Below are 131384 nucleotides of genomic sequence, written 5' to 3'. Positions count from 1 at the left end.
TCACCATACAGCCAATTCCCAATATTCATTCTGTTAGATTGTGCCCGGCACATGCTGGAAGGTCTGACACAGTTCTCCAACTAGAATGATCGGAGTAGAGTAACTTCTGCCATTCCAAGTAGCATGTGCAGGTTTTCCTGCTTCTCCCTGTTTTATTAATCCCTCAACTCCTAGTCCATCAGTATCTCACTGAAGACACTGTGCCCCTCCCCGCTCTCAGGGGCGACACAGGACACTGGGCCCCTCCCCGCTCTCAGGGTGACACAGGACACTGGGCCCCTCCCCGCTCTCAGGGGCGACACAGGACACTGGGCCCCTCCCCGCTCTCAGGGGCGACACACAGGACACTGGGCCCCTCCCCGCTCTCAGGGGCGACACACAGGACACTGGGCCCCTCCCCGCTCTCAGGGGCGACACAGGACACTGGGCCCCTCCCCGCTCTCAGGGGCGACACAGGACACTGGGCCCCTCCCCGCTCTCAGGGGCGACACAGGACACTGGGCCCCTCCCCGCTCTCAGGGGCGACACACAGGACACTGGGCCCCTCCCCGCTCTCAGGGGCGACACACAGGACACTGGGCCCCTCCCCGCTCTCAGGGGCGACCACAGGACACTGGGCCCCTCCCCGCTCTCAGGGGCGACACACAGGACACTGGGCCCCTCCCCGCTCTCAGGGGCGACACACAGGACACTGGGCCCCTCCCCGCTCTCAGGGGCGACACACAGGACACTGGGCCCCTCCCCGCTCTCAGGGGCGACACACAGGACACTGGGCCCCTCCCCGCTCTCAGGGGCGACACAGGACACTGGGCCCCTCCCCGCTCTCAGGGGCGACACAGGACACTGGGCCCCTCCCCGCTCTCAGGGGCGACACACAGGACACTGGGCCCCTCCCCGCTCTCAGGGGCGACACACAGGACACTGGGCCCCTCCCGCTCTCAGGGGCGACACAGGACACTGGGCCCCTCCCCGCTCTCAGGGGCGACACAGGACACTGGGCCCCTCCCCGCTCTCAGGGGCGACACAGGACACTGGGCCCCTCCCCGCTCTCAGGGGCGACACAGGACACTGGGCCCCTCCCCGCTCTCAGGGGCGACACAGGACACTGGGCCCCTCCCCGCTCTCAGGGGCGACACAGGACACTGGGCCCCTCCCCGCTCTCAGGGGAGACACAGGACACTGTGCCCCTCCCACTCAGGCGTGACACAGGACACTGGGCCCCTCCTACTCAGGCGTGACACAGGACACTGGGCCCCTCCCCGCTCTCAGGGGCGACACAGGACACTGGGCCCCTCCCCGCTCTCAGGGGCGACACAGGACACTGGGCCCCTCCCCGCTCTCAGGGGCGACACAGGACACTAGGCCCCTCCCCGCTCTCAGGGGCGACACAGGACACTAGGCCCCTCCCCGCTCTCAGGGGCGACACAGGACACTAGGCCCCTCCCCGCTCTCAGGGGCGACACAGGACACTGGGCCCCTCCCCGCTCTCAGGCGTGACACAGGACACTGGGCCCCTCCCCCGCTCTCAGGCGTGACACAGGACACTGGGCCCCTCCCCGCTCTCAGGCGTGACACAGGACACTGGGCCCCTCCCCGCTCTCAGGCGTGACACAGGACACTGGGCCCCTCCCCGCTCTCAGGCGTGACACAGGACACTGGGCCCCTCCCCGCTCTCAGGCGTGACACAGGACACTGGGCCCCTCCCCGCTCTCAGGCGTGACACAGGACACTGGGCCCCTCCCCGCTCTCAGGCGTGACACAGGACACTGGGCCCCTCCCCGCTCTCAGGCGTGACACAGGACACTGGGCCCCTCCCCGCTCTCAGGCGTGACACAGGACACTGGGCCCCTCCCCGCTCTCAGGCGTGACACAGGACACTGGGCCCCTCCCCGCTCTCAGGCGTGACACAGGACACTGGGCCCCTCCCCGCTCTCAGGCGTGACACAGGACACTGGGCCCCTCCCCGCTCTCAGGCGTGACACAGGACACTGGGCCCCTCCCACTCAGGTGTGACACAGGACACTAGGCACCCATGCTATTCAGCCTTGACACACGACACTGGGCCCCCAAGATCAGGCATGACATAGGCCACTGGGCCCCTCCCAGTCAAGCTGAATGACTCACTGACTTACATATGAGGGAATCAGAATGCAACTACTTTTTACTTTATTTTCTCATTACAATAGCAAAGGGCAAAATAACTTAGAGAACCTACAAGGACGTAATGGGATACAGAAGCCGTGCATTACAGCTAAGGAAAGGAATGGCTGAGTCAGCGTCTCCGGGGAAGGGGCGTAACCGGGATGAACGCGGAGAAGGCGTCAGCGTCCTCTCAAAGCAGAGCACACTTATTGTGTACATGACTCTTACTTGGATTCCTCATACTCCACCCATTGGTACATCTCCACCTGGCGCTTCAGCTTCACACAGTGCATGGTGACCCCGTAGTTTGGGTCATAGAGCAGCTGCATTGAAATAAAAACAATATGATACAATGCTGCAAACAGACGACGGTTCAAGCCATTAATCACCCAGAAAATTCTCGTCTGTTACGTTTCATTTCTATGTGCATTCAAAAGGCGGATTTTCTGCTGACAGTACGAACATACTAGGGGCCGCGACATTACGGATTAACGGTCACGTATCGCTCTACCATCGATGGTGCCATTAATGATTTACATCGATGACGGGAGACTCATTGGTTCCAGCAGTGCACTGGCGCCAAGAGTGGTATGCGGGACTCAGTGAGCCAATCAGGGAAGGAGGCGGGTCTATAAAGTTCATACTGGAGGTGTTGGGAATTAAAAATGACCAACCAAAAAGTTGGTGGATTCAAATATAAAGCCAAACAAACAATCAAAATAAGAAAAGAAAAAGGTATTAAAAAGAATGCAATAAAGTGAATATTACTATTGACGTATGATAATTTGTTGTCATCTGTACACAAGTGTCCACAAGAAGTCATTTGTGTAGCGTTCATCCCAGCACCCTACATCTTGTAAACCTGTGCAGTTCCCGTTTCCCTTCCTGGGTGTGGCTCTCTGCTATGGTGCTTCTAGCATAGTGTGGTCTGTATTTCAGCACTGATATACAGACCAAACATGTGCTATAAGCACCACAGCAGAGAGTGACACCCCAGGGAAGAGGAACTGCACAGATTTTGAAAGGGTATCCGTTCCCTCGGTCGACAGTCACTGTCGACCACTACTGGTGGCTAGGTCGACACCTAAGAATGGTCAACAATGACAGAATTTCGACACAAGCGTAAGGTGGTCAAGTACATGGTCAACACAAGTTTTTCACTTGTTTTGGTGTAGACCGACGGCTCTCACTGTGCAAAGGCAACAAGTCCACGTTCAATACATTTCCCCACTGACTGTATTATATAATTTGCTGACACTGACCTTGGCTGTCTGCAGTAATCCCGACACGTGCACCAGCCTGGCCTCATTCTGAGGGTCCACTCTGTGGATGTTACCTATAGGGACCACGACTGAGAGACCCTCGTCCAGAGAAGCCGCCACTCGTACTGCCCGGCCCTGGAAGGACAATACGGAGAGGATTTCAGGGCTATACGTGTTACTTATCATTCTGTAACATCACAGCAACAAGAAAACTCAGAAAGTCTGTACAGATGGACAGGAGAAGAGATTACAGAATGGCTTCATTGGCAAATGTAGCATGTCTGATTGATACATCGGGCAGCATCGCATGCCCCATAGAACCCTATTAGGGCAGGAGGGATCAAACATCTTACATTCAGGGGATACTTCATTCAATAGCAAATGGGCCCCATAGGGACATAAATGTAATGTAAAACTGTACAAACCTGGGGACTTGCTCCATCTTCTTGCATCTTCCTGCAGATAGATTCTTGTAAAGGTTCCCATACATTAGTGCAGAGAAGCCGCCCAGGAACCTCCCAGGCGGCACAACTGTATACGATGCACCGTATACAGTCATTTTGCATAGATTGCATTGTATGAAATCCCAGCCAAGCCTGCCCGGCATGTGATGCAACACATTTTACCTGCAGCCCGTGGGATCCTCATGTGATGTGCACTGTACCACGCATCGGACCGGACTGGTCTCTGGGATTGTTACCAGACCCATTTTACCTGTGCATTCAGCCAATCTATCCTACATATACTGTATATGTTCTACCCCCTCCCTCTGTACAATCAGCATACCCCTTAGCTATCAACAAGCGTACCCCTCCTGCTACCCTACTAGCTCACCCCTCCCGCTACCCAACTAGTGCCCCCCTCCCGCTACCCAACTAGCATCCCTCTACCCAACTAGCCCACCCCTCCCTCTACCCAACCCCTCCCTATACCCAACTAGTGCCCCCCTCCTGCTACCCTACTAGCATCCCCCTCCCGCTACCCTACTAGCTCACCCCTCCCTATACCCAACTAGTGCCCCCCTCCCGCTACCCTACTAGCATCCCTCTACCCAACTAGCCCACCCCTCCCTCTACCCAACTAGCCCACCCATCTAGCCCACCCCTCCCTCTACCCAACTAGCCCACCCCTCCCACTACCCAAATAGCCCAACCCTCCACAGTAAGTATCAGTACACATGCAGATCATATTCTCACCTCATTAGTAAACAGCAGGTAGAATGAGAGAGAGAAGGCGATGAGGCCCACCAGCATCCCCCCAGCTGTATCACTCAGGCGATCCAGGAATCCAGGTTTGGGTTCACTTTTAATTGTAGTATGTTCTCTGGCGTTCTCTGCAAACTGAAACAATACAACATGATAGACAGAGAGTCACAATATCCTCGCCATATTTCATCAGTTTTCTACCATCTCCTGTAGCCCACAATGTGCTCTATAGGAGTTATCCGTAACTCCTTCCTCTCCTTCAGCACCTCTCGCAGTCCACCATTTACAATTCAGATAGGCCAAAAGTGTATTAATGTGAGATTCAGAAAACCATATTAAATTAAGTAAAGTGTGTTAGTGGATCATCATTCAGGTCAGTTATGCAGGGAAGAATGATGTTTGCTGCATGGACCATAAACAATTAACATTGGTCCAGTGCACCCCTCCAATTGCCCCATGAAACCCCAGGGTTCCTGGGTACCCAGTTAGAGAAAAGCTGCTTTAATGCATGCCTGTGGAGTGACATATGCGCAGCCTCTGCTTGGACTTGCAGTGAACCAGCAGCTGTATAATGATATATATATATATATATATATATATATATAAAAGAATGACTTACTTCCCTGGCCATTGCTTGCTCCTGGAGGCGGATACAATGTAATGCAATGTCTCCCGGTCACACACAGCAGATATCACTGAAATTCCAGCTGCCAGAAACTCCTTACAATGTTGGCTACTCCACTGCCTGTATAGCCCCGCCCCCTTGCCGGTCGCAGGATCATGTGCAAGGCTTCACCAATCAGGGCACAGCACACATTCCTGACCTCTGAGCCACGCCTACTCGCAGGTCATGACAGATAGGGCGGTTTCAGAATTATGTCATCAAATCGCGCTACCCCGGCTCCTCCTCACAGCCGCCTGGGGGAGACATTACTCATGACTACATTTCCCGGCGTGCTCTAGTCACCGGTCCGCGTATAATCAATAGAGATGGGCAAAACGGTTCTTTGAGCGGACCCGGGTCGACCCGGGTCGGTCAGTGAAAAGATCTGGATCCTTTGGTCGGCTCTGCGGCTCTGTTTGTGTAAAAAAGACAGTTATTTATGGTTTGAGTTAGTGTACCATACCTCCCAACATGACCCTTTCCAGGAGGGACACAATGCTCTGTTTCTGGACTTCCCTCTTAATGTTTGATTGTTATTACCTGTGTGGAAACACCTTTCTTACCCATTTAATAGCAATCATTCGTTAAGAGGGAAGTCCAGAAACAGAGCAAAGTCGTAGGTCAGAGATGGGGAACCTTTGGCCCTCCAGCTGTTGTTGGACTACACATCCCAGCATGCCCTGCTACAATTTGCTATTTGGCCATGATAAAACTGTTGCAGGGAATGCTGGGATGTGTAGTCCAACAACAGCTGGGGCCAAAGGTTCTCTAACCCTGACCTAGGTGGTGCACTTAACATAGATTGTTCTCCGAAGTATTAGCCCGTAGAATCTATGGTTTTACACACAGGGGAAATTGACTAATAATTGAATAGCCCTGCGTGGTAAACACAGTAGATAATTGAATATTGAATACGTTGGGTTTGCCCCCTTATATATCTCAGGGTCCTTTCCTGTGGGGCTACCGGTCTCTGTACTACTACAATTAGCCTGTAGCCCCTCCCCTTGAATATCTCCCCAATAGGCCCTCAGCATTTCAGGCATACACGCCGCCGGATACGGCAGTAGGGGGAGGTGGAGTCTGATATTCTGTGGCTCACTGTACAAATCAGGCCTCCCTCTTGAAGACCCCTTTTCATTGCCAGTTTCGGGAGGGAGGAGGGGGTCCCTATGATATAAAAATAAAAGTGTCTACTCACCCATTAAATACAACCATTTCCCTCATGCCTACCTATATACTTGTACAATGACAAATACAGGGGAATAATCCTTTGTGAGGTGGTGTCCTGGGGTATTGATCATATTGGGGCAATTTATCAATTTTGAGGGCGCAGGGACAGGGCTCCGAAAGGAGCCCGTCCCTGCGAAGCCCTAACCTGGAAGCCGGGGGGTCAGACCCCCGCTGACCCCTCTCATCCGAGCCGGGCAGTGCGATGTGTAGGCATAGACTACAATGGGCTATCGCCATCTCAGAATGGCGGTAGCCCAGGGGTGTGAAGCCGGGCTGCCCGATGTTGATACATCGGGCAGCTTCGCATCCCCCATAGAAACCTATGGGGATGCGGCCGGCGGCGCTGAAAGGGGGATCGCAGCAGGGATCGGAGATTCCTGTTGTGGTTCCCCGATGATACATTTAGGGGATACAGGCTTACTAGAGTAGAAGATACCATGGCTCTGGTACATGTACAGCTGCTAGCCAGGGAGTACACGGAGGGTGTCAGAAGGAGAAGAGGAGCTTACAGCGGGATGCGGCTCCTTAAAGCGTTCTGTACATTGCACATTTTAGAGAAATGTAATGACATCATCTCCAAGCGCCAAGCCCGCGTTGATCCCCACCGGGACCACTGATCGCCGTGCTGGGGACAGCCCAGCACCAAGGTAAGCTGCTGGGCTGCCCCCAGTCCCCGTGCACCCCTCCAGCCATCGTCCTGGAGGTGAATGGATGCCTCACACCGGCATCCATTCACCTCCTCCGCTGCTGTCTGCTGAATATAGCAGACAGCAGTGCAGGCTGTCTGTGCCCCCCTGTCCAACCTGCGGATGCTGCGGCCCCCCATTGATGTAAATGGGAGCCGGTTCGGATGACCCAGTGTACCCATTTACACCGACTGCCCTCTACCCAGGTCATAGTCATGTTCTACCCAGGTTAGGACCTGGGGAAACGGTCGTTTGGTCGACATTAGGTCAACAACACTAGGTCGACATGCTGAAAGGTCGACATGGAACAAGGTCGACGTGGTTAGTAGTAGTAGTACGTTTATTTATAAGGCGCCGCAAAGTGTCCGCAGCGCCGTACATAGCAAACAAAAAACAAATGACAAGGTAACATACAGGGTGTGTTGAAAAAGTCGACGTGGTTACAGGTCGACGTGGTTTTACGTCGACATGGAACAAGGTCTACATGGTTATAGGTCAACATGAGGAAGGTCGACAGGTCATAAGGTCGACATGGGGATTTTCACTGTTTTTTGAGCCGACATGTGCCGACAGGCGGTATTTCATGCCCTACCATACACTAGGGCATGCAGTGAGATTATAATAGTGTGGCAAGCGAAGTGAGCCACTGTCTCCGAAGCATCGCAAGCGATGCGAGGGTCCGATTTCACTTCCAACTGTGTTGACATTCGGGTCAAAAAACAGCGAAAACCCCATGTCGACCTTATGACCTTTCGACCTTCCTCATGTCACTCTAACGTCCATGTCGACCTAAAACCACATCGACCTTGTTCCATGTCGACATTTTCCCATGTCGACCTAGTGACTGTCTGACCAACGCTTGTCTGACGAACAATCCAGTTCCCAGGACCTGGGTAGAAGTCCCGTGTAAAGGGAAACGGCGTGTCCCATTTACACTGCCGCTGACCGGGGTCTGACCCGCTGAAGACCCGGGGTTTTGCGGCGGTGTAAAAGGGGTATTAATTTTGCTCGTTGCCAAGGGAGACTAAGTTTGCTTATTGCCAAGGGGGATTACATTTGTTCATTGCCAAGGGGGACTAAATTTGCTCATTGCCAAGCCCCCCCCCCCCCCCCCAAATGAAAGTTAAAAGAAGGCCCCCTCCCCCTCCAAATTAAAGTTAAAAGTACTACACAGCCCAGCAAACACAGATCTAGTAAAAAAAAAAAAAAACATGTGCACTGCCTAACTAAAGTCTGTGTGTCTGTGAGAATGTGTGTTCATACTTCTACACAACTTTCTGTGATACTACTGTACTAGTAGAAGATGGTGAAGCAATCTTGCAATGCCTCTGCTGTTGACCTCCTTCAGGGCTTCAAGAAGAATCTAGATCTGCACATGACACAGCAGCAGCAGCAGCAGCACAAGCAGCCTTGTTTTTCTATTCACTCACAGTCTCCAATTAGAAGAAAATATCTCAGCTGCCAAAGGTGGCAGTGCTGAGCTCAAGCAATGCATTGTATTGTATGCAACGTAAAACGTAACTGATCCGGATCCCCATTTTGGGATCGACGGCTCCCTCGTTCTTTGAAGGGAACCGTTCAAAAGAACCGGATCGTTCGCGAACGACCCATCTCTAATAATCAATTGTCCTTCCTTCGGGTAGAGTCAGTGGCCCCGGTACGAAGGTTCCGCGTCGTTTAGTCACTGGTCTGGTGGTGGGCACTGGGCAGCCAGCTACTCTCTGGACGAGCATGGAGTTTGCCAATTGCTTCCAGAGGGTGGACAGGTGGCTTCTGGACCCCCAGTTTAGGAAAAGAGACAAAAATATAGAGGTATCACCGCGCCAACCTGGCTGCTGCAAATCAACACACCCCTGGGATACCAACCCCAAATTCAACATACAACAAAAATACAAAGGGGGGTGTGTCGTGATGCGCTGTCAATAAACAAGGTGGATTGTTTATTAAAGGTATCTTTAGCTGTACTTCAGACATGGGAGAGGGATTGTCTGAAGTACAGCTAAAGATACCTTTATGGGCACATAGGGCCTGTTACACAGGTCAGTAAAGCAGATGAATAACACTTAAACAGTTACTGAAGATTGGATAACTATTCATTCATCTTCTTTGTTTTTGTGTATTCTCTTTGAGCCCACATCCTTGGAAATACGGTCACCCAAGGGAGGAGGAGGACAATCCACCTTGTTTATTGACAGCGCATCACGACACACCCCCCTTTGTATTTTTGTCCCCAGTTTAGGAGTTACAAGCTGTCCCCCTGGATCCCTGCCATGTTATGGTGTGAAGCTGAATACTGAGGAGTGTGTGTGTCCTGTGTGTAACATGTATGTATCCTGCGTGTACAACATGTGTGTGTCTCCTGCGTGTACAGCACAAAGGTGTGTGTGTGTGTGTGTAATACGTGTGTGGCCTGTATATAACACATGTTACACCAAACCTGGACCCTGGAAAATGACGCTTGCGGCTAGATCCACTTCTGTTTCACCGCCGTTACCCCTGCCTGCTACGCCAAGAAATTAAATTTGAATCTCAGTTCTAATAATCAAAATAATTTATTAGGATCAAAATGATCACATATAAAATCCAAATAAAAGAAATGACAATAGAACGCGTCGGGTTACTATAGTGAAATGCGTGACCCAATACGGTATACAGCCGTGAAAATGGTTACGCCTATTTCCCCTTTGGCGTAAGGCCCTGTATTTGTCGTCTAGTGCGGTTCATGCCCTTTGTAGTGCTGATATTTTGTCCCAAATTTAGTATTTGGTACTTCCTCATCTTTGCGGCCACCGCTACGCCAGTTACGATAACTGCTACTTAAGGATTTCCGGCTCACCACCCTGTGTCTACACCTCCCTCCTGTGTCCATGCCACTATCTATTGCCTTTAGTAAAGTTGTGGCGAGCTAATGAGCCCGAAGCGTTGCGAGTGAATCGAGACCTTGAGGGTACGATGAGGCTACATAAGGTCCGTAGTGTAAGCAGTGGCTGCGAAGATGAGGAAGTACCCAGTATTTTTCCTGTTATTCGGCCTCCAACAGGAGAAACACATCACCCTCACTGCTGGCTACTATTCCCATTAGATGGTTCCAGCACCTAATATGACAATGTCCTTATGACGAACGGGGATCTAGTTGCTACCCCAAGTATTAGGTGATGCGTTTCATCATGGTTATTCTGACACGTTTTATTGTTAATTATTTCCTATGTGATAATTTTGATAAAAATAAATTAATGATAAAAAATAAATTAATGTGACTATTATAACTGGGATTCAGGTGCCATTTCTCGGTGTAACAGACATTTCCTTCATCACAGTGAGCTACAACAATGCACACAGCCTCCTCCTCCTCCTCCAGTCCTGGCTCTTTACTGAGAGAGGGATCTGCGCATGCGCCAGAACCGCCGCTGCGCATTGCATGCCGGGAGTTGTAGTTCCCATCTGAACTCCATCTGCGTGCTCGGACTGCTGACCTGCTGAGTGTGGATCCGCTGGGTGTTAGCGACAGGCGGCGACGTATCCCCCACGGAGATTGTCCGGATCAGGCATCACCGGGACAGCCTGCATCGAGGTCCTCTGAGCCGGTGCTGTGCGTGTGACGTAGTCATAGTGCGCGGGCAGTGTGTGACAGTGTGTGCTGGTCGCCCTGTGAAAGCTTCAGCCATGTCCTACTGCCGGCAGGAGGGTGAGGAACGTGGGGCAGCGCCGGGGGAGGACGGACGGGCACCTGGGGCAATAATGGGGGAGGGTTCCGGTGGGTGAGGTGTGGGCACCTGAGTGCTGAGGTCAATGGAAAAGGGTGAGGTAAGGGCAACAGTGTGCTAAGGTCACTGGGAGAGGTTGAGATGAGGTACCTGAGTGGTGGAGGTCACTGGATGAGGTGAGGGCACCTGATTATTGGGGTCACTTGAGAGGGTGAGGTAAGGGCACCTGAGTGTTGGGTCACTTGAGAGGGTAAGGTGAGGGCACCTGATTATTGGGGTCACTGGCAGAGGTTGAGATGAGGTACCTGAGTGATGGAGGTCACTGGATGAGGTGAGGGCACCTGAATGTTGGTCACCTGATTGTTGGGGTCACTGGGAGAGGTTGAAGTAATTACAGAGCACCTGCTCTATGGTGGATTCACAGAGGTAGGACGAGGTGGGCACCAGAATATGGTGAAGTACTGAGGAATGGCGGGCACAGGCAGCTATTTTATGGGTTTAACCAACATTCATGACAATACACACTGTTACTTCTATTTGGGTTGGATGGCTCAGGATGATGGGCACCTGAATGCTATGTAGTGCTTAGGATAGGTCAGGAGGGTCACTGGGCACTTGCATTGTTATTGGCACTTAGAATGGATCAGGTCAGTAGAGTGGCACATAAATGTTATTTAGCAGTGAAAAAAAAATCTACAGTTTGAGGGGAGGGGGGAGGGCACCTGAATGCTAAGTGGCACTGAGGTGGGTAAGGACATTGTGCATCTAAATGCTGGGTGGAACTAAGGATGTATTGGGTCAGTGGGTGAGGAGAAGGAACTTGAATGCCAGGTAGCACTGGGGATGGGTAAGGACAGCAAGGAGGGGACACTTGAATACTGGGTGGCACTGAGGCACTTGTGGGTGAGGAGAAGTCACATCAATGTTGTGGAGCCCACACACGCACTGATTCCGGCGTGCGTTGTGGGCTTAACCAGCACACATAGCATTGCATCGTATGCCTTGTGCATACGATGTGCATGCGATGCTGTGCTAGAAAAAGCTAGTACAAAAAGTATGTGCAGCACATACTTTTTGTACTGTACGATGAGGTGCCGCGGGAGCACGCACCCCATAGTACAGCATCGCACCGCCGGCAACGGTGCGTGTGTGGGCTCCTTTGGGTGGCATGGTCGATGGTTAAAATAAAAGTGTTTAAATTACCAACTTTGTAACTGAAAATTATTAAACTTTACAAAATATTGCAGGAAAAGACAAAATTATTTTTGTAACCAAAGAAGACCATGAAACTCCAAGCAGTGCGGAGCTGGTAGCTGATGACCCGAATGACCCCTATGAAGACCAAGGTCAGTGGTATTCGGGGGATGATATCAATGAGCATCGACAGACATTTGTGGGCTTAGCCGGCATTATGGACAGATTCAGTTAAAAAAAAACCAATACAACAAAAAACAGGGTGGAATTACATAAATGAAAAAGTGATGTCTAATGTGTGAAAAGATAATATAGAAACCATATTGGGTGTAATAATGCGTCATAAATGATAAAATTGTGAAGACACATCATGAACAATCATGAAACAATTGAAAAAATATGGAATTCCTGTAATAAAGCCTCCAACATAAAGGCAAAATGCGTCATTTGTGCTATTGATGGATTACTGGACTTCTGTCCCGTTAGCCCAAATTCCTGAGGTTACCTTCACCAGCTGCCTAATTTATAAACAAGATGATATTTCACAGCTCCAGATAGACTCTAGTGCAGTGGTAGCCAACTCCAGTCCTCGAGAGCTACCAACAGTTCACATTTCCAGACAACCTAGCTGCTGCACAGGTGCACTCATTACTGACTGACTAATTTTAAAAGATCCACAGGTGGAGCTAATTACTTAACTTGTGATTCTGTGAGGAGATCTGGAAAACATGAGCTGTTGGTAGCTCTCGAGGACTGGAGTTGGCTACCCCAGCTCTAGTGATGGGATTGGTACTAAATCCCGGCGTTCAAATTCCTGACCGCCGAAATCTCGACAAGGGGGGGGACGTGGACCCCCCCCCTTGCGAGCTCGCTGCGCCTGCCACGCAGTGGGCCCAGTGCCTCGCTATGCTCGGCACACTAATTCATTCTTCCTCTATGGGTGTCGTGGACACCCATAGAGGGAGAAAGTGTCGGGATTTCGGCGGTTGGGATTCCGGTGTCGGGATTTTGACCGCCAGGGTTCCGACTGCCGGGATTGTAACTGCATCCCCTAGTGCAGGCATGTCCAAACTGTGGCCCTCCAGCTGTTGTTAAACTTCACATCCCAGCATGCCTTGCTATTGTTTTAGCATTCCATAATAGCAAAACTGTGGCAAGGCATGATGGGACTTGTAGTTTCACAACAGCTGGAGGGCCATAGTTTGGACATGCCTGCCCTAGTGATACTACATGGCTCCCCCAGAGATCAAGCACCAACAGCATACAGACTTTTATATCCCGTTGTCACTGCACAGCAATTTACCGGGTCACACATTTCGACCTACTGGAGTAATGTGCCTCTCAACACAAATCTTTTTTTTAATTGTGAACGGGACAACCTGGGTAGGCATTCTTGTGTCTTCAACTCTGCTTTATTGCTGGGTCAAAGACCTGGGAATGTCAAACTGGGTTGTCCCATTTACACACAAAAGAAAAACCTGTGTTGAAATGCTTGACCCGGTAATTTGCTGTGCGATGACAAAACAAGGGGGCACACTAGACCCGGCACAATTACCCAGCATTTAAATGGCAGATAAATGCCTGGTAGTTCAGACTGAAGGATTACTGGACCCTATTGCTCTGCAATAATACTACTAATAATAATAATAAAAATAATAATAATTCCTTTGGTCCATCCCCCCTTTGTTTTGGGACTTCATGTTCCTTATTTGTTTATTTAAAGAACTGTGTTACCACAGTAAAAAAAAAACCTAAAGTAAAAAGGTTTAATGCAAAAGACTTTAGCCCCGGTAGGCAGACCCAAAATATATTAATAGGTGGTAAAGTTAAAAAATTCTTCAATATCTAAAGCAGTGGTGTCAAACTCATGGCCCTCCAGCTGCTGTGGAACTACACATCCCAGCATGCCCTGCCACAGATTTTATATAATGGATTGCTAAAACTGTGGAAGGGCATGCTGGGACATGAAGTTCGACAATAACTGGAGGGCCATGAGTTTGACACCACTGATCTAAAGTGAACAGGCAAACTTTTGCCTCCAGTGGTGGTGACGCTGGAAAAGTAACCTGAATAGACACCCAAGCCAATCTCCAAAAGTCTGACAGGAATCTGGCATTTGGGAGTGGTAACTGTCCGTTTTCTGGGAGTGTCAGAAAAAACCCTCTGTTGTGTCCAGGCGTTGTAATGGAGGGACTATGATGTCAGCGCCCACTTTGATCAAACTCTGTTGCAGCTGACCGGTAGCCCTTCTGCTCCACGGGAGGTTTCTGTACTCCCTGAGCTCACATTCACCAAAAAAAAAAAACAACATTTGATGCTGCCATATCTTGCATCCCTGATCCACTTCGTAGTAGCTGGACCCTTTTTTGGGGCACATGGGAACTCGTCGGTGTCGGGATTGCAGGTGTTAGTGGCTGTGAACCTAATCTGGACCTAAACAATGTCCTCTACCCCCACTATGTTATGCAACTTTGCAATATCTTGCTTCCCTGACTCCCTTTGTGTAGTGGCCGGACCCCTTTTTGGGCCCCTAGGACCCCCAAAGGGGTGTCTTACTCCCACAGTATTTTTTCCCAGATTTTAAATCATATGTGTATTGTTTGGTGCACACATGCATCCATTTTTATATACTGTATATTTTCATAGCTGTAGATTCTACCTGTTCTCTTCTAGTAGGTGGTTGCTAAGGGCAACATCTCCACTTTTATAAACCCACAGCATCCTTTATTAATCAGTCCTACTGATCATGTTGCAGATTTGGCTGCGTTAGTAAGCATTAGTTCCTTCTGTCACCTCCAGGGGGCAGCATGAAGACGCTCTCACATAATACACTGAGAGCAGGTTGTTGATGAGCCAAGGAGCACATAGTTTACACTTCAGAAACTTGGCATCGGTAACCGATAAAATTGTCTCCTTTGCTATTTCTGCCTCCAGACTTTGCAGCGAATCAAACTTGACTTATTTTTTTTTAATGCAAAGAGTTAAAGCAGAAGTGGATTCCGATCCAAAAAGCAGATTATCCCAGCATGCAGAGTCAGCGGATGTCTGTAAGCATGTCCTGGTATGGGAAGCGCGTACCATCGGGTTATCTGAATGTGGTCATCAGAGGGGGAGGAGCTACAGATACAGGATGTTTTGTCCGTCTCGTTTATTGTGTGTGCCCAGTAACGTGTGTGAGCATATTGTGTATTGCTGAAATCTCTACGTCCTGACAAGTTATATCCATTATCTAGTGTTAGAGCAAGGATTGGAGATGTTACCAGAGAGGTCACACACATAACATAGGCGTAACCAATATTCATGCTCATTCATATCCGTTAGTGACATCACTGAGGCATCATGGCGCATTCTAAGGTGATGTCACTTGGGGAAACTGAACAATTGCACCACCCACAAAATGGCTGTTTTCAGCAACACGTTAAACCTTCAATATCTTTGACTCCTTGATAAAAGTATTCAGTGTAAAAAATATATATATATATTTAATTATTCCGGTTATGCCCCCGGACGGTCTTTGAGCATCGCCTATGGACAAGGGACTTGTTCCAAGGGTTGCAGTCTGGATTTGAAGGGTTAATGCCATCTTTTATTGGCTGACTGCTCCTGAAAAGACTGGTGTCGCAGCCGGACAGCAGCTGGCAGAGGAACATGAATAGTCAAATTCATCCTGCCTGTCACTCGTATCAAGGGGGGGGGGGGGCATTGTCTAGTGCTGCCACTGACCTCAAAAAAAAAAAAAAAGATTGAAAACATTGCTTGGCATTACAGAGTGCTTTGTGTGTAGGGTGAAGGGCATTATGTCACCAGCAACCTTAGCAGCGGGTCAGTGGGAACTACTATAGGGCATTGTAGGGCACCGTTCATCCTGCATCACACAGCCACTCACCCCTCCCGCCGCTGGAGGATGGACTAGGGGGGGGGGTGGGGACACGTACTGATTTCCTGGCCATGAAGGCAACACGAGCAGACTCCTGTCGCTCAGTGTTGCTGTTCCAGACTGATGTATTTGTTCCATAGGTTGTGCATTAGCCCTTTCTCCATTTGCTGGGTTCCAAAAAGCGGCGCGCCTTTGGCTGGTGAAACGCAAAACCAGGAGTTTCCGTGCAGTGTTAAACCTGCCAATCAAGAGGCCGCATAGGTCTGTGTCTTGCTTTTGGTGCAGAAACAGTATTAAAATGAGATACATGGGTGGATAGGGTAACAATAGGGTAACATCATTTTTAATGACGCAATGTAGAAAAAAAAAACCTCACACACGTCACTTGTAATATAGACATTTGCAGCATACATTGTGGAACAATTTCTGCCATAAGAAGTCAGAACTGTAATATAATCTGGCCGTTTCATCATTCTATGGTAAGGCTGGGGCCACACATTACGGTCAAGCAGTTTCGGTTCAGTGGGACCAGCTTGGCCGGAAGGGGGCTGTATGGAGTCGCACACAGCATTTGGGCCGGATCCGGCCACTGCCAACTGGATTTCAAGTGTAGAAAACAGTGCACATATGAATGTATGTGGTCGCCTTGAAATGCGATTGTCCGGCCATCCTGTCCAATGGCGGCCGCATATGTGTGGAAGGCTGCACAGGAGCCTTTGTGCAGGCTCCTTTCTGCCAAGCGGGTCCCGCTGTACTGCAAAGTGTGGCCCCAGCCTAACTGGCTGTATATTGCTATGTATGTATTTATCTTCTAACTGTGGCTTTCTGACTTGGTTTCCTTTCTGCGGTTCCCCAGGGTTGATCCTACCAAATGGAGACATCAACTGGAATTGCCCTTGTCTGGGAGGAATGGCCAGCGGGCCGTGCGGGGAGCAGTTCAAAGCCGCCTTCTCCTGCTTTCATTACAGTGAGGAGGAAATCAAAGGCTCCGACTGCCTGGATCAGTTCCGAGGGATGCAGGAGTGCATGCAGAAATTCCCCGACCTCTACCCGCAGGAAGACGATGAAGAGGCCAACAAGGACAAGCAAGAGAAGGAGCCGGGAGCCTCGGAGGTGGAACCCACAGTGGCCACGCCTGTCAAGGAGGAGGAGTCCAGCTAATGCAGGGGAGGAGGCAGCCGCCTCCGAGATGTTTTGACACCACCACCTTGCTGCGGACTGCAGACTGCTGCCCCTCTGCCAGCATGTATGGACTGTGGTGATAACGCCCCCAGACTGATGGGCACGAAAGAGGCACCTGGGCCTTAATCTGAGACCATTTCTGATCACTCACATTTTATCCTTGTAGCCGACTGTCCTGAAATAATCCAGGGGGGGGGGTTCGAAGGTTAATCTGTGTGTAATTTGATTCTCTATAAAGCGTCTCATTATTGCGGATGACCGCTCCCATAGCTGTACAAGCTGTTTTTGGTCTGAAAATCCGGTATTTTGGGTAAAGGGATTAGTTGCTCCTCTGTATGTTTTCGGGTTCCCGTCCTCTGGTCAGTCTTGCTTGCCATAGTCGCCCGCTCATGGTATGTGAACTAGATAATATCTCACAGACAAGTGATGCACCGCTAATCAGTAGTGAGTATACACCGCACCTTCTCCTCTGTGTCTCCAACCCAAATTCTACACTGCTGCGTCTGACCCCCAAACATGCACTGAGTCTCCAAGTCTGCTCTTGCTCTATGGATCCTGTGCAGAATGTGTTACTTGAATATATTAAATACCTTTTTACCTTGCTCCGTATTCCAGACATCTCTTTTCTCAGTTGTTAATTTCACGGATTGTCCAGGGAAATTCACTGTTCTAGCATTTCATTTAGGAGCTACAGAAGTGTCCGCATACATCTATCCACAATGCGATACAAGGCACTTTATACATAACACTTGGGCTTCTAGCATCTCATTTACAAAACAGCACAGGAGATGCACAAGCAGCATCTGCTGATTTAAATGAATATGGGGCAGGCCTATATTCTGTAGAATTCATAAGAAATGGAATGTTACACTGACTGAAAGACACTGTAACGTAGGATTTGGTATGCAGATACAGCAGCTGTCACATACTAATTATAGTGCCGTGCCACATATCATTTTAATCAGCAGAGGCTGCTTGTGTGTTCGCCAGCTTGGCAAATAATTCACATATACTCCACATGGACACTGCATCATTATTTTTATATATATAATCTATTTATATATATATATATATATATATCATTTCTCACGGACAATAGTGTCATAAGCGCCCTTAAATGTCAAAAATATTTTTTCCTGATTTCAACCTTCATAGAATTTAACAACAATTTAGGAATTATTAAAACATTTATTAAAAATTATAATAAAAATACAGTTTACAAGTTCCTTGTTGCTGGATTAATTCTTTCTCAGTGGTAGATGTAGCAAATACCCAACGCGTTTCGTCCCAAAAGAGGATATTCATCAGGTTTAGTTTTTTTTAGCTCCATAAGGTTTTTGACTCTACGGACTTGAATTGTGTGTATTTGAAACAATTGTACATTCTTTAAAGCAATTACTTAAAATGGTCACATTTTTTGGGATCAGCTTAGTAGGCCTTGTATCCAAAACATTGGATTTATAGTGTGCACGGTCCTTTAATTTATTTAGTAGCGGATTAGTCTAACATATGATAAAACTTCTATTGGAAATAACAGTGTGGGTCCAAAATACCAGTTATAGGGCCTTATTTTAGTTCACTCTTTCTGACAAAATCCTTCTTAGATGGACAAAACCATGTGCACTGCAGGGGGGCAGATGTAAAATGTGCAGATAGAATTAGATTTGGGTGAGTTATTTTGTTTCTGTGCAGGGTAAATACTGACTGCTTTATTTTTACACTGCAATATAGATCTCACTTTGAAGTAAAACCCCACCCAAATCTTATTCTCTCTGCACATTTTACATCTGCCCCCCTGCAGTGTACCTGGTTTTGTCCATCTAAGAAGGAATTCGTCCGAAAGAGTGAACTAGAATAACCCCCATAGTGTGGCCGGCTCGTGATTTTTATTCCCCTCTTTAGTTAATAGAAAAGGTGGAACACAAATATTTTCCAATATTCCGCTAAAACAGTGCATGTGTCCTCATGTGAATCCAGCAAGCAAGTGTGTGTGTGTGTGTGTGTGTGTGTGTACACATGTTAAAAACTAGAACATAAATCACCTTACAACAAATGTTTAAATATCTTTTAATTTAGATTTAAGGTACAAAAAAACCAAAGGGTTTCTAGATTTCCCCGGAGTCGTGACCATGAAAGGGCTAAGAAATCTGCAGTCGCTCCGGAACGTAATATATACAGAAGGAGAAATCTGAGTTCAGTCTCCAAAACACTCTAGTCTAGAAAATAAGCAGGTGCAGATTAATATAGACGTCTCCCTATCTTTAACACAGGCTTGCAGGAGACGTGGTTTCGTTTTAGAAATATGCGGTCCATTAAAGTGCATGGTGGGGGCAGCCATCTTGTAGAAGTCCAGCCAATCAGGATTCAGTGATGTTATCTAAGTAAGTTGATTGGCTGCATTCTCTATTGGTTCAGTCTACAAAAACATGGCTGTCTTCACCGCGTGTAAGCGACCGTTTACTTATTTCAAATTAAAAAAAATAGTTATTTGACTAAACTGGAAACATCCTCACCGGGTGCTGGTGACAATACTTTGGTTGTACGGCTGTTAGTCTGCAGTTGCAATTATAATGCAAGAAGCCAAAGGTAACACATAATTGTAATTTGTTAATGTGTAAAGTCTCTGTATAATTTTATGATCTTCACATCCAGCGTTTTCTTCCCAGCAATGCAAACTCCGTCACCGTGATGCCAGGCGTATAATCCGTTCTCTCGAATAGCCGTGTCTGAAATGAACCATCCTACTGGGAAACTGTAGCTTTTTTTTTTTCTTCTTGCATCTGCGCAATGGTGTAAAATTCACTGCTTGTCACAAATTGCTTGTTTTAAAGCCACATATACCAGGAGTGCACGGAGAAGCTGGAGATACATATATGGATGCTGAGGCGTAAGTATTCCTTCTGATTGCCTGAAAGTCTATGCTACTGTCAGAGGTGTGTGTCTAGGATAAATTCTGTTCATGGAGAAGCGGTAGAGCCACCACCCCAATAGTCCTCCCTCTATTTGCAGCCTGACCGGATAAAATCCGCCGCTTGCTTCGCCCAAGCCGCCTTCCAGGGCTTAACCAGACTATTCATGTTGACCAGCAACTTGTTGCTCCGGGTGTCTTCCGGTCCAGCTATTAGGTAGTCAATACCTGGAAGATGAGAGATTCATTTTAGCAAGAAATGGCAATGATACTGCACTTAGAGCAGGTATGACCAAACTATGGCGCTCCAGCTGTTGTGAAACTACACATCCCAGCATGCCGTGCCATAGTTTTAGCATTCCCTAGAAGCAAAACTGTGGCAAGGCATGATGGGAGTTGTAGTTTTACAACAGCTGGAGGGCCATAGTTTGGACATGCCTGACTTAGAGAGTCAGGAAAGTATTTCCTCAGTAACTGTAGATAAATATAATGCAAAGCCTAATTCTGGTTACATTTCTAAATAGTGCATTGCTCATTATCTAAGTGTACCAGAGAAACCATAACATATGATTGGTTGGTTTTATATATATCCAAATTAATTAAAGTAATCAAAGGTATAAACCTTCATGTGATGGGTAACAGAAAGGGCTGAGTCAGTTGACGGTAAGAGTCAATCACATTCCAGGAACGGTTTGATGCAAGACAGTCAGTGGCTCTATGACACTGTGTCTAGGGGCCTTATTCTAGTTCACTCTCAGAGGCAAATTCCTTCTCAAGTGGACAAAACCATGTGCACTGCAGGTGGGGCAGATGTAACATGTGCAGAGAGAATTAGATTTGGGTGGGGTATTACTTCAAAGTGAGATCTATCTTGCAATGTAGAAATAAAGCAATCCGTATTTACCCTGCACAGAAACAAAATAACTCACCCAAATCTAACTCTCTCTGCACAAGTAACATCTACCCCACCTGCAGTGCAGCATGGTTTTGTCCATCTAAGAAGGAATTTACCAGCAGTGAACCAGAATAAGGCCCTAGGTTGTTGCTCCCAGAGCAGCAGCTGCAGAATGTTGTGATGGTGGAAAAAAGGAGTTGGGCAGAGTGAATCCTTGACAAAGGCCGCACGGCCGAAACGCGTTGGAACTATAGCACCCACAATTCTTCACCTAAGTCTCCTAACCCCCAGCGAGTTGAGTGCACTGACGTGTCAGTGACGTGTTCGGAGCGCCGGATCACGCTATCCGGCAGCACCGTCAGTGGGGACACTGGTTGTAACCGCGGCGGCAGGACCCCAGCACGCTGCGGCACATCCCGCCTAGGAACTGGCTCATCCTCTGTTCAGCCAGACATCAGACGGCAACACAGCACAAGCGGAAACAAAAGGGTAAGAGGCAATTAATGGGATGCTACTCCTTCCCTAACCAATCCTTCCTCACTACAGCTCACGCCTCCCACTGTATCCAGTCCACCACCATCTGCGACATCCAACAGTAGTGTGCAGCATAGACATACCTACCCAGCTGTACACATGGTAGAGACATAAGTCCACACAGCGATTTATGGCATAAAGGGGATCTGTTGATACCCCTATCCATTTTAACAGCAAGAACTGACCTGTTTGAGAATACTCCAGGTACTGACTTCTTGAACATCACAGGTTTAGGACCCCCTCCTCACACCCCCTTCCTCAAGTGAGTGACAGGGTGGTATCCTACCTGTGTGTATCTGGGACCATCCCCATGTACCCACGATCCAGGACTACCCACCCTCAATTGAGGAACCCCATACCTCCCCCCTCCCCCACTTCTTTCATATTGTATAATAAAATACATATCATCACATCACTGCATCAGTTCATCTCTTTGTTTTTGAACACTAACTCATATACCATTCATCACCTAACCCTTACCTCCGATAGAGTGCGTGGTCCACCCACCTAAACCAGAGTGAGGTAGTGCCATACAAAGGACAGAGAAGGTGCACTAACCGCCTATTAGCGCAGAATTAATATTTAATTCAATAAAAGTTTATTATTGAAATGAAAGCGACGGAAGGGTGCAGAATGTGTGTAATTCCTCCATTGCCAAAATTTGAGCTGTAGAAGGGTATTTACTAAGTGCAGTTTTGTATACAATGGTGGACTTTTGGTTTGCATTGTGGGTCACAGAGGCCAGTAAGCAGATGGACAGATAATAAGCTGTAAGTGTTGCTGATGAGGCTGGATAGGAATAGGTACAGTAATACCACATTAGATGCACACTATACAAATCTCAATAATGATGTCACACTACACAGTGGCTGTTTATCTCCTCCACTGACTGTAAGATAGGGAAGCGTCAAAGAATGAGTATTAGAATACACAGTGTCTGCATTCCCAGCATGCTGAGGGGCGAGCGACACCCTGCCAGATAATTCTACATGAACAGCCTGATTCTTTCAGATAAACTTGCAGAATGAGACTTCTGGAAAAGTCTGGAGCAACTGATCTTGTGCCCCAAGCTGCCCAGACGTGCGGGAACAGAAAGGCCACTGTGTCTGGCAGCAATTTCTGGGAAAGAATAGAAAACTGGCATTCTTTGTAAGGTCCTCCAGTCCTGACCCTTTAGGTACCGGGTAAGACTGTGGCACACTGCATGGTGCGACCCAATACCCACGGGTCCAAGGTGGCCTTCGCAGTGGAGATATTTGGGAGTCTTGTTCTACGCTGACGTTACTAGAGGTACAATGAGCAGAGAACAGTAAGTTTGTATGCAAACAAAACAGATTGATGCGCATCGCGTCTAGTTCAGATCACTCGTGATTATTTCGCCTTGCCATGTGCGCTACCGCATAGTCAATATCGCAAGGCAAAACAGTATGCGCGGGCAGGGATTTTTGCACTAGATCGCATGCACCCTGTCATTGAATAATGTAGTGTAGACAAAAACGGATGTAGTGCAATTCGCACGTGATTGAAATTGCACCGTGTGTGCAGCCCAAATCACATAGGCTCAAACCGCACCATAAGAAGGGGATCAACTTATTTCTGCAAAATGGCTTTTACACTTTGTGTTTCATTAAAGGGCCCCATCTTGGTGCACCCTGTTATTTTGGCAGCCTCCTCCGTGCTCTGGATTACCACCGTTCCCTGTTCTGTGAGTGCATACTGCAATAGACGGTCTGTTGCAAAGATGCTACAATCAGGTGAGCATATAGTACCGTGCCAAAAAGGGATAATTGGGGAGTCACACAAAATAACCCCTTCCCTTTACTATGTAAGCTCTCACGAGCAGGGCCCTCTCTCCTCGTGTGCTTTTCTTAGAATACATATATCTCTGCCTCCCTGATAATTGCGTCAGTGTCCTGTCCCCTGATGCAACTATCCTTATTTACAGTGTACTTGTCAATATCATTTTTAATTGTTTTAATATAATTATATAATTCTTATTGTTTATATGGTGCCAAAAATAGGTTTTGCAAAAAAAATGTATATATAATTATGAGAGCCCCACCGTATACAGTTTGGGGACACATTCTGGGTAAAAGGGCCCTTAGGCCACTAGTACATAATAAGGCTGGTCCTCCGATTGTCAAAACACCAGATTTCAGCAGCCTGTGCAATGCCGGCAGATCTGAAACTACCAGTCCGAGTCTCTGGTTGGAGCTAGAACCACTTCTGTATTTGGACTTTTCCCATCATGCACTGGGCCCACGTATGCCTGGGGAGGGTAAATAAATCTTCGTCGCGTGAAGCAAGCCCACAAGGGTTGTACCTCCAGCTGAAATAAAAGAAAATAACCTACACCTATGTAGATTTCAGATAAAATAAAAATACGCTGAGAGGGCATCTAACAACTTCCGCCCTCACCTAACGTCACATCCTGGTCAATAAACAGAAGTGGATCTAGTCACAAACCCTGGTCTCTGGCACAATGGGCGTGACTTATCAAAGCTTGGAGAGAAGATAAACTACCAACCAATCAGCTCCTAACATTTTTCAAACGCAGCCCGTAATATGGTAATTGGGAGTTGATTGGTTGGTACTTTATTACCCACCAAGCCTTGGTATATCTCACCCAATGTGAGGTAAAACTGCAGGCCCCGTAAGTCTGTGTGGTGGATATGTGGTGCAGTAACCTTTATGGTCCCTGGGGAACATACCCGGGTTTAGGATGGGGCAGGTGCAGCCACGATTGGTCCACGACTCTGGGTAAATGCTCCTGTTGTTTCTTCCAATTTTCACTTTTCCTGATTTTAGGACCTTCCTGACTTTCACCACCACCTCGGCGTGCGTGCCCTTATCGTGGGCAGACAGGATCCTGGCTTTTATCACTGGCAGAACAAATGCAAACGTTGTTATATTGTATCACCTACAATTCCGAATGACACCGCAGGAGTGTGTTTGTAATCACAGTACCATGAATATGTACAGTATATGTGTGTATATTACATCAGAGGCGTAACCCTGGGAGGCTATGGAGTCATCTGTCACCGGGCTCCTGCTCCCAAGGGGGCACCTCTCCTCCCCCTGCCAGTTTGAATTAGTTGATTGAAAGCCGTTATTACCACTTATGTGGCTGACTCCGCCTCCTAGCAGGAGCATAGACGTCACACTCTCTTTATTCTAAACATAACTTTTGCAAGTGTCACACCCTGTATTAGAACCTGTGACCTCTCTCACTCCTGCATAGGAAGCATGTGCGTCCTAGCTATATGAGGTTACTACACAACCTAGCCCTGCGTAATGCCCCCCATACACGGTCCGTTTTTTCGGTCCGTTCTGTACTTTTAAAGTACACATCGGATAGGATCGCATCCCTAGTGCATGCAGTGTGCATGCACTGCGATCCGATCCGTGCAGCACACACTTTTTGTACCGTACTATGTGATGCGCGGGAGCGCGCATCGTATAGTACAAAAAGGAGCCGGACGCAACGGAACGTCTATGGGCTCCTTAATAGTAATGGTTTTGAACTGACAATTATACATAGTCAGAATCTGCACAAATACTGTGCAGGATCGGACATAGGTCTCTCAAACGATGCGGTCAGGCCAGCAGATGTGCATCAGTTATCCCAGTGATGTCTCCTGGTCATTCTAGTAACAGCAAATCTCCCACTTACCGTATGCGTATTTCATCTGGCAGAAATCAGTGATGCTCCCCAACATCCGCTCCTTGCACACACACTTCTCTGGAGGGTGGACGTGAAGGTACATGCAAGGAAAATGCGAGGAACCATGACACATTACATATACATATTTCACTATGCACTATGGTATAGGTTGGTTACATTTCTATTAATAGTCCTAGTGTATTTGGGGGACAGGCACAGGGATGCACAGCTATTACTGGGACATGCAGTCTATTCTACCGCCCAGTCTGATTGGCCCAGTCTATTCTACCGCCCAGACTGATTGGCCCAGTCTATTATACCGCCCAGTCTGATTGGCCCAGTCTATTATACCGCCCAGTCTGATTGGCCCAGTCTATTATACCGCCCAGTCTGAGTGGCCCAGTCTATTATACCGCCAGCTTTCTATCATCAGTTACCTGGATGTCTTAGCGCTGAAAAGCCCTGTTCACTGGTCCAATTCCATTCATCGTCACTCTCATTGGCTGGTGTTTCTATGATGTCAGGAATCCTTCCACCAATAGGAATGTTCAGATAATTTGTGTTCTCATGGCCACTATGGGAGCGATAATGAAAAGCGTTTCCATACTGGTCATAACAGTTACAGCATCTGACACCGGAATTAGCAACATTAGGGCAGATTAACGTTTTTTTTAATGTATTACCAGCGTACCTCATGTGTGCTAGGGACAAGCCACCGATTAACGCTTGGCACAGCTGTCCCCTTCAATACCCCAGTAATTAGTGGTGCGGGCGATGTATGACCAGCCTTCTAGGCATATACCACCCGTTAAGCCGCCCCGGCCGGTTTGCCAGCCCAGAGTTGTCCGATTCCCACTGTAGGGACAACGCTAGTCCTGCTGCTTGCTTCAGGCTGTGCACGAGATCTCACACATGCCCAGAGAGCCGACCGGGGGAGAGAGGGAGTTTTATTTTTAAATGCGCATGCACAGCACCGATAAGGAGAGCCGTGGACGCAGGACATAACGGCTCCCCTTATTGGTTGCAGGGGGATCATACATCGTGGTGATTTGGGGCCCTCTTCTCTTTATTATACAGGAGAAGCGGGACCTGTTATTTTAACAACGTAATGGGCCTGGTGACATACAGATAAAGTCTAATGCACCAGCCAATCAACTCCTAACTGTCATTTCTCAAATATAGCCGATTGGCTGATGCGTTATCACCTTCTACTTCTAAATATTACCAACCCAAATCTAACTCTCTCTGCATGAAACAGTAATCTATGACAAAAGGGAGCCAAGCAGTGGTGATTTTAGTGAAGCAAGATAAAGAAAAATCACCAATTCGAGGCTTACACTGTCTGAACCATGAAAGTTAAATTACAACGAGGAACTTGTTACACACTATGTATAGATTGATATGTATTATTATTATTATTATTAATAACAGGGCAGCCTGTACCAGATGGGTGCGTGAGTGTACCTGTTTCCGCACTCTCCCGTGTCCGGGTCGCAATCCCTGGCGCAGTCACATGAGCGGCAGCCGTTCTCCCCGAATCCCCAGTACCCCATTAAGCAGCGGTCGCAGTATGGGCCGGCCACACCGGGCTTGCAGTAACAGAATCCCGTCTTGGGGTGGCATCTCCAACTGTGGTTTGTTGTTTCGTTGACTGAACCAATTGTATTGCAGGAACATTCTGTGCGGAGAATATATCAGGTAACAATGGTATAAAGGAAGGTGGCAGTGATGTAATGTGCGGCACTACAGTACAGCACAGCGCAATACAGGAGGTATATGGCGGCATGGACAGCGGCGTTACATATATTCCCCATTAACCTACTGATTCAGTGTATCTGCATAGGCTCATCCAGGCCAACAAAGATAGGCTACACGGCATTTAGGTCGACCACTCTTGGCATTTGGTTGGCATGAGTTTGACCATTTTTTTTTTTTTAGTTTTTCATCCACATGGTCTATGAATGGGAAGGGTCCGGGTCATTGGATAGACCCAGTTTAGGTCGACATGCATTGAGTCGACAGGGCTGAAAGGTCGACAGTCAAAAAGTCGACATGAGTTTTCCAAGTTTTTTGTCCCGTTTGTCGACATAGTCAACATGTGCACCCGTTTGTCGACATAGTCAACATGTGCACCATAAAAGTGTACCGCATCCCCTCGCATGGCTCGCTGCGATCGGCGCACGATTCTATTCTCCCTCCACGCCCAAGTGAATGGTAGGGCATAAAATACCGCCTGTCGGCACTTGCCAGCTGCCATTTTTGACCAAATGCTTGTGTCGATTTACCAACCCTGTCAACCTTAGCAATGTCGACCTTTTTCAGGTGTCGACCTAATGACGGTGGAAGTGTATGGCGGCACCTTGCGCAAAGCATGGCGAGTGCAGTGGTACACTAATTGGGGTTCCATGTGTTAAAAGTTACAAATTGACACCCCAAAAATGTCATGTTGATTTTTTTTATGCGTCAACCATTTGCATGTCGACTTTGAGCAAGTCAACCTTTTGGTTTTGACCTAGACACTGCTGACCCTACTGGACAGATAGAACAGAATAATATAAACTTGGCTGCTGAGTAACTACAAGGTAAGACATGCTGAGACTTACAGTTCTACAGCTGATGGAGCCACAAGAGAACCACAAACGTGGTGGCTAACTACAAGCTGTAGGCTGTCAGGTCATGCTGGGACTTGTAGTTCTACAGCAATAAGTGCCACAATACCAAATATGAGGTTAGTAAATAACTACATGCTGTAGCGTGCCAGGGCATGCTGAGACTTCTAGTTCTACAGCAGTTGGTGGTAACTGAATGAGAGGAAGTTGTGTAATTGGTGGAAGGGCATATTGCATGCGCCCCCCTGTCTGAATCGCCCTAGCAGAAGACATGGCATTAGGGCTGGATGGCATCGGGCAGGTTAATCACCCGCTCCCAGCTGTGCGCTACATACACAAGCACGCCGGATTACTGGGCTCATAAAGACAAAACAAGCCAAGATATAATTGAATGAGCAGCGCTAATGCCCCAGATGTATCACAGAAGGAGACAGAGGCTTAGGGGAACAATGGGCTGGCATTACGGCCCCCGTGAGGAGTCATGCCCGGCTCGGAGCGAAAATCCCAGTTCCAGATGAATCATATCACACCATATCAAAACCCAGGAATCCGGTGTTGTGATGGAGCTGAGGGGCAGGTGTGTGTCGGACGGGCGGCCGCCTGTTATTTCCAGGGCCTTTGTGTGTAAAGCTCTGGGTGGATGGCAGCATCATACATTTTTCTGGGCTTGTTTCCTGGCACAAGGAGCTGATAAATTGCTCAGTAACGCGTCACAGTGCGATCTCTGCAGAAAACAGGCGTTAAACAGGAGAACTGCACAGAAAACAGGAGAACTGCACAGAAAATAGGCGTTCCGCACAGAAAACAGGAGAACTGCACAGAAAAGAGGTGTTCCGCACAGAAAACAGGAGAACTGCACAGAAAACAGGCGTTCCACACAGAAAACAGGAGAACTGCACAGTAAACAGGCGCTTTGCACAGAAAACAGGCGTTCCGCACAGAAAACAGGAGAACTGCACAGAAAACAGGCGCTCTGCACAGAAAACAGGCGTTCCGCACAAAAAAACAGGAGAACTGCACAGAAAAGAGGCGTTCCGCACAGAAAACAGAACTGCACACAAAACAGGCGTTCCGCACAAAAAAACAGGAGAACTGCACAGAAAAGAGGAGTTCCGCACAGAAAACAGAACTGCACACAAAACAGGCGTTCCGCATAGAAAACAGGAGAACTGCACAGAAAACAGGAGTTCCGCACAGAAAACAGGAGAACTGCACAGAAAAGAGGCGTTCCGCACAGAAAACAGAACTGCACACAAAACAGGCGTTCCGCATAGAAAACAGGAGAACTGCACAGAAAACAGGAGTTCCGCACAGAAAACAGGAGAACTGCACACAAAACAGGCGTTCCACACAGAAAACAGGAGAACTGCACAGAAAACAGGTGCTCTGCACAGAAAACAGGCGGTATACACAGAAAACAGGCGTTTCGCACAGAAAGCAGGCGCTCTGCACAGAAAACAGGCAGTATACACAGAAAACAGGTGGTATACACAGAAAACAGGTGCTCTGCACAGAAAACAGGCGCTATTTACAGAAAACAGGCAGTATACACAGAAAACAGGTGCTCTGCACAGAAAACAGGCAGTGTAGACAGAAAACAGGCGCTCTGCACAGAAAACAGGTGGTATACACAGAAAACAGGTGCTCTGCACAGAAAACAGGCAGTATACACAGAAAATAGGTGCTCTGCACAGAAAACAGGCAGTGTAGACAGAAAACAGGCGCTCTGCACAGAAAACAGGTGGTATACACAGAAAATAGGTGCTCTGCACAGAAAACAGGCAAACTGCACAGAAAACAGGTGCTCTGCACAGAAAACAGGCGCTATTTACAAAAAACAGGCAGTATACACAGAAAACAGGCGCTCTGCACAGAAAACAGGTGGTATACACAGAAAACAGGTGCTCTGCACAGAAAACAGGCACTATTTAAAGAAAACAGGCGCTCTGCACAGAAAACAGGCAGTATACACAGAAAACAGGTGCTATTTACAGAAAACAGGCAGTATACACAGAAAATAGGTGCTCTGCACAGAAAACAGGCAGTATACACAGAAAATAGGTGCTCTGCACAGAAAATAGGTGCTCTGCACAGAAAATAGGTGCTCTGCACAGAAAATAGGTGCTCTGCACAGAAAATAGGTGCTCTGCACAGAAAACAGGCGTTCCGCATAGAAAAAGATTTTTTGGAGAGAGAGATAAAGTGTGTAGAGATAAAGTGATGATTCTGATTTGATCGCCCCCCCCCATGCGTTCGCACAGGGGGATCAATGTTTAGCTTTTGCGCATGCCCAGTTATGGTCGGCAACCATGAAATGATTTCGCCCTCGCACCCAAGGCTGCAGATAGATGTTTATGATAACCATCCATTCACATGCGTGCGGTGGAACTCGGCGAGGGAGGGGGAGCGGCCGTTTGTATGGGTCTTATGCGTTTTGCGTGGTCTTATGCGTTTTGAAAGTGGAGATGGAAACGTTACATTAACATCACACGGTAAGTGGGGGACAGGGGTGCATGAGACAAGACAAGAAAATGGAAGATAAAGATTGGGGCATAGAGCTTACATTCCTGCACAGTATCTATAATAGCGCTTAGTGACATTAGTCCCACCCATTTCCCCACTGGCTCCACCCAGTTACTGGATAATACCGCCATAATCCAAGTGCAATTACTGTATATACCTGTGGCAAACTGCCCCTGTAAATTCCTCAGAAAGGTGTGACACCTGAGCGGACAGGTGAGGTCTGGTTAGTCCCTGCACTCACCTTTGCACGCCGCCGGGGAACTGATGGGTACGGTATGGTCCCTGTAGTACCCGGCCCTGCATCTCTGACAGCGGAATCCCTCTGTATTGTGCTGACAGTTCTCACACACTCCGCCACTTCTTCTCCCAGAGGACAGCCAGACTTGGTGATCGAAACGACAGCTGAGCGCGTGATTGTGGCAACGGCAGCCTAGAGGTGGCGAAAGGCATAGGTCAGATCATTCTGCAGTGCGGGCAGGACATTTACCCAAATACTGAGAGAAGATGTGGGCCTAAGAGGTGCCCATCCTGTGTCTGATTAATGTGCCCATCCTGTGACTGATTAATGTGCCCATCCTGTGTCTGATTAATGTGCCCATCCTGTGTCTGATTAATGTGCCCATCCTGTGACTGATTAATGTGCCCATCCTGTGACTGATTAATGTGCCCATCCCGTGTCTGATTAATGTGCCCATCCCGTGTCTGATTAATGTGCCCATCCTGTGTCTGATTAATGTGCCCATCCTGTGTCTGATTAAGGTGCTCATCCTGCGACTGATTCATGTGCCCATCCTGTGACTGATTAATGTGCCCATCCTGTATCTGATTAATGTGCCCATCCTGTGTCTGATTAAGGTGCTCATCCTGCGACTGATTCATGTGCCGCCCATCCTATGTCTGATTAAGGTGCCCATCCTGTGTCTGATTAAGGTGCCCATCCTGTGACTGATTAAGGTGCCCATCCTGCGTCTGATTAAGGTGCCCATCCTGAGACTGATTAAGGTGTACATCCTGCGACTGATTAAGGTGTCCATCCTGCGACTGATTAAGGTGCCCATCCTGCGACTGATTAAGGTGCCCATCCTGCGTCTGATTAAGGTGTATATCCTGAGACTGATTAAGGTGCCCATCCTGAAACTGATTAAGGTGTCAATCCTGTGACTGATTAAGGTGCCCATCCTGTGTCTGATTAATGTGCCCATCCTGCGACTGATTAAGGTGTCCATCCTGCGACTGATTAAGGTGTCCATCCTGCGACTGATTAAGGTGTCCATCCTGCGACTGATTAAGGTGCCCATCCTGCGACTGATTAAGGTGCCCATCCTGCGTCTGATTAAGGTGTATATCCTGAGACTGATTAAGGTGCCCATCCTGAAACTGATTAAGGTGTCAATCCTGTGACTGATTAAGGTGCCCATCCTGCAACTGATTAAGGTGCCCATCCTATGTCTGATTAAGGTGCCCATCCTGAGACTGATTAAGGTGCCCATCCTGTGACTGATTAAGGTGCCCATCCTGAGACTGATTAAGGTGCCCATCCTGCGACTGATTAAGGTGTCCATCCTGCGACTGATTAAGGTGTCCATCCTGCGACTGATTAAGGTGTCCATCCTGTGACTGATTAAGGTGTCCATCCTGCGACTGATTAAGGTGTCCATCCTGCGACTGATTAAGGTGTCCATCCTGCGACTGATTAAGGTGTCCATCCTGCGACTGATTAAGGTGCCCATCCTGCGACTGATTAAGGTGCCATCCTGCGTCTGATTAAGGTGTCAATCCTGTGACTGATTAAGGTGTCAATCCTGTGACTGATTAAGGTGCCCATCCTGCAACTGATTAAGGTGTCCATCCTGAGACTGATTAAGGTGCCCATCCTGCGACTGATTAAGGTGCTCATCCTGCGTCTGATTAAGGTGTCAATCCTGTGACTGATTAAGGTGTCCATCCTGAGACTGATTAAGGTGCCCATCCTGAGACTGATTAAGGTGCCATCCTGCGTCTGATTAAGGTGTCAATCCTGTGACTGATTAAGGTGTCCATCCTGAGACTGATTAAGGTGCCCATCCTGCGACTGATTAAGGTGCCCATCCTGAAACTGATTAAGGTGCCCATCCTGTGTATGATTAAGGTGTCAATCCTGTGACTGATTAAGGTGTCAATCCTGTGACTGATTAAGGTGCCCATCCTGAGACTGATTCATGTGCCGCCCATCCTATGTCTGATTAAGGTGCCCATCCTGTGTCTGATTAAGGTGCCCATCCTGTGACTGATTAAGGTGCCCATCCTGCGTCTGATTAAGGTGCCCATCCTGAGACTGATTAAGGTGTCCATCCTGCGACTGATTAAGGTGTCCATCCTGCGACTGATTAAGGTGCCCATCCTGCGACTGATTAAGGTGCCCATCCTGCGTCTGATTAAGGTGTATATCCTGAGACTGATTAAGGTGCCCATCCTGAAACTGATTAAGGTGTCAATCCTGTGACTGATTAAGGTGCCCATCCTGTGTCTGATTAATGTGCCCATCCTGCGACTGATTAAGGTGTCCATCCTGCGACTGATTAAGGTGTCCATCCTGCGACTGATTAAGGTGTCCATCCTGCGACTGATTAAGGTGCCCATCCTGCGACTGATTAAGGTGCCCATCCTGCGTCTGATTAAGGTGTATATCCTGAGACTGATTAAGGTGCCCATCCTGAAACTGATTAAGGTGTCAATCCTGTGACTGATTAAGGTGCCCATCCTGCAACTGATTAAGGTGCCCATCCTATGTCTGATTAAGGTGCCCATCCTGCGACTGATTAAGGTGCCCATCCTGTGACTGATTAAGGTGCCCATCCTGAGACTGATTAAGGTGCCCATCCTGCGACTGATTAAGGTGTCCATCCTGCGACTGATTAAGGTGTCCATCCTGCGACTGATTAAGGTGTCCATCCTGTGACTGATTAAGGTGTCCATCCTGCGACTGATTAAGGTGTCCATCCTGCGACTGATTAAGGTGTCCATCCTGCGACTGATTAAGGTGCCCATCCTGCGACTGATTAAGGTGCCATCCTGCGTCTGATTAAGGTGTCAATCCTGTGACTGATTAAGGTGTCAATCCTGTGACTGATTAAGGTGCCCATCCTGCAACTGATTAAGGTGTCCATCCTGAGACTGATTAAGGTGCCCATCCTGCGACTGATTAAGGTGCTCATCCTGCGTCTGATTAAGGTGTCAATCCTGTGACTGATTAAGGTGTCCATCCTGAGACTGATTAAGGTGCCCATCCTGAGACTGATTAAGGTGCCATCCTGCGTCTGATTAAGGTGTCAATCCTGTGACTGATTAAGGTGTCCATCCTGAGACTGATTAAGGTGCCCATCCTGCGACTGATTAAGGTGCCCATCCTGAAACTGATTAAGGTGCCCATCCTGTGTATGATTAAGGTGTCAATCCTGTGACTGATTAAGGTGTCAATCCTGTGACTGATTAAGGTGCCCATCCTGAGACTGATTAAGGTGCCCATCCTGCGACTGATTAAGGTGTCCATCCTGCGACTGATTAAGGTGTCCATCCTGTGACTGATTAAGGTGTCCATCCTGCGACTGATTAAGGTGTCCATCCTGCGACTGATTAAGGTGTCCATCCTGCGACTGATTAAGGTGTCCATCCTGCGACTGATTAAGGTGCCCATCCTGCGACTGATTAAGGTGCCATCCTGCGTCTGATTAAGGTGTCAATCCTGTGACTGATTAAGGTGTCAATCCTGTGACTGATTAAGGTGCCCATCCTGCAACTGATTAAGGTGTCCATCCTGAGACTGATTAAGGTGCCCATCCTGCGACTGATTAAGGTGCTCATCCTGCGTCTGATTAAGGTGTCAATCCTGTGACTGATTAAGGTGTCCATCCTGAGACTGATTAAGGTGCCCATCCTGAGACTGATTAAGGTGCCATCCTGCGTCTGATTAAGGTGTCAATCCTGTGACTGATTAAGGTGTCCATCCTGAGACTGATTAAGGTGCCCATCCTGCGACTGATTAAGGTGCCCATCCTGAAACTGATTAAGGTGCCCATCCTGTGTATGATTAAGGTGTCAATCCTGTGACTGATTAAGGTGTCAATCCTGTGACTGATTAAGGTGTCAATCCTGTGACTGATTAAGGTGCCCATCCTGCAACTGATTAAGGTGCCCATCCTATGTCTGATTAAGGTGCCCATCCTGAGACTGATTAAGGTGCCCATCCTGTGACTGATTAAGGTGCCCATCCTGAGACTGATTAAGATGCCCATCCTGCGACTGATTAATGTGCCCATCCCGTGTCTGATTAATGTGCCCATCCTGTGTCTGATTAATGTGCCCATCCTGTGACTGATTAATGTGCCCATCCTGCGACTGATTAAGGTGCCGCCCATCCTGCGTCTGATTAAGGTGCCCATCCTGAGACTGATTAAGGTGCCGCCCATCCTGCGTCTGATTAAGGTGCCCATCCTGAGACTGATTAAGGTGTCCATCCTGCGACTGATTAAGGTGTCCATCCTGCGACTGATTAAGGTGTCCATCCTGCGACTGATTAAGGTGCCCATCCTGCGACTGATTAAGGTGCCCATCCTGCGTCTGATTAAGGTGCCATCCTGCGTCTGATTAAGGTGTATATCCTGAGACTGATTAAGGTGCCCATCCTGCGTCTGATTAAGGTGCCCATCCTGTGACTGATTAAGGTGTCAATCCTGTGACTGATTAAGGTGCCCATCCTGCAACTGATTAAGGTGCCCATCCTATGTCTGATTAAGGTGCCCATCCTGAGACTGATTAAGGTGCCCATCCTGTGACTGATTAAGGTGCTCATCCTGTGAATGATTAAGGTGCCCATCCTGAGACTGATTAAGGTGCCCATCCTGAGACTGATTAAGGTGCCCATCCTGTGACTGATTAAGGTGTCCATCCTGCGACTGATTAAGGTGCCCATCCTGCGACTGATTAAGGTGCCATCCTGCGTCTGATTAAGGTGTCAATCCTGTGACTGATTAAGGTGTCAATCCTGTGACGGATTAAGGTGCCCATCCTGCAACTGATTAAGGTGCCCATCCTATGTCTGATTAAGGTGCCCATCCTGAGACTGATTAAGGTGCCCATCCTGTGACTGATTAAGGTGCCCATCCTGAGACTGATTAAGATGCCCATCCTGCGACTGATTAATGTGCCCATCCTGTGTCTGATTAATGTGCCCATCCTGTGACTGATTAATGTGCCGCCCATCCTGCGTCTGATTAAGGTGCCCATCCTGAGACTGATTAAGGTGCCGCCCATCCTGCGTCTGATTAAGGTGCCCATCCTGAGACTGATTAAGGTGCCGCCCATCCTGCGTCTGATTAAGGTGCCCATCCTGAGACTGATTATGTTGCTTATCCTGCGACTGATTAAGGTGCCATCCTGCGACTGATTAAGGTGTCCATCCTGTGACTGATTAAGGTGCCCATCCTGAGACTGATTAAGATGCCCATCCTGCGACTGATTAAGGTGCCGCCCATCCTGCGTCTGATTAAGGTGCCCATCCTGAGACTGATTATGTTGCTTATCCTGCGACTGATTAAGGTGCTCATCCTGCGACTGATTAAGGTGCCGCCCATCCTGCGTCTGATTAAGGTGCCCATCCTGAGACTGATTAAGGTGCCGCCCATCCTGCGTCTGATTAAGGTGCCCATCCTGAGACTGATTAAGGTGTCCATCCTGCGACTGATTAAGGTGTCCATCCTGCGACTGATTAAGGTGCCCATCCTGCGACTGATTAAGGTGCCCATCCTGCGTCTGATTAAGGTGCCATCCTGCGTCTGATTAAGGTGTATATCCTGAGACTGATTAAGGTGCCCATCCTGCGTCTGATTAAGGTGCCCATCCTGTGACTGATTAAGGTGTCAATCCTGTGACTGATTAAGGTGCCCATCCTGCAACTGATTAAGGTGCCCATCCTATGTCTGATTAAGGTGCCCATCCTGAGACTGATTAAGGTGCCCATCCTGTGACTGATTAAGGTGCTCATCCTGTGAATGATTAAGGTGCCCATCCTGAGACTGATTAAGGTGCCCATCCTGAGACTGATTAAGGTGCCCATCCTGTGACTGATTAAGGTGTCCATCCTGCGACTGATTAAGGTGCCCATCCTGCGACTGATTAAGGTGCCATCCTGCGTCTGATTAAGGTGTCAATCCTGTGACTGATTAAGGTGTCAATCCTGTGACGGATTAAGGTGCCCATCCTGCAACTGATTAAGGTGCCCATCCTATGTCTGATTAAGGTGCCCATCCTGAGACTGATTAAGGTGCCCATCCTGTGACTGATTAAGGTGCCCATCCTGAGACTGATTAAGATGCCCATCCTGCGACTGATTAATGTGCCCATCCTGTGTCTGATTAATGTGCCCATCCTGTGACTGATTAATGTGCCGCCCATCCTGCGTCTGATTAAGGTGCCCATCCTGAGACTGATTAAGGTGCCGCCCATCCTGCTTCTGATTAAGGTGCCCATCCTGAGACTGATTAAGGTGCCGCCCATCCTGCGTCTGATTAAGGTGCCCATCCTGAGACTGATTATGTTGCTTATCCTGCGACTGATTAAGGTGCCATCCTGCGACTGATTAAGGTGTCCATCCTGTGACTGATTAAGGTGCCCATCCTGAGACTGATTAAGATGCCCATCCTGCGACTGATTAAGGTGCCGCCCATCCTGCGTCTGATTAAGGTGCCCATCCTGAGACTGATTATGTTGCTTATCCTGCGACTGATTAAGGTGCTCATCCTGCGACTGATTAAGGTGCCGCCCATCCTGCGTCTGATTAAGGTGTCCATCCTGCGACTGATTAAGGTGCCGCCCATCCTGCGTCTGATTAAGGTGCCCCTCCTGTGAATTATTAAGGTACTCATCCTGTGAATGATTAAGGTGCCATCCTGTGAATGATCAAGGTGGCCATCCTGTGACTGATTAAGGTGCCCATACTGTGACAGACAACAAGACAGAACTACATAGTGATATCTTAGGCCGATTACACATTGGGCCAATATCGTCATGATTTGCAATATTGAGCGACAAATCGGGCATATATCGTGCTCCCGGGTCACCTGCATGCAACATGATTTGTGACCATTAGATTCTAAATGTGCGGAGACGGAGACATTGTAACTCTGTTATTTTACACTCACGTTTGCATTCATTGGGCGCCCCCGTTTTGCCATCCCCTGGCTGCCATGGGTTGTCATTATATAGTGGGGCACACCGCTCACAGTGATCTCCCGCTGTGTTATGTTGGCAAACGCACTTCCCATGGACCTATTCAAAAAGGAAATTAAGATCAGTACCAACATTGTCATCATTTCCTATAATGAATTTTAAGGAATACACCCTTGGAACCAACATCAGCATGAGTGCCAGCTGCTTCTGTCACACACCTGCTAACAGCCTGTTGTAAGGGGAGAAAAGGGGCGCTACAGACTTATATAGTGGGGGGGGGGGGGGTCTCACAGCAGCACATAGTGTATAAGGATATTAGTGATGTGCCAGTGAGGACAGGTCTGCATGTGACAGGGGCAGTGACAGGATGTGAGGAGGGGAATGGAGGCAGCAGGAAGCCACAGACTGAGAGTTATATAGTGGGAGGACCAGGGCCCCCAGCAGCACAGAGTATATCAGGAGATGAGTGATGTGTCAGTGAGGATAGGGCTGCATGTGACAGGGGTAGTGACATGATGTGAGGAGGGGAATGGAGGCAGCAGGAAGCCACAGACTGAGAGTTATATAGTAGTAGGAGCAGGGTCCTCAGCAGCACAGAGTATATCAGGAGATGAGTGATGTGTCAGTGAGGACAGGGCTGCATGTGACAGGGGCAGTGACATTATGCGAGGAGGAGAATGGGGGCCGTAGGAAGCCATAGACTGAGAGTTATATAGTGGGAGGAGCAGGGTCCCCAGCAGCACAAAGTATATCAGGACATGGGGATGTGTCAGTGAGGACAGGGCTGCATGTGACAGGGGCAGTGACATGAAGTGAGGAGGGGAATGGAGGCAGGAAGCCACAGACAGAGTTATATAGTGGGAGGAGCAGGGTCCCCAGCAGCTCATAGTTATTATTTGATGCAACTAACAATATATAATATGTATAAAACCGCGTCAGAGCTGTGCCTGGCTCTAATATTTTTGGAACTTGCAGCCTGCTACAATTGCAACTTTCATTCTTGATAACGCAGATAATATGAAGACGATATCTGGGTCATGCAGCTGACTTAATCAGATCCGACCGCTCATTGTTCCTTTGTATTATGTTAGTCTGAGGCCAGAACGTGAGCGGAGCAGCAGCACAGCGTTTCGGTGGCACCCCCCCCCCCCCCCCTGGGCTCAGCCAGCTCTGCAGCTTCATGTCACTGTCTGGGATGTTGTTATCTGGCTCAGACGCTGCGGAGGTTACCCCCCCCCCCCCCCCCCTCATCCAGCTGCTCTTTGAATTACCGACCCAGCAGCAGAGATGCACCACGCCTGGGGGTCACCCAGCCTGGCACGGCCTAGATCAGATGGCTCGGAAGCTCTGTTGGGGATTATCAGGGAGAAGGCACAAGATGTTTGGATAAGAGATGATTTTGGGAAATGGAGGAGGGTTACAGAAGGAATGTGAGCAAATCCACTAAGAAATAGCTGTGTGCAAAAACAAGGTTTACCTCGGGTGACCCGGGCACGGAAACTTTGCCCCCGCTGGCTCCTATATGACCCATACACATAAATACATCAAATACAGCTATTACAGACCCCTGTGTAAGAGACCACACATCATAAGTGGGTAACATATGGGATCTATACAATGGTGGGCGACTGCCGATGTCTGGGGCAGCGGAGTGATTTCGGCCTGATTCCAGGTTGTACAGAACCCTATGAGGTAAATTTACTAAGATGGGACTTTTATTGAAGATAGGAAGTTGCTATAGGCAACCAATCAGCTCCTATCTGTTATCTTCTAGGACAGGCATGGGGAACCTTCGTCCCTCCAGCTGTTGTTAAACTGCACATCCCAGCATTCCCTGCAACGGTTTTAAAATGGCCAAAAAACAAAACTGTAGCAAGGCATGCTGGGATATGTATCTGAAGAACAACAGCTGAAGGGCCAAAGGTTCCCCATCCCTATTCTAAAAGGTGCTAAATAATTAAATCGATTCTGATTGGTTTCCCATAGCAACAGCCCATCTTAGTAAAACAGACAAAGGGAAGATTTGGTTCTGTAGGCTGGGATATGTAATCGAGCTTCAAAGGGCTAAATATGAAATATTTAGGATGCTCGCTGCGTTGAGGCAGCCGGTGATATGACGACAGCGCCCGCCCCCTTTTCGTCCATCTCCGAAAAAAAATGATTTGATGTTCGGTGACAAATGAATGATTTCTCTCCCCTTCGGCTGCATGTTCTTGTACACCACCCCATGCATGCTAGCGAGGGGATGCGGGTGGCATGGACGGGCGGACGTTCGGTGGGGAGGTGGGCATCGCTGACCTGTTTGCTAGGCTGTGGGTATACGCAGCTTAGCAAACATGTCCGAATCAAGCCACTTGGAGCCAGCAGCAAGGCCAGTAACAGAAATATCAATACAATGTGATGTTCTTGTACTTTACTGACATTAGACCCTGCAGCCTACTGGGTTACAGCAGGGGCCCCAGAACGTCAGGGCCCAGGAGCATTCTTCCCTTTTTACACCAGTAATAAGAGGGAGCTATGAAACTTGCTTCTGATTGGTGGGTGGTAGTGACCAATCAGAAGACAATGTTTCACCAGTACCCAATCTCCGGCAGCCCTCGCTGAGGGTTAGGGCTGGAGACCTCCATGTTGTCTTGAGGGGCAGAAACTGACTAGGCCACTTCTATATGTGTGGAAAACGATGTTGGGTGGACAACAATGACGTTTCTCTCCTGCTTCCCTCATTAACGACAATATATTCATTAGAAAACAAATGGGTGCATTTATTAAGATGGTAGTTGTATTGAAGATGAGATGTTTCCCACAGCAACTAATCAGATTCCACTTTTTATTTATATAGCACCTTATTAAAGATAACAGCTAGAATTGGTCAGGTTGCTAAGGACAACATCTCATCTTCAATAGAACTCCCATCTTAGCAGTTTTACCCAAACTCTTCAGAGGCTTGCAGTAAGACGACTGGTTGGAGTAGATTCCTATAGTTCAGTGTCTCGTATATCAGGAAAGTTATGAATAACAAATGCTCTGTCAGTCAGCCGCCTGATCTACGCGGGCAGCCGCCATAATGAATACAGCGCCCCCCGCTGTTAATGCCGGTCACCCTTGTACTGAGCACGGCGGGGACTGAACCTGGGGCTGCGGTCATGGACAAGTGAGCAGATTGCAGCTGGAGAACTGCCAGTTGGGAGTTATGCGACGGGTGGGGAGGGCCCAGCCACCCCTTCTCTGCAGAGGTCAGGTCGTGCCAGCGTCCCCCAGGCCTCATGCTCACCAGGCGGGCAGGGACAGCGCTGAAATACCACACAATAGCATTTGCCGGTTGCTGCAGGAGAACTCCTGTAACAGAATCCCGGTTACACTACTGTCATTCAGCGGCCTTACATAATAATGTCATGTTTGTAACGGGACAGTGATGCTTGGTCTATTTACTAAGCCTTGGGGAGAAATAAAGGGGGAGAGATAAAGTACCAACCAATCAGCTCCTAACTGCCATGCCACTGGCTGTGGTAGGGGGGCGTACACTAAGCATTGGGGAGCGCTAACATGGAGAGAAATAACATACTGACCAATCAGCCCCTAACTGCCATGCTACATGATGTTGGGGAAATGCCAGTGAGGGGCAGGTTGTTGGTACTTTATCTCCGGCCACTTTCTCTCTCTCTCTCTCTCCAAGGCTAAGTACATCTGAACCCTTGCCCCATGCACTCACAGCGATGTCCGGTCCGTGCACGTTCCCGACCTCCTCGCACTCATCCGCGTGCCCGTTGCAGAAGCAGCTCCCCCGCACTATCAGATCGTATATGGCGTAATGAGCGAATCTCTGCGGCTTCTCGTGTAACCCGGGCACAGCCTGGCACGGACAGTCCTGTCTCTTCAGCAGAAGGAGTCTCAGGTTGGTGATCTTCAGCCGCTCCTGTGCCTGGAGACTGAAGGGATCCTCAATCCGATTGGCTGGAGTGAGGGCTCTGAATATCACCTGCAGGGAAGGAGAACACACACAATTATTATTACCGTAATTATATATGTAGAAGAGCCCAACAACAGTTACAGTAAGATGGGAGGTTGCCCATAGCAACCAATCCGATTCTGTCTATCATTTTGTAGGATGCACTAGATAAATGAGAGACAGAATTTTATTGGTTGCTATGGGAAACATCACCTCTTTTCATTTTTTGAGGCTTTCGTAAATGATCCCCTCCTGAAGATACTCCAGGGCCCATGTTTGCTGGAGGGGCTCGTATGAGTTCCGGGGCCACCACCCCACCAATATTTACCTTGAACTGGGAAGCGTGTCCCTCCTCTTCCTCGGCAGATGGCGCCGCACTGTGCCAGTGTCTTTGCGCTCGAGTTCCCAAATATCACTGGAAAGATGGCGCGGGCCCAGAGGGAAGGACCCGTTTCCAGCAAGCAAGGTAAAATCCCTCCTCGTCCACCATACGCTACCACCCGCTCCATGTGCTGGGGCCCCCATGTGTATTTTTTTCTAGGTGATGTAGACACGCCCCTTATTTAGGTCACACCTCCCATGTAGGTACTGGGGCCCATCGCTGCTATCTATGGCCCTGCCTACCTGTCTGACAGATACAGGGTTTGATGTATCAAGCAGGGAACAGAGTGGAGAGGTGGTCCTGTGGAGACGTTGCCCATAGCAACCAGTCAGCCTCTACTTATCCTTTTACAGAAAGAACTTTATAAATGCTACCTCAAAGCTGATCGGTTGCTAGAAGAAACTACGCCACTTCTCCATTCTATTCTCCACTTTATACATCAACCTCATAAGGGGAGAGATAAAGTGCAGAGAGATAAAGTACCAATAAATGGGCTCTTTCAGTAACTGTCATTTTTCAAACACAGCCTGTAACATGGAAGCTAGACCCCAAAGTAGCAGCCAATCAGCTCCTAACTTCCATGTTACAGCATGTGTTTGAAAAATGACAGTTACTGACCAGTACTTTATCTCTCTCTACTGAATCACTCACCAAGCCTTAGTATATCTGCCCTATACTCCCAAGTCTGCTCAAGGTCCTATTGTCTGAGCACTGTCCTGGCCGCAGACTGTAAGGGGATACGGCCATTGGCAGGGTCATTACTTCGACATGGTTTAGGTCGACAGTCAAAAGGTCAACATGGGGTTTTTCGAGCCGACATGTGTCGGCAGGCGGTATTTCGTGCCCTACCATCCATTAGGGTGCGGTGGGAGAATAAAATAGTGTGCAGAGCGAGGGGACGTGGTGCATTTAAACCTGTGTCCATGTTAACTGTGTCGACATTCGGGTCAAAAAACTGAAAAAGCTCATGTTGACTTTTTGACTGTCGACCTGACCCATGTCGACCTAATGACCCATGTCGAACTTATGACCCTGTGGAACTAACCCATGTCGACCTTCCTGCATGTCGACTTAAATGCATGTCGACCTAATGGTATCGACCTAATGACTGTCTGACAACTTACTGGTGACCAACTGATCCACACCCGACTGCCCTGTCACTCATGCACCCTGTGTGTTCTTCAGTGTGATCTCCCGGCTGTATGACCGATAGTCCGGCGCTCATACCATATGCCGGACTCACACCTTGCTTACTCCTTCCATGGCTGCTGGCAGCAGAGGCATCGCCCACTTTCCTCATCCCAAGTTCTAGTTCTAATTTAGTCTAAAAAAACAATTGGGAACAACAGATGTAGAGAATTGGGAGACGCCAATGAGCCGGACCCTCAGTAATGACTCATTGTTTTCCAGTCCATGATTCACTGATGTGAGAATTCCTTCTTGGTGCGTGTGTGGCTGTATCTCTGTTTTACATGTGGCTCCCTGTCTGCTCTGTATAGCTGTATACGGTATGGCATTGGGGGGCCAAACCTGGCTTCAAGATCTACCAACAGTTCATGTGGCTCAGGCAGGATGTGGGTCTATATTAGGAATGAATGCAGCGGGTTTGAAATTGTGACAGTTAGTAATGACTACAGCTGTGCACCAGCTAGGTGATCTGGGGAATGTGACAGTTAGTAATGACTACAGCTGTGCACCAGCTAGGTGATCTGGGGAATGTGACAGTTAGTAATGACTACACCTGTGCACCAGCTAGGTGATCTGGGGAATGTGACAGTTAGTAATGACTACACCTGTGCACCAGCTAGGTGGTCTGTTAATGTGACAGTAATGACTGCACCTGTGTACCAGCTAGGTAATCTGGGAAATGTGACAGTTAGTAATGACTGCACCTGTGTACCAGCTAGGTCATCTGGGAAATGTGACAGTTAGTAATGACTGCACCTGTGTACCAGCTAGGTCATCTGGGACATGTGAGTTAGTAATGACTGCACCTGTGTACCAGCTAGGTCATCTGGGAAATGTGACAGTTAGTAATGACTGCACCTGTGCACCAGCTAGGTGGTCTGGGCAATGTGACAGTTAGTAATGACTGCACCTGTGCACCAGCTAGGTGGTCTGGGAAATGTGACAGTTAGTAATGACTGCACCTGTGCACCAGCTAGGTGATCTGGGGAATGTGACAGTTAGTAATGACTGCACCTGTGTACCAGCTAGGTCGTCTGGGAAATGGGACAGTTAGTAATGACTGCACCTGTGCACCAGCTAGGTGATCTGGGGAATGTGACAGTAAGTAATGACTGCACCTGTGTACCAGCTAGTTCATCTGGGAAATGTGACAGTTAGTAATGACTGCACCTGTGCACCAGCTAGGTGATCTGGGGAATGTGACAGTTAGTAATGACTGCACCTGTGTACCAGCTAGGTCGTCTGGGAAATGGGACAGTTAGTAATGACTGCACCTGTGCACCAGCTAGGTGATCTGGGGAATGTGACAGTTAGTAATGACTGCACCTGTGTACCAGCTAGGTCATCTGGGAAATGTGACAGTTAGTAATGACTACACCTGTGCACCAGCTAGGCGATTTGGAAAACTTGGACCGTTGGTAGATCTCAAGGACCGGTTTGGCCGCCCCTGGTGTACAGCAAGAAGACATAATCCGCCCTCCATCCTGCAGTTCTGACATTCCGGGGCACTGGTGCCGGTACAGACCCCCGGGGCTACTCCCCCTGGTTACTTCTCTCTTCTGCATCCCCTCTATCACCGCCACGGCCATCTAACTACAACCAGTACTGCAGACACTCAGCCACCTGTGGTTCTAATACTATGCGGAGGGCCCAACAGCCCTGGGTGTCCGGCCACTAGAGGTGAAGGCAATGCTATTATTATATGTGTGTGTGTGTGGCCAAAACCCCCCCACGCCCTCCCCATAGAGGTCTGCCTGGGAAGGGGGTTGCCCTATTACCCGCTTTATGACAATCGATCCGATAATGACTGAAACATCGTTTCACCTAACGGGATTCAGCTGTAAGATTGGGACACAAAATCTTTATAGGGGTGTGGATCATTAGGCCGACAGACAATAGGTGGGCAATATCATATGCGGTATGTGGCCATTTTGGTGTCTCCAGGGGCGGGGCAGCAGCACAGTTAAAAATTCAAATAACAGAGCCACACCCTCTGCCACCAACTGCCATTTCAAACTGACTCACCTATTTGAATTTTGTACTGTGATATAGCCCCGCCCCCCTGAAGCCGTCATCACTTACGTCAGGGATTCCTTACCTCTCCCCTTGTACATGGCCAGGCGTCCGAGTACCTGGATGTGCACAGCGACCCTTCTTCCAACAAATCGTCCTTGAGGCTAAATGTGGCCGTGCAGTTTGTGGCAAAATATTTATAAGGGCTCCATGTATTGCCCCGGTCCATGGACCTCTCCAGCACCATCGCCGCAGGCCGCGGGGACTTGAAGACCATGATTACGTGGGTCAGGTAAAATTCTGTCTCAAAATCCAAGCGTATCTCCTCTCGGAGGACATTCTGCGCTGACTGCCACCAGGTGCCTGGGCTGGAGAAGACGTCGTCCGTCATGTGAGAAGGGAGATGGGAATGTTCCGGCTGGCTGACACTACATTTTGTACAATGGGGCTGACTGCACGAGTCAGGAGCCCGCTGGTATCGACCCTCGGGATAAAAGCAGTACAGTTCGCTGACATTCTGCCCACAAGTGGTGAGAGTGACCGGCGATCGGCCAGTGGCCAGGTTGCCGATGGGCGGGTTGCAGGAATGACCATCGCACCTGGGATGCTGGAACCTGGCGGAATCTGTAATGAATGGGGGGGAGGTGCAAAGAAACTTATAAGGATATTACACAGAGATTTAGCATTATGTATTAGTCTCATAGGATTCCCTCTTATTTCTACTTTAAATCAGCGCTGGGAAATGTGCTAATGTTCCACTACATGTCAGTTTGCACTTCACAGAGACCGTGTGCTGCTGGGGACCCTGCTCTTCCCACTATATAACTCTAAGTCTGTGGCTGCTGCCCCCATTCCCCTCCTCACATCATGTCACTGCCCCTGTCACTGCAGCCCTGTCCTCACTGACACATCACACATCTCCTGATATACTCTGTGCTGCTGGCGGCCCTGCTCCTCCCACTATATAACTCTCAGTCTGTGGCTTCCTGCTGCCCCCATTCCCCTCCTCACATCATGTCACTGCCGCTGTCACATGCAGCCCTGTCCTCACTGACACATCACTCATCTCCTGATATACTCTGTGCTGCTGGGGGCCATGCTATTCCCACTATATAACTATCAGTCTGTGGCTTCCTGCTGCCTCCATTCCCCTCCTCACATCATGTCACTGCCCCTCTCACATGCAGCCCTGTCCTCACTGACATATCCCTCATCTCCTGATATACTCTGTGCTGCTGGGGAACCTGCTCCTCCCAGTATATAACTCTCAGTCTGTGGCTTCCTGTTGCCTCCATTCCCCTCCTCCCATCATGTCACTGCCCCTGTCACATGCAGCCCTGTCCTCACTGACGCATCACTCATCTCCTGATATACTCTGTGCTGCTGGGGACCCTACTCCTCCCACTATATAACTCTCAGTCTGTGGCTTCCTGCTGCCCCCATTCCCCTCCTCACATCATGTCACAGCCCCTGTCACATGCAGCCCTGTCCTCACTGACACATCACTCATCTCCTGATATACTCTGTGCTGCTGGGGACCCTGCTCCTCCCACTATATAACTATCAGTCTGTGGCTTCCTGCTGCCTCCATTCCCCTCCTCACATCATGTCACTGCCCCTCTCACATGCAGCCCTGTCCTCACTGACATATCCCTCATCTCCTGATATACTCTGTGCTGCTGGGGAACCTGCTCCTCCCAGTATATAACTCTCAGTCTGTGGCTTCCTGTTGCCTCCATTCCCCTCCTCACATCATGTCACTGCCCCTGTCACATGCAGCTCTGTCCTCACTGACACATCACATATCTCCTTTTATACTCTGTGCTGCTGGGGACCCTGCTCCTCCCACTATATAACTCTCAGTCTGTGGCTTACTGCTGCCCCCATTCCCCTCCTCACATCATGTCACTGCCCCTGTCACATGCAGCCCTGTCCTCACTGACGCATCACTCATCTCCTGATATACTCTGTGCTGCTGGGGACCCTGCTCCTCCCACTATATAACTCTCAGTCTGTGGCTTCCTGCTGCCCCCATTCCCCTCCTCACATCATGTCACTGCCCCTGTCACATGCAGCCCTGTCCTCACTGACGCATCACTCATCTCCTGATATACTCTGTACTGCTGGGGACCCTGCTCCTCCCACTATATAACTCTCAGTCTGTGGCTTCCTGCTGCCCCCATTCCCCTCCTCACATCATGTCACTGCCCCTCCCACTATATAAATCCCAGTCTGTGGCTTCCTGCTGCCCCCATTCCCCTCCTCACATCATGTCACTGCCCCTCCCACTATATAAATCCCAGTCTGTGGCTTCCTGCTGCCTCCATTCCCCTCCTCACATCATGTCACTGCCCCTCTCACATGCAGCCCTGTCCTCACTGACATATCCCTCATCTCCTGATATACTCTGTGCTGCTGGGGAACCTGCTCCTCCCAGTATATAACTCTCAGTCTGTGGCTTCCTGCTGCCTCCATTCCCCTCCTCACATCATGTCACTGCCCCTCTCACATGCAGCCCTGTCCTCACTGACATATCCCTCATCTCCTGATATACTCTGTGCTGCTGGGGAACCTGCTCCTCCCAGTATATAACTCTCAGTCTGTGGCTTCCTGTTGCCTCCATTCCCCTCCTCACATCATGTCACTGCCCCTGTCACATGCAGCTCTGTCCTCACTGACACATCACATATCTCCTGATATACTCTGTGCTGCTGGGGACCCTGCTCCTCCCACTATATAACTCTCAGTCTGTGGCTTACTGCTGCCCCCATTCCCCTCCTCACATCATGTCACTGCCCCTGTCACATGCAGCCCTGTCCTCACTGACGCATCACTCATCTCCTGATATACTCTGTGCTGCTGGGGACCCTGCTCCTCCCACTATATAACTCTCAGTCTGTGGCTTCCTGCTGCCCCCATTCCCCTCCTCACATCATGTCACTGCCCCTCCCACTATATAAATCCCAGTCTGTGGCTTCCTGCTGCCCCCATTCCCCTCCTCACATCATGTCACTGCCCCTGTCACATGCAGCCCTGCCCTCACTGACACATCACTCATCTCCTGATATACTCTGTGCTGCTGGGGACCCTGCTCCTTACACTATATAACTCTCAGTCTGTGGCTTCCTGCTGCTTCCATTCCCCTCCTCACATCATGTCACTGCCCCTGTCCCATGCAGCCCTGTCCTCACTGACACATCACTCCTCTCCTGATATACTCTGTGCTACTGGGGACCTCGCTCCTCCCACTATATAACTCTCAGGCCCTTATTCTGGTTGGTGCGGTCGAGCCGCATATGCGGCTCCGACCGCACCAGACGAATCCCCGCCCACGCTACGGATCGCCACGGCCGTCCGTACACGGACGGCTGGCGATCCGCACGAAAATGGTGGAGGCGTACGCCTCCACCATGGTGGGAGCTGCCCCCTGCATTCGATGGTCGACGACCATCGAAGGCAGGGCCGCACGCCGCGGCAGCTCCCGCAAGCTGAGACCACACGGACAATCGTCCGTGTGGTAGCTTGTATGGGGGCTGAAAGCTGACATCCGCCGACGTCAGCTTTCCGCCCCCATGAGTGGCGTCATGCCCTCATTACCATGCGTACGCCCCGCGTTTGCATGGGAACGCCCATGAAACGCGGGGCGTATACATAGGGAAATGAGGGACTGAAGCCCCTCACGCCCCTATACGCCCCCTTTGCGGCGTCTAATTTTTTTAAACGGAGATTTCCCCTGCACATGCGCAGAGTGACCTCTGCGCATGTGCAGAGAGAAAACATCGGCGGTACGGCCGCATGCGGGCCGTACCGCTTCAATCGGAATAAGGGCCTCAGTCTGTGGCTTCCTGCTGCCTCCATTCCCCTCCTCACATCATGTCACTGCCGCTGTCACATGCAGCCCTGTCCTCACTGACACATCACTCCTCTCCTGATATACTCTGTGCTACTGGGGACCTCGCACCTCCCACTATATAACTCTCAGTCTGTGGCTTCCTGCTGCCCCCATTCCCCTCCTCACATCATGTCACTGCCCCTGTCACATGCAGCCCTGTCCTCACTGACGCATCACTCATCTCCTGATATACTCTGTGCTGCTGGGGACCCTGCTCCTCCCACTATATAACTCTCAGTCTGTGGCTTCCTGCTGCCCCCATTCCCCTCCTCACATCATGTCACTGCCCCTGTCACATGCAGCCCTGCCCTCACTGACACATCACTCATCTCCTGATATACTCTGTGCTGCTGGGGACCCTGCTCCTCACACTATATAACTCTCAGTCTGTGGCTTCCTGCTGCCTCCATTCCCCTCCTCACATCATGTCACTGCCTCTGTCACATGCAGCCCTGTCCTCACTGACACATCACTCATCCCCTGATATACTCTGTGCTGCTGGGTACCCTGCTCCTCCCACTATATAACTCTCAGTCTGTGGCTTCCTGCTGCTTCCATTCCCCTCCTCACATCATGTCACTGCCCCTGTCACATGCAGACCTGTCCTCACTGACACATCACTCATCTCCTGATATACTCTGTGCTGCTGGGGACCCTGCTCCTCCCACTATATAACTATCAGTCTGTGGCTTCCTGCTGCCTCCATTCCCCTCCTCACATCATGTCACTGCCCCTGTCACATGCAGCCCTGTCCTCATTGACACATCACTCATCTCCTGATATAATCTGTGCTGCTGGGTACCCTGCTCCTCCCACTATATAACTCTCAGTCTGTGGCTTCCTGCTGACCCCATTCCCCTCCTCACATCATGTCACTGCCCCTGTCACATGTAGCCCTGTCCTCACTGACACATCACTCATCTCCTGATATACTCTGTGCTGCTGGGGACCCTGCTCCTCCCACTATATAACTCTCAGTCTGTGGCTTCCTGCTGACTCCATTCCCCTCCTCACATCATGTCACTGCCGCTGTCACATGCAGCCCTGTCCTCACTGACACATCACTCATCTCCTGATATACTCTGTGCTGCTGGGGACCCTGCTCCTCCCACTATATAACTCTCAGTCTGTGGCTTACTGCTGCCCCCATTCCCCTCCTCACATCATGTCACTGCCCCTGTCACATGCAGCCCTGTCCTCACTGACGCATCACTCATCTCCTGATATACTCTGTGCTGCTGGGGACCCTGCTCCTCCCACTATATAACTCTCAGTCTGTGGCTTCCTGCTGCCCCCATTCCCCTCCTCACATCATGTCACTGCCCCTGTCACATGCAGCCCTGTCCTCACTGACGCATCACTCATCTCCTGATATACTCTGTACTGCTGGGGACCCTGCTCCTCCCACTATATAACTCTCAGTCTGTGGCTTCCTGCTGCCCCCATTCCCCTCCTCACATCATGTCACTGCCCCTCCCACTATATAAATCCCAGTCTGTGGCTTCCTGCTGCCCCCATTCCCCTCCTCACATCATGTCACTGCCCCTCCCACTATATAAATCCCAGTCTGTGGCTTCCTGCTGCCTCCATTCCCCTCCTCACATCATGTCACTGCCCCTCTCACATGCAGCCCTGTCCTCACTGACATATCCCTCATCTCCTGATATACTCTGTGCTGCTGGGGAACCTGCTCCTCCCAGTATATAACTCTCAGTCTGTGGCTTCCTGCTGCCTCCATTCCCCTCCTCACATCATGTCACTGCCCCTCTCACATGCAGCCCTGTCCTCACTGACATATCCCTCATCTCCTGATATACTCTGTGCTGCTGGGGAACCTGCTCCTCCCAGTATATAACTCTCAGTCTGTGGCTTCCTGTTGCCTCCATTCCCCTCCTCACATCATGTCACTGCCCCTGTCACATGCAGCTCTGTCCTCACTGACACATCACATATCTCCTGATATACTCTGTGCTGCTGGGGACCCTGCTCCTCCCACTATATAACTCTCAGTCTGTGGCTTACTGCTGCCCCCATTCCCCTCCTCACATCATGTCACTGCCCCTGTCACATGCAGCCCTGTCCTCACTGACGCATCACTCATCTCCTGATATACTCTGTGCTGCTGGGGACCCTGCTCCTCCCACTATATAACTCTCAGTCTGTGGCTTCCTGCTGCCCCCATTCCCCTCCTCACATCATGTCACTGCCCCTCCCACTATATAAATCCCAGTCTGTGGCTTCCTGCTGCCCCCATTCCCCTCCTCACATCATGTCACTGCCCCTGTCACATGCAGCCCTGCCCTCACTGACACATCACTCATCTCCTGATATACTCTGTGCTGCTGGGGACCCTGCTCCTTACACTATATAACTCTCAGTCTGTGGCTTCCTGCTGCTTCCATTCCCCTCCTCACATCATGTCACTGCCCCTGTCCCATGCAGCCCTGTCCTCACTGACACATCACTCCTCTCCTGATATACTCTGTGCTACTGGGGACCTCGCTCCTCCCACTATATAACTCTCAGGCCCTTATTCTGGTTGGTGCGGTCGAGCCGCATATGCGGCTCCGACCGCACCAGACGAATCCCCGCCCACGCTACGGATCGCCACGGCCGTCCGTACACGGACGGCTGGCGATCCGCACGAAAATGGTGGAGGCGTACGCCTCCACCATGGTGGGAGCTGCCCCCTGCATTCGATGGTCGACGACCATCGAAGGCAGGGCCGCACGCCGCGGCAGCTCCCGCAAGCTGAGACCACACGGACAATCGTCCGTGTGGTAGCTTGTATGGGGGCTGAAAGCTGACATCCGCCGACGTCAGCTTTCCGCCCCCATGAGTGGCGTCATGCCCTCATTACCATGCGTACGCCCCGCGTTTGCATGGGAACGCCCATGAAACGCGGGGCGTATACATAGGGAAATGAGGGACTGAAGCCCCTCACGCCCCTATACGCCCCCTTTGCGGCGTCTAATTTTTTTAAACGGAGATTTCCCCTGCACATGCGCAGAGTGACCTCTGCGCATGTGCAGAGAGAAAACATCGGCGGTACGGCCGCATGCGGGCCGTACCGCTTCAATCGGAATAAGGGCCTCAGTCTGTGGCTTCCTGCTGCCTCCATTCCCCTCCTCACATCATGTCACTGCCGCTGTCACATGCAGCCCTGTCCTCACTGACACATCACTCCTCTCCTGATATACTCTGTGCTACTGGGGACCTCGCACCTCCCACTATATAACTCTCAGTCTGTGGCTTCCTGCTGCCCCCATTCCCCTCCTCACATCATGTCACTGCCCCTGTCACATGCAGCCCTGTCCTCACTGACGCATCACTCATCTCCTGATATACTCTGTGCTGCTGGGGACCCTGCTCCTCCCACTATATAACTCTCAGTCTGTGGCTTCCTGCTGCCCCCATTCCCCTCCTCACATCATGTCACTGCCCCTGTCACATGCAGCCCTGCCCTCACTGACACATCACTCATCTCCTGATATACTCTGTGCTGCTGGGGACCCTGCTCCTCACACTATATAACTCTCAGTCTGTGGCTTCCTGCTGCCTCCATTCCCCTCCTCACATCATGTCACTGCCTCTGTCACATGCAGCCCTGTCCTCACTGACACATCACTCATCCCCTGATATACTCTGTGCTGCTGGGTACCCTGCTCCTCCCACTATATAACTCTCAGTCTGTGGCTTCCTGCTGCTTCCATTCCCCTCCTCACATCATGTCACTGCCCCTGTCACATGCAGACCTGTCCTCACTGACACATCACTCATCTCCTGATATACTCTGTGCTGCTGGGGACCCTGCTCCTCCCACTATATAACTATCAGTCTGTGGCTTCCTGCTGCCTCCATTCCCCTCCTCACATCATGTCACTGCCCCTGTCACATGCAGCCCTGTCCTCATTGACACATCACTCATCTCCTGATATAATCTGTGCTGCTGGGTACCCTGCTCCTCCCACTATATAACTCTCAGTCTGTGGCTTCCTGCTGACCCCATTCCCCTCCTCACATCATGTCACTGCCCCTGTCACATGTAGCCCTGTCCTCACTGACACATCACTCATCTCCTGATATACTCTGTGCTGCTGGGGACCCTGCTCCTCCCACTATATAACTCTCAGTCTGTGGCTTCCTGCTGACTCCATTCCCCTCCTCACATCATGTCACTGCCGCTGTCACATGCAGCCCTGTCCTCACTGACACATCACTCATCTCCTGATATACTCTGTGCTGCTGGGGACCCTGCTCCTCCCACTATATAACTCTCAGTCTGTGGCTTCCAGCTGCCCCCATTCCCCTCCTCATATCATGTCACTGCCTCTGTCACATGCAGCCCTGTCCTCCCTGACACATCACTCACCTCCTGATATACTCTGTGCTGCTGGGGACCCTGCTCCTCCCACTATATAACTCTCAGTCTGTGGCTTCCAGCTGCCCCCATTCCCCTCCTCATATCATGTCACTGCCTCTGTCACATGCAGCCCTGTCCTCCCTGACACATCACTCACCTCCTGATATACTCTGTGCTGCTGGGGACCCTGCTCCTCCCACTATATAACTCTCAGTCTGTGGCTTCCTGCTGCCTCCATTCTCCTCCTCACATCATGTCACTGCCCCTATGACATCCAGCCCTGTCCTCACTGACACATCACTCACCTCCTGATATACTCTGTGCTGCTGGGGACCTTGTCCTCATCTACACTATCATGCAAGAATAGGTCCCTGGATCTGGTCAACAGAGCTTACAATCTTATCAATACAACAAATCGCATAATGGCTTTTTATGACAATGCTGCAGTCCCATGCCCTGGCTGGTTAAGCCCACAGTCATGGGTCATCATGCCAGCTTGTGCGCTTGGCACAGAGGGATAGGGGGCAGACGGCTGACATACAGCCACAGATCTTCAATAATTAATAAAATGCTGATGAGAGAGAAAGCGTCCGGATCTCTTTGGGAGCTGCTGTTGCACACACTGATCCCCTGTCAGCAGCAGCTGAAACCGAGCATTCTCCAATTATCAGCCAGCATCCTGTCTCGTCATAACGCCGGGGATAAGCCAGAGAACCCGCCTGTTCTATTAACCTCATCCTGCCCACACACAACCACACGCATACTGAACCCCTATTTACTGTAGGATGGATATCTCTGCCCACCTCGCAGCACTACAACCCCCATCGTGTTTATTGAAATCAATAACAATGTACATTTTAGGATAATTAGAGTAGATGGTAAGAATTACATTTAACATTCAAAGTGAATGGGAGACCATTGTGCAGGCAGACACTGCTGAAAAGCACAGACATTCCCAGGAAGAATTCCTAAACACATGGAACTACTACTTAGGAACAGGTGGCGATGGTTGGTCACAGGAAGCAGGCATGGTAAATTGGGAAAGAGGAATGACTGGATGGATTAGGGTGGAGCTTATATGAATGGGGGAGTGGCTGTCATGTCAGGGAGGGGCGTATTCCGTCCTGATTGATACCCCTTTCAGACTTGCTGCGTTTAGGTAGCCCTTGCCACCTGTGCATGCGCTTCAGTCACTGCAAATTTGCAGCCAGGCAAGGTGGGCTGAATCAGGCCCTGCAACTTGACCATCTCCCAGAGAAACAATGGATCATTTTATGGAGTAGGGCTGTGAGATGGTCTTCCGCAGAAATATGGCAGTGTGCACAAAATAACACAATCATTTTCAGACTAAAGTTCTGCTATTGACGGACTAACTAGACTACTTGTACTTGGTAATATAGTCATTTAGGTACTTGTTTCCTATCTGGGCGCCCACGATCAAAATCGCGTTGATCGGGGGTAAAAATCGCGGTCATCGCGGGCATCGCGGGTAAAATTGGATGGTCGCGATGCCCGCGATCACCGCGATTTTCCCATAGGGAACAATGTTAAAAAAGGCTGATTGACCGCGATTTCACTGTTAAATGGCTCAATTGACCCGATTTGGCCATAATAACCCTGAATTAGGCCCAATTAACCCTTAAATGTCCCCCCCAAATTTTGACGCCACCCCACGATCGACGCCAACCCGAAGCGTGGCGAGCGCAGCGAGCCCGCGAGGGGCGGCGGTACGCGTCCTCCGACCTTTTCATGCCCTACTATCCACTAGGGCGTGGTGTGAGAATATAATAGTGTGGCGAGCGCAGCGAGCCACCGAGCCCGAAGCGTGGCGAGCGCAGCGAGCCCCGCGAGGGGACGCGGATACCTTCACTGTGAAGGCCGCGAGGGGACGTGCATAACTGTGAAGGTATCCGCGTCCCCTCGCGGGGCTCGCTGCGCTCGCCACGCTTCGGGCTCGGTGGCTCGCTGCGCTCGCCACACTATTATATTCTCACACCACGCCCTAGTGGATAGTAGGGCATGAAAAGGTCGGAGGACGCGTACCGCCGCCCCTCGCGGGCTCGCTGCGCTCGCCACGCTTCGGGTTGGCGTCGATCGTGGGGTGGCGTCAAAATTTGGGGGGGATATTTAAGGGTTAATGGGCTCTGTGGCCCATTTAACATTGATTCCTATGGACAAATCGGGTGGATTGAGGCATTTAACAGTAAAATCGGGTCCATCGCGGCTTTTTACATTGATTCCTATTTATTTATTTATTATTTATTTGCAGTTTCTTATATAGCGCAACAGATTCCGTTGCGCTTTACAATAGGAAATCGTGAGCATCGCGTCGCGGGCATCGCGGGTGCATTTATGGCCGGCCGCGACGCGACCGACACGATTTCCAAGTTTAACATTGGTTTCAATGGGAAATCGCGGGCATCGCGTCGGTCGCGTCGCGATAAATGTACCCGCGATGCCCGCGACGGGCGCCCAGATAGGAAACCAGTACCGTCATTTATAAATTAAAATGAATCCGAATAGAAAATGAGAATAGCTAATTACAGTATATACAGATAAGAGGACGTGGCACACGTGGAGGGAAGACGCAGCACCCTGCACACAGGACAGAGGGCTGGGACTGGCCCGGAGGGAACGCAGGCCTTCCACATATATTATAATGCAGGATGGGTGAGTCAGGTGATAACAGTTATTTTTATATGAACATCAGCCGTCTGCTGTTACACATCTGTCTCCGCGCCCGGCCTGGGAAGTGGGAGGGGATGTGCTGGGGAGATGGGAACCCGGAATTTTTATATTGAATCACAACGGTTTGATGTGTGTCAGGAACACGGGATTATGTTGGGATGCCCTGTTCCCATACAAATGTCCTGCCTGTCCGGGACAGCTGCTGACCAGAATGTACAGAGATAGGGATCACAGACATCTTATATTAGGATAAGGACTGACAGGGAACGTCAGCAAAACTCCCCTTAATAGTAAGCCAGGAAGAACATGGCCTTATGCAATAGCAGGATAACAGGCAAATCCAACCCGAAAATAGGTAGGGAAGCCGTGGGTGGTAGGGCATGCTGAGACTTGTAGTTTTGCCACATTTTGCTAATACTGATGAAGAAAGTGATGAAGAGGCTGAATTAAACTTGCTTCTTCCAGATAGTGTTGTTGGGGGGGGGGGGGCAGATTGCTTAGAAATGGGGTGAATATCGCCCCGTGTGTATGGCCATTAAAAGTATTGCGACATCAGTTCCTAGTTTAAGTACATTTCCAGTAAGGATCAGCTGACAATAATGGGCCCTACACACATGCCGATGTGTGCAGGGCTACCTAGCTATGCTAGGTCGGGCTGTGCTGCGCCGCTATCGCCTAGCACACAGAGCTGACAGCCCACACACAGAGCGAGCTGTCAGCTCTGTGTGCTAAGCGAGCGGGCAGCGCCAGTGTTCTCCGGTGGGAGAACACTGCCGATGCCGAGATTGATGGACACTGTCCATCAATCTCGGCCACCGATAAAGACGCGCGGGGACGCGCACGGATGCCGATACAGCCCCCACACATACACCGATGTGAGGGCATTTGCTAAGCGACTTTGCAAAACTAAGCAAAATCGCTTAGAAAATGCCTTAATATCGATCGGCATGTGTGTAGGCCGTATTAGGCTTATAGACTAATATCTTTGTTAGATCTTGCTGAGTAGTACAATCCTTGATCGAGAAACCACAGTGAAGGTTATCTGAGAACTCAGATCTATGGTAGTCCCACAATAGGGATTAAGCGAATATTTCTGGTTATTGTGCACAACTTTTACATTTTTTCTGGATTCTAACATATTACGCGAAGTTTTAATAAATGATGTCGTTTTTATGAATACATAATTGGCTTTCTTCTCTATCGAATCCTCTCCTACGCACAATAAGTCTCCTATCCTTCAAGTATTCCGTGAGAACTCACCTCCTCTTCAGACAGCACGGTTAGAACTGATGGAGCAGTTAGGGAGATAGGGGGGGGGGGGGAGATGTATCAAGACATGACAGTTGGAAGCTGATTGTTTGCTTTAGGCTTTGTGATTGCTCGGGCCTGGTTTGCTAATGTTATCCCATTGGTCCAGTGCTAAGTGCCGGTGATACTGCCGGTCTCATGGCTAGGAACAACTTTCTATTTCTGCTGAGGATTTAGGAATATTAGGGACCCACCAGATGAGAACCTTTTCCCAGTGATTTCTGAGGTGTTGGCGGAAAGGTCAGACAAATGTACCGGGGAAAATTTAGTAACACTTCTAAAAAGGAAAATAGGGGATGTTCATAGCAACCAGATTATGGCCATTATTCACTCGCAAAGAAAATTCCTTCTCAAATGGACAAAACTATGCTGCACTGCAGGTGGGGCAGATGTAACATTGTTTCTGTGCAGGGTAAATACTGACTGCTTTATTTTGGCACTGCAATATAGATCTCACTTTGAAGTAAAAAACCCCACCCAAATCTAACTCTCTCTGCACATGGTACCTCGGGTTGGGATCATTTGGTCTACAGCATGATGGTCGACAGTCATTAGGTCGACGTGGGAAAAGGTCGACATGGTTCTAGGTCGAAAGGTCATTAGTTCGACAGGTCGTTAGTTCGAAAGGTCATTAGTTCGACAATGTCGATGTTGACAGTCAAAAAGTCGACATGGGGGTTTTCACAGTTTTTTTTCCTGAATGTCAACACAGTCGACATGGACACAGTTTAAAGTGCACCGCATCCCCTCGCATCGCTCACTATGCATCGGGAACGGTGCCGCGCTACGCTCGGCGCACTATTTTGTTCTCCCACCAAGCCCTAGTCGATTGTAGGGCATGAAATACTGCCTGTCGGCACATGTCGGCTAAAAAAACTGTGAAAACCCCATGTCGACCTTTTGACTGTCGACTTAGACACTGTCTAACTAATGACCTGTCGAACCAACAAACTAATGACCTTTTGACCTAGAACCATGTTGACCTTTTTTCCTATGTTGACCTAGACCCATGTCGACATTTTCCCATGTCGACCTAATGGTGTCGACCTAATGACTGTCGACCATCATGCTGTAGACCAAATGACCGCATCCCGTTACATCTGCCCCTCCTGCAGTGCAGCATGATTTTGTCCATTTGAGAAGGAATTTGCCTTTGCGAGTGAACCAGAATAAGGGCCTATGTCTATTACTTATCTATTGAATCCTACAAAATGATTTGGTTGCTATGGGCAACATCACCACTTTTAATTTTGAGAAGCATTAGTGAAATATTCCTAAGGGTACAGTGTGCGTTGCCCCCAATAAAGGTCGACATGGGTAATGTTGACATGGTCAGAGGGTTGACACAATAATTAGGTTGACAATGGGAAGGGTGACAGTCAAAAGTCAACATTAATTTTTCACTTTTTTTACCTGAATTTCGGCCACGGTGTCTCGCTGCACTCGGCGCACGCCTCCATATTCTGCCTCCACGCTCTAGTGGATGGTAGGGTATGAATACCGCCTGTCGGCACAAGTCGGCTACTGACGCAATGAGCCACAGCCAGGCTGGAACATGCCAGAAGGGCCAAAAGCCTAGCACATGAACACAGAAGGCACGCCCCTGGGGATCCACCTATGGAGGCAGCCGATAAGTGATGTCACTAGTACACCAGTGATGTCATTAGTTCCTAGTATACCATCGGGTCGCATTGTCAGGGATATTGATGTGAACACGCCGAATGACCTCTTGCACTGGAGCAGAATGCCCTCTTGCACTGGAGCAGAATGACCTCTTGCACTGGAGCAGAATGACCTCTTGCACTGGAGCAGAATGCCCTCTTGCACTGGAGCAGAATGACCTCTTGCACTGGAGCAGAATGCCCTCTTGCACTGGAGCAGAATGCCCTCTTGCACTGGAGCAAAATGCCCTCTTGCACTGGAGCAGAATGATTCAGGAGAAAAGAAACGTTTCCTAATTAGAAGTTTATGTAATCCGGTATTAATGAGAGGCAACATCCCAGCAGATGGAAGGCGTTTGGGTCGCATCCCTTTGGTGCAATGGCCAGATGGCTTTCACTTTACCTTGATAATTAATCACTTTTCCTGACACAGTCAATTAGAACGGAAGATAATCCGTCATTGTCATCCAAACATCTGTGATGCTGACAACATGTATTAGACGCCAATACTTTCTCATCAACATTGCATCTGCATTAAAGGGCTAACGGCACTATTCAAGATCCAAGCACCATATTTTTTCTAAAAGTAGGGATAAGAATGCTGCAGGGATAAGAACAATGTAGGGATAAGAACAATGCAGCGATAAGAACATTAAAGGGATAAGAACGCTGCAGGGATAAGAACGCTGCAGGGATAAGAACGCTGCAGGGATAAGAGTGCTGCAGGGATAAGAGTGCTGCAGGGGTAAGAGTGCTGCAGGGGTAAGAGTGCTGCAGGGATAAGAATGCTGCAGGGATAAGAATGCTGCAGGGATAAGAACAATGTAGGGATAAGAACAATGCAGCGATAAGAACATTAAAGGGATAAGAACGCTGCAGGGATAAGAATGCTGCAGGGATAAGAACGCTGCAGGGATAAGAACGCTGCAGGGATAAGAACGCTGCAGGGATAAGAACGCTGCAGGGATAAGAATGTTGCAGGGATAAGAGTGCTGCAGGGATAAGAGTGCTGCAGGGATAAGAGCGCGGCAGGGATAAGAACGCTGCAGGGATAAGAGTGCTGTAGGGATAAGAACGCTGTAGGGATAAGAATGCTGCAGGGATAAGAATGAACACTGCAGGGATAAGAATGCTACAGGGATAAGAATGCTGCAGGGATAAGAACATTACAGGGATAAGAACACTGCAGGGATAAGAATGCTGCAGGGATAAGAATGCTGCAAGGATAAGAACACTGCAGGGATAAGAACGCTGCAGGGATAAGAATGCTGCAGGGATAAGAACATTACAGGGATAAGAACACTGCAGGGATAAGAATGCTGCAGGGATAAGAATGCTGCAAGGATAAGAACACTGCAGGGATAAGAACGCTGCAGGGATAAGAATGCTGCAGGGATAAGAACATTACAGGGATAAGAATGCTGCAGGGATAAGAATGTTGCAGGGATAAGAATGCTGCAAGGATACGAACGCTGCAAGGATAAGAACGTTGCAGGGATAAGAATGCTGCAGGGATAAAAGCGCTGCAGGGATAAGAACCCTGCAAGCATAAGAACGCTGCAGGGATAACAACCCTGGAAGGATAAGAGCGCTGCAGGGATAAGAATGCTGCAGGGATAAGAGCGCTGCAGGAATAAGAACCCTGCTGGGATAAGAGTGCTGCAGGGATAAGAACACTGCCAGGATAAGAATGCTGCAGGGATAAGAGTGCTGCAGGGATAAGAATGCTGCAGGGATAAGAATGTTGCAGGGATAAGAGTGCTGCAAGGATAATAGTGCTGCAGGGATAAGAACCCTGCCGGGATAAGAGTGCTGCATGGATAAGAACACTGCCAGGATAAGAACGCTGCAGGGATAAGAATGTTGCAGGGATAAGAGTGCTGCAGGGATAAGAGTGCTGCAGGGATAAGAACACTGCCAGGATAAGAATGTTGCAGGGATAAGAGTGCTGCAGGGATAAGAGTGCTGCAGGGATAAGAACACTGCCAGGATAAGAACGCTGCGGGGATAAGAATGTTGCAGGGATAAGAGTGCTGCAGGGATAAGAGTGCTGCAGGGATAAGAACACTGCCAGGATAAGAACGCTGCAGGGATAAGAATGCTGCAGGGATAAGAACATTACAGGGATAAGAACACTGCAGGGATAAGAATGCTGCAGGGATAAGAATGCTGCAAGGATAAGAACACTGCAGGGATAAGAACGCTGCAGGGATAAGAATGCTGCAGGGATAAGAACATTACAGGGATAAGAATGCTGCAGGGATAAGAATGTTGCAGGGATAAGAATGCTGCAAGGATAAGAACGCTGCAAGCATAAGAACGTTGCAGGGATAAGAATGCTGCAGGGATAAAAGCGCTGCAGGGATAAGAACCCTGCAAGCATAAGAACGCTGCAGGGATAACAACCCTGGAAGGATAAGAGCGCTGCAGGGATAAGAATGCTGCAGGGATAAGAGCGCTGCAGGAATAAGAACCCTGCTGGGATAAGAGTGCTGCAGGGATAAGAACACTGCCAGGATAAGAATGCTGCAGGGATAAGAGTGCTGCAGGGATAAGAATGCTGCAGGGATAAGAATGTTGCAGGGATAAGAGTGCTGCAAGGATAATAGTGCTGCAGGGATAAGAACCCTGCCGGGATAAGAGTGCTGCATGGATAAGAACACTGCCAGGATAAGAACGCTGCGGGGATAAGAATGTTGCAGGGATAAGAGTGCTGCAGGGATAAGAGTGCTGCAGGGATAAGAACACTGCCAGGATAAGAACGCTGCAGGGATAAGAATGCTGCAGGGATAAGAACATTACAGGGATAAGAACACTGCAGGGATAAGAATGCTGCAGGAATAAGAATGCTGCAAGGATAAGAACACTGCAGGGATAAGAACGCTGCAGGGATAAGAATGCTGCAGGGATAAGAACATTACAGGGATAAGAATGCTGCAGGGATAAGAATGTTGCAGGGATAAGAATGCTGCAAGGATAAGAACGCTGCAAGGATAAGAACGTTGCAGGGATAAGAATGCTGCAGGGATAAAAGCGCTGCAGGGATAAGAACCCTGCAAGCATAAGAACGCTGCAGGGATAACAACCCTGGAAGGATAAGAGCGCTGCAGGGATAAGAATGCTGCAGGGATAAGAGCGCTGCAGGAATAAGAACCCTGCTGGGATAAGAGTGCTGCAGGGATAAGAACACTGCCAGGATAAGAATGCTGCAGGGATAAGAGTGCTGCAGGGATAAGAATGCTGCAGGGATAAGAATGTTGCAGGGATAAGAGTGCTGCAAGGATAATAGTGCTGCAGGGATAAGAACCCTGCCGGGATAAGAGTGCTGCATGGATAAGAACACTGCCAGGATAAGAACGCTGCGGGGATAAGAATGTTGCAGGGATAAGAGTGCTGCAGGGATAAGAGTGCTGCAGGGATAAGAACACTGCCAGGATAAGAATGTTGCAGGGATAAGAGTGCTGCAGGGATAAGAACACTGCCAGGATAAGAACGCTGCGGGGATAAGAATGTTGCAGGGATAAGAGTGCTGCAGGGATAAGAGTGCTGCAGGGATAAGAGTGCTGCAGGGATAAGAACACTGCCAGGATAAGAACGCTGCGGGCATAAGAATGCTGCAGGGATAAGGAAGCTGCAGGGATAAGAGTGCTGCAGGGATAAGAATGCTGCAGTGGCCTTACCTTATGTCTCTGCTAATATACAGTGCTAAAAAGACACTAGCAATTTTTTCCCCGTTCATTTTTGCAGTGTTGGTGGAAAAGTCATCAGAGTCAAGGGTCCAGGGTGAGAGGGGACCATCTATGGTTCCAACATGGATGGGAGGCCACTGATGGTAAATATCTGTGGCCCATTTTTGGGGATAGGTGGCCGTTCATGTGTCCCCAGAAGTGAATCCAGGCCTATCACTGCCATGGACTATCAATGCTATGAGGGTTCCGTTCACCATTGACCATAAATGGTTAGCTTCAACATCGAAGGGAGGCCAATGATGTTGAATATCTGTGGCAGGGCCCCGATAGTTACTGGTGCCCTTGGTCTGCACATGCGTGGGCACCATCAGTACATGTGTACATTTAAACCATACAACCCTACATCCTATTGTAACACGCGGATCACGTGGGGGCATGGAAGCACGAGTATGAACACCTGCGCATGGTGAAATGATGCGGTATCCATAGCAACCAATCACACATACACTTTATTTTCCAGATGGTGCTTGTAAATGAAAGGCAAGCTCTAATTGGTTGGTACAGCACATGTTTCCTGTGCACAACTCTTCATAAATCTTCCCAATTGTATTATTATTATTATTAGTTCTGGTGTAATGTCCCTTTAAATGTCAAAACCAATGAGATTTGCCCCTATAGGGCCACCGTGGTTATCTGATACTTTATCAATATGTCTGATCCGCCAGCTTTCTGTGAGTGGAATAATCTTTCCATCTGTGCAGTATTGATCAGGAGTCAGAGCTTCTGGGATGTGACGTCCTTGGAGGAGGAAAATCCATCAGGAGAAATCTGATATCACCGGATCTATCTATGGAACGTGTCACAGGGCTGGGGTATGAGATGGGAAGAGCCCATGAGAGGAAGGCTGTCCATAATCACACAGAGTGTAAGCTCTTCTGCCTAATAGGTCCTGCAAGTGTGGAGAACTATCACTGACTAAAGCCCCATACACACGGGGGAGATATATTGCTCAGTGTCTCCTTTGCATCAGCGCCCAGAGATGGTCGCTGATGAAAAGGAACCTCTGCTGGGGGTGCCGCAGAGGTAATCAGCTGGTCGCAGGAGCAAGCTCCTGCGACCAGCGATTAGAAAGGGGCTGAAAACGGGAGCGCGCATCGGCGATTTATCGCCGGGGCACACTCCCAATCACTGGCAATATGGTCGTCAGCGACCATATTCCCAGCGATTATTGCCCCTATCGCCCCCGTGTGTACACAGCACTGGGCATAGTATGGATTAGTAACTGATCTGGAACTATAAGTCCCAGCATGCTAGATCTGCCAGAGGCTGGAACTTGTTTCATTAACCTATAATATCTATCTATCGGGAAACGGTCGTTAGATCGACCACTGAAGGTCAACAGGCCTTCGGTCGACAGGGTAAAAAGATCAACACAAGCATTAGGTCAACATTGGGGAAGGTCGACATGGGGTTTTTCCCAGTGTTTTTTGAGCCGACATGAGCCGACAGGCGGTATTTCATGCCCTACCATCCACTAGGGCGTGGTGGGAGAATATAATGGTGTGCTGAGCCTAGCGCCGACACCAAAGCATGGCGAGCGCAGTGAGATATGCGAGGGGACGCCATGCAGTGATAGTGTCCATGTCGACTATATCGACATTCAGGACAAAAAAACGTGAAAACCCCATGTTGACCTTTTGACTGTTGACCTTCCCAATGTCGGCCCAATGCTTACGTCAACCTTGTTGACCTTAGGCATGTTGACCTTTTGTCTGCATCGACCTAAGGCCTGTTGACCTTCAGTGGTCGACCCAATATATGTCGACATTAATTTGGTCGACCCCATACCCCTATCTATCCTCTATATAACTAATATATGGTATGTGGTCAGTAGTTTGACAGTGCCCAGGTCAACAATCAATGTGTCGACACCAAATGGATGACATGAACAATGTTGACATATACATGAGATTTGGAGGGGAGCATTTTTTTTTCAATTTTTTGGGACTCTATCGTACTTTACCGTCCAGTGGATTCTGATTGGGCCCTAAGCTTGCTCCCTATGCAATGGGACGCAGTGCAGTGATTTGGAGTCCACATAATGACCTTTGCAAAATTGACACCAAAAAAACATACAAAACTGAAATTCTGCCATATCTCTATCTATCTATCTATCTATCTATCTAGCGCTCATATCCATCCCATTTACTGTACCATCCGTCTGATCATTCCATGTGTGCCGCCTGTATACAGACCCTACAGAGACAGATACACGCAATGATGACAGTGACTATCAGCGATGACACATTACAGATATGGGGAAGGCATCTGCTGCCCCCCAGCATGACCCCTAGCCAGCACTGGCAGCCCTGATGCTGAGTGTTGCCCGATGTGACCTCTAGCAGGGCTGAGCTGGCACTCACCTGAGTCTGGGTGCACTGAGATAATCCATTCCAGGAACACAATGACAGTTATCCCCTTGTTCTGCATGACAGGAACTGAGTCCCAGAGGATGGTGGAGATGAGGGCTGACAACAGGTGATGCTGAGGACCTCTCAGTCCTGCATAGTCTTCTCCCAGGTGACTGAACCCCTAATGTGGGAACCCTGCTGACTTCAGTGCCCAGTCCTCAGTTACACACCTCAGGTCCTGGGACAGACTGTCACATCTTCGGGATGGGGTTAGAGACTGAAGCTGCTGCTGCTGCTGCTGCCGCTGCCTTTCCTCCTGTACTCCTGCAGGTGTAGAATTATATTCCCTATCTCCACATGCCTCCAGTACCGGACATCCTAACTTCCCCCAGCTCTGATCCCAGGCCGGTCCCCTCCCCTCCTGCCCTGCAGTGTGCAGAGATGAGAGAAACTACTTTGGTGCTGCCACTATAATGCCACTAATGCCAGCCCAGCAGGGGCATGCCGATGTGATGTCTCTCTCCCACAGGACAGTAATGTCAGATATAAATAATAGACAGCTATGTGAATACTGGAGGCTTCCCTGCAGCTGCTAACCCCTTATAAAGTGTATGAGGAGCTGCCTGTGATCTTGCCTTGCACCCTTCCTGCTCTCCATGGACAGTCCCAGTCCCCAGGTGATGCTCACTGGTCCCCCTGCCACTGTCTCCTTGAGATGCTGAGGACTCCTCTCAGCGCTGCAGTCGAGCACGGCTGTCACTTGCAGGACGCAGTCCGAGCTGTTGTCTCTTTAAATTAAATGCCCAACACGTGGGTACAGGCTCCGCCCACTCACATTGGAATGTGACGGAGCAGCGCCATCTGCTGGACAGAAACGTAGACTGCAGGCACCTGCTAAGGTATTTTTTGTATATTTTTTTTTTAGGGGGGGGGGGGGGGGGGTGTATCCGATGATGGTAGTGACGATGATAATTGTTGTAATGATCATTACTGAAGATTCTCATTTTGATAAGAATTGCTATAATACTTATATTGTGATGATGGTAATTATTATTATTATTATTATGGCTATTTATGGCTTTTGTTTATGATTGTTTTTATTATTATTTATCATTGCCTTTTTTGTTGTGTGTATTTACCACCATGCCTGTTATATTTTACCTTGTCAGAATACAGCTCAGAACATTTTTAAATATATAAATAATACCTATTTTACACCAAAACGCCGGGACGCACCCAGGTTATTGGACCCAGATTCAACCCGGGTGCGACCCGGCGCTTGGTCCCTTTTACACCGACGGCTGCCCCTCCTGCAACCCCCCCCCCCCCCCCCCAGCAGAATCGGTTCCCACGGCAGTTGGAGATTACATCATCTCCAAGCGCCAGGACCGCCGCTCTGGGGGCAAGCCCAGCCCAAGGTAAGCTGTTGGGCTTGCCCCCAGCCCCGTGCACCCCCTCAGCCTTTGTCCGCATTTCACAGCTGCAAATGTGCAACAAGCACATCGCTGGCTACCTCACACATAATTACTGCATATGCACGTACATATGCGATAATTATCTTAAGAACTGTCCTTTGTGTTGTGGCTGGCAATGTGCGGCGGGTCCCCAGCGGCTCCCCCTCCCTCCTTTATCTGCCTGCAGGCTGTCGGGCATGGCTGCGCCTCCTCCTCCCTGCACCCGGAAGGGGGTGGAGGCCACTTGTCCGGCCAGCACAGCATTGTGCAGCCCGGACAAAATTGAGGGGGGTTGGCAAGGGGTCATAGCGGGGCGGCGGAGGTCCGTGCGGGGCGGCGTGGGTCCTGGTAAGAAACCGGCTTGCGGGTTTTCCTGCACAGAGGCAGAACTCTGGGAGGCAATGGAGTCATCTGCCTCCGGGCTCCTGCTCTCAAGGGGACACTGCTCCTCCACTGCAAGTTCTGAGAAATATGTGTGTGTGTGTTCTCTCCCACACAATCTCCCACACAATCTTAATGGTAGTAATGGGTTCCTCAAAAGTGTGTATTGGCCCAATGTAAATCCCTTAGGTATTGAGGATTTGTAAGATATCTGCCATCAGTTGTTCTTCAACGTTTTAGAAAAGTTCTTATACTTCTTTCAGATTGGTGAAACAAGAAGCTATGTGGCTTAACAGCAGCCGGCAATCATCTAGTGATCCAGTGAGGAAAGAGCGCACGGCTCAACTCCTAAATCAGGAATTCCGAGGCGAGCACGAGGTGAAGCAGGAAAGGACATTGACTAGATGTAACAGTATTACCGTCTTGTCCACCAAAGTGTGGGAGTGTAAATCACCCCCCCTCCGGCGATGTCCCCTGGAGCAGACAGCGCATCATCTCCTCCTCTCCCGGCCGGCTGTACTGGGCATGCACCAGATCTCGCTGCTCACTACAAGATCTACTGCACAGTCAGAGCTGGCAGCAGGAACAGCGATGTCCCTGCTGTGGGGATAGGGCATCGCCACCCTGCAGCTGACGAAGTCGATAGCGGCAGAGGGCGGAACGATCAGCACTGACCATTCATACATTCACGCCGATATGGACCGGGGCTCCTTCTTACATGGGGGGGAGAAGGGGTATCAGTGCATGTAACGTGCGCTGTCACCCCTTCTCCCCTATAACGCAGCTTAATACTTCTGCCCCACAGCCTGTAACATGGCAGTTAGGAGCTGATTGGCTGGGCAGTTATCACTCTATCACCCTCACATTTAGCTCTTTTTTAAGGATTAATACATCTGGTCCTGCGATTCTGCTTTGATGTGGCCCCTGTGCTACCGGCCCTCATAGCAATCATATGGTGTGCATAAGGAGGATGATCAAGGGGAAAGTGGGCTGTCTGGGGGAGTGGCTTCATGATTGCATTGTTGTGGCTCCACTGCTGCAAGTGGGGCCCTCACAAACGCAGCTGGCATATGGATAGGGGAGTAGAGAAGATATGTCTGCAGAGAGTTATACAGCGTGGCAGATGGGCATATGTCGGCATTTTGTCCCGTACATGGATAATACAGGGTTGCCGACCTTTTTAATTTCCTCTCCGGGAGAAGCCAGGAGAGGAGACTTTCAGAAGGAGTTCGGGGCAGGGCTTGAACGTGACATCATTAAGCCCCACCCCCATGCTGGAAAATGACCCGATTTGCCCATCTCCATGGAGGGGGCGGGGCTAAAATGGTGCGATTTTGGCACTTTGGCCCACGCCCCCTTATTGTAGATAAGGTTATTTAAACGGTGCGTCGGGGAGAGGGGGAGCGGTGGTCCCCCAGAAACCGGGAGGTTTGCCCACCTTTCCGGGGGGGCTGGGAGGGGGGCCCGATTTTCAGGACCCTCCCGGCCATTCTGGGAGGGTAGGCAACCCAGGTATAATAATTGCATTAAACCACAGAACCGCTCTATTCCTGGTTATCCTACTTTTTCTTATCAGTTTCATTTACAATTCAGAACCAAAGCATTGAAGTTGTACTGTGAGGCAGTGATGGCAGATTGGTCCTTAAGGCACACTAATGGTCCAGGTTTTCTGGATTTCCCTTCTTGAGCACAGATGGTTAAATTAAATTAACTGAGGCACTATTTAAGCCTCCTGTGCTTACGCGTGGATATCATGAAAACCTGGACTGTTCACTTGAGCTTCTTAGGAAACACTGCTTTACAAACCGAGACACATATAATTAGTTACCTGATTAGGTATGCAAATGTGAATACATAGCTAACATAAAAAAACAAACATAACTTTTAATACCACTCGGTAGAATGCATGGAAATGTGTTTGTGCATGCCATGTTTTCTGCTGTATCCAGCAATCTCACACATGTGGCCCAAGTAACATATATATTAACTCAGAGGCATGTTTTCAGCTGTGCAACTATAGAAACCATTCCAGGCCAGGCACACGCGTGTCCTGCGTCACATGTCCGGTCTGAGACTCACGTTATCCTGCCCAGAGTGTTATTGCAGGAGTTTACACAGAACGCCCTCCTCTGTCTGCATTTACAAATGGGTCAGGTAACACATTAATTTGGGGAAATGTGCTGGCCAATGGGGTTGCAGGACAATAGTGGGCGGGTCTCCACTACCTGATAGTAATTACCCAGTGCCATCTGTGAATCTTACTGACCAGTAAATACACCTCATGATGATCAGCCTGCGGGAGCTCTGTGCTGGGCTGCCACTGCACCCCCTGCCCCAAAGCAAGGAGAGGGACGATGGGGTGCCCCATGCCCCTGTCCGTGTACCCCAGCTCTCTCCGCAGGAGGAGAAGGTAGGTGTTCATAGGCCTGGGAATGACACAAATGTTGGTTACTTTGGATTACATATTTTAATTTGTGCAATAAGCCATTATGTAATTATGCACCCCTATGTTAGGGGGTATATACGGCTATATATCCCGATACCTTGGTAAAACCATGCTGCTCTGCAGATGGGGCAGATGTAACATATGCAGATTTGAGAGCAGCGTGACCTAGTTGAGCTCTAAATTGCCGTTAAAAACTTCAACTGAGTATTTTATGGTTCACGCACAGTGCCATATTCGGTAGAAAGTTCAGCTCCCTTCCCAAGTACCCCAGAGCGCTTCCTCCTGTACTGTATCTATAGGGGTGGGATACCTCCTTTGTGTGACGCCGCTAGCAGTACAACAACTACTACAGCCCTGGCCCTCCGTTGTATTCCATGTAAGAGTAAAGCCACCCAGCATTTGTGGGCTACATGCAGCGGAAGCCAGTATTTACCCTGCATGCAAACACAACACATTTATTTGCACCTCTTGCGTTGCTGTATAGTTAACTGCAATAAATTCTGCTTCATCGACATAATGCATGTCAACCATTTTGTGTCAACCTTAACTTTACCGATCCATTCATCCCCCACCCTGTTCGGGAATGGAGCAGACCTTTACAGAATACACAAGACAGATAAGATAAAGCGGATTTATTATGAGCATCTTCTACATATGTGCGCCTTTAAAGGGCTGGTTACGTCACCTGGTTGGGTGCCTGATGACGGCCCGACAGTCAGTAGACCGACAGCGGAATCCATACTGTTCAAATGACTGACAATTTGCATACAGCCCCTCGTCTCTGGGGACGCTGGGCATCAGTGGTGTCTCCAGTGGGAGTGGTGGGGGGGGGGGGGCAGCAGCACAGTTAAAAATTCAAAAAAGGGAGCCTCACCAACTGCCATTGAGTCAAATTGGATTGGCAGTTGGTGTTTGATTTTTGAACTGTGCTGCAGCCCTCCAATTGGCCCCTAACTGTCATTATGAATGATCTGTTTGAAAAATGACAGATAGTAACCAATTGGTACTTTATTGCTGTCTCCGCTTTATCTCTTTCCAAGCTTTGATAAATCTGCCCTGATTGCCTTGTACCTGCCTAGTGTCGTATGGTCAATCAGGGCAAAGTCCTCTGCGTCAGATCCTTGTATACAATGAATACGCTCACCTGGGTAAATAACATAAAACCTTTTATTTATACCGACCGATGTTCCCCAACCACTTCCAGCTCATCTCATAGGTCCTTTGTAAAGCTAAGCACTCATGTAGGCGGAGCTAAGCATTAGTGTAGGCGGAGCTTACTCATTTATGGATTATGCTATTTCTCCTTTGTACACTGGGGGCGCTGTTAGAATTGGTTACTGGATGCTCGCGTCCTGCCTGGGGCCAGCAGTGTCTTGCGGTGGGGGCAACTGGGAGTGTCGCACGCCGCTGCTCTGCGGTGAATAAACACTGTGCTAATGTGCAAGGCATCTATTCCCGGAGACCTAACGGCTGGGGTATGGCGTGGCTTTGTGGGAGGGCCGCAAGTATAGGTCATGCCCTCTTGCTGTTGGTCAGCGCTTCCAAAATTTTGGCCGTATGCTGAAGTAACCCCAACAGTGGACATTTTCCAAGTCTCATCACAGAATCCCAAGTGAAATAATTTGCTCCACCTGTGGATCTTTTACAATGTGTCAGTGAGTAAGGAGTGCACCTTTTGGGGTACTTGATGACTGCGGTTGGGAACCACTGCTCTAAACCAGTGGTTTTCAACCTCGGTCAGGGCCGCCGACAGGAGGGGTGCCAGGGGTACAGCTCTGCAGGGGCCCGGGCAGCTGTCCAAAGTGGCATGGCACCACCCCCGCACCCGCACAGTATCCCCCATCTTGCGGCCATGCGCGCACAATACACAGTGCAGTCTGCAGAGTGCCGAGCCTAGGATACAGATGGGCTCGGCGCTCTGCAGGCTGCACTGTGCAGTGAGTGCTCCGAGTCCCGGAGGGAGAAAATGCTGTACCACCGCCACTGCTTCAGCGTTCAAGGGTCTGGTACGGGTTTTACTTGGTCCCTAAAACCTGTGGGCTGCATGTTGCCTCTTCATTTTAGGTAACAAATAGCAGATTTTAATTTCGGGAAAAACTAAAGAGTGAGTCCAAGTCCTGAAACTCTATATAGGTCACGTCTTCTGGTATCTCGGTTGGATTTTGCAATGATGCCGGTAAGGAATTAATTAGCGCCTGCATCTGATTGCCGGCCCATGTGCAGACCTTCTGTGCGGAGGATGAGTCAGGGTCTGCTCCCAGCTGAACAGAGCAACACTTGAATTGCTTTGTTTGGTGCCATCTAGTGGCTGCTGGTACACAAAACTCTTATGTCCCCCCCATAAAGGAGAGGAGCAGCTTAAGACTTGTTTACTTTATATATGATGAACGTTCCTCAGACAAGTCTGCTCAATAACCTGTAAAACCTGCAATCACTTGGCGCAGAGGCTGCGGCGTCACTTGGTGCATTACTGCGGTATACGAGTAGTTTGAGTTTATTCCCCTGAGAAGTTGGAACCCGTCTCTTTAATTGTAGAACACAAGTGTCCCCGTGTCTGGGGGCAGACAGAGTGATACAAGGTTATCATGTAACCATTGGGTTAATCATTCTCCTTAGTAAATATGTAGCAAAATAAAATTGTGTTTGTTAGTCCTGTTTCTGTGTTTGCACCGTACTGTAATGACCTCCACTAATGGTCCCCAGTCACTAGGTTGAATTGGCCGACTTACCAGAAGGTCAACACAAGCTAAAGATTGACATGGGCATGGACCTTGTGGGTGTTGTCAATGTTGACCTTAAGCTTGTATTGACCTTCGGTCAATGCCGACCAATGGTATGTCAACCGTTGCATGGTGTTGACCTAAACATTGTCTATTGGTTATACGGTAACCGATCTGCGCAGGGCCTTGGATGTAGGATATTGTCTGTCTTTTAGCTGCCGATCTGCTCCCGGACCCCCGGGCTTCGCTGCCTGAGACGCTCTGTAACATCTTACGTCAAACTTTCTATTCTAGATCTTTTAAACTAGAGTAATCTGCTGTTTGTGAAAAGCTGCTTTGTTTCCCGGCCCGCATAGAAACCTATAGCGTTATTGTTTTTCCTGATATTTCTGCCACTAGGGGGCCTTGTGCCGATGATGCGGAAGCAAGATTTGTGGCTGCAATAAAATCCTGCTTTTATTATATATCATGGATTTCTCGGCTTTCCCCCCCCCCCCCCCCCCCCCCAATGATGTCCAATGCTGAGGCGGGGCTAAGGGCTTCAACTTTGGCCAGTGGTTCCCAAATTCTGTCCTTGAGGAATCCTAGCAGCCCAGGCTCTAAGGCTATCCAGACGTGAGTATAGGTGGTCAGACCAAACTGACTGAGGTAATTATTAAGCCACCTGTGCTCAAGCATGGAAATCCTTGGCACCCGGTCAGTTAGGGCACCTTGAGGACATGGAGAGATGTATTGAGTAGGTTGATAGGAGCCGAATGGTTGGTACATTATCTGCCATGTTACAGGGGCTTTTTGATAAACTACCAATCAGCTCCCAGCTGTATTTTATCTCTCAAAGGCTTAGTACATCTGAGTAAGTCAAAGCCTTTAGAGAGCATTGATAGGGCCCTGCTCTTCTCATGAGCAGGGCCCTCCGTACCTTATGTCATGTAGGTCCTGTTTCCCCCACTGTGTGGGGCTGCTGAGCAATGTTTATAACCCAATACTTGTGTCTGTACCACTTGGCATTGATTGGTGACTGAGTGGCCTTCTACAACTTATTGTTATTCTATTCGCTTTTAGCTGGCACTGGAGAATGCTTTGCGTTACTTTCCACCTGAGCACCACAAACTGCTGGCTCCGGAATTTGCCGCGGAGCTGAGACAGTACGGGCACATCTATATGTACCGGTTCTACCCCAATATCCACATCCGGTAAGTCCTTATAGAGACAGGGACAAAATACATTACAAGAACCGCTGATAATGGGGCAAGTAGGAGAACCGCTGATAATGGGGCAAGTAGGAGAACCGCTGATAATGGGGCAAGTAGGAGACCCGCTGATAAATATACTCTGACTTCAATGTTTCCTCTGTTTTATTGACGTTCTACTTACCAATCCACAGGATATTGTTATGATGTTCAAAATTTGGATGTATTTCACACCCCAACATTTCCTGACAACTGGCCATAATACATCTATTACACCCTATACAGACATAGGACACTACACCCCAATATGTCCTGACCACCGGCCATAATACATCTATTACACCCTATACAGACATAGGACACTACACCCCCAACATGTCCTGACCACTGGCCATAATACATCTATTACACCCTATACAGACATAGGACACTACACCCCAACATGTCCTGACCGTTGGCCATAATACATCTATTACACCCTATACAGACATAGGACACTACTCCCCCAACATGTCCTGACCGCCGGCCATAATACATCTATTACACCCTAACCAGACATAGGAACCTACACCCCAACATGTCCTTACCGCTGGCCATAATACATCTATTACACCCTATACAGACATAGGTCACTACACCCCCAACATGTCCTGATTGCCGGCCATAATACATCTATTACACCCTATACAGACATAGGACACTACACCCCCAACATGTCCTGACCGGTGACCATAATACATCTATTACACCCTATACAGACATAGGACACTACACCCCAACATGTCCTGACCGCTGGCCATAATACATCTATTACACCCTATACAGACATAGGTCACTACACCCCCAACATGTCCTGATTGCCGGCCATAATACATCTATTACACCCTATACAGACATAGGACACTACACCCCAACATGTCCTGACCGCTGGCCATAATACATCTATTACACCCTATACAGACAGGACACTACACCCCAACATGTCCTGACCTCTGGCCATAATACATCTATTACACCCTATACAGACAGGACACTACACCCCAACATGTCCTGACCTCTGGCCATAATACATCTATTACACCCTATACAGACATAGGACACTACACCCCAACATGACCTGACCGCTGGCCATAATACATCTATTACACCCTATACAGACATAGGACACTACACCCCAACATGTCCTGACCACTGGCCATAATACATCTATTACACCCTATACAGACATAGGACACTACACCCCAACATGTCCTGACCGCTGGCCATAATACATCTATTACACCCTATACAGACATAGGACACTACACCCCAACATGTCCTGACCGCTGACCATAATACATCTATTACATCCTATACAGACATAGGACACTACACCCCAACATGTCCTGACCGCCGGCCATAATACATCTATTACACCCTATACAGACATAGGACACTACACCCCCAACATGTCCTGACCGCTGACCATAATACATCTATTACACCCTATACAGACATAGGACACTACACCCCAACATGTCCTGACCGCTGACCATAATACATCTATTACACCCTATACAGACATAGGACACTACACCCCAACATGTCCTGACCACTGGCCATAATACATCTATTACACCCTATACAGACATAGGACACTACACCCCAACATGTCCTGACCGCTGACCATATTACATCTATTACACCCTATACAGACATAGGACACTACACCCCCCCAACATGTCCTGACCGCTGACCATATTACATCTATTACACCCTATACAGACATAGGACACTACACCCCCCCAACATGTCCTGACCGCTGACCATAATACATCTATTACACCCTATACAGACATAGGACACTACACCCCCAACATGTCCTGACCGCTGGCCATAATACATCTATTACACCCTATACAGACATAGGACACTACATCCCAACATGTCCTGACCGCTGACCATAATACCTCTATTATACCCTATACAGACATAGGACACTACACCCCAACATGTCCTGACCGCTGGCCATAATACATCTATTACACCCTATACAGACATAGGACACTACACCCCAACATGTCCTGACCGCTGGCCATAATACATCTATTACACCCTATACAGACATAGGACACTACACCCCAACATGTCCTGACCGCTGACCATAATACATCTATTACACCCTATACAGACATAGGACACTACACCCCAACATGTCCTGACCACTGGCCATAATACATCTATTACACCCTATACAGACATAGGACACTACACCCCAACATGTCCTGACCGCTGACCATATTACATCTATTACACCCTATACAGACATAGGACACTACACCCCCCCAACATGTCCTGACCGCTGACCATATTACATCTATTACACCCTATACAGACATAGGACACTACACCCCCCCAACATGTCCTGACCGCTGACCATAATACATCTATTACACCCTATACAGACATAGGACACTACACCCCCAACATGTCCTGACCGCTGGCCATAATACATCTATTACACCCTATACAGACATAGGACACTACATCCCAACATGTCCTGACCGCTGACCATAATACCTCTATTATACCCTATACAGACATAGGACACTACACCCCAACATGTCCTGACCGCTGGCCATAATACATCTATTACACCCTATACAGACATAGGACACTACACCCCAACATGTCCTGACCACTGGCCATAATACATCTATTACACCCTATACAGACATAGGACACTACACCCCAACATGTCCTGACCGCTGGCCATAATACATCTATTACACCCTATACAGACATAGGACACTACATCCCAACATGTCCTGACCGCTGACCATAATACCTCTATTATACCCTATACAGACATAGGACACTACATCCCAACATGTCCTGACCGCTGACCATAATACCTCTATTATACCCTATACAGACATAGGACACTACACCCCAACATGTCCTGACCGCCAGCCATAATACATCTATTACACCCTATACAGACATAGGACACTACACCCCAACATGTCCTGACCGCTGGCCATAATACATCTATTACACCCTATACAGACATAGGACACTACACCCCAACATGTCCTGACCGCCGGCCATACACATCTATCACACACAGGACTATGAAGTGCCTCGTCCATATGACTGCAGCAGTACTGTTATATCTGAGTGTCTTCCAGGGCGTACCCGATCACCGAGTATCCATGCAGAACCAAGAAGGCAGCCGCCATAATGCACATGATCATGAATAATCTGGATCCAGCCGTGGCTCAGGTATAATTACACTTTTGTGCCACTCGATCATCTGTGTAACGTTGTTTCCAGAGAGCACCTGGTGAGTGGGCACCGCATCTTCAGGACATTCTATTATACAGGTGGTTAACGGTGGACTTCCACTTTAATCTGGATGTCTGATTGGCCAAAGCACAATGGGCTCCAATGAATGTACTCCGTCTGCGCTCTCTCCCACCGTGATTAGTGATTGGATGAAATGCCCTAAATTGCTGTATTAGCTTTTGTGACATTAAAATACAAATCACCTCATTGGTTGGGAGACATTAAAAATAAACACAATGTGCAGATCATTTTCTAATGTTGGCTGATAACTAGCGCCGCCCCCCCCCCCCCCCCCCCCCAATGGGCTTACAGCACTTCAGGACCAACCAACCATATACTGCGTAAGAGGATGCTGGTACAGGGGTTCCGCTGGAATGTGGCAAATGTGTTCTGTAACGCGTTTCTGCCTGTGGCCGGGATTGTTCCAGAAGAGTGGGATTTGGTGACAAACACGATTCAATTAAAATGTAATTGAATACATTTTTCCCTGTTTTGTTGATCTCAAATACGACATAATAAACAGAATTACTGTAGCAAATAAATGTTACATATGTGATTATTATATATTCTTCTGTTATTAATATTCCTGGCCATTATGTGAGACTGGAATAGTTACTGGTTAATGCTCTGAATCTCTTCCGCTTGTTACAGTTTCCACAGGAGCTGGTGACGTATGGAGGGAATGGGCAGGTGTTCAGTAACTGGGCCCAGGTAAGGTGTGTGTGTGTGTGTGTGTGTGTGTTTCTCTGACCTAACCTTCAGGTGTCTCAACCCGGAGGTGCTCGGTGCATGATAAGACTACAAAATAAGGAATGTGACCGTACGAGTATTGGGTAGCGCTCTGTTCTGTTGTCGCCATTTCTGGATGGCGAGAACGTAACTAATGGAGACCGCAAAATAAATTCTGAATAGAACTTTTTTTTCTTCAGTAACAGACAGCAGCTAAGTCACTGCTGTGAGGGGGCGGGGCTTAGTGGAGTGTGTGTGAGGATGCCATTGGTCATTGACTGGCTACTGGGTGCAGGCAGAAGCCTTTGTGCAGCTCCCCCCCCCTTTCCTTCCCTCCCATTTCACAGTTATATGACATAAGCTCCGCCCCCACCAGGCAGTGAGGAACTGAATGGTCCAATGCAGCTTAGCACAGCTGCTACTGTCAGTGATGTAGCAATGGCCCCGGAGCGGCATAGGGGAGAGCCAGGATGCTGCTACTGCACCGACAAGGGAGCGAGTTCTGCCTGTCTGACGCTTAAGCAGTAGAGACATAACACTGGCCACTGGTGTAGCAAGGCTGATGGACATTTCAAATGTGGTGATCGCAGCCAGCCAATCAGAGTTCGTGGTCCGGCAATTCCTTTTCTGGCACAGGGCACCAAAATGTCTACTTACAGCACTGCTGCTGCTGCTACTGGGCACGTTCTCTGTAAAAATCCCTGTACACAAGCACCTTTTTTTTCTATTTTCGATTCTGTTTTCTTATAGAAGCAAAATCGAATCCTAAACAAAATCGAATGGTTTTTGTGTCCCTTTTCGATCTGCATTCAATTTGATGCGCCATCCCGTTTTCACAAAATCTAACAGAAAAATCTACTGTGCAGCCAAGGAAATATCGAACTCGATAAAGAAAATCGAATGTGTACAATGTACCATGAATGTATATCAAATTTCATATCTAATGCAAAAGTACAGATCTAATGCCAAATCTAATGGAAAGATCTAATAGAAAATTGAATCTAACATCGAATCAAAAGCAAATCGAAGCGTGTGTGTATAGGGCTTTCGAGGCGGCACTACACTTCTTTTTTAATTTATAGTTTTGCAGGGGGGGCTCCGATCGACTAGCACTGGCCCTGGACAGAAGTGTATGTGCGCTAGAAGAAAATCTGGGGCCATCTACTAAGCAGGGATACTATGGGTTATTGTCTCCTAAGGGGGTGAAAAGGGGTTAAATGTTCTGCCCAGCAAACCTTTGCCCGTGGAAACTGGGCACATCAGATGGTTTTATTTCAAACATTGCAGGATTAAAAATGGACATTTCCACATTTTGAAGAGTGGACTCCACAAAGACGGACATTTTATACCGAGCCACAGTATTGCCTGTGTCGACCATATTAATAAATATCCCCTCTGGTACCTATAGTGGCGGGTCTGTAAGTCTGAGGACAATACCCTTGTACCAGACTCCTCTGACAGGGAAGCGTTAATGACTGCACATCATCCCCCTGTGTTTGTTCTCTCACTGAAGAATCCTCAGTATTGTGGCATCAGGGTTTACTTCTGTCTGAGCGAATCATAGGATGTGATCAGCTGTGCCCTAATTCTGGGCGCGGAATGCGCAGCGCTGAGATTCCCGCATATTTGGCTGTTTTGCCTGGCATGAGATGATTGTTTAGTCTGCCCTGGATGGTGGGAGTCTCTGGGGTGCCCAAGATAATTAAAAGACCAGATAGATCTGTTTAGAACAGGGCTGGGCAACACCGGCCCTCCAGATGTTGATGAACTACACATCCCAGCATGCCTTGCATCAGTTTCAGCATGGCCACATAGCAAAACTAATGCAAAGCATCCTGGGATGTGTAGTTCATTAACATCTGAAAGGCCGGTGTTGCTTCTGCTAACTACCAGGCAAGATGTTAATGCCCCAGCCAATGCATCTATCTTCCAGAAGGGGCAGCATCCCATCTTCACTAGAACCCCTATCTACGCAAATGTACCCAATGGGTTCACAATGTAGAGTAGCAAGAGGCCTTATTGGTCTGTTTCTGGGCGGGAGTCCTTCTTGGTCCGTTCTGCTGGGGGTTGTTGATTATATGGGCTGTTGGGGCTACACTCCGATTCTTTAGATGACTTCATTATCTCTGCAGTTCTGGCTGGTGATGCACTATCTGTCTGAGATGACGGAGCAGCAGACCCTGGTGATGTACAGTGGTCATCCGCTTGGCCTCTTTCCCAGTCATCCTGGAGCTCCACGAGTGGTGATCACCAATGGAATGGTGAGGTTGAGTTTCTAGATGATGCTCGTCTTCTGAGTGGTCTAACGAGGCTTGGTCATATTCTCCTCAACTTGTCATAAATTTTCTCTTTTAGGTCATTCCCAACTACTCCTCCAGGAAAGATTATGAGAAGATGTTTGCCTTAGGAGTCACAATGTAAGTGCTCAGCCCTATGTTTAAAGTGAATTATTTAATTGTATTAGGATATAAGAGAATATAGACCGAGGGAGTGGCATTGACTGCTGGAACCGATCTGTTAATTTCCCTGACCTTGGGGGCAGTTGTGTCCTTTCAGTCTTGGGTGGAAGACTTCTCCTTATTACTTTTCCATTAGCCACACGTCCTCTACAGTGAGCATGTAAACAAATGGCTATGCACAGGTTTTCTCTTTTTTTGGAACCATCATGATACACTAACTTAATAACATTTGTAAACTAATTGCGAGTAGTTGGACTTAGGGGAGGACCATATCCTGAAAGGAGTGGCCAAGAAACAAGACAAGAAAGCGGTGGCATTGTTGTCTTCTAAACCTTTACCATCCATCAAGGTTGGATTGAGGGCTCATTGTGGCATATTTAACCCTCTACCATCCATCAACAGTGCATTTAGGGCCAGGGGGCATTTAGGTACAACCTATCTGTTGCACGCCATTTTCTTCTCCGTCCAGTGTTCTAGATGCTAATGTCCCACTTGCTTCATTGAAGGTATGGACAGATGACGGCTGGAAGCTACTGCTATATTGGTCCTCAGGGTATCGTACATGGCACAGTGGTGAGTTAATATAACCTCTGTAAAAGATATATATATATATATATATATATATATATATATATATATATATATATATATATATATATATATATATATATATATATATATATATATATATATAAAAAAAATTTTCCCTCTCCGAGTACGGTGGCATTGGATCTCTGTAGGTCACTGGGAAAATTCCAGGGTAAAATGCTTCTAGTTCTCAGACTAATAATGTGCTGCTGGCTAGTGAAGAGGGGGCCAGCCGAGACAGAGGCTGAACATGGGACTCCACCTCTTTTGATATGCCCCTGAGCCTATTGATGGGCTTTGAATGCTAATGCCCCAAATACCCCCCCCCCCCCCCCCCATACTATATTTTTTCCTTTTACCTACATGCTCATTACCAGGGGTTTAGCGCTCAGACGCGCCAATGCTCCCAGAATCTGGCTGTTCTGGGTAGCACTAGACGCACTGTACTTTCCTGACAGATGCTAGAGGTCCAGTACGATTAGTCTCCTCCAAGGTGGCGGCCATTTTTGTAGGGAACTTTTCAGCAGGTCTGCATAAAACTTGTAGCGGCAGCCTCCCGCCAATATAAGTTCACATTCACTGGTGGTTGTGGTCCATAGGGGTCGTGAACTGACTCTTTAAAGGGAGATGGTGGCAGAGTAGGGCAATGCGGCAGCTGGGGAGTTGGGAGGAAGGGTGATACAGTTGGGGGACTTCTATTTTAAGGGCATTGCAGAGGATAAGCGTATCACGCGTGACATCCTTGAGCCAGATTAAAGCTATTCTCTTCTAGAAAGTGCTAGATAACTGATAAGTTAGGTTGCTACGGGCAACATCCCAACTTATGTGTTCTAAAGTGAAATGTATAACTCACGTATCATAAATGTAACTTGTGGTAATTCGTGTATCCATGAATAGTGAAGATAAAAAATCTACACGATGACCACGTTTCGATGTGTTTTGCAGCTGACTGTATTAAATGCTGGAAGGCGATACCTCGGGTTGGAGGATCTCGCCGGAAAGGTGTTTGTGACCTCTGGCCTGGGGGGCATGAGCGGGGCACAGGCGAAGGCGGCTGTTATCGTGGGCTGTGTGGGGGTCATTGCTGAGGTACGTCTCTGTGAAATGTAATTATATTAAACTTTTATTAATATCCCTGTTTAGTTCCAGGAACTGGGTATGTAAAAGTCGCCTTGTCCTGATCACAATACTTCTAGCACACGTGTGTGTGTGTGTGTTACAGAGTTGTACCCCTTTTAGACCAAAACGCTGGGTCGCACCCGGCTTTTTGGACCCTGGTTGAAGCCGGGTGCGACCCGGCGTTTAGGGGCATTTACACCGGACGGGCTTAAATGCCCGCACCCCCCTCCTGGCGCTTGAAGATGACAGCGCGATGTCATCTTCATGCGCCGATCGACGCCGCCGTACCCGGAACGCTGCTGGGGGCAGCCCAGCACTAAGGTAAGTTGCTAGGCTGCCCCCAGTCCCCGCGCGCACCCCCCCCGCCATTGGACAGGAGGTGAATGGATGCCGCACACAGGCATCCGTTCACCTCCCTCCCCCGCTGCTGTCTGCAGAGTATAGCAGACAGCAGCGCCGGCTGTCAGTGTCAGACTGACAAACCGTCCAACCTGCGGACGCTGCGGTCCGCAGGTTGGACGTTCCCCATTCATGTAAATGGGAGCCGTGTCATCCGACCCAGCGTTACCATTTACACCGCCCTCTACCCAGGTCCTAGCCGTGTGCTACCCAGGTCAGGACCTGGGTAGAAGTCCCGTGTAAAGGGACACAGCGTTAGGGATTTACACCGCCGAAGATCCGGGTCTGACCCGCCGCTGACCCGGATTTTTCGGCGGTGTAAAAGGGGTATAACTTGTACAATACATTGTGATATTCAGTTAGACATAGAGATGTGTTGGCCATTTTATTTTGCGATACATCTTAGATCGGGCATGTCAAAACTGTGGCCCTCCAGCTGTTGTGAAACTACACATCCCAGCATGCCTTGCCATAGATTTGGCATTCCCTAATAGCAAAACTGTGGCAATGCATGATGGGACTTGTAGTTTTACAACAGCTGGAGGGCCATAGTTTGGACATGCCTGTCTTAGGCTCTCGACTGTTTTTGCCACTTAATCTAGAATCCCCTATTTGTTACCTGTCCTCTAACACCCCCCTGATCTCCTGTGCCGCCAGGTGGATGAGAACGCCCTGCTGAAGAGATACAGGCAGGGCTGGCTGATGGAGATCGCAAAGTCGCTGGACGAGTGTATACAGCGGATCCGGTAGGGTCTATATGTTGAACTAGGGATGGGTAATCATATGATGTTTCATCAGTAACATCGGATTTTTGGTTCCAATGTTCGATGTTTAACCCTGCAATGTTGAGGATCCAATGTTTTCTCAACATCACTACATTTCTCCCCCTGATGTTTTTCTCAATTTTCCAATGTTTTTTCTTTTGTGTGTCACTGTGTGATGCGGTCACTGTGTGGTGCGGTCACTGTGTGGTGCTGTCACTGCTTTCGGCAGCCAGCTCACTCCTTGTTTTATATCCATTAACAACTTAAAAACAGATACAAAACAGTAACACACACCGGGCCAGATGCACTAAGCTTCAAAAGTGATAAACCACCAGCCAATCAGCTCCTACCTGCCATGTCACAGACTATGTTTAAAAAATGTCAGGCAGGAGCGGATTGGTTGGTGGTTTATCACTCTCCACTTTATCACTTTTGAAGCTTAGTGCATATGGCCCTGTGTGTGGTGATACAGACTTCAGTTGAGAGAGAAGAGAAAAAAAAAAGATTAACTAAAGGAGGAAGTGATAACATTAAACTTACTGTATGGTATACTCCTATATTGCAACAAAATAAGGCCAGTTTTTCAACGTACAGTATGTTCTATGTTGCATTGTATCTACAGTTTTTTTGTTATTTTCTATGTTCAACTTAAGTTATTAGCCTGTTGTTACTGTTCTAAATCAAGTTAAAAATGTTACTTCCTCAGCTTTGCAGCCACCGCTTACGCTATGGAACTTATATAGCATACGGCGAGCCGCGAGGGTTATTTTCGGGGTCCACGCCATCATCTATTACCTTTAGTAATGTTGTAGCGAGCGAAGCAGAGCCACCGAGCCTGAAGCATGGTGAGCAATTGTGAGGGGACAATCGCAATTCACGTAGTGGCTAAGGTAACTGGTGTAAGCGGTGGACGCAAAGACGAGGAAGTATCTTTAAAAATAGCAGATTGTGAGATGTAGCAGGCTGTGAGCTGCTGTGAGATGTAGCAGGCTGTGAGCTGCTGTGAGATGTAGCGGGCTGTGAGTTGCTGCAATAAAGTTTGCTAGTTAATGCTTCATTATTTTTTTTTTCCCCTCACTATTTTTTTTTTCTTTCCCTCAAAACATGAATTGTATATCCAATGTGTGTAAGCCTCCAACAAGATAAACTTAATAGAAGGATTATTTATCATTTCATAAGCATATTAGTGCAGGGTTGCCGACCCTCCCGGAAGTCTCCCGAAAATCGGGTCCCCCTCCCGGCCCCCGGAAGGGTGGGCAACCCTCCCGGAATCTGGGGGACCCCCTAAGCCCCCCGAATCGCGGCATGTAAATGCTGCAATCCGCGGGTCTCAGAGGAGGGGGCGGAGCTAAAATGGCACAATCATGTATTTTAGCCCCGCCCCCTCCATGGCCCCGCCCCCTCCATGGAGATCAGTCATTTATCATATTTCCCATAATGGGGGCGGGGCTTAATGACATCACAGTCAAGCCCCGCCCCCTGATCGGGTAAGGAAAGTCTCCTCTCCGGGCTTCTCCCGGAGAGGAGCATTTAAAAGTCGGCAACCCTGTATTAGTGTATTATATTTTTAAGTAGACAGTTTATTGAAATATATATAGAAACATCGGTTTTAGAGTACCAATGTTTAGGTCTAAATGATGTTTTCTAACCAATGTTGAAAAACATCATTCAACTGATGTTTTTTTTCGATGTCCCATCCCTAAGTTCCCTGAGATAGGGTAGGGTCTTTATGTTCCCTGAGATACGGTAGGGTCTATATGTGTCCTTGAGATCTACCAGTACAAACAGTTCATGTTTTCCGTACCTCCTGTAGATCTATAGAATGTGTTGGTTAATGAATGAATGCAGCACCTGTTTGAAAATGTGACAGTTAGTAATGACTGCACCTGTGCACCAGTTAGGGAGTCTGGGAAACATGACCTGTTGGTAGTTCTCAAGGTTCGTTTTGACCATCCCTGGTATGAAAGATCCGGTGCTATGATAGATTTTTGGGCAATATCTGTTTCTAACCTTTTATGTGTTGAGGCGTTTCCCACAAATGTCAAATTGACTGGATAATCTGTTTTAGCTTCATAGAATACAATATTAGCTAAACTTTAACGTGTGTGTGTGGGGGGGGGGGGGTTTCTGTGATTTATAAGAATCTTCCGCCAATGTTGATGACATTTTGGTGTCTCTTCCAGGAAAGCACGGAAGGATAAAGAAACGCTCAGCCTGGGATACCATGGGAATATCGTGGACCTCTGGCAAGTCCTCCTGCTCCGATGTGAATCTGAACACATTAGGGGATAGGATCTTTAGCCCTTGGCTCGGCCCTGGATTGTCAGGATAAACATATGATCTAACCCCGCTCTGCCTGCCAGCGAGGAGTCTGGTGCACATTATGTGCGGCTGTATCTCACATGAGATTCACTGCAGGAACTGATGGGGGGGGGGGGGGGAAATGTCTTGGTATCCTCAGTGCCGTTATTGGTTTCTGTTGTCAAAAGATGAATATTCAGGGATGTTCTTGCTTCCCCAATGTATCAATCAGGTTTGGAGGAGGGGTCTGTGTGCCACATATGGGCCAGGGTTACGGTGGTAGTGTAACGCATATTGCTCATACTGTAGGTCCTGTACACAACTGAGGGCCAGGGTTATGGTGGCTCTGTTCTGCTTATTGCTGGGGCTCTATGGGAGGAGGGTACTGTTGCTGGTCCTAGTTTATGGTGGTACTGTACTACATCTAGGAGGAGGGTTCTGTATACAGCTGAGGGCTGGGGTTATTGTGGCCTTGTAGTGCATATAGATGGGGGGGGGGTCTGTACGAGGAGGGTTCTGTGTTCAGGTGGTGGCTCAGGGTTATGGTGGCACTGTAGTGCATACAGATGGGGGTCTGTACGAGGAGAGTTCTGTGTTCAGGTGGTGGCGCAGGGTTATGGTGGCAATGTAATGTATACAGCTGGGGTCTGTAGAAGGAGGGTTCTGTACACAGTTGAGGGCTGGGGTTATAGTGGCACCGTTGTACATATAGATGGGGGTCTGTACGAGGAGGGTTCTGTGTTCAGGTGGTGGCTCAGGGTTATGGTGGCACTGTAGTGAATATAGATGGGGTTCTGTGTTCAGGTGGTGGCTCAGGGTTGTGGTGGCTCTGTAGTGTATACAGCTGGGGGACTGTAGAAGGAGGGTTCTGTACACAGTTGAGGGCTGGGGTTATAGTGGCACCATAGTGCATATAGATGGGGGTCTGTACGGGGAGGGTTCTGTGTTCAGGTGGTGGCTCAGGGTTATGGTGGCACTGTAGTGAATATAGATGGGGGTCTGTACAAGGAGGGTTCTGTGTTCAGGTGGTGGCTCAGGGTTATGGTGGCACCGTAGTGCATATAGATGGGGGTCTGTACGGGGAGGGTTCTGTGTTCAGGTGGTGGCTCAGGGTTATGGTGGCACCGTAGTGCATATAGATGGGGGTCTGTACGGGGAGGGTTCTGTGTTCAGGTGGTGGCTCAGGGTTATGGTGGCACTGTAGTGAATATAGATGGGGGTCTGTACAAGGAGGGTTCTGTGTTCAGGTGGTGGCTCAGGGTTGTGGTGGCACCGTAGTGTATACAGATGGGGGTCTGTAGAAGGAGAGTTCTGTGTTCAGGTGGTGGCTCAGGGTTGTGGTGGCACCGTAGTGCATACAGCTGGGGGTCTGTAGAAGGAGGGTTCTGTACACAGTTGAGGGCTAGGGTTAATTTCAGGGTTTATACTGGTTCTCCTATTTGCAGGGAGAGGCTGGTGGTGGAGTATGACAGAACTGGGGAGTTGCTTGTAGACCTGGGATCTGACCAAACGTCTTGCCACAACCCCTTCAGTGGTGGGTATTACCCTGTGCAGCTGCCCTTCCATGAGGCCAACCAGCTGCTCAGCAGTGACCCTCAGATGTTCTGCCAACATGTGCATGAAAGGTTAGCAGGGTCCTTCTACTCATGACTAGAAAGCTAATGGCACAATTCTGAATATTGACCGGACATGGTGTCCTATTTCTTGCAGTTTACGGCGGCAGATTTCTGCAATCAACAGACTGTCTGAGAAGGGAATGTTTTTCTGGGACTACGGAAATGCCTTCTTGCTGGAGGCACAGAGAGCAGGTGAGTACGAGAAGGATGGAACTACGGAGTGTTATGGTGTTGGGATGTGGAGGAAGAGTCTCTTTGCTTCCTGGGGGAGATGAATGAAGTCTCAAAGGTTTTGAAAACATTGTTGCCAATTGATTAGTTTAATATGTTCCTACTCCACGTTCTCTCTTCCCGGGGCTTGATGCTCCACCCCATCTGCCTAATCACCTTTTCAACCTCTGTAGTTAAGCTGGACACGCATAACACAATCCAAGATTCATGGCAGACAGTAATGACGAAACAAAATCCATTGCCAGCTGTTCGGCCATATTGGTCAGATCCGTTGGTGCACTCTAGCGGTGAGAGAACGCTACATATTGTGTGACCTTATTTATATTCTTTAATCCTGAACAGGTGCTGATGTAGAGGTTAAAGGAGAGCGCGGCACGGAATTCAGATACCCGTCCTACGTTCAGCATATAATGGGGTGAGACCACAAGTGTATTACATATATTACAAAACTGGCAGTTAAAGCAAGATAACCAGAGCCGGCCCTAGCCTAACTGATGCCCTAGGCAAGATTTTGGCTTGTGCCCCCTAGCACCGCCACTAGTTCCACCTCTGACCCTGCTCCCCTTTCCCAGCACCATCAATCCTCATCATAGCAGTCATCATTTTGGTGCTCCTACCCACAATATTTTAAATAGAAACAGTGCACACATTCGGTGCGCAGCCCAAACAGGGGTGTGTTCTTGCTGGGAAGGGACATGGCCACACAATAGTACCCCCAATTCAAATTATGACACACAGTAGTGCAACTTTATTCACATTATATCATGCGATGGTGTCCCTTATTCACGTTATATCACACAGTAGTACCACTTTACCTTATATACATTACTCGTCACATTATTCACATTATACCCTTAGGGGAGGAGGCCCGAGGCCCCACCTGGGCCCTTCCATCAGACTTTGGCCTGGGTAATTTGTACCCCCTACCCCTTTCTCTCGGCACCCCTGATAATACCACACAGTAATGCCCCTTACACATGACACACATTATTAATGTCCATATAAAAATAATGCCCTTACACATTATGCCAAACTTTATTAATGCCCTTCATACACATAATGACACACATAATGCCCCTTACACATATGCTGCACATTATTAATGCCCTTATACACATGACACACATAATGCCTGTTACAAATGTCGCACATTATTAACGCATTTATACATGACACACATAATGCCCCTTACACATATGCCGAACACTATTGCATAACCAACCCACCCGCAGACAGCACTCGCACAGCCGCTAACACTGTGACCTCTGCTTGGATACAGATGTTTCCTCATACATCTTGCTTCAATAGGCCATGCAGCTCCTGGCCAGTTCTGCTAACGTTGGGTGCCTTTTTTGCTGAAAATTTGTCTTATTTGCATTATTATGACCAGCACACACAAGGAGCTTCCGATGATTAAAATGATATGCGGCATGCCTATATTCTGTGTGCGACTGTGGCTGTACCTGCATACAGAATGCTATGTTACAGTGATTTCCATGAATACACTATTTCATATGCAGATACAGCCTCACTCACACACAGAATATAGGCATGCTGCATATCATTTTAATCAGCAGAAGCTGCTGCTGCCCCCAGGCATTCCAAATGCCCTAGGCAATTGCCTAGTTGGCCTATGCCTAAGGCCGGCTCTGAAGATAACTGAACAGCCATTGAATTGGATTGGAAGGAAAAAAACACTAAACTAGTTTTACAATACACGTGCAATATAAACAATGAGGCAAATAAGAATGCTAACTTTAGAATGAGTGTCCTTTGGGAGTTTTAGTTTCTCCTTCTGGTTGGAGTCTCACTTGCAGAGGATCACAGTATGCTGTACTATATGAGTTTGCCTTGAGAAATAGCATTGAGCATGAAACGCGTCGGATTCAAGCGATAGATGAGAATATGTAGCCTGGAGATGTCACACAAACCTCAAACTGTTATTTGAAAGGCGAATTTCCTGATTTGTCCGCAAGAGTTAAACGGTCAATGTAGAACTTTGCTATTTGGCAGCTACACAGCGGAATTGGTGTGTTGTATCTCCCCCAGGTTCCTGGAAGGACAGTTCTTGTCTGCTAGGATTAATCAGTGAGGAATCTCAAACATCCTCTAATTAACTTCTACTGTGTTTTCCACCAGTGACATCTTTTCGCTGGGATTTGGGCCATTCCGCTGGATTTGCACCTCTGCAGATCCGTCTGACCTGGAGGCCACTGATCGTATAACAGCGGAGGTATTGGAGGACATTATTGCAAAAGGAGGTAAAGTAAGGGTATTCCTTCAAATAAACTCCACTGGAAAATCTATTATGTTGGTGTGTTCTAAAATAAACCTAATAAAATATGAAAAGCCTGAGTCTTGCTGTGGGCTATATACCTCAGCTGAGTACTACACGGACTCTACCCATGGAGTCCGCTGTTACATCCACACTACAGGTATGTTTTTGCACTTTGCATTGATCTGTGCAATCCGTATTGTATCTTTATCCCGCGTACAGTCAGCTGTCTCCAGAGCTGACATGAGCAGGAACAGAACCTGTAAGCAATCGATTTATTTTAGAACCGAGGTTCCCAAGAAGCAGATGGCTTAACGCAACCAATGGCTAATGTAATCTTTCTAATTTTGGGGGAGACTTGGAAAGAGATTAAGTACCAGACAATCCGGTCCTGTCACGTGACAGATTGCTTGAAAAATGACAATTATGAGTGGATTAGTTTGGTATATTATCTCTCTTCAAGCTTTGATACGTCCCCTTGCCGCTGCCAGTCCTATTACAACTGGCATTCCAAGCATCGGGACCTTGATACCATCCCCAATAGATAATCTAAGCTTCTCTCCTGCCCTCCAGTCAGTGATCCGGTGCGGAAGCAGTACAGCGATAACCTCCGATGGATCCGGGAAGCTGGAAAACATGAACTGGTACAGTCTGCTTTTCTGTATAATACTTCTCGCATGTTCTCTTGTACTGCTCACTTCCTGTCTGTGACATAGTTGTGCATTCAACTACTTTATTTGTCTTTTGGTTGTTTTACAATCTATTTGCTGGAACGGTGTTTACACGAACTGTAATCCAGGTAAGTGATCAGTTGGTCAGTCCAGAATGCAGACATTTCAAGGACTAGTAATTGCCGACAAACATTGTCAGGGACTATCTGACTTCCAAGGCTGTGGGTGTCTGGTGCACTATTGTGTAGCAAAAACTCTGAACCTATTGCTGTCTCTTCCAGGTGGTTGGCTCTCAAGCTAGAATTCTGTACTCGGACCAGAAAGGGAGAGTCGCCATCGCTCTTGCCATTAATGGTGCTGTGGCTACTGGGCAAGTTAAGGTGAGGAGTAACCTGGGAATAAGCTTCTGGGTCTAGAGGGTGGACAAAAAGCTCAATTTAGGGTCTGTGGAGGTGGCAGGCCCAACTTGCTGGGGCTTTCACTTCTTGTGGCACCAGCACTGCTGAAATAGGAGTGCGCAACTGTGCAGACTCCATTTTGCTGCACCTCCCAAGGGACGTTTCATTCTTTGTACCAAGATGGCCGCAGAGGCTACTACTGAGCGTATACAGAGCAATCGGTGAGACTTTAACCGCGATGTAGGCTGTTCCAGCATCCTGCACTGGTACCTACATAGTCACTGGTGGTTGAGCTGTGTCCCCGCTCCACCTACCAGTGTGTATAACAGTGAGTACAGCTGTGCTGGCTTTATCTTAAATGAAACCACTACACTAGTCCTTTTACAGCTGGACCTTTTCACTGGGCCCCATCTGATTGGAGGTGTATAAGGGAAATGACTTATGATTGGTCAGTAGCTGAAATGACTGAATTACTCCAATTTTCCTGAGATCATCTCTGAACCAGTGCTTGTAGTATGGGTAGAAGACAAGACAAATGGCGATGAGTCCTCCTGCCACTGTGGTAATTAAAGTATAGGTTTGGCTTGCATCTGATATGTTTTATCTTTCAATAAATGTTTCTTCTTTAGGCTCCAGTTGTAATTAGTCGGGATCATCACGATGTGAGTGGGACGGATAGCCCTTATAGAGAGACTTCCAATATATATGATGGCTCCGCCTGTTGCGCAGGTATTTGGATTGTTCATTTAAACCTAATGTTATTTGACTATTTTCCTGCTGGCTGCAGTACAGGCCTCGGTACTTGTGTAATAGCACGGTGCCCGTTACATATAGCGTAGCGGCCCTGTCAGAAGTAGCGTAGTGTTCCCGCAGCCGCTTAGCGTAGTCGGCGTCCCTGTCAGAAGTAGCGTAGTGTTCCTGCAGTCAGCGTAGTCAGTGAGCGTTACGCAGTTCCTGAAGGGGAAGCGGTCATCTGTCAGATCAGACTTGGGTCAACCCGGAAGGTCGACTGGCCTAAAGGTCGACATGGGTTTAGGTCGACAGTCATTAGGTCGACATGAGGTTTTTTTCACTTTTTCTTTTTGTGCCGACAGGCGGTATTTCATGCCCTACCATCCACTAGGGTGTGGTGGGAGAATAAAATAATGTGCCCGTGAGCGATGCGAGGGGCTGCGGAGCTACTCCAACTGTGTCCATGTCGACTGTCAGCTAAAAAAAAAAGGTGAAAAACTCATGTCGACCTTGACCCCAGTCGACCTAATGACTGTAGACCTAAGTCTGTTCTGACAGATGTACCGCGTCCTCCTGAAGCACCCCCCCTATCCACACCAGCCTGAAGCGTGGCGAGCGCAGCGTTACGCGTCCTCTCCACCTGTTCATACCCCCACTATCCACGTCGGCATGGAGTTGATTATATAAAGCGTGGCGAGTGGATTAGTTGACAAGTATTCTGCGGGGCTCGCCACGCTTCGGGCTCACTGCGCTCGCCACACTTTATAAAGTCAACTCCACGGCGACGTGGATAGTGGGGGAATGAACAGGTCGGGGGGATGCGTAATGCGGGGCTCGCTGTGCTCACCATGCTTTGGGCTGGCGTGGATAGCGGAGGTTTCAAAAGGAGGCATTTGCCAGTATGTAACATGGAGCACCGGCAAATGCCTCCTTTTTATTGTGCATAAGACGCACTTGTGCCCGCAGACCCCCTTTGTGCACGAGACGCATGCGCTACCGAACCCCTAACCCTATCTCCCTGAAGCGGACATGGCCAGGGTTGCCGTACCCTACCGCAATAATTATTGAGACACAGGAGCATCTGAGATGCGCCTGCGTCTCAAACAGATGGAGCGCCTCTCCGCCCACGTCTACCAGCGCAGGGGATCTGGCAGTTACTGGTGCTGTGTGGGAGGCGCTCACTAGGCTTGCCTGAATGCCGGGGACAGAGCCTGGCTGCCGTGGAGTCACTACGCTAGGCAACCGTTGGGCTACGCTGATAGCGTAGCTTAGCCTACGCTGAAAAAGTAGCGTAGTCGCGCGCCGTGCTATTACACAAGTACCCAGGCCTCTGCTATCTCCATTATAAGATTGCCATATGTGGTACACTTGCCTTTCTCGATCCCAGGGCCTGATTAAGGGTTCCAGCCGCCCAAGGCTAATACAGAACTTGATCTTGTGCTATTTTTCAGATATGGCTGTACAGAACTTTGTAGGAGACTCTTTCCGAGGAGCGACCTGGGTAGCGCTGCATAACGGAGGTGGTGTTGGATGGTGAGTAAGCAGCTGGATTACAAGGCAGGATCGGGGCCGGCGCCACCAATAGTGGTGGGACACGTGGGGGCTGGTCAGAGGTGGCTTCAGCCCCCCCCCCCAGAGCAACTCGTGGTGAAAGCATGACCCCCCCCCCGCCGCCCTGGGCAAGATACAGCAGTACATGCTATTTAAAAAAAAAAATAAGTAATAATTTCTTAACTTTTTTTGACAACAATTGTTGACCAGCGGCTTCACATGGATAGAAGTTATTGCTCAGCGGATAGAACACCGAAAGGTTGCAAGTAACATTATCCGCGACTCGCTGCTATTTAACTATAGCAAGCAGTATTTGTCTTGGTGCAGCTTCTACTGGAGTGACGAGTAAACTGAAACTTTATGAGCCAAGATAACCTCTCCTCTCTTACAATGTCGTCGGGCCGTTGGTGTAGGGTGGCGCCGGGCCTGGGTGTCATCTATGGGAATACCCAGTGTTTTATGGCTGTTCCCATGGGAAGGCAGGTGGAAGGAGGTGTGCCGGGGGTGGGCAGCTGATGGCGGAATGGCTGCAAATATAAGTCAGTTTTCCCTGCCTTTTATATTTGTGTGGCCTGGAGAAATCATTCAATGGTTGGCGAGGGGATACGGCGGTGCGGCAGGTGGCAGGGCAGGCCCTCTGGGACTCAGTAAGCTGCAAGAATCGCAAACAGAATGAGGCCCTAGGTCACTAAGCTATACCGCCATCCAAATTCATCCACTAGTTTTTGCGTGATGACTGAATGGACAGATTGACAAATCCCCCGCCTCCCATAGCTATAGTTCATGAACCGTCCCTAGAAGTATATTTCTCAAAACAAATTTCTATGTACAAACCGAACCCCTACTGGTTTACTGTATGTATCGATTACACTGTATAATTATTCTGGTGTTCTTTCTAGGGGGGAAGTTATCAACGGAGGCTTTGGTCTGGTTTTGGATGGCTCCTCGGAGGCGGAACAGAATGCCAAGTCTATGCTGAACTGGGATGTGTCCAATGGGGTAGGTTCAAGGCGATAGTCTGATCTCTAGAACTCTTGCTATCTGGGACATACAGCTTCTTGTGGAGCAGATTATACCCCTTTTACAGCAGACTAAATTCCCGGGTTGGGTCTGCGAACAACCCCCGACTAGCGCTGGTGTGAAAGGTTCCAGGGACAAATTCCCGGGTAAATTTGCCGGCATTTTAACCCTGCTATGTAGCAGGGTTGCTCCCGGGTCCTTCCCGGACTACTGGCTGGTGTGAAAGGTGCAGGGACATGTCCCTCCTTCCCGTGTTGCCTCTGCTAGTGCTGATTGGCTAGCAGGGCAACTTCCTGTTGTGGTGGACACTCACAGACACGCCCAGAGGCAGCATACAGCGTGCAGAGAGACTGTGTGCATGTTCTGTAGCACCACAGACCCCAGACGTGTGTTTTAACCCCTGACAGCCAAGAATGTCTGCATTGGCAATCACACAGCATACAGGAAGACACTGTGCAAACTCTGTGGCACAACAGACCCCAGCAGTGCTATGTCACCCCTGAAAGTCTGTAATGTCTGTAAAGGCCCACCCTCCCTCTCTCCCTCCCTCTCTCCCTCCCTCTCTCCCTTTACCCCTCTCCCTAATTACCTCATCTTTGTGGGCCATAAAATGGCCATTGAAATGCAGGGTCCTCCCGGGTTCAGTGTGAAAGGTGTCGACCTGGGTTTTCCCTGCTTCAAAAGCATGTGTGAATGGATCCCAACCCGGGAATGTCCCTAGAATTAATTCCAGGGTTGGTCTCTGCATTTCTGGTGTGAAAGGGGTATTAGTTTCATGAAACACCTGTTAAGACCCTCCATACTGAGACATGCGAGTAGTGCTTTCTATACAGAAGGTATTGACAGTGCTGGGAAGGGAAGTAATGATGCCAAAGGATGACGACTGTCACCTGACTACAAGAGCCCCTATAATTCTGCTCTTCCAGTAGGTCACTAGAATTCTATAAAGCCGATTTAAATGCCCTTTAAACACCCTAGTGGCACGGGGACCCATCTGATGGACGAATGACGGGTAAAACCTAATTATTTATAGCAACAATTTGTTCTCTGCAGGTTGCCAGGCGCTGCTGGTCTGGCAACAAGAACGCCTATGACGCAATCATCCAATCAATGGAGGAAAATCACAGCCTGAGAGTAACCCTTCCTCACACAGTCAAGGACCGGTCTGTACTGGAGGGGGCGCTCTGTCAGAAGTGATGCCTGCTATTTCCATCCGCAATCCTGTGATCCTCCAGTAATTGGGGGAATAATAACTTATCGGAAAGTTGCACAGATCTGATTCTTGGATCTGCGACTTGTTCGTACAATCTGTCCTCCCGTCCCCTCTGCCTCTTCTCTCCAGGAGGCGCTGACGTAGCACCTTGGGTCGTATTCTTATGATTGATAATGAATCCGCCAATCCGCCAATCTGTCTTTCAGACCACTAGCCTTCATTAAACAATACCGAACGGCTATATATGTGCATTCTGGGTCTCTTATTTTGTGTGGGTTGGGGAACTGGATTTGTTTGCTACTGGTTTTTGGTTCTGGTTATTATTTGAAGGGTTGGTGGTTGAATCGGGACACAGAACCTCAGAAGCTATTGGGAGGGGGGTGGGGGGTGTTCCACCAAGCTCTTTACACCCTACAAAAACTGCAATGGTTGCCCATCAGACACAGAGGTAAAAAGGGGGATTACTAATAAAACTAAAAGGTTACCCTGAAGGTAAAGCGGCCAGAAAATCTGAAGTTCTATATATCTACTTCTTGCAGTAAGTGTGATTGGCACATGAGCACTTGACGTTGGGCCCACAAGTTATCATGCATGTTTCTGCGGAATTGTAGGACTACCCTATGCGGGTGGGTGACTGCTGGCCGCAACCATACATGCAGCATGGGGGCGTTCACAACAGATCAATGATCCCTATAGTGGCGGTTGGTCTACTGGCACTTCATGGACCATGCAAACCAGGGCTGTGGAGTCGGTAGATAAATGTTCCGACTCCTCGTACTTCTGACCCCGACTCCTCGACTCCGACTCCTCTGTATTAATATGCGAATGTATTTGATACATTCCTTGCACCACACTTAAAAACCTAGGATAGACAGTTTCTTCCAGAAACATGTACACATGGGATGCAGTTACAATCCCGGCGGTCGGGATCCCGGCGTTCAGAATCCCAACGCCGGAATCCCGACCGCCGAAATGCCGACACATTCTCCCTCCGTGGGTGTCCACGACACCCCTGGAGGGAGAATAAATTAGTGTGCTGAGCGTAGCGAGGCACCGGGCCCGCTGCGTGGCGAGCGCAGCGAGGCCGCAAGGGGGTGCGATCCACGTCCCCCCCTTGTCGGCATTTCGGCTGTCGGGATTCTGAACGCCGGGATCCCGACCGCCGTGATTTAATACTGAATCCGTACACATGTCTACCCTCATACAGACAAGCAGGCATGCAGGTTTTTATAAATATAAACACTAACAGTTGAATCCAAGAAGCTGTTCCATCAAGTCCTTCTAAGCTCTTCTAGCTATAGAGAAGAATCTTCACTCAATAGGAAAGGTTCAGAAGTGTGGAGCATGAGTTCCGCATGCTTTGTGACAACAACAAAAATCAACGAGCCACAATCTCCGCTGGTTTGCTTGCTCGTCACCGTTCAATTCATGGACACAAGGAACGATTTCTTTACCGAATCGTTACAGGCGATGAAAAATGGTGCCTGTACATCAATATGAACGAGCGTAAGGAATGGCTTAGCCAAGGTAAACAAACGACCCTGCGCATGAAACAAGATCTTCATCCGCGTAAAAAGATGTTGTGCGAATCTTGTAAATGTGGTAGGAGAGCTTGGTTGAATGAATTTTTCGAGTCTACACCAGGTGATTTCTACCAACGAGGTATTGAAAACCTTATTGAACGTTGAAAATAAGATGTAAACTACAAGGGAGAATAGATTTAGAAGTATTGGTGCTCCGAATTGTGCGTTGCGTGCCATATAGTGAAGCACATGAAAAGCATGCTTTTTCACGGTCACTTAACGTGTTCGTTTTTCGGTTACGTGAGGCACTGCATGCATTGGTCTTTATTCTCACAGTAGAGAAGTCATTAATTATAATTGTCGGAGTCGGTGCATTGTTTGCCGACTCCGACTCCAGGTACTCTAAATTTCCTCAGACTCCGACTCCACAGCCCTGATGCAAACTGTCTGTAGTATCACTGAGAAGGGATTGTAAATATTCTAGTGTGTTCCCACCGCTTGAGTGATGGCCACACTGATTTTGTGAGCGCTGTCAGGTTCTATCAGTGACTGTGAGACTGCGGAACGTGAGGTTATGTGGTAACACTTTGGATCAGAAGTCACTAAAGGCAGCGTAACACATTGCAGACTTCTGCGAGAAGTAAATGACTTATACAGAATAGGAGAACGCTTCAGTGCATCAGATGTAATCTATATGTGGTTGCAATGAACTAGATATGAATATTTTATTGATGGGTGTTGTTATGATTTCTTATGCAGATTCTATGTCCCCACACTCTCGCACAAGACTCCTGCTTAAGGTGCCCATACACGGTGCGATGACCGCACCCATTATGGGCTGGATCGTTTGCATGCGATACCTGCAGGAGCGCCCATTGCACGGTGTATGGGCACCTTGTTTATATATAAATAAATGTGCTAGTGCCCTCTACTGTCTGGGGGAGAGAATAAAAACTACAATGGAAATCTATTATAGCTACCACAGCAGAAACTCATTTACAATATTACCCCGAACATTCTACCGATTGGTTGCTCAACCATTTCACCCATAATCCTTTTGTTCTGCCGCTGTGTATCCCACTTAGTCATTTCTAGGTCGCTGTCACGGTCCGAGCGGCCAATCCTCCAGATACCTCAATCTGAGACTCGCCACCAGAGACTTAGGGATACCCCACCATGTGCGAATGCTAAAAATACATAGACTCACGTTCTGCCACCAGCAAAAGGAATCTCAAAAATCAATAAAAATATGGATATCAGATATTCCTTTTGTCATTTATCTGTATCCAGGCTTACTAAGTACAAAACTCGCTTCCGTAGCATTTGGCCTCACATTCGCATAGATTTGGGAATATGCTAGAATTAATGACTTTTAATTCGAACAAAATATTCCAAGGTAATATGACTATAGAACAATTACAGACAGACAGGAAATACAGTACATAGAAATCTCATAAGGGAATAATCTGTCGGAGCCAAACACTACACCAAGTACTTAGGAAGCTGTTGTGGGGGACTTCACATACTGTAAACCCAGGGTCACTTCCAGCCGGCTCGCTGATCCCCCAAGAAGTACACAAATTGAGATGAGAGCCATGTAGCTGTACCACACTGCAGCTGTCCTCCATCCCTCTCGCCTTCCAGAGTTTTAGCCAGCTCAATGCTGGACACTATTGGATTTCCCTTTGGTCCTTGTATATGAAAGGAGGATTCCACTCTCCTTCTAAGAATGATACGGTCTACATTTTTAATACATCCAAGTAGAGACATCACTTTGGGATCCGATTCTGTGATGGATTGTGACAGTCACAAATCTATCTTTAGACATAGGGTACATTGTAGTCCACCACACAAGGACTTTGGGGGCTCCGTGGACACCACCTGCCATCTTTACCTAGACTGTAGGTGTACCTTGGGGACCACTGCTCGTCCAGCTTGCCACTACAGTCATGAAACCGAATCCAATATCTTCTGATACAATGACTAATTCCATATGTATGCAAAGATTGTCAGCTCTGCGGTTGCTTGAGCGCCCCAAATATCTGTTACCACTAGCAAATGAACAGAAAATGCCACCTCAAAGATGCACATGAACTTTGGACTTACCATGTGATAAAGAGGGTATCCCAGTGGAGGATCCCAATCACCACCATGCACAAGAGTATATCTCTTTCTGGCGTGGGCAATTGTACACGCCAGAATATTCAATCTCTATTGCTTCAAAGTGGAAACAGATGCCACCGTGCTGCTCTCACTAGCCACAATCCAGGGGACATTTCAGTCATAGGGTATGTTCAACTGAGGGCAATGCTCGTGACACGCTGTTCCAGTGGGGTCATGTGCCAGCTATGGCACATAAACGCAGGTCAGGCTTGCCTACCCTCCTGGCATGGCCGGGAGCCGCCCGAATATCGGGTCCTTCTCCTGGCCCCCCGGGAAGGTGGGCAAGTCACCTGCTTTCTGGTGACAGTATTGAGGCATTTTGCGACATTTAGGCTCCGTGATTTCGGCCATGCCCCCGCCCCCCTGACGTGTTGCCTTTTTTTTATCAACCTTTATAATGTGGTGGTGGTGATATCTGAGCACCCACAAACACTTTCCAAAGTCGTTTCCCTTCACAATAACAGATACTGAGACGGAGATGTATGAATCGGTGGAGAGAATTACCCATGGCAAAAACTCCGGCCCCCACCCCCCACCCCGACCGCTGCGCACATTAACTTATGTACTTGGTGCAGCGGGCATTGCGGCTGTGGAGCGGGATAGGTACTGCGGGTTGGGAGTGCGGGGGTGCCACACTGAGCGTCCGGGGCAGGCAGTGTGAGAGTGTGCCCTGCGCAGTGTGACCTTTAACATCATGTCACGCTGTGCAGAGGCGCGGGCCGGGTTGGGAACAGCCAGGCAGCGTTTGAGTGAGTGCTCAGGCAGAAATCCCAGGATTGGCCACCCTAATGGCAACCAATCGGCTTTGAAGTAAGATTTTATTAAGTGCATTTATAAAAGGGTAGGTGGTAACTGATTGGTTGGCATTGCTCAACTGCTCCATTGGCTGTCTTACAGTATCACTGCTTCATACATCTGCCCCTGAGACTCCCAGAGAGGTGATACTTAAGCTATGTACAAACGGGGGCGACCAGCTAATTACCTCTGCGGCACCGCCGGCAGAGGTTCCCTTTCATCAGCGACCATCTGTGGTCGCTGATGAAAAGGAGACACTGGGCAATATATCTCCCCCGTGTGTACGGGGCTTTAGAATGGATACAAGGGGACCTATGAATTGCCATGGAGAAGCCGTCTGGCTCTGCTATCACTGTGTATACAGATCACGCCATATGCAGTGCCCATACACATAGCAGTGGACCCACACGCCATATGCAGTACCCATACACAGAGCACTTGACCCACACGCCATATGCAGTGCCCACACACTGAGCACTGGACCCACACACCATATGCAGTGCCCATACACATAGCAGTGGACCCACACGCCATATGCAGTGCCCATAGACATAGCACTGGACCCACACGCCATATGCAGTGCATGTACACATAGCACTGGACCCACACGCCATATGCAGTGCCCATACACATAGCAGTGGACCCACACGCCGTATGCAGTGCCCATACACATAGCAGTGGACCCACATGCCATATGCAGTGCCCATACACATAGCAGTGGACCCACACGCCATATGCAGTGCCCATAGACATAGCACTGGACCCACACGCCATATGCAGTGCCCATACACATAGCACTGGACCCACACGCCATATGCAGTGCCCATACACATAGCAGTGGACCCACACGCCATATGCAGTGCCCATACAATGAGCACTTGACCCACACGCCATATGCAGTGCCCACACACTGAGCACTGGACCCACACGCCAAATGCAGTGCCCATAAACCTAGCACTGGACCCACACACCATATGCAGTGCCCATACCAATAGCAGTGGACCCACATGCCATATGCAGTGCCCATACACATAGCAGTGGACCCACACGCCATATGCAGTGCCCATAGACATAGCACTGGACCCACACACCATATGCAGTGCCCATACACATAGCAGTGGACCCACACGCCATATGCAGTGCCCATAGACATAGCACTGGACCCACACGCCATATGCAGTGACCACACACACTGAGCACTGGACCCACACGCCAAATGCAGTGCCCATAAACCTAGCACTGGACCCACACACCATATGCAGTGCCCATACCAATAGCAGTGGACCCACATGCCATATGCAGTGCCCATACACATAGCAGTGGACCCACACGCCATATGCAGTGCCCATAGACATAGCACTGGACCCACACACCATATGCAGTGCCCATACACATAGCAGTGGACCCACACGCCATATGCAGTGCCCATAGACATAGCACTGGACCCACACGCCATATGCAGTGACCACACACACTGAGCACTGGACCCACACACCATATGCAGTGCCCATAGACATAGCACTGGACCCACACGCCATATGCAGTGACCACACACTGAGCACTGGACCCACACGCCATATGCAGTGCCCATACACATAGCACTGGACCCACACGCCATATGCAGTGCCCATAGACATAGCACTGGACCCACACGCCATATGCAGTGCCCATAGACATAGCACTGGACCCACACGCCATATACAGTGACCACACACTGAGCACTGGACCCACACGCCATATGCAGTGCCCATAGACATAGCACCGGACCCACACGCCATATGCAGTGCCCATAGACATAGCACTGGACCCACACGCCATATGCAGTGACCACACACTGAGCACTGGACCCACACGTCATATGCAGTGCGGCTGGCAAGGGGATGTCACTCCCCTAACAACAAGAGATATATAAAAGAGAATTACCAGCGCTGGCTGAAATATGATTCATACAGTTCCAATAAAAAATTAATGTATTAACTATACTAAAGATAAATGCATAAACAATACATAAAACAAAAAATTATGAAAAACATAATCATAACCTGAGACTAAGGAAAGGGGAATGTCACATGGGTGACATCTAGTGGTGGATAGTGGCATATACCAAGCTTGGTTTGTATTACAATCCAATAGTATTTAAAAGTTTCAAGATATAATAATACCAACTTTGTAAAGCCATCCGATGCAATGGAATCAGATGCTGGTGTTCTTCCAATTGAGGTGGATCCAATAAAGGTGGCTCTATGATTTCAAGAGCTCAGTATGTCCTGATGGCAACCACAAGGCCTTGGATGATTTTAGGGATCTGGCTGGATAACCCACAATGGGGCAGATGTATTAAGCCTTAACAAGAGATAAATGCAAGTGTGATAAGGAGAGATAAACGTCCGGCCAATCACCTGCTAACTGCCATGTTACAGGCTGTGTTTGAAGAAAGTCAGTAAGGAGCTGATTGGCTGGGCGTTTATCTCTCTTTATCACCCTGGCATTTATCTCTTGTTAAGGCTTAATACATCTGCCCCAATAGATGATATCACTTGACCTGTCTCTGGTGCTGCTCTAGTTGTTCAGGAGATATTCAGGATTCAAATGGTAAATTGCAGAAGATGGCTATTAGCATTCCATAAGTGTACTTATCCGATAACGGCTGGTAAATATGTCCGATAACGGCTGGTAAATATGTCAGATTATATTAGCTCAACGCGTTTCCCCAGATTAATAGACTTCCGGCTTCCTCAGGAGGAAAATAGCTCAACGCGTTTCCCCGGATTATTAGACTTCCGGCTTCCTGAGGAGGAAAATAGCTCAACGCGTTTCCCCGGATTAATAGACTTCCGGCTTCCTCAGGAGGAAAATAGCTCAACGCGTTTCCCCGGATTAATAGACTTCCGGCTATCAACGCATTGAGCTATTTTCCACCTGAGGAAGCCGGAAGTCTATAAATCCGGGGAAACGCGTTGAGCTATTTTATCGGACATATTTACCAGTCGTTAGCGGATAAGTAGATGTGACGTGCCTGCGCTGTATTACTCCCACCGAGCTAGTCCCTGCGCTGTTTTACTCCCACCGAGCCAGTCCCTGCGCTGTATTACTCCCACCGAGCCAGTCCCTGCGCTGTATTACTCCCACCGAGCCAGTCCCTGCGCTATTACTCCCACCGAGCCAGTCCCTGCGCTGTATTACTCCCACCGAGCCAGTCCCTGCGCCGTATTACTCCCACCGAGCCAGTCCCTGCGCCGTATTACTCCCACCGAGCCAGTCCCTGCGCCGTATTACTCCCACCGAGCCAGTCCCTGCGCCGTATTACTCCCACCGAGCCAGTCCCTGCGCTGTATTACTCCCACCGAGCCAGTCCCTGCGCCGTATTACTCCCACCGAGCCAGTCCCTGCGCCGTATTACTCCCACCGAGCCAGTCCCTGCGCCGTATTACTCCCACCGAGCCAGTCCCTGCGCCGTATTACTCCCACCGAGCCAGTCCCTGCGCCGTATTACTCCCACCGAGCCAGTCCCTGCGCTGTATTACTACTAGTAGATACACATGCAGAGCACTAGTAGATACACATGCAGAGCACTAGTAGATACACATGCAGAGCACTAAATACACATGCAGAGCACTAGTAGAGTTACACATGCAGAGCACTAGTAGATACACATGCAGAGCACTAGTAGATAGTTACACATGCAGAGCACTAGTAGATAGTTACACATGCAGAGCACTAGTAGATACATATGCAGAGCACTAGTAGATACACATGCAGAGCACTAGATACACATGCAGAGCACTAGTAGATAGTTACACATGCAGAGCACTAGTAGATACATATGCAGAGCACTAGTAGATACACATGCAGAGCACTAGATACACATGCAGAGCACTAGTAGATAGTTACACATGCAGAGCACTAGTAGATACACATGCAGAGCACTAGTAGATAGTTACACATGCAGAGCACTAGTAGATACATATGCAGAGCACTAGTAGATACACATGCAGAGCACTAGATACACATGCAGAACACTAGTAGATAGTTACACATGCAGAGCACTAGTAGATACACATGCAGAGCACTAGTAGATAGTTACACATGCAGAGCACTAGTAGATACATATGCAGAGCACTAGTAGATACACATGCAGAGCACTAGATACACATGCAGAGCACTAGTAGATACACATGCAGAGCACTAGATTAGATACACATGCAGAGCACTGATAGATACACATGCAGAGCACTAGTAGATACACATGCAGAGCACTAGTAGATAGTTACACATGCAGAGCACTAGTAGATACATATGCAGAGCACTAGTAGATACACATGCAGAGCACTAGTAGATACTCATGCAGAGCACTAGTAGATACACATGCAGAGCACTAGTAGATACACATGCAGAGCACTAGTAGATACACATGCAGAGCACTAGTAGATACACATGCAGAGCACTAGATACACATGCAGAGCACTAGATTAGATACACATGCAGAGCACTGATAGATAAACATGCAGAGCACTCCATATGCAGAGCACAGTCACTGCGATAAATCAGGAAGAAGCAGAGCAATATTACTCAGTTACAGAAGGAAAATAGTCCCGGCGGCCGGTTGCTAAGCAGCTGACGGTCGGCGGATGGGTACAAGTTGAGAGGGCGCTTCTCCTCAGCAGCTGGGCATCGGTCTCCCTCCGCGGGATCTATATGCTACAGGGACACCAAGATGGAAATCCAGGGGCCGGCGGGACAGCAGCAGCAGCAAGATGGCGGTCCCGGGCTCCCCGCGAAGAGTGAGGAGGGCTCGGAGGACGATGACCGGGCCGGTACCGGTGGGAACGTGCACCCCATCTACATGGTGGTCAACCTGGGTGCCCTCCCGGTCGCGGCCGACAGGGCCTCGGATACCTCCCGGCCCGGCGCCGCACCGGACCTGGGCTACCTGACGGTGCGGCTGGAGAACGGCGTGCTGACCCTGGGGGCCAGGGAGGTCCCGGAGCCCGGCGAGAGCGCGGAGAGTAGGCCTCATCCGCGGCCTGGGAGTCACAGCGCTCCCGCCACCCCGCAGCAGGCCTGGGCCTCCGACCTGTCCCCGCAGGGGGACCCCAGCAGTAGTGGCGCCGCCCAGCACAGCTTCTCCGAAGGCCTGGACGACGTGGACATGGTGCTGAGGGACCCCGAGGACGAGCAGGTGACCGGCTTCCTGGTGGGGGACATTGGGGAGCTGCAGGTGAACCTGGGGGAGGCCCTGGACCTGTCCAGGAAAGGGGTGGTTCTGGTCTTCCGCTGCCCCGAGCCCGGCTGTGCCAAGGCCTTTGACCGCAAGCAGCAGCTAAAGGTCCACCTGCTGAGCCACGCCGAGGACCAGCGCCCCTTCAAGTGCCACCTGGACGACTGCGGCTGGTCCTTCACCACCCTCTACAAACTCAAGCGCCACCTGCAGTCCCACGACAAGCAGCGCCCCTTCTCCTGCCAGGCCCCGGGCTGTGGCCGGAGCTTCACCACCGTCTACAACCTCAAGGCCCATCTCAAGGCGCACGAGCAGGAGAACCAATTCCGCTGCGAAGCCTGCGGCGAGTCCTTCCCCACCGCTACCAAGCTCGGCGCCCACCGGCGGACGCACTTCGAGCCGGAGAGGCCCTACACGTGCGAGTTCCAGGGTACGTGGCCAGGACGTTGGTGGCTTTGGTCTTGAGGCCCGTAGGAGTTGATGGATCTTTGTGGGTTACTAATGGTTAGCGCTAGAAAATCAAACCATTCCTTATAAAATGGCTTTGCCCCGTACACCCGTCATTGGGAGTCGGGATCCCTAATCCCAGCAGGGTTCTAAACGTGCAAGCACACCTAAAGGTGCCCACAGGCGCATCAATTGTACTGTGCTATGCGTTTTTGACTACAATGGTTCTATACAATTTTTCTTCCAGCTTGCTATGAGATGTGCACTTGGATGCATGCGATGCGATGTGATGAACCCATGTTTGTAATGTTAAATTTCAGATGTAGTCTAAAAAGTACGTGCAGCACGTACTTTTTTTAGACATACAATATCGGCTCCCGGGAACGCGCATCGCACAAGCCCATAAACACCACCCGATAATTGTACATAAGATGCGTTTTGTACTTAAAAAGTACAAAACTCATTTGATAATTGTAGCGTCTGTGGGCACCTTAGAGGTGCGTACACACGGGGCAATATGATCGCTGGCAATATATTGCTCAGCAATCATATTGCCCCGTGTCCCGTTTTCATCTGCGACCAGAGATGGTTGCAGATGAAAATTTAAACACTGCTGGGTGAAGAGGCAGGGGATGTCGCTGGTCGGAGGAGCATGTTCCTCCGACCAGCGACCATTCAGGGGCTAAAAACGGGAGCACACACCCAGCGATTTATCGCTGGTGCACATTCCAATCACTGGCAATATGGTCGCTCAGCGACCATATTCCCAGCGATTTCAGCCCCTATCGCCCCCGTGTGTACACAGCATTAGTGTGGTTTGCGCTATATTCCACGAGTGACTGATTGCATTCTGGCCCCCATGAGCTCAGAGACTTAAGATCCTGGCTACAACAACAAAGCCGGATATGTTCTAAAAGAGCCTAATAATCTAGGACCACTCCAATGCATATACATAAGTAGACCAGTATTTCACCGTGTGGGTCTATCTACTTCTGGTCATGCCTGGGCTTCATCTGACAGCAAAGAAGACCTCTGCATTTTAATGCAACTATTAAACATAACATACACGTTCTATAGAAGCACTACAAGTGACAGCAGGCAAATCTATGTGCTAAGTTTTTGTCTCTTGCATAAATAAAATCTGGATGTGGTCATATTAAGTCCCATACACGTTGGCCCAAATCGGGTGCGGGTGATGTCCCCTCTGGTCCGATGTGTGGTCCAGTGCACATCAGACCTGAATCGGCGGTTGGGCAGGTATGCAGGGGAACAGGGGTCGCATGCGATACATCACGTGCTGGATCGCATGCGACCTTCCCGGGCGGCTCGCTGGCCATTCACTGCTCTGAGAGATCGCAGTAGTGCATGGCCAAATTTAGCGATCTTACAATGATCTTGCTCAGTTTTGCCATTTTGAGTGATCTAGTTTCCAATATCCTCCAGTGTGTATGCTGCGTGTAATTATCAATGCGTATTCTGCTGGTCAGCTCAGCTTTGACTATACCATAGTCCAGGCCTGCCCAACCTGTGGCTCTCCAGATGTTGTGAAACTACAAATCCCAGCATGCCTTGCCACAGTTTTGCTATTAGAGTGTTAAAACTGTGGCAAGGCATGCTGGGATTTATAGTTTCACAACATCTGGAGAGCCACAGGTTGGCCTGTCCTGCCATAGTCAATGACTATGTACGGGTGGCCAGTTTGTATGCTCAGTATCGCTAACGATGATCGTACCTGCGGGTCCTGAATGATGTATTACGTCGTATGTATTGTCAATGACTGTACAGAGCAGATACCCGATGAGGTCACGTAACGATAGAATTGAATGTGTATGCACTATATTATCGATTGGGAGTTCAGGGGAAATTGGTTACTATATTATTCGTAATAATCTAGTGTGGATGAAGCTTAAAGCTGGCCATACAATAGGCCGGTGGTTCTCGTCCTGGGTGCCGGACAGTTTCCCGACAGTGAAAACCCTGACACTTGGGGTCCCGACGGCCACCGGCTATTCTCCCTTGGGGGGTCCTCGGCCCCCATAGAGGGAGAATAGAATAGGTGTTGAGCGTAGTGAGCCACCGTGCCCACAAGGGGCTTTGTTGCGCTCACCCCGCTGTCTGAGTCCGGCCAGTTGGGATCCCGATGTCGGGCTAATGACTGTTGGGACCATATACCACACTCCTCGTCCTCAGGACCCCCTAACTGTTCACGTTTTCCATGTCTCCACACAGAATCGCAAGTGAAGTAATTGGCCCCAACTGTGATCTTTTAAAATGTGAATGAGTGCACCTGCAGGGTGACCTGGAAAAACGTGAACTGTTGGGGGGGGGGGTTTCCTGAGGACCGAGGTTAAGAACCACTGCACTAGGCGATTTGGATGTAGTTTGGCCACTCTTTATGCGGCTGGCGATCAATCCTGTAAAAAGCATCCAAACCGCATGTATTTGCCAGACCGGCTTGGCCGGTATCGCATGCAATATACCGTATACAGGGTTCGCAAATACGCGCTATAGCGCGTATTTTACCCTGAAACGGCCACCGGGGACTCAGTTTGTAAAACTGAAGGGGTCCCCGAGGACGCGCTGAGCTGCGCCTGTGAGCCGCCGTTAGCCAATCACAGCAGCGGCAGCGCCGGGACCCAATCATTACACAGTGGCCGCCCGGCAGCCAATCATTGCAGGTGCGCGCCCTGCAGTTACTAAAGCCGCGCGCCCTGCCATATTTTGTGAGAGCAAGTTCACCGCGGCGCGGTCAGTGTCTGTGTATCCTTCTGCCGCCCCCCGTTCATTCTGCTGCTGAGAGCGGGGGACGGGATGGCTGTAACAACTGACAGCCACTCTCGGCATAAGGAGGTGAGCGGGCTGTCAGCCCAGTGGGGGACTGAATGTGGCTGGAAGAGCTGACACGCTGCTCAACTCAAAGCAGCGTTTCAGCTCTTCCAGCCACATCCAGTCCCCCCGCCTCGCAGACAGCCCGCTCACCTACTCTTTCATCAGCTTTACCAGCCCCCCCCCCCCGGGGCAGCGAGCAACAAATGCGCCCCCACCCTTGTGGCATCCAGAATAACCCCCACCCCCCTGGCAACCAGAATACCCCCCTGGCAACCAGAATAACCCCCCCCCCCCCCCCCTGCGCCAACCAGAATGTAACCCCTGCAAGCAGCATGTAACCCCTGCAAGGAGCATGTAACCCCTGGCAACAAGCATGTAGGTAAGCAGCACTTATTTGCTATAATACATACTGGGCATTACATTGTGTGCTATAATACATACTGGGCATTACATTGTGTGCTATAATACATACTGGGCATTACATTGTGTGCTATAATACATACTGGGCATATCGGTGTGTGCTATAATGTGTACTGGTCATAACTGTGTGCTGTAATGGGTACTGGGCATAACTGTGTGTGCTATAATGTGTACTGGGCATTACGGTGTGTGCTATAATGTGTACTGGGCATAACTGTGTGTGCTATAATGTGTACTGGGCATTACGGTGTGTGCTATAATGTGTACTGGGCATAACTGTGTGTGCTATAATGTGTACTGGGCATTACGGTGTGTGCTATAATGTGTACTGGGCATAATTGTGTGTGCTATAATGTGTACTGGGCATAACTGTGTGCTATAATGTGTACTGGGCATTACGGTGTGTGCTATAATGTGTACTGGGCATAACTGTGTGTGCTATAATGTGTACTACTATGTGACCACACCACTTCCCCAAAAAAAACATGCCCATAATTTTTAGCGCGCGCCTCCGGCGCGCACTGTCCCTGTTTTCGGGTTTATATAGTTTCTAGTATACTTGTATCTTTATGCGAGTGGGCCAACGGTGTGTGCTATAATGTGTACTGGGCATTACGGTGTGTGCTATAATGTGTACTGGGCATTACGGTGTGTGCTATAATGTGTACTGGGCATTACAGTGTGTGCTATAATGTGTACTACTATGTGACCACACCACTTCCCCCAAAAAAACATGCCCTAAATTTTTAGCGCACTGACCCTGTTTTCAGGTTGATATAGTTTCTAGTATACATGTACATTTATGCAAGTGGGCCAATTGATACTTACCCCCCCAACCCACATGTGCCATGCTGGGGAGAAGGGGAGAGGAGGCTTTATTCCGTTAGGACCCAGAAAAGGTCCGGTAGGACCCCAATTTTTAGAAGTGAAGGGTCCCCGGGACCCACTTTTTTGGGTGGTTTTCGCGAACACTGGTATATGAAAGGACCGCATATGGTATATTGCATGCGATTCTGCCACCCTGGTGGGTTGAGGGGATAGTGTGCGACATTTCTGGGGTTTGGTGATCCTTTTTTTTTTTTACCTGCCAATTAGCCCAGAATAACGAATTTCTGGCATTGTAACCACAAACTGCTTTCGTCCAAACTTCACCTGTTCAGGTTATCCATAAGCGACTTCTTGCGGTAACGGGTGTTAACTTTGGTTATGGGAGCAAGTGATTTCACAGGTGCCAGGTAACCGGGGGTGATTACTAGTGCTGGTGTCTGCTCTGTACTGCTCCATGGCTAACACTTTCCAATAGAAGGAATGTGTTTCTTTAAGGTGCATACACACCATGCAATATTTTAAACAATATCGCTCCTTTTAGTGTTATTAAAATATTGCCCAATGTGTTTGGTACGAACGATGGTTGCTCCCCCCCCCTAGGTCATTAACGAGCCCCCTCCCCGCTCCACCCCTGTCATCTATCCATGCGGCTCAATTTGATTATATCATCAGTGACCATGTACAGAGTGGATACCTTGATGTCAGTGAACGATATCGTTAAGCGTGTATGAACTTGACTGTTCGCTGGAAGATTGTTGACTATCCCTTAGAGTGAATCTAGGGAATGATTAGGAGCTAATCACGAAGCAAATTTTTTTTCTCTAATGGACAAAACCACGCTGCACTGCATTTGGGGCAGAAGTAACGTGTGGAGAGTTATATATGGGGGAGTTTTTGTTTCTGTGCAGGGTAAATACTGCCTTATTTATTTTTACACTGCACTACTGCAATTTGGAGTTCAATTTAAACACGCCCCAACCAAATCGTAACTCTCTCTGCACATGTTACATCAGCCCCACCTGCAGTGCAGCATTGCTTTGTTCATTAGAGAAAGAGTTTGCTTTGGGATCATGCTCTTTTATATCCCTTTGAAACCACAACTATAACCCAGGTTATATCTGCGGTGTGAAAACCAAACAATAACTCTGTATGACCATTTTATCCTGGGTTATAAGAAGGGTTAGACCTGGGTCACCCTGTGTATAATAGGCGACCCGGTTTTAGTGTGACGGGGTCGGACCTGGGATCAGAATCCCGGGTCGGACCTGGTATAGTATCTTGCAAAACAATTTCCAAGCATTTGTCACAGTTCATTCTGTTATGTGTAATCTCAAAAATCTGGTGCACTGAGAGCAGAGGGGCAGATATGTATTAAGCCTGGTTAAGAGAGAAAGTGGAAGGAGATAATGCACCAATCAACTCCCAACTGTCATTTTCAAACAGTTTATTGCCTGGTGTGTCTACTTTATCTCCCCACCAGGCTTAATACCTCTGCCCCAATGTCATTGACACAAGTAGCTGTAAAATGGTGTTTGATATCTAGTGCTTGGTGCAGTCTTTAGTTTGTGACTTACGAATGTTTTTGTTCACTGTAGGTTGCGACAAGACTTTTATCACAGTGACTGCGCTGTTCTCGCATCACAGAGCACATGTACGGGATCAAGAACAATTCACCTGCTCTTTCCCTGGCTGCAACAAGCAATACGACAAAGCCTGCAGGATGAAAATCCACCTACGCAGTCACACAGGTCTGTTGGCCTAATCTGGAGTACTTCTGATGGAACCGTGGATGTGCTTTTGGTTCACATTTCTGTGCACCAGAACAGCATTAAATAGTCCACTTCCACTTTTTTTTTTTTTTAAATACATACCTTATATGTAAAGTTCTACCACCCGGACCCACTTGCCTAACCGGGTTTCTGTTATGGGGGTATAGTGTTCACTCTAGGAGTGACAGTGGGCAGGGCACCAGGGGGCAGACCGGCCACGCCGACGTCACAGCTAGGGGCGTGCCCGGGCCGCCGTCATCATGAAAGGGGCGGGCCTTACCGCCGCCGTCAAAGGGGGCGGGCCCGGCCCCTCCGAAGCCACTGTGCTGCCGGGGAAGTGCCAGACATCGCCGTCTGCGGCGACGCTGGGCTTCCCCATGAGGCTGTTTTAGCGGGGTGCTGCGAGACTGGCAGGGCGCATTTTGCCCTTTAAAAATTGGGCAGGGCGCAGCGCCCCCTTAAAACAGCCTAGCGGGAACACTAGGGGTATTCAATTTCGCAGGTGGAAATAGCGCCTCCTCGCCTACTCAATGCTACCATTTCCGACAAAACAGATCCAACTTTTTAAACAAGCCGGATCTGTTTTATCGGAGACAGCTGTGGATTTTTCAATTCATGGTTTTCTCGACAATCCTCAGACTTTCCGACAGTTCTGAAAATTTTGACTGTCGAGTTGAGAGAAACAAAAACAGTCTGAACGTCCAGACAGTCGGAATCTCAGGTAAAATACCCTCTAATGCTATTAAACAATGGTAATAATAAGCATATTGGAGTTTGCTTCTTTATCTACTTGCGTATGGCTTGTAGTCTCCTAGGTAACACACTTGTGTGAATGCTAGTAGGTTTGATCGATCACGGCACATGTGTTTATCATTTGTGCTATTTGTTCTGTATATGATAAATGCTGACTGCACAGAATAATACAGATAACCTGAGTGAATATCAGAGCTGGTTTAACCCTGTAATCCATTGTGTATGTGTTTCAGGTGAAAGACCTTTTATTTGTGGCTTTGAGAACTGTGGTTCCTCCTTTACGAGCATGTCCAAGCTATTAAGGCATAAAAGGTATTTATCTTTGGTAAACAGCCAATATATATATTATACTATTTTCTTTGCAGGCTTTAATACTGGTGTAGATTACTTTGTTCACTTTTAGCTATTATTGCATGGGCGCTTCTAATGTAAGTCTTGCAGTCTGCACGCACTAGAGGTGACTGTTCTGTAGGTTGAACCAAAAGCCACGAGAGAGGAACCAATTAATTTGTGAGGATCCGGTGATCCGTTTGAGGTTCCTCAGTGATGGCACTACTTCCTGATGAAGTACTAAGCCACATGAAATGGCGACTTCCTCTGTATGTACAGATGTCCTCATAAAAACAGCGCCAGAAGTTCGATACGATGCGACCGTGCCTTGCGCTGTGTATTATGTGCAATCTGTGACTTTAAAAGAACTTTCCATGTGTCCATGATCGTGGTCCAATTTCCTCTGCATCAATAGTACTCCCAGGTGGTTGTTCCGGCCCAGTTGTTTGAAAAAAAAAAAAAAAACCTTGCCTTGTGGCACCTTTTTACCCTCTTCCCCGCAAAATTAGACTCCGTCCCTGGTTGTTACTAGTTAAAGCACCTGCTCTACACAGTGACTGCAACGGTATTAATGTGTCACATGTTATGTTTTTTTGCTAAAGGAAACACGAGGATGACCGTCGTTACCAGTGTCCTGTGGACGGCTGCGGGAAATCCTTTACAAGAGCGGAGCACTTAAAGGGTCACAGAATTACTCACCTGGGAACCAAACCCTTTGAGTGTCCCGTGGAGGGTAAGCCTCCTGTTATTTGTCACATACATAATCCTGGCTGTGGATCAAAAGTATTTTTGTAGGGGGGTTGTAGATTATCGCCTGTGGACCCCCGATTAGTGTACCACGTACCCCCTCAGGGCTTGCTTTGGGTCAGGTTCCTCACTCCCATAATGTTGAGCTTTACTGTTCCCAATCCTAGTCCATGTGGATGGTAAAGTGTGAAAAAACTAAAACCTCATGTTGACCTATTCATGTGACCTATTGTCCGTGTCTACAAATAGTCTGTATCCCATAATCCTAGTATATGATTCACCTGTGCACTGAGAGTACTGGAGACTCCTGGTGTGACTGACAGATCTGTGCACATAAAGTTCCTGTACAGCTGTTAGATGTAGTTCCGTCTATATACAGATGTGCGTGACCCTGGCTGTATACCTCTATACATCTTCTAGTTAATATGGAGAGGTACGATGTTGCAGTAGGGATTCTCCTATATCCTCCTGACCCCGTCCTTCTGTATCAGGTTGTGGGGCCAAGTTTTCCGCCCGGAGCAGTTTATACATCCACTCCAAAAAGCACCTCCAGGACGTGGAGACCGCGAAGAGCCGATGTTCTGTGTCCAACTGCAGCAAGGTCTTCACTTCAAAGCAGAGCCTGAAATCTCACATGGTGAAGCAGCACGGCCGAGGTGAGGGCAAAACAAATGGCTGCTGCCTTCCATGGGGGGAGACTTCCTGCACTATAGGAGGCTTTTTCTGATGTGAATTTTGTTTTGAGTTTGGGGAATTTTTCTCCATATTTCATGTTGTATTCCTTTATTACTAGACTTGTATGGGGACGCGGCGCATCCCCCAGTCACCTCGCTGTGTGCCTCTTGCTTGCCACTTTCCCAGGTGTGTCCCAAACCGCCCTCCTCTTTGCCTGTGGCTCTGCCCCACCCTCCTCTTTGCAGCTGTCCTACCCCCTCCCTGGAGTGTACTTGTGGTGTGAACCCCTGTTCCCACTGTGCATGCTTGCTGGGTAAGGGACAGACCTTATGGAATCATAAAGACAGAGATGATAACCAGGGATACAGACACCTCTAGTTCGCTGTGTATTTTTATAGTTGGTGTACGGTGCCATGAAAGCACGCAGCGGCACCTGAGGCTAGTTGAGCAGCTTAAGCAGCCCATACACGCTGCTATGAGGGCGTGCTTTCCGTGCTGTACTAGCACAGATCACATTGCATTGCCTGTGCACACGTTGTGCATGCAATGCGATGCAATGTGATGAAACCTACATACAAAAAGTATGTGCAAGCACATACTTTTTGTACTGTGCGATGAGGTGCCACGGGAGCGCGCACCTCAAAGCACGCATAGCAGCGTGTATGGGCAGCATTAGAGCTGAATTGCTTTGATATCCGGATGTACCCCTGGAAATCTCCTCCTCACTTGAGTAAATTGTACCTGTCAGTATTGTCATACAAGGATGTTCTCATAAGTTCTGTAGCATCTTTACTATAAGGGTGATTTATATTATTTAATGTCTTTGTTCTAGACCTAGAAGCCGCCAGCTCCCTGACCCCCAGCAGCGAACTCACCAGCTCGGCCCAGAGTGACCTGAGTAATCTGGATCTGTCCTCTCTCTTCACAAACGTGTCCTCCAGCGGGACCGGGATCTCGGCCGACCTGACACTTGTAAACTCTGGAATTCTGACCATTGATGTGTCTTCTGTGAGATCTACACTAGGGGGCAACCTGAGCACCAACAGTAATTCTCTGGTCCACCCCGTAGACCCCTTGGTGCTGGTGTCAAACGGTGAGAGCCATCACGGTCTGGAGAGCTCCCTGTTGCTGGGAGCGACCGCGTCCATCCTTCAGCAGGGCAGCTTACACCTGGAGGACGTACAGACTGTGAACGCCGAGGCCTTGGGCTCTCTGGCTTCTCTGTCAGTGAGAGGCTCCAACCAGGATCTGCACAGCCTTACTATAGAGTCAGCCGCTCTTACCCCATCTGTCAGCCTGGCCACAGGCACCGCCATGCCAGAGTTGCTGACGCAGGCTAAGGCAGAAGGAAGCCTGTTGCCAACCTCCGAGGTCGTGGGGCAGCAGGAGGGGAGTAAAGTGGTGACTCAGTTCGTCTTCCCCAACCCCACAGGCAGCTACAGTTCTCAAAAAGAAATGGACTTTAGCTCTGTGGCCGGAAGCTCGATATTGGTAAGTGTCGCAAGCACTGTCATATAATCCGCTACTGCCAGGATTTGTCACGTGATTGGTTATTTCATCCTGAGAACTTGTTGCTACCTGCGACTTGTTTCCAGGTGACATTAGTGCTCTGACTCCTACAGTCCCTGGTGTCGGTGCACGTTGTGTAATGGGGATACGGTCCCTAGGTGACGTTGGTGCTGACAGGGCGCACGTTGTGTAATGGGGATGCGGTCCCTAGGTGACATTGGTGCTGACAGGACGCACGTTGTGTAATGGGGATACGGTCCCTAGGTGACGTTGGTGTTGACAGGACGCACGCTGTGTAATGGGGATGCGGTCCCTAGGTGACGTTGGTGCTGACAGGGCGCACGTTGTGTAATGGGGATACGGTCCCTAGGTGACGTTGGTGCTGACAGGGCGCACGTTGTGTAATGGGGATGCGGTCCCTAGTGTGACGTTGGTGCTGACAGGGCGCACGTTGTGTAATGGGGACATTGGTGCTGACGGTGCGCACGTCGCGTCATGGGGATACGGTCCCTACGTGTACACTGTGAGGATCGACCTACATTATGTTGACGATTTAAGTTGACACATGGAATAGGTTGACAATGGAAATAAGCTTTTTGAGCAGATTTGTGCTGTACCTACCATACGTTAGGGCACGCCTATCCAAACTATGGCTCTGCAGCTGTTGTGAAACTACAAGTCCCATCATGCTTTGCCACAATGTTGCTATGATACCCGTTTCACAGCAGCCTAAATTCCCAGGTTGGGCCCGGGAACGACCCGTGACTAGTTCTGGTGTGAAAGGTTCCCGGAGCAAATTCCCATGAATGTCGCTGGCCAGGTGGAAAGCCGGGTGAGGTGACTGCTGGGGACGGAACTGCCCCTCCCCCTCCCGCCGCTGCCTGTCACACAGGGCTGGTACCATCCTGCTGTTTGCACACAATCCCAAGACGAATGCTGGAACTTGTAGTACTACACCTCCCTGCGCATGTACAGATCCTCCCTCCTCCCCGGACACTTTCCCACTCACATCGTCTGTCTGAAGCTCCACCTCCTCCAGCGTCTCCTGAAGGTCCCCCGGTCCCCGTGCAGCCTCACTTCTGCCATAGCGCAGGACGCACACAGTATTAATGCAGGGACGAGGCTGGTGTCCAAGGGGCCAACCCAGGAATGTAACTACATGATCCAGGGACCATGTTCCTGGGTAAGTCCCTGCATTTTCTGGTGTAAAAGGGGTATTGGTGAATGCTAAAACTATGGCAAGGCATGCTGGGATTTGTAGTTTCTCAACAGCTGGAGGGGCCACAGTTTCGCCATGCATGTACTAGGGCATGGAGGGGAAATATAATAGTATGGTAAGTGCAGCGGTACACGGATACGGTGTCCATGTTGCAATTCGGACCAAAAAATGTGAAAAACTCATGTTGACTTATTTCCTGTGTCAACCTAATCCCTGTCAGCCTTCATGCAGTTGACCGAATGACCCATCCCCGTGTAATGCTGCATGTGCTGGTATGGGAGATGCCGCGCATTCTAGGCTTTAGGCGGATCTCTACTTGCAGCTGAAGGCGTAGGCCGCGCTCGTAGAGGGCTTCCCACAGCAGCAGCGTCTGTCTGCAGCCTTCTCTATTGCACTAGGGGTAGGACTGGCATAAAGCTAGGGGCGTTTCTGGTGCACAGAGGAGATAGATATTATAAAAAAAATTTGGGTTACTCTGGTAGATTTTAGGGGCCTCATTCAGACCTCCGCCTCAGTTCAGTGGGAGTGACCATAGCAATACTTGGGTGTCCAATGATTGCGATGCTGATCCGGTGCAGCCGACAAGGACGCAGCCAGTGGATCACAGAAGCCGGCAGTGGCACAAGACTACAGGACCACCCATCCCTCCCAATACGTTACCCACCCATACCTCTGCATATGGTCATAGGGCTGAAGCCGGGCTTCATGCTGGCACATGGGGAATCTGCATTTTGCAGTAAATGTATAGATGTGGGCAGCGTTCTTGTAGATGGTGGCACCATGTGTTATAGATATGATTTGCGTTGTTCAGGTCAGTAATTCCGCTGTTTGGGAGCGTTGTGATGGTGTTGGCATTAAATCCCCTGTGTCTTCCTGTTTCCAGGAGAGCGGGGGCTCAGCGAGGACAGACTACAGAGCCATTCAGCTGGCCAAGAGCAAGAAGAAGGGCGGTGGCAGCGCAGGTGAGCTGGATTCCCCGGGAGAAGGACAAGGTTACGGGTCTGTGACTTCCCCGCTGCTGACATAGCATTACAGTGCAGGCTGTGATAGCGGAACGAGCGCCATGTGTACTGTTTGTGGGTAATGGTTATTTTCTCCTGCTTTCAAGACTTGCGACATTGTATTGCTGCTATTCTGTTGGGCGGCCGTATAGAGACCTAAAGCCCGCATGCGATACTGTAGCAAGTGCCCGCTGGGAAGCTGCCGGGCATACGATACATTGTATGCGGTACATTTGGCATACGATGTATCATATTCAACCCCAACAAGTGCTGCAGGATTCTCCCATATCTGATAAATCTTATGTGCAGCACTCGGATCCGATGCTCGCGGGACCGCAAAACGGAGCTTAGGCACATAGAATAGCGCAATATTCACCCGATTTCTCAGGCCGATCTGTCGGAAGCGGGTAACAAGGGCCCAAATCATACAAGTCTATGGCTGGCTAAACGTATTGCCTTTCACCTAATATTTTGAAGCCATGAATGGGTCTACTCTTATATTCTTATGTTCAGGTTTTTAAGGGAAAATATTTGATTTTATTTTTAGGGTCTTCCCCTCCACAGAAAAAGAGTAAAGGTACAAAACCGAACTCTGTGGTGTCTCCTACTAGCAGCCGATTTGGCAGCAGCAGTGTTGTAATGCCAAATGGTGGACTGACGTTACGGGACCCGGCCACCGGGGCGCAGTATGTGCAGATTCAGCTGTTGCAGGTAAGTGCACAGACGCCGGCCACCTGCGGAAGCACCTGGCCCGCAGCACTTAGCCTGGGCAGTCCTAGTGGTTCCTTGTGCACTCGTGGATATTGGTATAACCCATGGAATAGCTGCTTCCGGTGTGCAGGTGATGGGTGCACCATGGCACGGACTGTGGCATGATTACCGTGAGAGTATAGCCAGTTTGTAACCGCTCTTTACTTGTCATTAGGACGACCCGCCAGGAGATGGCGACCTCCCGTTCCAGCTGAATGCCCAGTCTCCGGCCGCTCACACTCCACTTACTGTGGATTTGCCTGTACACATCCTGCAGGTATGGCGACTTAACATTGTAACCTCTTCTGGTACCTGTAAATGCTGTATTGCTGTTTGGTTACAATGTATCTAATGTTTAGGGAATGTCATTAATATATATATATATATATATATGGCAATCCATTTTACAAGCCAAAACCTTGCCATGTAAATGATTGCTGCTTTAAGAAACCCTCCGGATCAGCTGTCATATCACACAGACTGTGATCTCTGATCCTTTTCTGTATGCTCTGTTAATGCTTCTGTGCTGTTTGTAATCTCTGTGAATCTCTTGCTGCTAGCCAATCAGGTGCCTGTCTCTTACCGGTCCTCTGCCCCCACAGACAACGCTCCCCCATACACCTCTACAGGAGCTCTGATATTGGGTCCTGTTGGTGCTGGTGATTTGAGCAGCTGCGTATTGCCAATAACTGTATGTTAGTGCTTTAGTAGGAATGTGAATTAGTGACGTAACACACTGGCCCATCATGTCACTAAACTTTATTAGTGAACTTGATATGAATATAGTCCTAAGGTGGTGGGGTGTGGTTTTTTTTTTTTCTCTTGTACCTTCAGAGCAAGTCTGGCAACCTGCATCTGCAGTGAATTTTACTTTAATATAGTGAGAACAGATTTAAATGTATCTTCCCAGGTGCTACAGTACTTTCCCCTTTACCGTACACACGAGGATTCTACTGGTAGAACAGTGCCACTTAGTGATCAAACTGTGAAATGCAGGTAAAAGAACACTCCACTATAGTGTCACCGATCTACCACCTGTGGCCTGTCTCCCAGTGTCAGGTGCTGTGCAGGAGACTGGGAGCATCATTCGGGCACATAATTGTACAACTTGTTAGACTTGATGCAAGAAATGTGGCGGTTTTGTAGACTTGTACCGTAAATGTTGGTATTGGCTGCAGTTCTGGTCATGAGCTGGCTATCGGATATAAGTGTAGTGATCTTGTGGGTATTGTGGTCTTGGTAGGCAGCCAGTCAGTCAGGATATTAAATCTGCAACACTGGGGTAAAGCTAACCATTGAGAAGACTTTTTAATGCTCCCTTACCATGTTGGGGAACATTTCCCACACACTATTACAGGTAACTAGATTCCCATTGCCATCTGTTGATTTGAGAACATTGTTACTCTAACCATCCCACCTTCACATCCCTTTCTAGGTGTGACGTACAATCTATACATTGTGACTGATCTCCAGCTCTGGGGCATTCTGGTTAGAAGTGGGTGAGGGAACGGTTTGTGCCACAGGCCGAAAATATAAACCCACTGATCTGTACTTGCGTGCACTTTCTATAACTCCAGATTTTACAATCAGCCTAGGAGGACACTGGGAACAGAGGGGTATGGTGACTTGGAGACAGGGCACCAAGGTGTTAAACTTATTATAAGTGCAGCAGAAACCCCCCCCCCCTTTTTACCAATCCAGTCAGGACATAGAGGGGGTGGTGGGGGTGTAAGCAGGGCAGTGATGGGTCACAGGGACTGTTTCTGACCATTTCTCTAGATTCCGATCTCTTAAATAATCACCTGGGACAACATAACGATGGAGTCTTTGTGCCATTAATACATCCAGTGCCTTTTAAAGCTAAAGTGTAACTTAATGTAGTCTTAATTCACTCTAATGATTTCGGAAATGCAGTAATTTTAAACTCCATTTTTGTTTGTTCTTTCCCACCTAGGAGCCTCATGCCTCCACAGAAGAGGACGCCACCTCAGACAATTCTCAGTTTACAGGGAGTACAATAAACCTGCAGGACCTGGAGTAAGCTGCACCTGTGAGCAGGAAAACACGGAAGTGCCACTTACTGAGCGCCGTGAGGGGCGGGCATATCCTCTTCCGTTCAGGCCAGCTACGTGGGTGTCCCAGTGCAACTGCGTACCTCTCCCTCCGTCTGTGGGTTCTTCTCTGACGTGGCATTTCGTTTTGCACTAGTATATTCTGCTTACATCTCTTACCAGGCGTATTGTCACACAAACCTCTTCACGGAGCCATGGAAAGCTGGTCTTTATTCTTCCGTCTCCTTCTCTGCCAGTGGGGAGTATTGTGCTCTAGATCACGCGTTTCCCGTTAGCAGGACACTAACTGCCTCATTGTACTCAGTATTTGAGCTGTGCATCCAGAAATGTTGGGAAGACTCGTACCTACCTCCTGCGCCCACACGTCAGTGAGGGGTCATTCACTGCACCACTCTTACAGATCAGTCCTTTTTCTATTAGCCGACCCAGTGTCGGCTGTCCTATGTCTGTACATGTAATGGCTGATATTTATTTGTCTATGTTGCTAACCTATTATATATTTAGCTTTTTTTTTTTTTTTTTTTTGACAACGATGTACAAATATTTATATATTCTCTGTAGTTTAAATTTTTTTTTGAAATCGTCCAACAACCTACTGTAATATTTTTTTTTTTAAACCGGTGCATATTGGTGAATGGGGGGAAAAAGTATTAAAATAAAAAAAATAAAGAATTTGGTTGTTTCTACTGATTTTTAGCATTTATGCGATGTTTGTATACATACTGTATATAGATTGACCGTACAGTGTCTGCATGGAAGGTTCAGGGCTGTAGGATTACCAAACGTATCCATGTCTCTAGAGTCATCCACTATGCCACCAGCTTTCACAGGCCGAAGCTCGCTGAGCCTGACCTGTGGGGATGCTTGTGGGAACCATGAGTGTATGATTTATTACAGACACTGGCTACACTGTTCTAGAATAATGGTATTTATATTTATACCTTTTATAACCCTTTCTTTGAGTCCAGGGTACAGGGACGATGAGTAAGGCTTGGTGAGGTTGGAATGAGGTCCCACCAAGTTAATCTAATTTTCCCAGCAGCCCATGTTCCCCATACCCTCCTCTAACCCAGGTGTCCTTCAGGGTTTTCCTCCAACATTTAGAGACATACTAAATCTGGCCTTCCACCCTGAGGTTCTCTTGGAGGAGGCCCATCCCATCATGACACTGGCTTGGAAGGAAGACGTCTCATAGACCAGGACTGTTTAGGACCCTTTTGAGGAGGGACCCTGGAACTGAGAAGATACTTGCCCACTGACCGGTCCATGTGGATGAGAGGAAGGAAAGGAAGACCTTCAGTTCTGAGATGTGCTGCACAGGGAAGGACGTGCCAGGGTGGTCACTATTCTATCTAGCTCCTGACCAATATGAATATACCCTGCATATGGAAACTCCTATAATGCACTGTTAGAATTTGCTTACACCCTGCAGCCTGTGATCGAAGATGGAAACATCGGGGGCTGGATGTAATGCGGTGCGAGTCCGGCAGCTGTGTGCAATGCTGGACGGACTCAAGAGGTGTTTTTTTTTTTTTAAAGGGGCAGTTGTTTACAAGGCAAAACCATGCCTGGCAAATGCCCCTTTAAAGAAACCTCTCAGTTTGGCGGCTTCATACTGGCCCCTTGGATGCTAACACTCCTGAGTCCCACAGCAGCTTCTCCCAAACAGAGATCACCCAATGTACTGTGGGGGGTAAAGTTCTTTAGGTGACTGCCAGATGGTTGTGCCAATGTAACTTACTGCTGGAACTTTGTGCTACAGTGCCCGCCGGGCAGCCTGACGCCAAAGTCTCCTTCACACGCCACAAGCATTAGATTATACATGCCAGGTGTATAACCCGCATTACATGCACATGGGCAGTATGACTGGTGAGTCCCTGAGTGCCCATACACGTGTGTTTAGCAGCATTACATGTACATGGGCAGTATGACTGGCGAGTCCCTGAGCGCCCATACATGTGTGTGTATAGCAGCGTTACATGCACATGGGCAGTATGACTGGTGAGTCCCTGAGTGCCCATACACGTGTGTTTAGCAGCATTACATGTACATGGGCAGTATGACTGGCGAGTCCCTGAGCGCCCATACACGTGTGTGTATAGCAGCATTACATGCACATGGGCAGTATGACTGGCGAGTCCCTGAGCGCCCATACACGTGTGTGTATAGCAGCATTACATGCACATGGGCAGTATGACTGGTGAGTCCCTGAGCGCCCATACACGTGTGTGTATAGCAGCATTACATGCACATGGGCAGTATGACTGGCGAGTCCCTGAGCGCCCATACACGTGTGTGTATAGCAGCATTACATGTACATGGGCAGTATGACTGGCGAGTCCCTGAGCGCCCATACACGTGTGTGTATAGCAGCATTACATGCACATGGGCAGTATGACTGGTGAGTCCCTGAGCGCCCATACACGTGTGTGTATAGCAGCATTACATGTACATGGGCAGTATGACTGGCGAGTCCCTGAGCGCCCATACACGTGTGTATAACAGTATTACATGCACATGGGCAGTATGACTGGCGAGTCCCTGAGCGCCCATACACGTATGTATAGCAGCATTACATGCACATGGGCAGTATGACTGGCGAGTCCCTGAGCGCCCATACACGTGTGTATAGCAGCATTACATGCACATGGGTAGTATGACTGGCGAGTCCCTGAGCGCCCATACACGTGTGTATAGCAGCATTACATGCACATGGGCAGTATGACTGGTGAGTCCCTGAGCGCCCATACACGTGTGTATAGCAGCATTACATGCACATGGGCAGTATGACTGGTGAGTCCCTGAGCGCCCATACACGTGTGTGTATAGCAGCATTACATGCACATGGGCAGTATGACTGGTGAGTCCCTGAGCACCCATACACGTGTGTATAGCAGCATTACATAGACATGGGCAGTATGACTGGCGAGTCCCTGAGCGCCCATACACGTGTGTATAACAGCATTACATGCACATGGGCAGTATGACTGGCGAGTCCCTGAGCGCCCATACACGTGTGTATACCAGCATTACATGCACATGGGCAGTATGACTGGCGAGTCCCTGAGCGCCCATACACGTGTGTATAGCAGCATTACATGCACATGGGTAGTATGACTGGCGAGTCCCTGAGCGCCCATACACGTGTGTATAGCAGCATTACATGCACATGGGCAGTATGACTGGCGAGTCCCTGAGCGCCCATACACGTGTGTATAGCAGCATTACATGCACATGGGCAGTATGATTGGCGAGTCCCTGAGCGCCCATACACGTGTGCATAGCAGCATTACATGCACATGGGCAGTATAACTGGCGAGTCCTTGAGCGCCCATACACGTGTGTATAGCAGCATTACATGCACATGGGCAGTATGACTGGCGAGTCCCTGAGCGCCCATACACGTGTGTATAGCAGCATTACATGTACATGGGCAGTATGACTGGCGAGTCCCTGAGCGCCCATACATGTGTGTATAGCAGCATTACATGCACATGGGCAGTATGACTGGTGGGTCCCAGAGCTCCCATACACGTGTGTATAGCAGCATTACATGCACATGGGCAGTATGACTGGTGAGTCCCTGAGCCCCCATACACGTGTGTATAGCAGCATTACATGCACATGGGCAGTATGACTGGCGAGTCCCTGAGCGCCCATACACGTGTGTATAGCAGCATTACATGCACATGGGTAGTATGACTGGCGAGTCCCTGAGCGCCCATACACGTGTGTATAGCAGCATTACATGCACATGGGCAGTATGACTGGCGAGTCCCTGAGCGCCCATACACGTGTGTATAACAGCATTACCTGCACATGGGCAGTATGACTGGGGAGTCCCTGAGCGCCCATACACGTGTGTATAACAGCATTACATGCACATGGGCAGTATGACTGGCGAGTCCCTGAGCGCCCATACACGTGTGTATAGCAGCATTACATGCACATGGGTAGTATGACTGGCGAGTCCCTGAGCGCCCATACACGTGTGTATAGCAGCATTACATGCACATGGGCAGTATGACTGGTGAGTCCCTGAGCGCCCATACACGTGTGTATAGCAGCATTACATGCACATGGGTAGTATGACTGGCGAGTCCCTGAGCGCCCATACACGTGTGTATAGCAGCATTACATGCACATGGGTAGTATGACTGGCGAGTCCCTGAGCGCCCATACACGTGTGTATAGCAGCATTACATGCACATGGGCAGTATGACTGGTGAGTCCCTGAGCGCCCATACACGTGTGTATAGCAGCATTACATGCACATGGGTAGTATGACTGGCGAGTCCCTGAGCGCCCATACACGTGTGTATAGCAGCATTACATGCACATGGGCAGTATGACTGGTGAGTCCCTGAGCGCCCATACACGTGTGTATAGCAGCATTACATGCACATGGGCAGTATGACTGGTGAGTCCCTGAGCGCCCATACACGTGTGTATAGCAGCATTACATGCACATGGGCAGTATGACTGGCGAGTCCCTGAGCGCCCATACACGTGTGTATAGCAGCATTACACGCACATGGGCAGTATGACTGGTGAGTCCCTGAGCGCCCATACACGTGTGTATAGCAGCATTACAGGCACATGGGCAGTATGACTGGTTAGTCCCTGAGCGCCCATACACGTATGTATAGTAGCATTACATGCACATGGGCAGTATGACTGGCGAGTCCCTGAGCGCCCATACACGTGTGTATAGCAGCATTACATGCACATGGGCAGTATGACTGGCGAGTCCCTGAGCGCCCATACATGTGTGTATAGCAGCATTACATGCACATGGGCAGTATGACTGGCGAGTCCCTGAGTGCCCATACATGTGTGTATAGCAGCATTACATGCACATGGGCAGTATGACTGGCGAGTCCCTGAGCGCCCATACACGTGTGTATAACAGCATTACATGCACATGGGCAGTATGACTGGTGGGTCCCTGAGCGCACATACACGTGTGTACAGCAGCATTACATGCACATGGGCAGTATGACTGGTGAGTCCCTGAGCGCCCATACACGTGTGTATAGCAGCATTACACGCACATGGGCAGTATGACTGGCGGGTCCCTGAGCGCCCATACAGGTGTGTATAGCAGCATTACATGCACCTGGGCAGTCTGACTGGCGAGTCCCTGAGCGCCCATACACATGTATATAGCAGCATTACACGCACATGGGTAGTATAACTGGCGAGTCCCTGAGTGCCCATACACGTGTGTATAACAGCCAGGGCCGCAGTTCGCCCCCGTGCAAAGGGGGTCCATGCCGGTTTCTGACAGAAGCCTGCAGTGGTGTCCTTGCCGCGCGGGTACCTCCTGCGGCGCTGAGTATAAAGCTTAAGCTGGTGGCGGTGGGGGGTCCCTTCAGTGAATAAGAAATAACTAGCGCTATGCGGCGGCACGGGAAGCGCTTCTGTTTTGAAAACACTGGCTGCACGACGCACGCTGATTGGCTGAATCTCAGCCAATCTGCGTGGGCCGTGCGGCCAGTGTTTTCAAAACAGAAGCGCTTACCGCGCCGCCGCATAGCGCTAGTTATTTCTTATTCACTGAAGGGACCCCCCACCGCCGCCAGCTTTATACTCAGTGCCGCAGGAGGTACCCGTGCGGCAAGGACAACACTGCAGGGCTGGCTCCTGTCAGACGCCAGCCTGGACCCCCCTGCCCGCTCCCCAGACGGCGCAACAGGTACCCCCCCGTGTATAGCAGCATTACAAGGGGAGCTAGATGTGTATTAGCCTGGGGCACCTGGTACCTGTAATCGGGCCCCGCAGAACTAATAAATAAAGCCATACATTGTATTTACATCATGTTATTCCACAATGAGAATATAAACAGTGTCCTCTATGTACGAACGCCAAAACCAATTCTTCAGTCCTATTTATTAGACATTAAGTGAAAAACAGAATGGCTTCCTCCTTCTCCTTGTCTATCTTATTCTGGTCTTTGTCCACCTTCAGCTTGAGAGTCGGCGGATCGGACCGTGCCATCAGCTTCCTGCCCGTCTGCAAATCAATGGACAAACCTGGCTTACAGCGGGAACGGTCACACTTGTGTTCTATGACCTCATAGAGAATGGTCGTCTCTAAGCGATAACTTTAGTTGCCGTTTCACTTTAATGTGGTTCTATACCCTCCACAAAATGTGACCGTCAGTGTAACATAGATAGGGGGAGAGAAGTTTCCATGTAGAACTGTATGGCTAAGCATGCTCTGACAACCGTTGGTAAAAATAGGTGCAAGGTGGCAAATCTCCAGTAGGACATCTGTCTCCATGAAGGCGGCGGCCATTTTTGGAAGGCCGTTTTAGTAGATTCCATGCTTGAACTGTATCTATATATTTGTATTGGGTACTTACGGTTTTCTTGGGATCAGCTTGTGCCCGCTCCAACGCCCGGCGGAGTCTCTCCTCCTGGTGCAGTTTCTGCTGCTTAATTTTTTCCTCTCGGAGTCTAAGGCAGGAGATGAAAAATGCAATAATCAAATATCTTATTTATGAGGTGAAACAAAACTGCAGAGATGAGTGGTCAGGGTTACACATCATACACAATACATATAAGCACGGCTGACGCTGAGGAAGACGGTGCAGCCGGAGACTCTCTGTCTCTGAGCTTACAATCTAGAACTGACGTCATTAGTTCAGTGAAGTTGAGTGTTCTCTCAGTCATTGTGCTCAGTAACCGAATCTGTGTTACTTTGTATCACTTGATGGGATCACATTGTTTTCTATGAATAAGTAATCACTAAAAATCCATCTGCTAAATTGTTAATGTACCGTGTGCATCTCCGGGGCAGATACGGTGCTTGTGTGCTAAACAGTATATATGTTTTATATGGTTCTTGTGCCACGGCTAGTAACATGGATAGTAGATTGCCGGGGATGGCAGTGACGCATTTTGCTAGAGGATGGTACTGCTGTCTGTGGGCAGTACCCAGTCAGGTAACATACATATATATATATATATATGCCCCATATGGTGATCGTCATAAATACGATGATTCTATCTCGTGGATTTTGAGTAATACGTAGCTATGTGATCGCACCTCTTCCAGCCCTCCAGCCACATCAGCAGCCACCGAAACCAGTAGCGGAACTAACACCTACCACTGATATACGCTAAAACCGTCCAGAGAGGAACACCCCTCTGACAAATGAGCTTCAAACCACATCAGACTGAACGTGTTCAAATTTGCTGCCAATTTAGTTGCCCCCATCCCTGTGCCATGCTCGCATGTGACATTCCCTAATATCCTATACAGACCACTGAGTGCCAATCAAAGAGCAGTGGTACTGCCAGTAGCGGGAGTGGGCATAGAGTCCCTGCTCTGCATAGTACATCCCATAACGGATGCGGTTCCACGTAGTGTATCTCATACCCGCTCCGGCTCTGCATAGTGCATCTCATACCGGATCCGGCTCTGCTTGGTACATCTCATACCAGATCTGGCTCTGCATAGTAAATCTCATACCGGATCTGGCTCTGCGTAATACATCTCAGTCCGGAACTGGCTCTGCATAATACATCTCATACCGGATCTGGCTCTGCATAGTACATCTCATATCGGATCTGGCTCTGCACAGTACATCTCATACCAGAACTGGCTCTGCACAATACATCTCATACCAGATCTGGCTCTGCATAATACATCTCATACCGGATCTGGCTCTGCACAGTACATCTCATACCGGATCTGGCTCTGCACAGTACATCTCATACCAGAACTGGCTCTGCACCATACATCTCATACCAGATCTGGCTCTGCATAATACATCTCATACCGGATCTGGCCCTGTATAGCACATCTCATACCGGATCCGGCTCTGCTCAGTACATCCCATACCGGATCCGGCTCTTCATAGTACATCCCATAACGGATCTGGCTCTGCATAGTGCATCACATGCCCGGATCCGGATCTGCATAGTACACCCCATACCGGATCCGGCCCTGCATAGCACATCTCATACCGGATCCGGCTCTGCATAGTGCCATCAATCAACCTATGGCTGCCTAGATGTTGTGGAACTACAAGTCTCAGTTTGTCAGTTATTTGCATATTTCAGGGTATGTTTGATGCTCCGCAGTAACTGGTGAAGCCCGGGCTGCCTGCATCTGGCACAGCTGGTACTGTGCTGTATCCTGTCACCATATACCCAGGCCGAAGCCTGGCGCAGCTGGTACTGAATGCCATATACAGAAGGCACTGCATGCCAGATGTTACAGTATTACTGTGCTGTATCCTGTTACCATATACCCAGGCCGAAACCTGGCGCAGCTGGTACTGAATGCCATATACAGAGGGCACTGCGTGCCAGATGTTACAGTATTTCTGTGCTGTATCCTGTCACCATATACCCAGGCCGAAACCTGGCGCAGCTGGTACTGAATGGCATATACAGAGGGCACTGCGTGCCAGATGTTACAGTATCACTGTGCTGTATCCTGCCACTGTATACCCAGGCCGAAACCTGGCGCAGCTGGTACTGAATGCCATATACAGAGGGCACTGCATGCCAGATGTTACAGTATTTCTGTGCTGTATCCTGTCACCATATACCCAGGCCGAAACCTGGCGCAGCTGGTACTGAATGCCATATACAGAGGGCACTACGTGCCAGATGTTACAGTAGTACTGCGACCCTACACCCCGGTCGGAGTCTGCGCCCACCTCAGCCTGCGCTCCTTCTCCTTGGCTTTCTCCGCTATCTCTATCCTCTCCTTCGGGACCACCTCAATGCTGTCCAGCAGCTCTTCCAGCTGGTGCTCGATCATCTCCAGCATCTGCAGAGCGTTCAGGTTTGCGCGGTTCTCCCCAATACAGGCCTGGTACACCTCTTCCACCTTGGTGCTCAGAGACGCCAGCATCTTTTCCTGTGAAGCCAATGGGGAGTTATAAGGAACCTATCAGCAGAGACCTTACAACAGCAGACGTGATGAGTCACATGACCAATGTCTCTAGTAATACCCCTTCCACCATTTTGCTGTAACCTAGATTTTCCAATTTCCCGTCAGTATCCCCATATCCACGTCACTTCTGCTACAGATAAAATACATGGATTCGGTGTTACCCTGAGATTCTGCAGTCAGACAGACTAATCTCCCGGTAGTATCAAAGTTCAAACCCCTCCCACATCTTTTGTATAGTGGCTCATACAGGTCAAAAAAGCTGAGACTGAGATCAGAAATGTTTTGCTTGTTCCTCTTGAAATAATTTTGGATGAAACGTTACCTGGTCCTCAGACTTGTAGTCACCGAAGGAAAACACACGAGACTTCAGCTCTAGGTCTAGCGCTCTCTCCTCCTCCCGCGCTATACTTGCTTTCAGGTGGGTGATATGATCCTTCAGCTGTTGGGTCTCATTTTCCCTTAAAATAAATAAGCCACAAGAAACATTGATACATTCACCCGCATTCACTTCAGGCCTGTCAGGGCCAGCCACCCAGTAATGGGCACACAGGGAGGGGGATTGTAAGTACCCAGAAACCCTCCCAGACAGCATAATATTACAAAACGCTGGTCACTGGGGAGGGGGCGGAGCCAATATGATTATATTACAGTCAAATAGTGTCTATTTAGCCCCTCCCCCTCTCAATAGACCAGTGAGGGGGTGGGCTTTTTAATTAAATTTCTGACACCATGTGATGTCATCCGCCAGCTCAGCTTTTCTATGGCTGCGCCCACCCCGGAACGCCCCCCCCCCCGGATTTCAACTAATGTGCGAATGCCACGGTTTGCTGCTGGGTTTTGCACATGTGTGGACCGCCACCATTGGAGACAGGGCCGAAGTCATACCTGAACCAGCAGGTCTGAATGAGCCCCTCTCTGTAATGCATGGGCAGCTGCAGATGGGCACCAGACTTACATTTTCTCCTCGGTGACGGAGATGTTCCGCTTTATTTCCTCCAAGGCCTCTTCTGTATCCTGCGAGTTCTGTATCAGTGAGAGGTTCTGTTCCTCTAGCTCAGAGAAGATGTCCAACAGCTGCTGCGGGTCAGTGAAGTATAACTCCGGCTCCTGGTTAGAGGTCAAACACCAAGGTCACTGTATCTGCTCCATTATAACCAGAAGTGTAAGATTGTCCCAGTTGCCCGGAGACATAGACAAATATTGGTGCCCCCCAAACAGCTCAATCAGTAAGGTGCCTGTCTCCAGTAAGACAGGTCATGGTCTAATACAGAGAGTGTGACACCTATTATTCTGCTAGGAGGGGGAGTCAGCCTCAGAAGCTATATCAACAGCTTTCAAGTAACTGATTCAAACTGGCAGGGGAGGAGAGGTGCCCACTTGGGAGCAGGAGTCCGGAGGCAGCTGACTCCATTGCCTCCACAGTCACAACATTTGGTTCATCTGTTATAATACAGAGCTGATAGAGGCCGTCTCGCGGCTAAAGAACTACAAGGCTCAGTATGTACAGTATGGGGCAGCACGGACGGTGTAATTAGCATTACTGCCTCACCACACTGAGGTCATGGGTTCTATTCCCACCCTGGCTCTACCTGTGTGGAGTTTGTATATTCTCCCCGTGCTTGCGTGGGTTTCCTCCGGATACTCCGGTTTCCTCCCACATTCCAAAAATATACTGGCAGGTTATTTGGCACCCAACAAATTAACCCTAGAATGTCTGTGTGCGCGTGTACATGTGGTAGGGAATATAGATTGTAAGCTCCACTGGGGGCAGGGACTGATGTGAATGTTCAACTAAACTCTGTACAGCGCTGCGGAATACGTATGCGCTATATAAGAAACTGTTTATAATTAAATGTCCTACGCAACTGCACAGCAGTTGATAAGCTCCTTAACCCTTTCAAGTCCAATGTCCAGTCAGGCTCAACAGCCCTAAAAATATGGACTGCAAAGGGTTAATATCAACTGCAGCAATCCAATGATATTGTGTTCTAGTACTCCGTTCAGGGACAAGCGCAGTGTGACTTGTGCAATTAGACTCCGGTGCAGGCAGCCTAAACCATTCAGGGGTTAAGCCGATATCACTTGTACCCGGTTTGTTTTCGCACCCACCTCTTCGCTGTCCGAGCTCATCAAGGTTTCGGTGGTGCTCTTATCTTCCCCCAGAAAGGATGCGGCGCTCCTGTTAAGAGAATCTATAGGTCACGGTGTCCTGGAACCACTGGGTCAGTATGAACTACTCTCAATAAAACAAACAGAATGTGATCTGGCGTAGGCTTGGCATTGAGTATCCCAGACGCATCTTCGGGGTATATGTATGTTATTACACCGTTTCCAGGACTTTTACTGTGGCAAGATACATGTTGTGACTGAGCCCAGTTCTGTAAATGACAACATACAAACAACAAGTCACTGTGCTGATGCCTGGATATCAGGAAAACCCGCACTGCTAGTGTGCTGTGAGGAACGGTTTGGAAATGCCTGAGATTGATGCTATAACTCAGTTATTAGAATCAATGACTCCACTTGGACTACATAGAAGGTTTGATACATCTCCCCCTATGCTCAGCAGCTGTTTTATTACAGAAGAACCCGCACTCAGCAGTTACTGTGTTACCTACACACAAAGAACACTAATACTTATTGAGACACAAGATGGAGTTACTCACATTTTCTTGGAGACCACGGTTTTTAGACTCAGCCTAGAGGACTGGCGAATGTCCCGGTTGGAGTCACGGCTGGGACCGCCCTGCCCAGACAGCCGACTCTCCGACTCTGAATGACAAAGATGGGATTTGGGTCCTTTAACAGAGAAT

General features: G+C 48.9%; 6 protein-coding genes across 11 annotated transcripts in view; 3 read left to right on the top strand and 3 right to left on the bottom strand.

Moving 5' to 3' along the window:
* Positions 1-5409, bottom strand: part of TMEM43 (transmembrane protein 43) — an 11417-nt gene extending 6008 nt beyond the window's left edge. Inside the window, 4 exon segments of the mRNA XM_083155674.1 lie at positions 2371-2465; positions 3405-3539; positions 4601-4744; positions 5229-5409. Of these exon segments, the coding sequence (XP_083011800.1) occupies positions 2371-2465; positions 3405-3539; positions 4601-4744; positions 5229-5240 (386 nt within the window). The 5' untranslated portion in view covers positions 5241-5409.
* Positions 5410-10600: 5191 nt separating this feature from the next.
* On the top strand, positions 10601-17748 carry CHCHD4 (coiled-coil-helix-coiled-coil-helix domain containing 4). Its single transcript, XM_083155673.1, has 3 exons — positions 10601-10874; positions 12141-12239; positions 16821-17748. Exons 1-3 carry the CDS (start codon positions 10853-10855, stop codon positions 17123-17125), a joined length of 426 nt encoding a protein of 141 aa, XP_083011799.1. The 5' UTR covers positions 10601-10852; the 3' UTR covers positions 17126-17748.
* A 1448-nt stretch (positions 17749-19196) lies between these two features.
* LOC146025681 (netrin-4-like) lies at positions 19197-65814 on the bottom strand. Its single transcript, XM_083155672.1, has 10 exons — positions 65036-65814; positions 45097-45635; positions 41192-41458; positions 37455-37581; positions 30521-30709; positions 26612-26825; positions 25585-25721; positions 25157-25225; positions 24195-24365; positions 19197-20282 (listed from the first exon to the last, which is right to left on the bottom strand). The coding sequence occupies exons 1-10, from the start codon at positions 65100-65102 to the stop codon at positions 20146-20148; spliced, it is 1917 nt and encodes a 638-aa protein (XP_083011798.1). The 5' UTR covers positions 65103-65814; the 3' UTR covers positions 19197-20145.
* A 3294-nt stretch (positions 65815-69108) lies between these two features.
* On the top strand, positions 69109-94850 carry UROC1 (urocanate hydratase 1). Of its 2 annotated transcripts, XM_083155670.1 has the most exons (20): positions 69110-69268; positions 73087-73217; positions 76385-76478; positions 77193-77252; positions 79403-79531; positions 79626-79687; positions 80236-80302; positions 81263-81406; positions 82493-82581; positions 84783-84845; positions 86346-86525; positions 86611-86708; positions 87090-87162; positions 88887-89008; positions 89596-89666; positions 89975-90073; positions 90721-90820; positions 92275-92356; positions 93274-93373; positions 94448-94850. In XM_083155670.1, exons 1-20 carry the CDS (start codon positions 69140-69142, stop codon positions 94589-94591), a joined length of 2037 nt encoding a protein of 678 aa, XP_083011796.1. In that variant the 5' UTR covers positions 69110-69139; the 3' UTR covers positions 94592-94850. The 2 variants fall into 2 exon arrangements, with proteins under 2 accessions (XP_083011797.1, XP_083011796.1); XM_083155671.1 differs by lacking the exon at positions 86346-86525 and having other exon boundaries at positions 69109-69268.
* An 8874-nt stretch (positions 94851-103724) lies between these two features.
* Positions 103725-120346, top strand: LOC146025679 (zinc finger protein ZXDC-like). Of its 2 annotated transcripts, none has more exons than XM_083155667.1 (10): positions 103725-104736; positions 110426-110578; positions 111586-111664; positions 112285-112415; positions 112921-113085; positions 113937-114595; positions 116716-116794; positions 117381-117410; positions 117759-117860; positions 119538-120346. In XM_083155667.1, exons 1-10 carry the CDS (start codon positions 103803-103805, stop codon positions 119789-119791), a joined length of 2586 nt encoding a protein of 861 aa, XP_083011793.1. In that variant the 5' UTR covers positions 103725-103802; the 3' UTR covers positions 119792-120346. The 2 variants fall into 2 exon arrangements, with proteins under 2 accessions (XP_083011793.1, XP_083011795.1); XM_083155669.1 differs by having other exon boundaries at positions 117381-117544; positions 119538-119759.
* A 5184-nt stretch (positions 120347-125530) lies between these two features.
* The window catches only part of CFAP100 (cilia and flagella associated protein 100), a 12994-nt gene continuing 7140 nt past the window's right edge, over positions 125531-131384 (bottom strand). For 3 of the 4 annotated variants that reach the window (XM_083155665.1, XM_083155663.1, XM_083155664.1), the window contains 7 exons: positions 131238-131370; positions 130681-130750; positions 129527-129678; positions 128894-129029; positions 128333-128535; positions 126023-126116; positions 125531-125670 (listed from right to left, as the gene is read on the bottom strand). In XM_083155665.1, coding sequence (XP_083011791.1) covers positions 125557-125670; positions 126023-126116; positions 128333-128535; positions 128894-129029; positions 129527-129678; positions 130681-130750; positions 131238-131370 — 902 coding nt within the window. In that variant the 3' untranslated portion in view covers positions 125531-125556. The remainder of the gene's footprint in view (positions 125671-126022; positions 126117-128332; positions 128536-128893; positions 129030-129526; positions 129679-130680; positions 130751-131237; positions 131371-131384) is intronic. The other variant, XM_083155666.1, reaches the window with a different exon arrangement.

Source organism: Crinia signifera, chromosome 8 (assembly GCF_055691185.1).
Source record: "Crinia signifera chromosome 8, ASM5569118v1, whole genome shotgun sequence".
Taxonomy (NCBI): Eukaryota; Metazoa; Chordata; class Amphibia; order Anura; family Myobatrachidae; genus Crinia; species Crinia signifera.
This window is presented reverse-complemented; position numbering and strand designations above follow the sequence as displayed.

Excerpts from the sequence above, each read along its gene's own strand:
- CHCHD4 (XM_083155673.1), top strand. The coding sequence starts at position 10,853 with ATGTCCTACTGCCGGCAGGAGG. Across the intron at positions 10,875-12,140 it reads GTCCTACTGCCGGCAGGAGG|GAAAAGACAAAATTATTTTT; the intron begins GTGAGGAACGTG and ends AAAATATTGCAG. Across the intron at positions 12,240-16,820 it reads TGACCCCTATGAAGACCAAG|GGTTGATCCTACCAAATGGA; the intron begins GTCAGTGGTATT and ends GCGGTTCCCCAG.
- LOC146025681 (XM_083155672.1), bottom strand. The coding sequence starts at position 65,102 with ATGCAGAACAAGGGGATAACTGTCATTGTGTTCCTGGAATGGATTATC. Across the intron at positions 25,722-26,611 it reads ACGGGAGAGTGCGGAAACAG|TGGCCATGAGAACACAAATT; the intron begins GTACACTCACGC and ends TCGCTCCCATAG. Across the intron at positions 24,366-25,156 it reads CCAGATGAAATACGCATACG|TGATAAAAGCCAGGATCCTG; the intron begins GTAAGTGGGAGA and ends TTGTTCTGCCAG.
- UROC1 (XM_083155670.1), top strand. The coding sequence starts at position 69,140 with ATGATGATCAGCCTGCGGGAGCTCTGTGCTGGGCTGCCACTGCACCCC. Across the intron at positions 76,479-77,192 it reads TGGATCCAGCCGTGGCTCAG|TTTCCACAGGAGCTGGTGAC; the intron begins GTATAATTACAC and ends CGCTTGTTACAG. Across the intron at positions 90,074-90,720 it reads TGGCTACTGGGCAAGTTAAG|GCTCCAGTTGTAATTAGTCG; the intron begins GTGAGGAGTAAC and ends TTTCTTCTTTAG.
- LOC146025679 (XM_083155667.1), top strand. The coding sequence starts at position 103,803 with ATGGAAATCCAGGGGCCGGCGGGACAGCAGCAGCAGCAAGATGGCGGT. Across the intron at positions 116,795-117,380 it reads GAAGGGCGGTGGCAGCGCAG|GGTCTTCCCCTCCACAGAAA; the intron begins GTGAGCTGGATT and ends TTTTATTTTTAG. Across the intron at positions 117,411-117,758 it reads TCCACAGAAAAAGAGTAAAG|GACGACCCGCCAGGAGATGG; the intron begins GTACAAAACCGA and ends ACTTGTCATTAG.